Source organism: Melanostigma gelatinosum (genome assembly GCF_949748355.1).
Source record: "Melanostigma gelatinosum genome assembly, chromosome: 18".
NCBI classification, from domain to species: domain Eukaryota; kingdom Metazoa; phylum Chordata; class Actinopteri; order Perciformes; family Zoarcidae; genus Melanostigma; species Melanostigma gelatinosum.
The window spans coordinates 17,396,429-17,540,607 of NC_136651.1; positions in this window are offsets into that span (position 1 = coordinate 17,396,429).

The following is a 144,179-nucleotide window of genomic DNA, read 5'->3' on the forward strand; positions in this document are numbered from 1 at the left end:
AGTTTTTATGTAAACGTTTTGCATAAATATTCCAGAATATCACACTGAGGAGTGGTCACTTTGGTCACTCTTCCTTTCAAAGCTGAGGTGCATCTGCGATCATTAAAAAGTGTGTTGACATGTACAAAGTTACCTCCACATTTCCTTTCATCGTCATAAAAATGAAACAATTACATGTAATGGACGGAATCCGACATGATAAACAGGACCGAGGTGCGTTTGGTTCAAACCAGGTTATTGTGTGAAGACTGAAATGATTCTTAAATCGAATGCATTTGTCCTCATCCGTATCCATTATTTTATACTTGGAAACCATTAAGAGTGCTTCCGTGCAGCTGTTGTTGACTCATTGACGAACAGGGCCCGAGATGACGATCAGAGATAGCCACAGAATAATGGAGGAGCATCAGTCCTCTCTCCGGCTCACACACCAAAGCACATGGAAAAACAAAAACAAAAATGATCCAGATGGCTCACAGAACCTTTTTAATTTGTTAATTGCGGTCTGTTGCCAGGTCTGAGGTTTTGTTTTTGCACAATAATGACAAAATGGCAGAGGGTAATCTTCTAATGACCACTCTACTGCATTTTGGAACACAAAATAACGTACAGTTCCCTCAGGACCGAAGCTTTAACAGGCAGGTGGGCGGTGGAACGAACCAGATTGAAAATAATAATGTTAAAGATGGTAATCATTGGAAAAAAGCATGGCTATTAATACTTAGGTGAATGGTGTACTTGTATATTGTTACTTTACTTTATTGGCTAGTTTAAGTATTGCACTTCCCTGCCTTGTTTTCTTAGCCACTTGTAACACAGCGTCCACTCTTTCTCCCTCTTCAGACCTTCCTCGTGGCAACATATGTCTACTGTGTTCTAGGTGAGCTCAGTTCAATGAGCAGACAGGAAACAGGAAGGGGGGTGGTGAGGTGCGGTAAAGAAAAAAAAAAGAAAAAAGGTGCCCCAATACAGTGCATATCCAACATTCATGGTTGGAGTGGCCAGACTGTTTCGCAGTCATTAGTGCACTTACTGCCTCGCTGCCATCTCACTCCGAGGCTCGTCACCGAGCCAGTCACTCAAGACGTGTTCCCCTGCAATAAACATGAGCCCGTCCTTTCCAACAGTCCTGACAACCCCACGCAACCCGACAAGGAAGCCTTCTGTTTTTTTTGTTCACAGCTAGTTCCTTAAAAAGGGAGAAAGGTGCAGTAAAAGCATTGTCAAGATGTGACGATTTGGACTGAGGTAATTATCAGAGCAACAGCGGTTTCAAGCCTGAGCGTTGTATAATATGATTAGCAGGATCGGAAAAAATAATCTGTCAACAAATGTGTATATTTGTTTGGTCTTTTCTCAAATCTTTGCCCATTTTTCTTGTGGCATACTATGTTTCACATCTTCAAGGTCCGGTAGTTCTTTCACCCAGGAGACGACTGTTCTTGTCCCATGTGAAATCAGAAGTCAACTTTTTGACGTTTGTGACACGTAACCTCCGTACCTAAGTAACATCACTTCCTGTAGTTATTTTAACCCAAACCACAATCTTTTCCGAAATTTAACACAGTATTGTTTTTGCCGAAACTTATTAACCAAGTAATACAAAGTTATTTCTACCCAAACCATGTTCTTTTCCTAAACCCCACCAAGTCCTTTTTTTTGCCTAAACAGGCATAGACTTGCGCAGGTGCAGTGATTGCTCATGCTGCTTGACATTTGTAGGAAAATGCAGAAAAAAGAACTTTGCCTAAGATATCATAGAAACCGCTGGATGGGCATACGTTGTGAGGGGTCAGGAGAGGCTTTTGGCTATAAAGGGTCACAGGCCCAAAGGTTTGGGTCCTAGTGCACACATATTCACAGGAAATACATGAAGGATTAAAAGAATGTATACACTTTTATTAAATTCACAATTCTTATTCAAGGCAGCCACACAAACATCCTGTTGTGAGAACACTTACAAACTAAAAGGGCGACATGAAAAAATTTAAATAAATCTCATCATCTTATTGATTGAACCTATAAATTGTGCCTTGGCCATGAGGTGAGGAAGCCAATAAGACTGAAGAAAATAAGAGTTTTGAAGCCACCGTGGCATTAACGGTATGTAACGGTAAACAGTGTTTTTTAACTGCATCCCCAGTATGTACGTTCGTTGCATTATTAACTTGAATATATATTTCATGAATAACAGTCAGGTCTATTGTTCAGGTTACTGGATGTTGCTTTGGTTAAATTTCCCTTTATGCAGCCAAATAAATATCAAAATACTCATGTCTTTAAGTGGACAACTGAAAAACTGAAATACCTTTACATGCATCTGAACTGGAAGTTTTAGAGCATAATATTTATCGTCGTAACATTGCTTCTAGGCCTGGTTACTTTCAGGAAAGGGATTTTAATTCCCATTGATACCTGGTTGATTAAATGGGAAGAGAGAAAAGATTTACTCTTTAAAGAAAAAGACCATTTCCGGTTTTGGTCTCGTCATCAGAAAATTGATTTCCTCAGATTAGGTCCAAATGTGTCTTTCTGTCACCATTCTATCCCAGCACAGCACTCGCACAATGATAGATATTTAATTGGCGCCAGTAACGCCGAGGCTCCCATAACTCTCTCTTTCTGTGTGTGTCTCTGAAGGCCAAGTTGAAGTCCTGATCCCTTTCAGTGACCGTCTCTCTGCTTTTCTCTTCCTCCCTTTGTTTTGTCGTCTGCGTTTTGGAGCGCTCCGCAACACCATTTGTCTCCATAACAAAGTCCCGGTGAATAGCGTTTTTTTTGGCGGGCCCACCTGCAGGAGCCCCGGTGCTGGTCACTGCGGGCCTCCCAGGACTACCCACCGAGGAGGAGGCAATTAAGGCCTGCAGAAGGGGCCATAAATCTCCATAAACTTCAGCGAGCCACTCTCCCCCCACTTTCGCTGGACACTCAGACAATGCATCTCCTTCTCAGCGGCCCCCAGACGGACTCCGGAGGAGACGAGTCGATCTCTTGATTTTCCCGCAACTGGGGAGCGTCTGCAGACAAGGCCATGGCTCATGGTGCAACAGCTTTTTTGGGCAGTGTTTCTGCAGTTTCTTGGGGTTTTGTTGTTTTAAAAACGGATCATATCTTCAACAAAAGTTGAAGAATATGGCTTTTTTTGGTCTTGGTATAATTTCAAATTTTTGCAAATAAATCTCAGTGTTTACGAATATGTAATTGTGCAAACATATTGCTCAAAACATGATAAATCCCCCCCCCCCGTTGAAGCAAGAGGGACTCATCAAAAAGCCTTGTGACTATAACCATGATTATCATGGTTCATGACATACTGCAGGCTGGAACATGAGTAATGAATTCTAGAGACGCTTCCCGTCTCAGTGCAACGTTGAGCGTTTTCCCAACATGCTGTACAGCATGAAACCTCTTCTCTATAAACGCGTGGTAACGGATTGTCTGGCGGTGCAGTTCAGCAGGGAGAGGCACTGTTCTCACCAATCAGACAGGACGTGCAACGGGAAACATCCCTCCTGAGGAGGAAATGCCTGCTTCCTCTTTATCTTATTCTTGAGGACATGCTCCTCTGCAAAGCTGCTGATGTATGGATTCAGCAGCCCCACCTATGGAGACGTAGGTGAGAGAGAGAAGGAGAGAGACTGTCCAGTGTTGGGTAATTACAGAGTTACCAGCACTGCTGTGAGTAACACTTGCTGTCATTTTCCAAACCGTGTGGCGGTGTTGTAGTACTCCAGGTCTCTTGGTCTGGAGACTTTTTGAAGGCCTCGTCCTAGTCTTGGAGTCGACTGCCTTTTTACTCGTCTCGTCTTGCTCTCAAGATTTTCTTTCAAGACTGACAACTGCGGGGAAATACTAGTAAATCGCCCGTGTTGAACAATCAGTTGAGTGCTGAATAAAGATGGGTGGGCTGGTCTTGGTCTTGACTTGGTCTCAGTTTAGGTGGTCTTGACTACACTGCTATTTTCTTCTTCTAGTGGATTGACTCCAGCCAATGGTTTCAGAATATTGAACACTTGAAAAACACCCTGCTTTGAATCGTGAGATAGACAACATATATTGTTAAAATGATGTTGTCTGTGAGTGGTACAAAAATGAAAGTGTCCATCTGGTGGTGTGTTCAAGGGCTGTTGAGCTCTTAAAATCCAAGACTTGGGAAGTTGGGCCGCTTCAATATTTACGATGAAAAAAACCTACCAAATTGCCATTATGTTTTTAATTACATGCATGCGTGTTTGCCCTGTTTGCCATCTTCTTTGATTTTACAATAAAACTGTTTATTAATTGAATGCAGCGTCGGGGGAAAACAACACATCCGCAAATGAATGTTGTGAGAAGTTATTCGCAAAGGTCTTTTTTTTACTTTATGTTGACTTCAAAAATGGCTGAACATCCTTTTAAGTGTAGAATTTAAAATACTCAGAAATTAGTATTTTTTCCCCAGAGAAGTACTAAAGATTTAAAACTGTACACAGTTTGAGTTCAGTTCCTTCCTAAGAAAGATACCCGCTACTGAGAGGATGTGTTGACAGAAGTCTCTCAGCAGATGCTGTTGATGGAGACGAGAAAGGTGTTGACTTGATCTGTGAACTGCGTCTCCTCTGCCTCCTCTGTCTGGCACATCTCAGACACAAATCTGGAGAAGGAAACCTCTGTTTGTGTGCGGGCGAGTGTGTGTCACTTAGGTGTTCTACCTTTCATTGATCTGAACACGCACTGTTTCTGTGTGCCGGTAAAAAACACATGTGGAGGTGGCAGCATGACTCATTCGATCCCTACACCTCCCTTCTGCTCTTTCCACCCACCCCGGTTCTCCTCTTTGGTGGCGCAATATCACTTTACTGGGTCACCAGATTTCCCAGAGTCACAGAGGGGACAATGTCGCTCACCTCTTGACTTCTTTACCTCTTGAACTGAGAGAAATGTCCCCCTGATATGGGGCTAAGACTGCCAGCTGTCATACTCACCTCCCGCTCATTAACGACCGAAACCGAGAGCGGGAGAAGGCTCGCGGTTTAGTGAAAGTAAACGGCACGTAACAGGCGGAAGCTGATAAGCATCGAGCTGTACTTGTAGAGCGGCTCATCTAACATTAATGGCAGAGTAATTGGTTTGTAACTGTAACACTTTCGAGGCCATCAATAATGAGCAGGGAGGCGAGTGTAGGGTTACTTGGTTGGGATAAGGGGCCATTGTGCCGGAGCTGAAGCCACAGGATCGGCTCAATGGGCCTGCAGTTATGTCGGACAAATATTTATACAGTGTCATGTTGCTCGGACACTCTAACTAGAGGAGACAAGAATAGGCAGGGTGATTGAAAAGTCAGATACACATGTACTACATTTCTACTCTATCTGAGGATCTACTATTGGATCATTCACCGATCAAAGCTCAGGAAATACAATAGTGAAAGGGGCTCCTTATACTAAACCGTGTTTATTTCTTTGGGGATGATGTGAGAGGTGTGGTTTTGGAAACATTTCACTGTCTGAAACGCAGTTCGTATTTTCAATAAAAAATGTAAATATTATTCTTCTATCATGGTATATTTCATTTCATACTGTAATATCAGCTCATGGTGATGGAACAACATTTCTGGAAATTATATTGAGAAACTTTAAAATTACCACAAAGAGTGACCTTTGGATTTATTTATTTTATGTCAAAATTTGAATACCCAATAAGATCGATTGTGCTTGTCGCTCAGGATTAAAGGATATGTTCACAATTTTTGAAGTCTTTCTCAAAACGATTGCCCATAACAACATTTAAAACAGATTTGGAAAACTGCAGTCATTCTTCCTGCTCATACTCGCCGTTTAAGGGTCCCTTGCTCATGCCCGATCATTGTTAGTGATGTGGGAGAAAATCCACCGTCCCCCTTTTGTATGAAAATATATGCAAATGTTTATCCGAAAAGTACAAGACTTCAGTAGCCAGAGTCAGACAGATCAAGAGGATATCTTTCAAAGTACAGTCTTTCTAGTATAAAACGTTGCTGTTTTTATATCTCAAAGACTTGTCAAAGAGGAGAAAGGTATTAAAGGCATCCCAGCTTCAAATGTTTGACCGTTACCAAACAGCTTTTCCATGATGTGAGACACAAAAGCGACGCGTGTAAACCAAAGGCCTTTTTGTTCATATTCTACCACAAAGACTCATGTTTTATACATGACAATTCCTGTCCGCTGCATTAATGCTTTTAAGTATTTCAGTATACTCTCTGTAGAGTTTGTTAAAACGACTTTGGCACCGTTTAAAGTTATCAACAGCAAAACCACACTGAGGACAGGTTTGTTTACCTGGATGTAAGCTTTTGATCACGTCTGCCAACACCTGATCAATGGCTTCATTTTTTTATGTAGCTGGAAAGGGCTAAATAAATGATGCTACATATTACATATTAGCTCAAATGAACAGGAATAACTACATCAACTAATATGCATTCTAACAGTAGCAGTTCCCAATGGATTACGGATAAAAAGAGAAATCAAAATCAAAGTGTTAAATAAAAGCCATTAGGAAAAATTATATAAAATGAGGCACTGATTTGCTAAACTTTGCCTTTAAAACGGTGAGACTGGGCTGTTGTAACTCTGCTGCATTCCCAGCTTTTGATTAACATTTTCTGCAGAAGTGCCGGTCCACTAACAGCACCACATCTGCAGTCTGCTACCGTCTCTGCTAAAGCGACCTTGTGTCCTGCCAGGTTGCGTCGTAGTGCCTGCACGCATTTAACATGGAATGCTGAGTATAAATTCCAACCATCGTTTTCGAACCCAGCATTAATTGATGATGCTGGTTGAAACTGTTCAGACTTGAGATTTCAAGAAGTACATCCTGTACATACAATAAGCCAAAACTGTATCGACAGAGCTGTATTCCTCCTATGATGAAATCTGAGGGGTGTATGTTTCTCAAAGAAATGTGGAAATCAAGACAAACACTAACTTGGTTTTTGAGGTCAGATTGAGTTGCCATGTGACTCTAACCACCCCCTTCCTCTCTGCGGTCCAAACAGCCCTCTGAGCCTCCCCTGAGAGCCACAGCTGTTGGGGACCTCTCTTTGAACTCACGGCAGGAGGTCCGCAGCAACCCCCGGGCCGTAAGCTGTCCCTTCTCTCCACCGCTGCCTCAGACCTCGCACACTGTAACCATAGCCTCACGTGGCCTTTTAAGAGGGGCTCAAACCTCCCGCGGCAGCTGTCCGGTCGGTAAGTGGATCCACGAAGGGCAGATCACCTGAGAGCTCCGGGGGTAGATCTCTGGAGAGCTGCTCATGTGTCCTACTGCCTGCTTCTATTCACAGAGGATCAGAAAAGGAAAAAAAAGGCTGCGAGGACCCATGAGACCGAGCAGAAAAGGGAAAGTAACAAAACTAGAAACTTTCAAGGTGACCCATTTATTAAGCAACTGATTGGACTGTTTTATTAAACAGACGTGGTCCTACGTGGTGTTTTCTCAAACAGCAGATGAAACGGGAATAAAGCCCTGCTGGATTTACGGAGGACTTTTTATCGTGGAAAAAAAAAGCTAGAGGCTATACCTCTAAGTGTTGTCAGAAATAGCTTGTGGCCAGGTCAAATTTGTGTTCCTGTTGCTTTGTCTCTGGTTAAGAACTAGCAGGAGGTTGGATGAAGCACGAAATTGGTGGTCAATGTAGATTAAATATCTGGTCTGATCTGAGCAAAACTAATACTGTTGTAAATGCATCAACCACACCCAAGCGAAGGGAATGGGAACTGTCAAACACTGACTAAAAATCCTGCCTATCGGCTTGGGAGATGCACTTACATCCCATCCAGCCATTCAACCAGGGAATTCTTGGATAAGTGTTCCCTCCTGAACCCTTTGCAAGAACAGCTTCATGAGAGGATGGTGAAGACCCATCTGTCGCAAAAAAAGAACCCTTGTGGCAGGAAGAAATGGCTGCTACGTATGCTTTAACAGTGGCATGAGATAGGCCTCTATCCACCAAACACCACAAAAAAAAAGAGAACAGACCAAACTGCACAAGACATGGGATCCAGTCTCCTTTCCTCACACCAGTGTGGAACCCTGACCCCTTTGTCTTGTAACAGGCAATGTTGTATCCCACTCTTGCACAACCTGTACAGACAGTCTAGCCCTCCTCAGCCTCTCCCTCTCAGGACCCGAGCCTGGAGAGGATGGCTCAGGGCGGGCAGTGCGCCTATCGCATCCGCCTCATGAGACAGAGCCCCTCCAGAAGTGGGGGATCGAGTAGGGCTTGGCTGCGATCATCTGGGTCATTTATGCACACCACTGTGTTGAGCGGCGACCTGGAGCTACCCAGAATGATGGACAACTGCTCCATGGCTCACTCTCTGCAGGAGGAGAGGAGGAGATCTCTTGGCCATGGCATGTGTGCAAATGTGTCCAGCCACAGCAGTGGATCATCCTGCGGTGCCAGGAAGAATCATGGCGGGCATACTTGTGATCATATGAGAGTATTAACCATTGAGTCCAACAGAGGGCAGAGACTATGTGAGTAAGAACTCGTGCATTTTTTAACAATTTCTCTGTGTGGTTAAAGTCAGGGGAAGATCATGGTTATGTAAATGTAACCATGGTTAATGTCCGGTTAGGAGACTAAAACACTTAAGTTAATATCATTTAAAGGGGACAGTTAAGAGCAGGTCCGTGACCAGACCCAAACTCAGAATTGCCACTTTACTTGCCCATCTACCGGGTTATATATACAGTAGATACTGCCCTTCTTAGCACTCAACGTCGGCATTGGACAAGAATCATGAAGTGCAAAATCGTCCTATAGGTGGATCTCCTATGAAACTGGGCTGTTTGACAGTACTCTGCCATTTCTTCTCTCCATACTGGCCGTGGACAGATCCCTTTCCTTTTGTGAGTTCAGTAATGCTCTTAGAATTTCCCTATATAGACAAGCACATATACTGTATGTCTGTTGATAGGAGAGATGCAATTAGAACTCAATTTTGCACATAATGAGGACTGTGAACGTCTCCCGTCTTTGTCTCTGAGTAATTGAGCGATCACTTCTTGGCCAGAAAGGATTGAAGGAATGATTACAGCAACCCTTCTCAACAGATATACTATATGGCATGTAGACATTCTGTAAAGGCAGAATAACTTAAATGATTGTTGTTGAAAATGAGTTGGTCTGTTAAAAACCTCAGTCAATCAATTTAGGAATGATACAAAGTTCCAATTCTTTAATTTTGCCGCTGATGCTCCACTATTCAGTTGTATGAGGGATTTTGGCTTTAATGCAACAGTCAATAAAAAAAAGAAACTTGAAATAAAATATATATATTCTCCTCCACATTTCCATCCCTCTCTTCTTCCCTTCTCACGCTGCCACACATTATTCCCATAGAAAATGTTCCACCTTGCTATGCTCGGTGAGTTTTCAACATTCCTCTAATGTCAGGATATTAAATCAAATAAAGATTGAATCAGTGATGTGGCGGCAGTCGGGACGTGCCACGTGGGACTTGTAGTCATTAATGAGCAGTGACTAATTGAGCTGTGGTTCTGTGGGAATATAGTGAATCTCTATGGGACTTGTTCAATGCTTAGGTTCCCGCTTCAAACAACCCTCATGCCTCTCCCTCGTCAAGGTTTAAATCTCTCCTCCCTTACCTCTCTTACCTCTCTGCTCCCTTACCGCATATCGCCGATGAGACAGGGAGATGAATTAAGAAAAAACCTGTTTCCCACCCTTTGGGTTTTGTCATTAAAAGAAACTTATCATCCTTGGTTCGGTGAATAATATTGCATTTCCTCAGAAAGCTACATGTTGCTGAGGGAAAAGGACCATTGGTTCTGCAGACAAATCTATTGAGACAAACAATATGTAAAATACTGGGCCAGTGACTGCCTGGACAAAGTCTGTGTTAATGGCCGTATCTCCATAGCTGCACAGGGATATAGAATTTATTCAGGCCTTTCTGTAAGCAGTGGCGAGTGGTTGCCAGCAGGCTAAAAGAGGCATTCAAGAAACCAAGGACAAGGTCTAATTTTCTAAAATGCATTATTTATCACTATTCTAATAAAACTACCAAGAGGCAAAACGACAGAGGCTATAACTCAGCTGATAAACATCCCCCTCATCAAGCTGATTGACAGGATCTACTGCCCGTCCTTCGCTCCTCTTTATGTCCATTATTGCTATCGATTGCTGTCAGTTCGGAATGATATTGTTTATTTCCTCTGCTCGGCTTGCCTCGGCTGCAATGATCACTTCCAGCATCGGCAGGAGGCTTCTAGCCTTGAGGTGGTAGTTTCAGCAGCACCAGATACAATGTGTTTTGTCTCAGCCGGAACGGCTTCACGAAGATCGATAACACCTTGTCAAAGACTAAGACCCTACTTGAGTGAGCGTCTTTATTGAAAGCGCGGAACAATCGGCGTCCTGTGAGAAGCTAGAGGCAGCTATGGGCGTGGCTTAAGTGTGTGTGAGATGACAAGGTAAGGGCCAATGTTCATTCTAAACCACAATGGCGTCTCTTGAAGACGTTAGTATAGCTGCTGCAAAAGCATCAGTTATATCAGAACTGAGTATTTCTTCAATGAAAGAAGAGCAAATCATGAAACGTAAGGCTTTTCTCCACTGAAAAGCTGTTTTCACTCTTCTCCAGACTGGCGTCAGTAAGAGTTTGATTGACAGATGGCTCATCCAATCACCTACCAAGTACTTTTTGAAAGTGCCTGCACTTTTCCAAACAGTTTCCAATGATGGCTTCTCAGATGGTTCTGTGTGACAAATCATCTTGCGGATGAGTTTAGCGTTGACTACCCACAGGTATAAAAAGATAGCACACACAGATCTTGAGGACAATGTCAACTTATCTAAATGTATTCTGGCCATGTCAAACAAATACGCTCACGTTTCGGCATGGCCCTCCTCTAACCTGACCCGGCAGATGGTTTGGTACACAGAACCATCCGAGAAGTTGTCATTAAAAACAGTTTGGACATTCAAATACATGGCATGTGATTGGATGAACTCACTTAAACCCTGAACTATTTTGGGTTTTAGACACAGTTTCACATTCTACTGTATTATGTAATACAAAGAAGAAAAGAAAAGCATGCTGGTTGGTTCCACTTCCCTCTGAATCTGTCAGTCAGAATACCCAGCAGCATTTATCTTCAAACTAATAAGTACACATTTCCTGTGAGATGAGGTTGGTGTGAGAGAAAGGAGGGAGGGAGGGCCTGAGACCGAGGCTGCAGGGCAGCAATCACACAAAACACATTTGGCGGTCATTACAGAGCCAGTCATGCTGAGTGATTCCTACAGGCTGAAACACTGCTTACAGTGTTTAAATTGGATTTGATGAAAGCTTTCATTCAGTCCAGCTCATTAGTTTGAGCCTTGGATAGTACACATTCTGAGCTTTCTCACTGTGGGCCTTGCGCTGTAGTGCCAGGAGGTTTGCTTTTCATTTATTTCGACATAAATCACTCAGTAGAAACACAAATCCAAAGCAGAGCACCCCGATATGTCCAGAAAGGAGAGCACGTCCCAAATATCAGCCTTCTGTGTGGGAAATAAGACATGGATGTTATTCTCTTTTGTTATATATTTCCCCACTTTGCTTTGCCCCCCCAAAAAATCTTAACTTTAAGTATACGTAAATGTTTTTCCAATGCGGTCCATTGTGAGGAATCATATATGTACTGGAACTAATACAGAGCTATTACACTTTATAAGAACCAAAACCAGACAATTAGGGATAAGAGCTGCACAAACAAGAATAGGGCAAAACCCACAGAACTAAGTGAAAGATCTTTAAAAGCCTCCCTGCTACAAGACACAGACAAAAGACTATTCTGTTGCCTACTACTTCAATTTGGCATCCTTTTTTTCACAGGGATGGCAATATTACCCAAAATCCTCATGGGGAAAGTTTCTCCGAACATCCCTACAGGCAGTTCAGAGTGCCTGACATTAGATTGAGTGTTTCAGGGTCTTGCTCAAAGACATCTCGTCCGGGCAGAAGGTCTGTCCTCACATTGGCTGCCTGCTGCCTACAATGGTCTTTATAGGGACACTGTGACCTAATGAATGACAAGTGTTCTGTTTTTCCCCCGTTACCATTAATGCCCACGAAAAGCCGAAATCCAAAAGCATTTACTACAGTCAGAGGCTATTAACGTCCTCTCAACAGCGGGATTCTCGTAATTTCCCAGAAACCAAGGGCTGCCGATGTTTCTGAAAACCCATCAAAACTGTGCGCGGTTATTTTGTGGTGCTACTTCCTCCCATGGACAACCGGACAAACAGAAACAACGTTAGATCATCGGGTTGAGATTTGTCTGGCGAAGCTGCAACGGACTTTCAAAGCAGAAAATGTTTTTTGCCTCAAATCTTCTATAATTGTTTCGTGAATATCTTTATGCCCTGCATTGAAACCAGCAGGTCCAGTGGGCTTTAGTGTTAAATGATGTACTAAAGGACATTACCAAAAGAAGGTCAGAGACAGTAAAAAAACGGAATATAATCGTGCATCAAAACCTGATTTCTAAGCGAGTAAGACTACTTAAGGGCGAATTATCCTCGACATTTAGCCGATGCTCTTATCTAAATGTTAAAGATCGAAGCCACATTTCTCCTCGGCCCTCATCCCCTCGCAGCCCGTGTCCGCGGGCATTCATGCGCACACGAGGGACTCAGGCCCTCGCAAGAGTGACCCTGGGCCCTTACAGAAGGCTCCCGTCTGACTCGGCTCAGGTCCACGCGGCGGCCTGTCAAAGCCCATCATCGTCATACACTCCTGTGATCAATACCTCACAGCCTCCTGACAGAGCGTGTTAGCGTAACGCGCTTCTCCTTGTCTCTTAGGTCTTAATCGGAGAAAAAAAAAAAGCCACCGAGAGTGAAAGGAAAAGTGTTTCTTAGTGACACGGTCCGTCTCTTTTGCGACAGTGTGTTGGACTTTAAATAGACTCGGTAATGGCATAGTGTACCGTTTAATGAATATCTCCCACAATTTCCCACAATTTAGAATTCAGTCATGCCTTTCAGCTGTGACGCCTCATAAATGGAACATGTATTTTCTCTCATCAGTCAAAAGTTGCAAGCTGGGATATTTTTTGTTTTTTTGCAAATGTTACAAGTTCTTGCAGCAATTCTTGCCCGGACCATGATTTATATCTTGGAAACTTGAACACTTGAGGCTATCCAAACTATGTTGAAATAAAGCTCAACTGAGAAAATGCTGGAACAGAGTCAGTGCAGTAACGTCGCACACGCTTCAATCCAGTGCTTAATCAATTATCACATTGATGCGCCAACACTAAATATTGAAAGCAATAAATATGCGGACACTTAAGCGTGCTGCGTGAGTTCATTCTGGACAGTTTCTGACGCTTATTTTGAGCAAAACATGAGTCTCACTCGATGAAAAGAACCAAGCAATGCCAAACAAAGCCATGCCGAGTTTATTCTGAATGATTTATAAGTTGATGAAACCGTCCTGCCTGGGACCAGCTCGCCGAATCACTATGAAAACCCTGTTTTATTTTAAAATGTTGGTATTTCTTTCTCTGCAAATTAATTTACCGTCAAGCTGCTCAAGGGAAGACAGATACAAAATGAAGATACAAATAAATGGCGACATAGGACCTCGAGGTTTGTTACTGTTGATCCATCTCTAACAGTACACGTGTGGTTGAAAGTTGTTGCACAATAAATCAAGCACCCTTGACCTACAGTACAAAGTGTGTCCAGGGACTTAATATGTATGCAGCAATCTAAACGACACTCATGAATGTTTGGTAGTCTCTCCTGCCTTGCAAATGGCCATAGCTGTTGCAACAGCAACTGCTTGCATTTCAGGGGTACATGTGCCAGCTCCCCCTGCAAGCTCGCGCACACACACACACAAAGTTACACAACACACTTGCAAAATCAATAATCTTCGGTCTCGCTTGGCAAACAAACACACCAGAGCTTCTCTGTGGTACGAGGGGCTTCCATCCTGCCAAGTCGCAGTCTGAATAGTGTGTACAAAATTAAATCAATTTGAAACCTTTTTTCCTCTCTTTTTTTATTTTTTATTTTTTAAAGCTGTCTGAAATCCAATAGTTTGCTGACAGGGACTTTGTATGATACCAGACGTCAGCCATCTCAAACAAATATGAATATAGTGCCGGTGTTACTGCAGTAGCTGCAAACTCTTGCGACATTGGACTGTTGCCTTATGTTAACGACTTAAACTGTGTAAGGGTGAATACTAAAACAAATGTATACGGTCGGTTGTAATAAGTATGACATCATTAAGTGATTCTGGTAATGGGGAAGAATTTTGGAAATGATAGATACATTAGAATTACCATCTGGTTTGCCCCACTTGTTAGCTTCAAATCACTTGTGCTCTGTATTGCCTTCAACATGCATTGTTACAAAGCTGACATATATCAGCTAAATTCCAAACATAAGAGCCTCTTATTTTGTTAATCTAATGACCTCGTCATAGGTCACAAGCAAATTCTTTCAGCCAACCAATTTCAAAATAAAATTTTAAACGAAACAAAGCTGTAAACAAAACAAAGGCTACCAATGGTGATATATCGTATCATATTTTTCTGATTTCACAATAAAATGGGCTTGACTCACCCATGCTAATGTCCAGGCAGAAGGGGTCCATTTTGAGCTACCACTGGCAGGCAGTCAGATCCACAGATTTATGTCTTCCCCTGTCAGCTGCAACTTGCCCTGGAGATCTGACAGTCTATCTCAGACTGCCCTCCAACCAAACTCTTTTTACTTCTCTCTGGCCAGCTTACTTCCAAAGAATGGACGGTCCCCTGTTGCAGATCAATCTGTTGAGAGCTTCCCATTCTGGGCATTAGGAAATCCTGGCTTTCTTTAGTTGTAAGGCAATCGAAAGAGAGCAGTGCATGGCTGAACTCCTAAACAGGACTTTCTCATGCAGCTGGTGCCTTCCAGGACAATGCCACTGTGCAGGGGTTTGTTGGCTGGTTGTTTTTACTATTTTGGGGGGCTTCAACACCACTTTGTTCCACCCATGTGATTTTCAGGGAATTGTTCAAGAGCAGGAATATGAATATTATCAGGGTTTCACACACAGGTGGCGTGCGCTAAATCAGCCGGACAGAGCATACATACTGTGTGGTTAATTATGTTTCATTTTTGGGGTTTTACTGACTGAGTACTATTATTTTGTCCTGTACAGCAATAGCAGGAAATACTTAAAGATAATCTTACTTTTATAACTTGGACCAAAATTGGACCCGACCTTCCATTTTTAAGACCCTGTTTCTTTTTCTACATCTTGAGTTATATTTGAGGAAAAAAACAACGACATGAAAAACAACGACATGAAAACCAACGGACGTCCACTAAAAGGCAATAAAAGTTTTGAACCCATTCATGATGCTATTTACCACATTGGCAAAATAATACTGGTAGAAAGGAGCGGTGGCGTTACAACCACATCTCAACACATGGTGAAACATTACGGCCTCTTGGCCTCTTACGCCAACTGTCCTTGTTCCTCCAGCATCGCATACAATCACTCAAATACACACACACACACACACACACACTCCACCCATGCACTCAATCTGGACAGAATGACATTCTAAATGACCCAGTATATTTAACATACTGTCTAGTCCAGATGACCAAAGACTTTAGCAGAATCTTTCACATGTTGCTTTTAAGTCTTTAAAGAAACATTATTAAATTGCTAAAAAGCAGTTTCACACCAAAACTCACAGCTAATACTGAGTAACAGCCAGTGTGTCAATCCCGTTGCAGCCAAGGAGAGATCTATTACGTCTTTCCATCACTTGGATTGTGGCATGAGGGCGTGGACACTTATAGTGACAAAGTATATGGACCTATTTGATATTTGGACATCTCAGGGTTAGCAGTTCCATCCCTGGACAGTAATAGGCCAATTCTCTGAGTGCATAATGTCTTTTTGGAGCCCACGTTCATTGTCAGCCCGTTCTCATTCCCATGACTATTTCCTGCTGACCAATTATCTTTGTAAAGGACTATGTATGCATACTCTGTTCAAAAAAAGAAAGAATAAAAAAAGAAATATGGCCTCATCGGTCACTTAACATCCTTGGCAACCAGCGAGCTTGTACAACAGAGGTATGATTTCTAGAAAAATATTTGTTCCACAAAGTACTGCGATTTAATCTTCACATGTAAAGGTTTATTTCAGTTTCCTCGCAGTGCAGTGTCAGGACCTCGCATTCTACCGTTGCAAATGTGTGGCACGCAAGAAGCCACACATAATTCCTACTTTGTCCAATGACAGTGCTTTTAAAACCTCTGGCTCATTTCATGTTGGCTATGGTGAATTGGCAGAAACAAAAAAAAGCCAATGAAAATGCACATCATTGCATAACAGCACAGTATGTTCCACATCTAGAACCTTCTACCAGAATGATCACGCTGTCTGAAGCAGTCTTTTATTTGTCATTGGACAGATCTCTAGGCCACCAAGGAAAAGAGGGAAAGAATTAGCAAACGGGACTGGAAAATCCTCACGGTGTCATGACTGTCATATTCACATGTGGAATTGTGTTTCTGACCCTGAGTGTCTGAACTGTCAGTATAATTACTTGGTCTCTAATGGCCTTGGTTATCAGGCTCAACGAGCCTCGTGCAAGAACCACTCGTACGAACAGATTCGTCCTTAAGTGGCATTTATGAGTGATTTAAGAGAATTTGTAGCTTTTACGGATTAATATTCTTTTCACCATATCATCATAGGCTTGGGAGTTTTTTTGGGGGGAGATTTTATGATGTCTCTCTATTAGAAGAGCCTCTGAATCCACTTCTCCTTCACCCCCTGAGGTGAATTACCACAAAATGACCATTAACGCCAACACAATACCGCAAGGAATGTTATTAACCCACAAACTAACCTGTTGCTTACATGATGCCATCCTATGAGTGACGTGCTTAAGCATTTCCATACCTATGCCGCACCACATCCTGGCCTCCAGTTTGACCCGGAGGTCGTAACCCCTTCACACCAGCACTGGGTAAATATTTCCTTCTTGATTTAACAGAACACGCTGAGCTGGGTGGGACAGACTTGCTATGGATTCCAGTGGCTGAATCAGAAAGAGAGAGAAGCAGTGTGAGAAACAAATTGGACAAGTAGCGAATAAAAGGGAAAATACCGGCCGGCTGGTGGGTTTGCGTGTGTCAGGGGGAGGGCAAGGCAGGCCTCTGTCATCTTACAAGGCAGGGTTAGTGTACGGGTCCATCCTGCTTTAATTAGAGCTTCTGGCCTGAAGGTGGAACTCGACCACTGCTGGCGGCTCTGGCAGGACACACACCACATGTGCAACTGAGGAATGGGGGGTAGGACAGGGACTGCTGCGGGGGATATTTGAGACTGTTTAAACAAATCAGTGAGGGATATCAGTCACTGAGGACCCTGCGGGAGTTGCTGTTGGTTTGTTCCCCCGCTGCAGAGGCATTTGTCTCCCCTCGATAGACCGCTTTGTCATCGGTTGAACGGCGGAAAGAATGAGAGATGTTTCCAAGTGCGACGGAAGAGAGTACCTTCCTGATTGCTCCAAGCATAAAACCATTCTGGCAAAAAAACAACGACAACACGGCAATCATGTGTCGTTGGCATTTCAAGTCGAATGCTGCTAACAAGCTATCGGCTGTCTGCAGGACCTCTGACCTGTGTGGGAGTGCACGGCTGTCCAGCAGACATTCACGTGTAAAACCCAGATGGTCAGATGTAATAAACATGCCCAGTGTTTTTGGCTCGCATTAAAGGGCACGGCGCTGGTGTTTTATTTCATCCGAGCCTCGGGGCATGAATGTGTTCACCCAGACTCTTGAGTGGGCTTTACGAGTAGTGGAGAGGGAAGCCTGTTTCCATCTTGTTTGAAAATACTTTTATTTTTTTGTCTTGCAATATGGCGCGGCATTGGAGGAGGTTGCTGTAATAACGGACACCACAGGGAGCGGGGAGGGGAATTCAGGTGGCCTCCTATCGGCGCCGGATGTTTTGGTAAGACAACATGGCGGCTAGGGCCTTGTAACATAGGGCTGTTCAGACACTCCATCGAGCAGCCTGCACTGAGAGGCAGGCAACCACATCTGTTTTCACTCAAAACAATCAAGGGGCCGGCACTGCAGGCAGCTTGAGCCTGTTATTAAAGGCTTTCTGGGGCCTGCTGAGGGACGGCCCAGACGGAGTGATTTATCCACCCTTTGCTGAGTGGACGAGGATCGAGTGTGATGTATACGGACATGGAATTCCAATCAGTCATCCTTGCCAGGACACCAACCCAAAAGGCCTGATGAATCTCGTCTCCTGTCTCCTTCGACAGAAACGGGATTTCACTGTGAAAGGTTGTGCAGGTTGGTCTCCGGTGCTTACCCTTGATGTCTTACGTCATTCAGATCCAATGACGGGAAAGCGCAGTGAATTCGGGAAACGTTGAGTGCTAAACTTTTCAGACAGCGCCAACTACATGAGCTCATGTGTCACGTCAACACTCTAGAGATAGTGCATAGTGGTGGTTTACTCAGCAATCTGAATCCGAACAGCTTCATTACACAGGCTTGAATCATCATTTTTCGCTGAGGGCAGACTTGCAGAGTGGCTAACTTGCAGGGCTTTAAGGAGATGGGTGAAACTCATGGCATCCGGCAAGACAAACTCAGAGCACTTCATTGCGCCTCCGAATGCTATTAAATAATTTGGGGACAGCCATCTGGAAGCTGAATAATTCACTGTAGACTGATGAAGTCTCCACCCAGCTGGGTGTTCCATGAGTAAACTCACTGCCCGACAGCTCTATCGCCTGGCAGGCCAGCGCAGGGAAGGAGAGCTGGAGAGATGAGTGTATATTTGTGGGGAGGGGGGGGGGGGTCATCTTCTCCATCAGCCACAGGTTCTCTGAAAAAATGAGTCACTGTCTGCCAGTTTTTTCATTCAGACGAGCCTCCATCCACCACACCCAACACGTGACAGCCATTCAAGTTGTTGCATCCCGACCTCAAAGGACCCCAGTGCCGGACAACTGACGGGGATGGGGAAAGAAGTAGTAGCATGTCCTCTGAGCGTTTGACGGCGCAGCTAATTCCTCCTGCCATGTGACCTAAATATGCAGTTTTACGTCGGAAACTGGCTGAATGACCCCGTTCCTGTCCAGATGGCTTCCATCATTTGGCGGTTTTTGTCCAGGAGAAGCTGGTGAAAAAAGATGGCCTGCTGTGGCATCGTCGCTGGTCTAGCCCATCTAAGCTCCCCTGGCAGACGAAACGATGAAACGAATGGACATAGCGGATCAAACGCTGCTTTGCCGTGACTAAAATCTACTTTCCTGTCAGGCATGAAAGCGAAATGGGATTTTCTGTCGAGGGATATCTCCCTGCTTACCGTGCCTCCCACATTATCAGTGATAGTTGATAGCCGGGGTATGATACGTGAAACAAGCATCGACTTGTCGGTGAGTTACTCGACTGTATATTTACATTAACACCAAACGAATTCCACATACTTCTCTCACATAGGACTTACAGAACCCCCGTATACTATGCATTCATCCATCATGTCCTTTCTGAGAATGGTCACTTCAGTTCACTATCAGTTCATATCACTCAGGTTAACCTTGCCCGCATTCCCAAGGCCTGTCTCCCTTTATGTGCAGAGACCCTGTCAGCTCTTGACGAGTGACTGAGTGGCCAGCTTTACCTTGTGCTGCCAGCCAGCCTCATTCGTAACATCATCACCTTCACTTGGCCATGTCATGCCTCTTACAGCAGATGGATGTCTCCCACCCAAGGACAGCTGGGTAATGGCCCTCATCCTTGGCTTGGAGACGGGGCACAATCACCTGTCATTCTCAATCTGAATGCTGCAAGCCGGAACCAGAAGACGATGCGAAGAGAAAGAGGAAGCGGTGGAGTTTCTTGCGCACCATATGGCTTGTTGAAAGAATCTAGAATGTGATTCTGAAAGCTTCTGTACCAGCACCCGTATTTATTTCCTGGGGCCCAGTACACAAAGCCAGTACAGTATGCTACCTGCAAAGCATGGAAGAGTAGAGGGAGCATTGATTGTGATTGATTGAGCTGATACAAAGCGATATGCAGAGCCATCACCAATGTTGATGCTGATATTGACAGTCATTGCCTTTTTCTATTAACTGTTAAGGACTTAATCACATGCATGGTCAAACACAAGACAGTTTCCAGTGACAAATAACACATTTTAACGTGTGATGTCTCTGAACTAAGGAGGTGATTACATAGAGGCAAAGAGTGCTTGGGATACGACGAGTATCCAGAGTATTCATGTACAAAGAACGTATTTGAACATGACATGGGTCCATTTCTTTTTGGCATCCAACCCAATTGACGCTAGCATCAAAACAAGACTTGATTGATCCTTTGGGATTGATACACCCGCTACTAGTCGAGAGATGAAAAAAACAAGTGGCTGGTGTTGAGGATGAAAGGAAATATATAGACATATACACACCCAGATATCATTCTTCAAAGTTAGCAGACAAAACGAGGGCTCAGGAAAAGAATCTCTCAAGGTGGTCAGGGAAAGGACTCTGTTGCTGGTAGACGTGTAAGCAGTCAACAACTTGATGGAGTGATACTGATATTGTATTTCTCTGCTTGTTGTGTGTTGGCTTTTTGAAATTTGTATTTTCAAAGCAAAATCTTAGTCTATATCCTAACACTCACAGTGATTTATGATGCACCTAACAAGTAACATTTCAGTGAGATATGGGGACTTGTTTTTAGACAATGCATCTTGAATATGAGAATATTTACTTATGAAAACAAGTGAAAAGATACCACTTTTGAGGATTACATACTTATTTTGAAAATACGTTTTCACAGCTAATTTCAAGATCTCTGTTTATCTTGAAAGGCCGAAATATTTCATTTAATTTTGAAGAAATCTTACAAAGCGAATTTAACTTTTTTTTACTCATTTGCTACTTAAACTAAAAACAAACCAAGACAATAAAAACTCTGGAAAAAAAGGCTTTTAAAAAAATCTGTGTTCTGTTTTTAATTAACTGCATTCATTTAGTTTTGAACTTCTCCTTTTTTTCACTCCAACCATTTACTTTTACTCAACTTATACTGACGTCGAATTGAGCTCAAACACTAATGCTTCAAAAGACAGCAACTTATTTTTATACCCAAACAAAACAATGACCCAAGAATGTGTAGCCCAGATAGACATGACATCATAGTATTTGATACCATCACACAAACGGCGACTGGACACAATTTCCCCGAGGTCACACCGAGCTCTTCCTCTTCAAGCTCTAGACCCTTGCATGGTGCAAGTCTAGACCTCGCTGATTAAAATGTAACATCACTCCATTAAACACCAATGAACACTGAATGAGCTACAAATAGCTCTCGGAATGGTCCTGTTCCTACACTGCTTTCTGTGTCCTTATTCATCTCCACCAGAAACAAAACACACCAATACAATTAAACATTATTACTTTATATGGTTACAGAGTGACATGTAAAAATAAAAAGGTACTTTAGTCACTGGTACAATTATAAGGAAGAATACTCAAGAAGACACATTACCACCTAAGCACCAAACACTCACACACGCTAGCTGGAAGAAACACAATGTTTCAGTCACTACTTTCAATCCGTCTTTCTTAGAACAAGGCGGCGACACACAATGGTTCACTGTGTTCAGTGTTGGGATTGAAGAACTGCTCGCTTTGTACAGTGAGACCCAGTCAAACTTTTGCTGATTTAATCCCTCATGTCTTTATTAATAACAGTGACGACAGCATATCCATGACTAGGGGCGCTTCCTCTTTGGAGGATTACTTCCTAAATCTCTTAATCCTTTACCAGTTAGCTGTTTTCCAAACACGGCCGTCGACAGTCATCTCTGCCTGTGTGGCAGCAGGCTTTTTTATAGAGGGCTTGGACTCTTTCCAGCTCTGGGCAGGAGGAGTAAATGACAGAGGGATGACAAAATACAAATGTAGGACAATGGAAGAGAGAGGTACTCACCATGTTATAATTTATCCGGTCTCTCCTCTAAAGTGCTACCTAGATCCTTTGCCTATTAATAAGAAAACACTGACTAAAGTGCTGAGTAAATGTCACGGTGAAGGGGAAGCTCCTTTTATCAGTGACCTTTTAACAGTGTCTGATGCTGGTAGTTAGGAGACGCTTGCCTTCCGGGTCAAGTATGCAAGCCTTACTTTCTGTGAGGTTGTTGTCCTCCTACATTTAATTCATCATTTCTTATCTGAATTCTTTGAATGGATGTTGTTGGATCTGGTTTTTACCCGTCCTGTCAATATTGGCACAGTTATTGCCTTCAAGCGTGTTTCCGTCTAATTGTTTTCAATCTGAGCATGAAGGTGGAAATGCCAGAAATCAAAAAGAAAAAAATCAAAGTAATGCTCAAACTTTTTTATGCTTGGCTGAAATGGGAAAGTTTGTGTTTCAATCAAACAAAAAATGTGACCAAGTGCAAACAGTGGAATCGAATTACTCAACATACAAGAGCTTCTGCTCTACTGGAGAGACAAAAAAAGCAGCAGACAAAAATATCAGATGAGACTGTTAACATTTCTCGAATCATTACAAAACAAACATAAAGATCATATCTCCGGCACGTTTTCCACATCATTGTCGTTCGTTTGAGGTTTGACTGTCGCTCTTCTAATTGGGTCATCTCGTTGCACCCTTTCCTTCAGCAGTGGTCTGATGGCGCACGAGTGGAGAATTAGCGCCAACAACTGTTTATCTTAATGCGCCAACATCTTAATGTTCATTGGAGGGAAAAGTGAATTAATTCACAAACAAACGCAGGACTTTCACCCAGGAGACCGCTGCCATGTCCCGTGTGGAACCAAAACTAAATGTCAACTTTACGTTTGTTCAGCTCATGATGTCAGGAGTGTGATAGGAGCAATGCTGAAAGCCTACAATTCTGACTAATGAATCAAGGAAAATAAATAGGCTGGATAATGAGAGCGAGGGGAGCGAGCTCATGCAAGAGCAATGACTGCAGTAAGAAGATGGGAGAGTAATTAGAGCAAAGTATCAGTTGTTATTCTGAGGACGATTTATAAAAAAGGGAGCTCGTATCTCGGCTTTAAGTGTCTCCATTCTGGAGATTCCTCTCTACAGATGCAACCATATTGCTGTCTGCGCTGTCTGATGACGACGGTTTAATGTGTGTGTACACAGAGCGATATTGAAAGGGAGTGATTCAAGCTGACAGACATACAAAGCAGGCAGACATGAAGACGGCCAACAAGCCGGAGCAGGTGATGGCAGGGTGAGACTGACGCGCTGAGAGGGATGAGAGAGGCTGCCAAGAAAAACCTCATTCCTGCCACGCTGTTGCTGTGACAGACGTTAGAGTGATTGAAAAGAAAAGGGGGGGGGGGGGTGAGAATGTGAATAAAGAACTGAATCACTTGGGTGCAAACTCTCCTCCTCTGCCTTTCATACGCCACCTCTTTCACACAGGATCTTACCTGGAAGCAGAGAAGAGTCTGCCAGCATGACAAAGGACTGATGCTTGCAGCCCAACATCCCCTGCATCTGCTTCTATCGTGCAGTTTCTGCTTATAGGCAGAATACATTATAATTATTATCATTATAATCAGATGCAGAACGATTGGAATTCTACGATGAAATAAAAAGACATCTTAATTTTGATTTTTATGCTCTTTAATCTATGTCTTAATTTCTCATTATTTAAATGAGTCCCAAATGTATATTCTGACCTTGATATACAGAGACAAACACACTTAATCGATTATAATCTACTTGAATGGAATCATTTTTTTGAGACTGACAAAAGTGAAGCCACATGAAATGTCACCATGAAGCGTTCAGTGCAGATATGTCATTGTGACATCATGCTGTTGGTTTAGCATGTGCTGACATTTGTGTCAGAGATGTGGACTGGAGCAAAGGTTTGTGCTTGCACGAATCACGCAAACATCATGATTCATGACACAACAGCTAAAAATTAGTTCTTTTTTTTTTTTTGCAGCTGCTGAAGTGAAAGAGTGACACATAGTATGTAGTATCTAGTCCTGAGGTTCTCCAACCGCAATTCAAGTCCCATTTGTAATGGAAAATGTCCGAGGACCACCGCACTAAAACAACATCATGACATAAGAAGAAGAACAACAATAAACTGGGTTTTAAATACATGTTCAGCCTCTGTCAGCTGTAATGACCAAAATAAATACGTTGCTCATCCTCACCCACCACTGCCGGCCATTATGAACTCAGATCTATTGTATTCAGGGTTATATTTCCTCACCGTACACTTCGGAACTTTTCCTGGCGCAGGGTTGTCGCCCACATCACATTTAATATCAAAAGATTTTTTGCGCCACTTCACCGGCAGGAACATTAGTTAGCTCACAGTAGCAAAACACGTCTGTCTGTAGCTGATGTTGTTTCGTGATTGGCGTGAAGATATTCAAACATTCGTCGCTCAGTATAGTCATTAGAGAGAGAATGCACGTTTTTATATAGCTATATTTTGAATAGCTACAGGCCTATATTTAGATTCATAAAGGTGCGGAGGAGAACGTGAGCGTAAAACCAACACCCACCACTCATCTAACATTTAAATTCACAACGCAGGCAGCAGCACAATGTGGAGATATATCTCATCTATGCAGAACTGTACAAACCTTGGGGCACTTTTCCCTTCCACAGTGTATTTGTTGTTTCCCCAGCAATCATTTTTGAATGAAATAGAGGTTAATTGCTATGTTGTCCGGAATGAGGCTATTTTGTCCTTAGTTCGTTTTATTTTGATATCTCACAGCGAGTCAACGCTGGGACTCTGTCTCTCAGCAGGAAGCAAACACAACTGGCGCCAAACAGAGGAGCGGAGAAGATCAAAGAAATCGACAAAAAAAAGAGAAGATAAAGCTGAAAATGAGAAGGGGGGGCAGGAGTGGAAAAAGAGAAACAAAGGCAATATGTAGCCAATTTAAGGCTTTAACAAGTGTTCACTATTGATTAATCCCTCAGTTATGTCTTTGATTTATCATTTGTTCTTGAAAATTATAAAGAAAAACGCACCACACAGTTTCCCAGGGCCAAGGAATTAAAAACAGAAAAAAATACAAATCGGACACTGGGCCATATCTTTTAAAAAGCTGGAACTAGAACACTTTTTGTGCACTTTTGTTTTATTAATCACTTAAATGCCAGTTATCAATTTTTAAAACTGTTCTGAATAAAAGTCACGTTGATCTTATCACCAAAATAAAGTCATTCGTGACACATGTAAAGGAGGTTACTGATCATGTCCCACTGCTTTCTTCCTCTCTCTGTCGCCCTCTCTCATCATCACATCTAACTTCCATCTATCCTCTCGGAGCATCCGACCTGCTCGACGCTGATGAAGTTATCATCACTCTCCTTTTACCCGTCCCACCCTCCGATGCCCCCAGACAGCTCCCTCTCTCCCCCCACAGTAAATGTTTGTTTTCCTCTCAAATGTAGGGCAGAGAGTTGGGGAGCTGACATCCGCGCCTCCCTGTGTGGCAAACGCCCCTTGAGGAGCTGCACTTACAAGCGCCGGAATCAAATACATGAGACATTATTGAGATGAGACGGTGGGGGGTGTTTATTCAAAAGAAAAGAAATGACATCCCGCTCAGGCTCTTAAGGAGGAGCAAGGATAATTAGCATTCACAGGAATTCAGAGTGTCTGGCACTGTGACACGTGTGTGTGCGTGTGTGTACTGCACTGTGCTCGGAGTGGTTTTAGCAGAATAAAATGTGTGCGTGCACCCATCAAAAGCACATACTTGTAGCACCGCTGCTGCTTCCCATCTGACGTGTGTCTTTTCACCTTTTGCATGAACAAATTCAACTCTTCCGACACATGCACCCTGTTGTGTTTGTATCAGCTGCTGCTGTCTGGTGAGGAAGAGCGGTGTGACGTGTAACAGGGGTGCCTTGTTTCTGATGGGAAAAAATCTGTTGCCATCCATTATTCATCACATCCTCTCTGTTCGAAAGGCCAACTTTTTTTACGTTACTGTAAAGTTTTTTAAGTGCAAATTCCAGATAAAAACGGAGGGATGGAAACGCTAGCCAGTGGCGCTCGCTCACATGCACCAAATCAGGTGACAACCCCTGGTTCTGAAAAGTGAAGCCAATGTGGAAGTGTCTTAACTTGCATTCATTCTAATGGCCAGCAGGGGGCGACTCCTCTGGTTGAGGAAAGAAGTCTGATGGTATAGAAGTCTATGAGAAAATGACTCTACTTCTCACTTAATTTATTACCTCAGTAAACATGAGTTTATGGTCTCAATCTCTAGTTTCAAGTCTTCTTCAATACAGCATGATGTTCATTTAGTAAGTTATGGTCCATTTAGAGTAGACCATAAAGCAGGGTCTGCTTTAGGGCGGGGCTACCTGGTGATTGACAGGATTACCTTGGGCTACCGCAACCAGAGCCTTATACAGCGTCTCTACGTCACTCCTCCGGAATCCAAATATGGTAACTTCCTGTCACAGGTTGCAAAAAGCCAAGATGGCGACGTCCGTAATCCAAGATGGTGACGGTCCAGATGCCTAACTCACCGCTTCAAAGCGACGATACAACCGAAGGGTGATGTAACGATTACTTCATCAACTTCCGATGCACAGTCTATGCACCGAATGGATGTGTGCTAGAACCAGCTATGTCAACGAAGCACAGAGAAACTCAGATTACAAGATACACAGAGGGATTCATTTCTGCTCAGGTAGCCATTACTTTATCTTGACATAGCAAATAGTTGCTTGCTGCTTTATTAATACTCAGAGTTCTGTTGACAGAGCATTTAACCAAATAGACAACGGTGACACACGGGGAGGAAGATAAGAGCAATTTAACCTCCCACATAATACCTTATTCATACACATGTATCAACCTACAGCTGTTTTAGCAGTGCCGCTTACCGCTGTGCAAGGACCAATGGTCCATTAGTCCAGTGTAAACAGCTTTAAATCCAGCTTTTAGTCGACTGAAATGGTGGTTGGTTGCCATTTTTGTGTTTACATTAATTAAATGTTTGATCATCTTGAAAGCCAAAGATAAAATGCCCCATTTTTCTGTAGTGTAAACAGGGCCTGCATGTATATAACCAAGATCCTGACCATCACAGCTCTGTACCAATAACCGCATCAAGATCAACTACATGGGGCTGCATTCAACCAAACAGAAACGATTCCACGAACAGAGATCATGAGTCATATTAAATCACTCTGGGGACTAAAAGCCAAAGTAAATCACAAGCGAATGTTGACAGCGTCTTCAATGTTTCTACTTCTATCAGGAGAATGTAAAGCGTCTTCACAATGCTCAACTTTCTCCACATGCTCCAATTTACTTTAAGGAACCCTGAATAAGTTAGAATGCTAAATAAAGGTTTGGACCTGATTAGTACATGTAATGCTTGATGCCTGTAGTTGTACTCATGAGATTATTCTGTTGATTAAACAATAATCAACAACAATTTTGCGAGTAATTTAGTAATTCAGTGTCCCGTACTTACTTAAATCAATAATTTCTCAAGAAACTTAAGTTATTTGGAATAAAAACGCAAAAATTGAGTTTTGATTTTGTGTTATGCAAATCGACATATATCTGATCTCATACTACTTCTTCACAAGAGTATTGATGAGAAAATAGGACAAAGTGGTATGTCCTTCACTTTACTGTTGACTGGAATGAAAATGACGAATGCGGCAGAATCACTGCGGCGAGAAAAGAGCGCGGCAAAGCACGTCTTGAAGAGCACCCCTCCCCACCACCACCACCACCCTCCCGGCTCAGTCATGGATAAATTAAACAATAAGAATGGAACTAACGTGCGTGGGAGTGAAAAAGTGTGCTGTAAAAAGAGATTCATGGGGATAAAGTCATGCTGCGTTCATCGTTCCTGTGATCAAAATATGCTTTTAAATCTTCCTCTGGTGGTGTCGAAGGCTGTGTTGTTTTTCGGTAAAGCCTCGCTCTTGGCGTGAGCTTCTTTCTCTTTGGTTTGTATTGACTTCAGACATTTACATGGAAGGAAAAAAAGCTTTCTGTGGTATTGGCAGAGTAGAAGAAGGGGTATATAAGGGAACTGGCTGTCCAAAAGCCAGGGGTAAAAAAACAACAACACTGAAAAGCATGTTTCCAACAAGAGGCCCACTTCATAAAAGGAATTATATAAAAAGTTGTTGCATGAAAAATGAGAGAAAAAACACACACCAGACGTTTGGTTTGTGGTTTGAAAAAGGGACAGAGATACGATTGTTTTGCAGATGAGAACTCCTTCCTGTGCGCTCATGCTCGCCTACTTTGTGTTCAGAGGCTTATTGTGTGTAAATAAGCCTCTGGCATCAAGCTCTCTGTGTGGCATGCATTTGGTCCAGGAAGGACAGAAAATAAATATATATATATATATATATATATATATATATATATATATATATATATATCCACATAGGAAGGCAGTCAGGCCAAGTTTGGCACTGCAACCCTCGCGGGGCCATCGGCTGGAACCTCTGGGAGGGCCGTTCCTTGATAAACATCGATGTTTGTAGATGTGTAGTCCTGTGCCGTTTGTTCTGCTGCACAAGTATGCCCATCACAACCCCTTCATCACACCCCCCCCCCCCCCCCCCCCCCACATGCACCACCTTGCATTTTCTCTGCTTCACCGCCTCCCTCTGTTCACTTCTTGTGCCAACAGAGGGTTTTTGATTTTGTTGCTACTTTGTGGTGCTAATGAGTCCTCGCCGCCGCGAGGGTAAACACAGGATGACGGCCACAACAGGCGCGTAAACAGAGACACATCTTTTGATTGTGGTTAGTGTCCTCTTATTGACACATAGAGGTTGAGCCGTGCTAAAAAGAGCACCAATTACAGAAGCGTAGTGAATTGAGCCTGAACGTGTCCATGTGAGTCGGTGAACTCGATCGAAAGTCAAGCGTTAATGAATGCATCTGGTGAACTGCTTGTTTTCCATGTCACTTTGCAGAGCTCCTTCAGTGCTCACACGCCTGGTTTTATCGGCATGTATTGGAACACAAGACGGGAGGAGGTAAGACGGGAGGAGGTAAGACGGAGGCTAGCGTCTCATTGGTGGAGATAATGCTTTCACAGGAGGGTACTTCAGACAAAGCCTGACACGACCGTGACTTCTGCGGCAGGAAAAGCAAAGTAACTGCAGCTGAAATAAACCGTCTTGCGGGAAAGCGCAAGATTGCCGAGGCCTAGTTACACTGAACGCTTTCAACTCAACAGAACACAAAATGATGGGAGAAAAAAAGTTGTAAAAATGTAAATCCTCCGCTATCAAGTTACACAGTGGACCCGCAACGTCACTTCAAAATCACTTCGCTTCTGTCTTTCACAAGCGGTGACTCAATTACAACAGTTTCCATCTTGTGTCGTGTAATTGAGAACTCATGTTCCAGTCAAACACCCACTCCTGACCTCCTCCTCTCCCTTCGTGTATCATTCTATATTTCCTCACCCATTCTTTGCCTCACTGCATAGTTCTGGCCAGCACACATGTGGTTAATGGGATGATGGTGTGCAGACATCTTATTACAGAGGGGGGGGACGCAAGCCCCAGTCGACTTAAATAATTGGAATTTCTAAAAACAATGGTTTCCTGACTTCTCCACGACCCCTCACCTTATCATTTCAGGGTCACGGGGGCCTAAACTTGAACCCATCTTACTCCACAGCATTTGGCTGGCTGCCACCTCGGGTTAACCCCACAGCCAGCGGCCCGCCACAAGAGTTACGGGGGGGGGGGGGGGGGGGGGCGTCAGTCCCACTCAGCGGATGTGGACCGCTGAGATAAGCCCTCCCACTGGACTGCTCTTTGCGTTCTGCTTCCTTCCACTCCCCCTCCTGCTCTTTGCTGTGGTTTTCTAAGGCCGACAGCAGACATTTGCACGGAGCTAAAAAGCTACATGCACACACACACACCACTAGATTATCAACCAGTGAGCTATGCACGCAGTTTGCACCTACTCTTGAAAAATACAAAAGGACGTAGTATAGTGCGAACACACTGTAAGGTGCAATGATGTCAGGCTGCAAGCCTGTTGATCCAGCTTGGTACCAGGGAAACAGCAGCGAGTTACCTTGGTTACAGATCTCTTTCAGCGTCTCCATCTAAGACCTGCTGCCTGAGGAGGGGGGGGGGGGGGGGCGACTGTTGTTATGGCAAAATTAAAATGGATTTCAGGTCAAGTAGTTTGAAAATGAAAGAAGGGCCTTCTGCCGTCAAATGATTGGGACATCACATGTGTATAGTTTTGTGTTTTTATCCCGCCTCAGGTTGCATGTGCAGTCAGAGGGTATCAACAGAACACAGGTGAAGATGAGCAAAACAATGTGAATTCATTTGAGCTGAGTATAGAGACAGCTCAATTCAACTTGGCTGTAACGGAGGATGGACACAATTGTTACAAGGTGTTGAGGTAACATGAACCAAACATAACATTGAGTGGGAAGCAGCGCTCATATTAGCAAGCTATAGGCTAACTTGCATCCACAGGGAAGTACAAATGGCTCGTCCCAAGTGTTGGATACAAAGGGACAAATATGCAAAATCACTGACGATATTGTGACCAGCGCTACGTGGGCTTGTTTGTTTTTAGGTGGCCTGCAGTACATTTTAATGTATCTCGAGCAGCTTTCTGATAAATGGCCCCTGCTCATTGCCACAACATTTTGTGAAATTATAACTCAATCTCGTTGAATCAGAACCCTGTCAGAGTTTCATGTCTTATTCTGGCATTTGTCAGAACTCATTGGCAAGAAGAAAGGATAAAACAACACCGAACGAAATGAAGCAGCAGACAGAATAAGAATAATTTGAAGGCATTAACAGCTCGATACGGGATGAGAATGTACTCCCACCTGCAGAGCTGCAGACGCCCTGCTGCTGACAGCTGATTTTACCACATTGAAAGTGAGGGCAGATTTGTGTTGGGCTTCACCAAGTGAAGGAACAATATTTATTTTCTCATCTTCAGATTGCTTTCCTTTTATACCTTCATCATTCTCTTTGATGTGAAACCCAAAAGGAGCACATTGTTTCATTATTAGACATCGATAGAAGCTATACCTTTTGATTTGAGCTCTTCATCACAGCACAGCATGCCAGTCAAAACAATATTAACAATAGAGTCAATAAAAACAACCAGACGGGCAGTGATAGGAAAGCTACAGCGAGAATTTTAAGAATACATTAACTTTCTTATTATTGTTATCATAAGACGGATGGACATGTTTTCTTTCTCCTAGCCGATGTTCTGCCATATTCATTCAGGCTTTATTCTCTTTTGTAAAAATGACAAAAACATTCTCAGCCGCTCTTCTTATGAAATGAGGAAACTGAACCTCCGTCCTCTTTGCAGCCTACCGACAAGCCTGCGTGGCACAAGGTCATCACCAAAAAGGGTTTAGAAAGCGCTGCCATTGAGGATTCAGTTCCCGATTATATTCCACGTTTTTCAATTACAGAATCTACCGTTGAGATATTTCTCAGTTTTACATGATCCGTGTGGACAAACTGGATTTTCCTGAACATCATTCTTTTCATTTTTTTTCTTCCATAAAAGCCTTGCATGTGCTGAAATATTTGGTAAAAAAAAACCCACAACAAATGTACGAGGAAATCCTATGACTGGCCGTGCAGATACAGGATTCAGCTATGTGACACAACACAAGACACAACTAACTGCTTCAATAGATGCTCAACGCCTTTCGCCTGCAGACGGTGCCTCCAGCATGCAACATACAAAACAGTGACTCGCAGAAATAAGACCTGGGATGTTGTAAGGACCTCTACGTGAACACAAAACTGTAGTTTGGATCATAATCAGCATCAAGCTTTGCTTTGACATTACTTCACACTGCTGGAGAAGACAGATACCATCTCATTATCGCTGCTGAGAAAACACCACTTTCCACTGGAGGGCCGCTTCTGAGGGCGAGACAAAGAGGGGTTTGTGTAGAGAGCCAAAGACAATATGACGTGGAAGCTCTACCTGTCTCCACACTTCCTGAGTCGTGCAAAAAAAAAAAAGCTGCTTTTTTATTTTCAAGATAGGACTGCTCCTGGATCAGCTTGAGGTAATGTCATTAATGCACCCGGAGGCCTCACGCAGGATGCAACCGCTTTAATTAAAAGGCTTCAGCTGAAGCCGGGGCTCTGGCTCCTGGCTATGCTGTGGAGAGAAAATTGAAGGGTTGAGAGGGGCATGCATTCACATGTACTCTTCATATATCATAAACGCAGGCCTGAGTATGAGAACATCACATGTATATACACGCACAAGCTCAAATGCATAGGGTAAAGTAACAGTTGTGCTTTCTGTGGAGGGGGGACCTTCTATCTCCTCAACTTTCCCGAGAAAGCAAGAAAAGCCTCTTTGTTTTCAGCTCGACAACTGTGCATTTGGAGTTTAACCACGCTTGACGGGTTTTACATTAAACCAGCATTTATACAGTAGCACACACACACACACACACACACACACACACACACACACACACACACACATAGAAATATAAGGGCAGCCTGTACAATCCATACTTTCTTTCACGACGAGGCTGAGCCCTGCTCGGCGATCTGTTTGACAGACAGCTGAGTTGGCCGGGGAGAATATTGCCCGTGAGTGGAAATACTCCTCTGCGTCATAACATTTACCTCAAGTCATCATTATGAAGAGGAAAGGCACAATGGTTGGCAGTGTGTTTCGCTGTGCGCGCGGGGCCCCGCACCGTGATTAAACATCATTAGACAGGCAAATGTGACGGATGATGAGGAAGACAGCGCAGCAAAGCCCACCGGAAAATGAGTCTTTTAAAATCCCATCTCGATTTTTTTTTTTTTTGCCCACTCCACTCCGAATCCAATTCCAGCAGCGGTATTAAGCTGTCAGTCGCGAGTGTGGCGCCACAGACTCGCTCCAAAATGTGGCGTAAGCGGAGGGAGCCAGACTGGGTGAGTGCCGTTCACATCATGCCTATAGCTGGGAATGGAAACATGAACATTTCACAATAAGCAACTTGCAATACTTTTTTTTTACAGCACTCCTCAATTGATACTTTTCCCACATGTGCCTGGGATTTATATTACTGTTGCAAAACTTCAAAAACTCCTCTGTTCTTTGCTCAGCGCTCCTCTTACAGACAGAACAAAGTCTCACTCTTTCAGCAACTTTCTCTCCTGCCACCAGCTCTCTGTTATGCTCTGCGGTGTTGATATTGAAAGGAAAAGCAGTGAGTAATGGATAAAGAGAAGCCTATCGTCAGGCCATCGCCGATGCAGGAGACAGAACAAATAGACCATTTGATCGCCATATATTCACACACCAGTGTCACGAGAGGTCTGTTAGGGGACATGGATTTAAAGCCAGAGTAGGGCAGTCCTGTTCTGATTTGGATTTCATTTCCCCCATTTAATTATCCGGTTTCTGTGACAGCAGTGAATGAAATTATACACACAAAATACAAGAATAAACACAAAACAGCGGTGCTCCGAATACCAAAGGACAGAGTAGCAGAAATGAAAGTCCTTCAAACTAAACAATAAAAAAGTTGTTTTCTGTCACGACCAGTAAAATCATTGCTGGTGACAGTTTTCTGTCACCTCTGTGGTCGAAGAAGCTCGGGCAGGGAAAGGTTGTGGTCATGGTTAAAAGAAACTATAACCGCGTGGTGGTACTTGGGCCTTCGTTTGTGACAGACGGGACAGGAGTCGCAACTTGCTCGTCCAAGTTGATATTAATAAGCATAACGGATGATCACAAACTCTACATTTGATCAAGGATTGCTTACCACACACTGGTAAAGAGTGTTTCACCATGCAGGGCAGTATAACCAACAGAACTTTGTTGCCAATGATTCAGGACCCGCATGTGTCCAGACTCTTCTTATTTGAGTGAGACATTTTGTTTTTAAGCTGGTAAAGGGAGACATCTAGTGGCCATGAGTGTTAAGCACATGGTCTGGATCAACATATAAAGTTAGCCCAAATAAAAATGCCAACACCTTCACACCAACAGCTGCTCTATAGAGCTGCACATCTGGAACAGTCTCCCTGGGCAGCTGTGATATGTGTGTTCTCAAGTCATTCCCAGCATGCGGTGCCTTTTGCTCCAGGGACAGGCTGCACATGACATCATTTGTTAATGAAGAGAGGGACTGAAGGTCTGACATCTGATGATACACGTGCACCCTCTTGTGGGCACAACATGCACTTCTTATATTTATTTTTTATTTGTTACAAGTAAGCACTGCAATGTTTGCATTGCCTAGGTTCAATGCAGGCGGCATCCTCTGGGTGTGAAAAGTGAGGCCAATGTGGAAGTGACTTCTATTCCTACCAATGGCCATCAATGGGCAACTCCTCTGGTTGCAAAAATAATTCTGGTTGTATAGAAGTCAAGAACAAAATGACTCTACTTCTCTCTTGATTTATTACCTCAGTAACTGTCGTAAACACAAGTTTATGGTCTCAATCTCTAGTTTCAAGTCTTCTTCAAAAAATCGAGAAAATGATGGTGCAAACAAACCAAGATGGCCTAAAACCAAGATAGCAACGACCAAAAACGTGTAAGAGCTGATGTGAAGAGTTTGACAGAGTGAGACAGTTGCAGTCGAGGTTGCTTTGAGTTTATGATAAGAAACTTAATTGGAATAATTGATTGATCTTTCCTAAGATAATGAATCGAAATTATATAAAATTGCAAATGCAATATTTGGTGGTATTCAGGCAGATGTGGAAGAGAGGAGTGAGCTTTCACTTTTAAGGGTACAACAGTAAAATGTATCTGACTTTCTTTGGAAACTAATGTGGCAATCCTGAAGACTTTAGTCCTGGTGAATGTAGATCTCTTTTTGAGTAAAAAGCAGTGGGATGTTGCTTAGAGTGTAGCGCCTGGAGTCTGTGTGTTAGGGTTAGGGATACATGAGCTTCAAGGTTTCAGAATTGTATGCATAGTTGCATTATTTTCCCGTGTTTACAATGGAGAAAAGCTGCAATGCAGCATTTGTTTTCCACAAATGTCACCACATGACACCCAGGTCGTAGTACTACAAGTACATGGATATTGCAATACTTTCATCAGTGGGCCATAACGCTAAGCCACCATCATGTTACTTCCTTCAGATGTTTATTGAAATGACAATCTACCCAGATTGTTCCTTTCAGGAGATGTGAACTCTCAGGGCTAAGCAGTAAACTGTATAGAGCATCGAGAACAGGATTATACTTTCTCACTTCTGCCAGTGCTGTGAGTAATTTAGAAGCCGTCGCAATTTAAATTACGCAATGACTGCTGCACTTCACATGCAGCCCGCCTCCTCCCGCTTACACAGCCTCACCTTCTCCTTACTGCGGGTTGTCAAGAGCGTTTTGCTCGATAGCGTTTCTCCTCCTCTCTGCCCCGTCACCTTGTTACCGGGTTCCACTTCCTCAGCTGCCTGCTCTGCCTCTTCTACCTGCAGGTTCAAACCCTGTAGGCTCTATCATACAGTCTCTGCCTGCGGCTCTACGAGCACCCTGCTGAACTTGGGAGTCTTTTCAAACCACTCCATGCCTCTTTGTTTTTGCTTCTGGGTCTTTGTGGTGGATATGTATTTCTTATTCGCTCACACATATTACTGACAACCATTGTAAAATATTGGCATAACACAAGGTGAATCAAATTTAAGACATGCTGCACAGCACGACTGCATTTTCTGTCTGAGTCCTTGAGTGTGTACAGCATGGGAATGACTGGAGTCAGTCACGTCGTTCAGGAAGACCTTAGAAAGCCTTGTTTTTGGGCTTTCATCTCCCTTCATGAGGCGACAGACTGCTGTGGGCCTGTAACAGTCGGTGTTGTTCTCTGATGTCCACAGTGTGCACGTTTAACACTTTCTACGTCATCTTTAGCTGTGACAAGCAATAAGCCACTGAAGCATAAATACTGCACATGTAACCTCAGGGGACACAGCTGTAATAACAGACGTGGTATATGGGATCACTGTCATTTCCTCATGATATGTGGTACGACAGCAGCTGATCCACTGAGCTTTACAATTATATTTCAGCATCGCCTCTATTGGTATTTTGCTTTCATTTTCATTTCAGTTTTTCAATGACTGTACTTCCTTAGTTGTTCTTATATGTTGCACACTGCTGAACAACCAATCAACAGATTTTAATTGTTGCTTATTGACAATAACAAGCTATTCCATTCTATGGATTTGTTTTGGCCCATGACTTTACAATGTATTCCAAATTATAATACGTTATTTTAATATTATTTTATGAACGAAGAAGAGTATTGTCATAGTGTCTTTGGTTCTTTCTGTTTCGTATAATTATATCCATTCCAAAGGGAGACAGATCCACAAAGACGAGCTGGATCATGTTGGAATGAAACACAATCTGGAAGATGTTGGATGTGGAAACCCTGACAGAAAGGTGTCACACTGTAAGTCAAAGGTTATTTTCAGCTGAGGACCTCTTACAAGAGAGGTAGTATACAGAGGAACCTAATGCATGAACTATGAAGCACGAGAAGAGCGAGAACAGCCTTCCAGGAAGTGTTTCAACGGCCGCCACGCCCCCTCATTGTTCATCAGTTATGTGATTGGACGCTGCAGCAGATCGGACTGATCTGATTTTTCTAAATATCTCTGAAGTTTCATACCAGTTTTATATTTGATTCGATTTCTGATCAACCATCTGATTTAGCCCACACAAACATACAACTTTCCCCCTGGGGATGAATAAAGTACATGTCTATCTGTCACTAACAGCACTTCCTGAAGACATAGTAAAAACAAAAAAGGGATTTCAGAGAGAAGCGGACAGAAGGGTCTATCATCTGCATTTGGAGGATATATTGAGGATGAGAAACTGCTGCAGCAGCAAAAACAGGTCAAGAAGATAAAGACAGAAGCTTTGTTTCTCTTTTCCAAATGTTGGTACTGATGTGGAATGTATGCACTTCTGTGCGCCCTTTAATAATCCCCTGAGAGCGTTAACTAATTGTTCAACATTGCAAAAAACAATATGTCTTTACTTTAATGCACCCGACAAACGTCGACAACCGTACGGTGTGTCAAAGACTGTTGCAACATGTTTCAGAAGGAGACACATTTAGGAAAGAGTCACAAAACAATGTCGCGCATCGCAGGAGGAGGCAGACGGAAGTTGCCATATTGTTTGCAATCACTGCTTGAATCGGACTTCTCTCCCCCGCTGTCGCTGACCGACACCACAGCGACATGGCAGTGTTAATGCCAGGTATCAATCATAACGTCTAAATCACAATAACAGATTTGAGGCGTATTTTAACATAACTTATACAGTAGGCTGTAAGAGTGACCAATCATGAGAGAAAGATATTTCATGGCTTTAGGAAAAGCAGGTAAAGCTCCATGGAAAGATTTGGAAAGTCACCTTGCCAACTCTATTAAATGATTGAATTTTGTCTTTATTTGTGTGTGTGTGTGTGTGTGTGGGGGGGTGAGCATAGGTGGGCTGAGGACAAGAACATGTTTTTAATAAAAGCGGCACAGAGGGAAGATCAGCGTCGTGGTGTTGGGTGCATTGTGCTGACTGACCTCAGAGCCTCGACTTGTAACCATAGCCGCACAAACCGCAGTTCATCATTGCGATAGAAGATGAAAACCACTTCTGTATCGCAGCAATGCATCAAAAAGCTCTGGCAGAAAAGTTTATTGGTTCGGCAAACAACAACAACTGTTGAAGAAAAGAAAGACCCGGAGGTTCAAGCCGAGATGCAGAGGAGGATGTTGAGTGTTTGACATTTCATGGCACCCACCGCTCTGGAGGATTTATCGCAGTATTGATTGGCACGCGCTGTTAGTCCGGGAGCCGTGGGGTCGAACCTTGTTTTGTCGGATAAAGTTTTTTTCTTTGCTGTTTCTTGTAGCTTAGGGATACGTATTCAAAATACAAGAGGGTGCTCGGTGATATCCCTTGAGCATTTTCAGATATTAACCCCTTCTTGCCCAAAATCATGCAAAAACTAGATTTATGATATTTCATGCAATATACTTGATTTAAATGCATATAATTTGTTGCCTACAGTGATTATTACAAGCTAAAAACACTCAGTTAATTCATATAGTGAGTGCATTGTGTCTGTGTATGCCTGTATTGTCACATTTTTGTTTTTTTCCAATTACAAGACAGCCATGTGCTTCGTTTAAGACCATTTTTTGTTTACAACTGGTCACTGCTTACAACAGCTGCCATCAAAAAACAAGGTAAAAACACTGTAAAAGCTGGCAGTGAGATTGGTTATGGATTCAGAAGTGTTCTGTTGGAGGTTCACCTGCGAAGAGAATAACAAGCTGTTCAATTGAGTAAGTCTGCTGATCGAGACAACATTTTAGTGAAAATCACACAGGGAAATGTATAAACCCTTTTTTATATATTAACAAATTTTAACATTTTATTTACAGAGTTGGTTATGGATCCAGTGCCTGAGGAGTGTTACTTCACTTGGAAGTTCAACTGCCAAGCGAAGACGGAACCATTGATATCTTCAGGACCAGTCAGAATAACAAACATTATCCAGTGTAGTAAGATATATGGGGATGAAAAACACTTTGAGCTTCAAGAAGCATTAGATAACAACAATGAAACCACATTGAAATGCCATAAAAGTTGTGTTTCAAGTTACACCTCAAAGACTTACATTGAACGGCACAAACGTCAGAGGCCCGGAGAAACTGAATCAAATGTTCCTTGCAAGGTGACCAGGCGCTCACGGTCAGGAGGGTCAGCTGAATGTTTTGATTTTCAAAAGCACTGTGTTTTCTGTGGTGAGTTTTGCAATCTTAATGTCGACAAGAAGAACCCCTCCAGATGGAGGGCTGCATACCTATTCAGAGAAGTGGAAACCAAAAAGTCTCTCTTAGAAGTTTGTGGAAAACGAAATGATGATGTTGCGACATGTCACAAGACACCTCAGTGGAATATGGAATGGCCTGTGGAGTGACCTGTTCATAGAGTCCACCTTCATGAGGTATGGCCATAGTGCAGGGGGGATCATTGGGATAACCCTGAAGCCAGAGGCACTAAAGATCTGGGCACTGAGCCGCCACATCTGCTGCAAGATCGAGTCAGACATGAGGGAGATGGAAGAGGAGACAAATACTTACAAAGTTCAGCTCTATCACAAAGAGGAGAGTAAAGCCAGGGTTATGGCAGACGCCAAGGACAGGGCTAGACTTTGTCAGAAACTGGATGCCTGCCTCCATCCATTGGAACCCTACGAACATCCAGCAGACAGCATTGTGAACATCACCAGCGGGAAGATAGCCCCACCACCTGTCAATGTAGACAATGCCGTGCAGATTGGAGAGGCCATGTTAGAACATTTTGAAAAGACCTTGCCTGAGGGATTCTACTCCACCATCTCAAAGAAAGTGAAAACAATGACACTAACAAAGAAATCCATCCAGGTTGGAGACTCCAACTTGTGTGATATAAATGTAATCTACTCAAGGGTCATCGCACTGTTCTCCAGTGACCGCAGTGTTGACGTGAAGGATGTTCTTGCCTACGAGCTGGCACCAGTCCCAACTGCCATGTTTACAGAGGAAGGAATGCGACTTTGCAAAGGCAAGTCCACATTGAAGAAGTCACTCCAGGTGGAAGTCTCAAAGAGGAAAGCCGGTGATGCAGACATCACTGTCATTGATGGGTCAGCGCTTCTTTGGACCATTCACTGGCCAGCTGATGGCACTGTAGCTGATTTCATCAAGAATGTCAAGGCACGGCTAACTTCATACCTGCTAGAGAGTGATGTCTACCTTATCTTTGACAGATACTACGACTACAGCATCAAGTCCGTCACTAGAGATGTCAGGGAGACATTGGTCATCAAGAAACATCATCTTCTCCTAACAACCAAGCTACCGGCTCAGAAGGTTGTCCTGTCCTCCATTGAAAACAAGAAACAGCTGAACAGATTACTATGTGATGAACTGAGCAAAGACAGGCTATTCCATCTACAGAGCACAAAAAAACACAAGTTGGTGGTGACAGGTGAGGACCCATGTCCCATCGAGATCAGCATGGAAGAAAAGTTGACCCGATATGATCTAGAAAATCAACAAGAAGAAGCTGACACCATCATTGTCCAACAGGTCCTGAGGTGTGCTGGAGAAGCCCATCAAATCACTGTGGTTTCAGATGATACAGATGTGTTTGTCCTACTCCTTCACCATTACCATGAGGCAAGGCTGGATGTACCCCTCATCATGGAATCCCCACGAAAGGAAAGAGTAATAGTGGACATCAAGTCAACACTGGCCAAGCAGACACAAATTGTTGAACATCTTTTACCAGCCCATGCCATTTCGGGATGTGACACTGTAGCGTCTTACTACGGGGTGGGGAAAGGCTCTGTCATCAAAGCCCTGAAAGCTGGTTACGACCTATCGGCCATTGGCAATTTGGATGCACCATTCCAGCAAGTCCTTAATCAAGCCACTGCCTTTATCTCAGCCTGTTATGGCGTAACAGAGAGCACAGACATGTCGCACACAAGGCTACTTGTCTGGGGAAAAAAGAATGGGAAAGGCCACATGTCTGCACCTAATCTAGCTGCTCTACCTCCAACAAAGGAAGCATTCGTTGAAAATGTTAAGAGGGCCCACTTCCAAGCATACCTGTGGCGAAACCTCAATATGAATCAGTCAATAGTACAGAACCCGGAGGAATTTGGATGGAAGAAAGACAAATGCAACAGGTCACTAATTCCAACCCACCTACCAGAGGACACCAAACTTGTGCCAGACTATATTCTAAAGATGATCCGATGTGGCTGCAAGAGTAACACCCCTTGCAACTCCAAGAAATGCAGCTGTAAAGAGCATGGTTTGCCATGCACAATGTTCTGTGCATGTTTCATGGTAGGATGCTCAAGATCCTAATACCAGACTGCAAGATGTGTCCTAACCAGGAAGTTACTGCTGTTGTTTTTGAGTGTTATTCTGTTTGGTATTGGTATTGTATTTTGTCCTTATTGTCTTGTTATGTCTTAAATTTCTAAAATCAAAATAAACATTGTAAAAAAAAAAGGAAGTCACTAAAGTTTCATTCAAGTTGTGTAATGTTGAAAATAACTCCTGCTACCAAAACGGTTTTGCTGGCATGGCCTGAAAGGGTTAATATTCATAGATTTGTAGTGCAAGACATTTTTACATCACCCTTTGTATGAATAAACACTAGAAAAAGCTAATTTGATTTGTTACTTCAATATATTGCATGAAATGTCATGAATCTTGGTTTTTGTGTGATTTTAGTGATTTGGCCATGAAAGGGTTAATATCTCAAAATGCTCAAGGGATATCACCGAGCACCCTCCTGGATTTTGAAGAGGTACCCCTAAGCTACAAGAAACAGAAAAAAAAAAAACTTTATCCGACAAAACAAGGTTCATCAAAAAATCAGGCTTTGGCTCCCGGACTATGTGAAATTATATTGCAAATGGCAAGACCGGCTAGTTGATTATGCACCAAAACCCTCATTTGTCTGCAATAAACAATACAACAATTTACTGATGCCACTTGGGTTGATGTAAATGTTATCACCGTCATCCCACAGAGCCAGAAGCAAATCTATTCGTCAATTAGAGAAGGAAAAATGACACAAAGGTTACAAAAAGCATGCACTAAAAAAAGTTGTGATATTGAACCAGATAATTGTACCCGCAGCTACAGCAGATGGTGCCGTCTTTGGTGCGGGAGGGCATGACAGTGAGGAAGAGGTACAAACCCAAGCAGGCAGTAGATGGCAGTCTGGCTTCACTACAGCATGGCAGATTTATTTTTGAAGACACTCTGGGTGGGAGCGAGGGGGGTGGGGGGGGGGGGGGGTGGGGGGCTCCATCACCAAAAACACAGGAAGGCGGCGGCAGCAGGAAAATGATGTCACGGCAAGAGATGACATACTTGTTGGCTCGGACTGAAGAGGGAATGAGAGCGGTGGAAAGAGTTGGGGGGGGGGGGGGGGGCGGGGGTGAATCGGCAATGAGGGGCTGGAGGTCGGACAGAAGGGCAGAGTGTGTGAACGACAGAGGTTAAAAGGGCTGGAACACATGAGACAGAGGCGATGGCTGCAGAGGGCCGCTTTCATACGCATCAGGATGCAGTGGGGGGGGGGGGGGGGGGGGGGCAGCAGTCTTGGACCACTTTGTCCACGGGCTTGCATGGGAATTCAATTTAATTGCAATATTAATGCCAGTCACTGGGAGGAAATGTGTGATACATTCCCCTCTCTCTCTCTCTCTCTCTCTCTCTCTCTCTCTCTCTCTCTCTCTCTCTCTCTCTCTCTCTCTCTCTCTCTCTCTCTCTCTCTCTCTCTCTCTCTCTCTCTCTCTCTCTCTCTCTCTCTCTCTCTCCCCTATGGCACCCCCTCACTCACTGTGTGATCCACAGTCGATAGCGTGCATACTCATGCATATCTAATGTACATTAACAGTCATCTGCATACAGACAGAGGAGACAGTAAAACAAAAAAGAGGCTCAAAGCAATCATAACTTGCTCAGCTTGTTTTTCACGATGTGACTCGCGTGGATTACCGCGCCCCCGGCACCCATTTCATTTCCAAGAACGCCACACACTGGCGGTATTGTGCAATTAACCAAATGACCCCTTAATCATGTCATCTTGACGTTTATATATCACAGACAGAAACAAGCAAGTCTGAGCGCTCATTTCAGCCGATCCCCCAAAGAAAAAAATATATAATGGAAACCTAATGGAGTGTGTTAAATGTCCTTATATTCCCCTGCACAGTGAACAGGGGCCGCTCCCACAGATATGTTCATCACTGTGGACAAAACTCCAAAACACCTCACTGAGAGCATTCCAGAGCTGGAATTGAATCCTCACGATGCATTTTTTGGTTTTGCATGCGTGCTAGTTAAACAACGGCAACGGATGCACATGGATGAAGGGAGTGGCGCCTCCGTGTTTGTGTGCCCGGTCGTTCTAAAAGTCTGTCATTTATTTTCATTAAGTGCCGTCAGTAAGGACCATTAACCAGGCTGGAGAATAATCACCTCTTTAGAGAGATGACCTGTTTATGGCACAGGTAAGGGTTAATATATACATCCCACCTTAATGACACAACACTCATAGCACACACACACACACACACACTGTAATACTTGACCACGTGAATGTGGTAGCAGCTTTGGGGGGAGGATTTTGCTCATCAGACAGATTAAATCAACAAAATTCCCACCAATCAAATGTTCCTCAGCAAAAGCAAGATGATCACAGCTCAATTCCCAGAAGTGATTAAATATTGCATGGCTCTCATTACTTCATAATGCATGAAGGAGGTCAGACCACCCAGGACTCACCGCTTCGTGTTCGGCTGACTAAAGAATGTTCAGAGAAAATGAAGCTTTGTAGTTCTTTCAAAGAAACAAAAACACAGAGAACAGTCCTTCAACTTTGCAGCTCCTTTACAACAGTTCAGGTTTTACAGAACAATTTTAACATTGTTTCATCTGACTGAGATAAAAAGTACCGCTGTGTAGAAAAACACCGTTATGAGTGAAAGTCCTGCTTTAGAAACTTTTCTTCAGTGAAAGAATGAAAGCATGAAAGTACCAAAAGTAAAAGTAGTCATTATGCAGGATGGCAAATATTTGTCATTGGATGATAATTATTGATGAATTAATGTTCTCATTACTTCAATGTTGCAGCTAAAGGTGGAGCTCATTTTAATTACTTTTTGTACGCCTGAGTAACTTGTGTATTTCCCCCAGGGGGATCAATGAAGTATTATCTTATCATATAACAACACATCATAATGAATTTGTTGATTACGTTTTTGTATTATTCATCTGAATCTGCAGAGTGACTCATAACTAAAGCTGTCGGGGATATTAAGTGGAGTGCCTCAAAGATGTAAAGGAGGACAAGTATAGAGTGGCAGGAGGTACTCAAGTAAAGCACACATGTCTCACAAAAACATCACAACTTACGATTTCCAGCTTTAAGAAAGTGGACGATAACAATGCCTGTTCACAAACTCTTACTTAAACTGTGCAAAACCGCACAGAATGGGAATTCTTAAAAGCGGTCCCCCGGTCTTCTTCTCACTCGCATCTTTGCCGTGTGTGCCCGATGACAGCACGCACGGCACAATCAACGCACGGAGAACGTCTGATGCAATTGAAGGAGCGACATTATCAGCACGCAGGTGTCACGCGAGGACTAAGCGCTCATGACAAAGCGGCTATCGTCGCAGCCGATCTGCTGGTGCTGCTTCGGAGGTGTTACCAATGATAGGGCACCCCCCCCCCCCCGTTTCACAGTCGGGGTCGTCGCAGCAAAAAATTCGGAGCAGACTGGATTTGAAGGATTATGTCAGCTACTTTCTTTCAACACTAATCTGTGCATGGATTATGCAGTGTATGTGACACGCTCTCCGAGTCTTGGTGAGGGTTGAAAAAATAAGGCTCGAGGATTATAATGGTCTCAATCTGATCCCTATCTGCCATATGGAGGCTGTGTCTATCCATTATCCATCAACGTGTCAACCACTGTGCAATGGAGCAGCTGTCCATAGAAGGCCAGCCAATTGGTTTGATACAGGTGAAAAGTGATGTATGATTGCCTTTGCAAACCCATCGCTCTCGGGCTGCCAGATGGCTTTGGCCTAGGGACCCCGCTACCGTATTAAGACCTTGATTTCTTCACTCTCTAAGGTTTTCACCAAGGTGTTACTATCTTGGGTCTGGCCTGCTTTCCCCCAACCCCATGTTGATGGGTGACCCTTCCCTGGCCTCACTTGTTATTTGAGCAAACTAATAAAAGATACTTACAAGGCACCAAGTGCAATCCTGTGCTGTGCTGTGGTTGATGGCGAGTCTTCGCCGACAGTGGCAAACGGCAACAGGAGTGAAGTGGAGAAAGTGATCTTTGACGAAATCTCGTTAGGTTGCGTTTCGGACCACATGGGGCTGCGGAGGAAGGGGTGGTGCTGTGCTGCTTGTTGGTACAGGTACTCGAGAGAAAGTGAAAGTGAATCCAGGAAGGGAAGTTTGAATAAAACATCCACACGTTTAAAGATTTATCAGGCAACAACACACTGTAAAGTGGGTTATGATACTATATAGTCAAGGTTTCCCCCGACTAAAGTTCTACATATAGGCGAAGCTGATTGGTCAAGTCTTGCCGATCGTCAAACGATTGTCGAATGTTTTGCCTTGGCTCATTGATCCGTCTGTTTCAGCTTTATTTAGCTAAAGAAAATGGGCCGAGATACATGAGACAATCACCGAGCTGTTGTTTCAGAGCTGTTTGCTGTGTGAACTGCTTGCTTTTTGTGGCTGTAAATAGAACATCCATCCATCCACCCTGGACAGGTAGCCAGGCTATCAGAGGACTGACACATAGAGACAGACAACCATTCACATGCACAGGCACACATATGGGCAATTTAGAATCCTCAATTAACCTAAGCTGCATGTGTTTGGACTGCCGTAGAACCCGGAGAGAACCTGCGCTGACAAGGGGAGAACTTGCAAACTACACACGGAAGGGCCACTCCCCCCCCCCCCCCATTGGAGCGATCCACAGACAGAAGGGAAATCACAGGGAAGCGAAAGGGACAGTTGACGAGAGATAGACCCAAAAACAGCTGTTTCTACGCGCCTTCACCCACTTGATCATACAAAATATTTCATACTTTCTTCTAGGAGTTCTCTGATTAATACGCGTGTTCTTTGATTTTGAAACAATCGCCTTGTGTTGTTGTTATTTAGCCTTTCTGAGGCCATTGCGAAGATGTTGCTCTTTTAGTACCATTATTATTAATAATCTGATATTTAAACTAAAATAGGCATTCATATATCATGATTTATTGGGAGAAACCAAGCCATTCTATGTATAATTAGTGATTCAGGACCCATATTTAGCCTGAATCGATTGATCCTTTGTTTCAAAATCACATCTTTCTGCCACTCCGATGATTCAGAGTTCAATCAGGCTCCTTAAATCAGATTAAATAGTTTGTTGACTTGTACTTATATTCCACCACTTAAAGCCTTTTACGCTAAATGTCAGCAGTCACACCCATACATATACTGATGGCAGGGGCTATTCTGCAAGATACCACCTGTATGGAAAAAAAATTAAAAAAACTTTTCATTCACTTCTTTTTATTTTGAATACTTCGCTGTATTTTTCAATGTTCAAGACCACAACTTGACCTTTCAGGTTCCATTTTTTTTCTTCAAATAATCAAAACTATTGGCCTGGATTTAGCTCCATACACCTGCCCATCAGGACTAACGAAGCATTCACACCTAAACATACACCGACGGCACCTCTTGCCCAAGGACACATGGACATGGACAGGAGACTGGAGCCTGGGATCATACACCTGTTAAACCATTCATCTAGAACATTACAATTCCACTTCAGATCATAAATACAAGTACTGGAATGTGCATTTGCACGTCTGTGATTGGCCTACACAGGGAGTTTTGTGGATTGTGTTGCATTGAAGTGCAGCAAAACCCGAGTCAGGATCAGCTTTTGCTGGACGACCCTGCATTTAATACACTGGAGCCCTTTCTGAGGCACCCCTGACATGAATGAGGCCGTGTTCTTTGATGCGGTAACATTGTCGAAGTGAACACAACCACACAGGCTGTCTTTCACTGGACCCTCATCAGCTGTGTTTTTGAGTCATCTGTGTCAGGCGTGTCCGGCAGAACAGAAATATGTAGCTGGATCTGCAATCAGAGATCCCATTTGTCCATTTTTTATTGTTATGGAATAAGCAACGGTGTCGTATTACACTTTCATTATTAATAGGCCGTGAATGATTGCTGATCAGAGGAGCACATTACCTTAATTGTAATTTGTATTTATACATCTTGACTGTTTGGAGAGGAACCCTCAAAGCTTTTTAACTTGCTGAGGGACTAATTGCACGCTGTTGAAAATTGATTAGAAACGGACTTTTCCAAATGGAACATTGTGTGTTTTATTCCCATCAAGTTAACATCTCAAGATGATAATGAAAAACAGAAAGAAGCAATTAAACAGATTTTTACTCCTGTGTTTTGCACATTTCTTTGTATACGACTCCATGTATTATGACAGGAAATGCTGGAGAGACTGTAAAATAATTAATTGTGAATTTCACGTTATATTAACCAGGTATGGGATACGAAGGATACTTGAATAGGGATGGTTTAGAATACTTCTTCGGGCCTATGAAAGTCAGTGCAGTGTCATTGGCGTTGGCCAATCTGATACCGATCAATGCTTGTATTGTTTTCGTAAACGTTTTTAGACAAAGTTCCAGTATTGCACTGAACGTGTCACGACCTGTCCTTATGTTATAGGGACATTTCCAAAGTTGAAACCTGGATGCCACTCTAAAACTACAACAAAGCAGCAAGAAAGATCTAATGATATTCCAAACTCCATGTTTTTCAGATAAAAGCCAACGTCACAGTTGCCATGATCGTTTTTTTATGGATGTGCAGAGTGCCAGTGTTTTAATCGATCACTTATGTTTCAATTGGTGTTTATGATCTGTAAATCTGATACCCAGCAATTGCAATCTGGAGCATCCCTCGTCAATACACAAACAGGATGACCTGAAAGGGACTATTTCTGTCATGGGGTGTGAGACATTACTGCAAAGATGTGTTTGTAGACAACACAACAACTATATTGACACCAGAAAAAGGTCCAAAAAAAAAATGAAAGCTGGCATTTATCAAGTCTCACAAGGGTGATAGTGTGAGAAGGTCTACATCTTCCTGCCGTCAGGACACGAGGATAAGTAAGTGAACTTCTTTCAAAGAATAAAAGCAGTTTCAAAGAAAGTACAAAGTAAACTAACGGTGCACTCAGAGGGCAGACCTCTGTCTGTAAAGACCACTGCTGTAAAGCATCACACAGACTTCATACAAACACAAAAACAAGAGGCGATGTAATGTTATACAAGCCATGGGTGTGAGGTCGTCCCATAGGACACTTCATGCAATCACGCAATGACACAAAGGTAAATGTCAAAGCTCTCTGTCCGCTTAGCAGCGTCTGAGTGGTGGCGAGGTTCAGCAGTCTGTGCACCGTTAGTTCCATTAGCTGTTAGCCCAACACAAAATTCATCCAGAGTTGTATAGTGATCAAGGGTGGGGGCCTGTGTACTGGAACATCCTGTTTCAGGCCATGGTAGTTAAAGTATAAGAGGTGCTTTATCTGTGTAACAGACACACAGATATCTACGTGAATATAATATAATAGCTACTTGTTATCCAACACAAAGAAGAAGAGGATATATCGTCAGGCAGTCAGCTGCTGCATGGATCACAAGTCTCATGATGCAAGCATATGATACTGTTTCACAAGTTAAAACCAGTGGCGGCTGGTCAATAGAGGGCCATGGGGCATGGCCCCACCATGAGCCACACAAAAAAAAAAAAAAAAAAAATGAATTATAATAATCATAAATTATACAAATTGTCAATATTTGTGTTTTTGAACGATGGAATGTACCCAGTAATGTGTGTAAAATATGATATCTGCGCAAAATATATGCTTTTCCTGCTCATCCTCTCCTGTGCTCCTCTGCTCGTGCTCTATGCCTGTGTGCACGACACTCTGAGAACGCGCAGCTTGGGGGGCCTGATCGTTTTGGCCCAAAAGAAGCAGTTTAGCCAATTGCTGATTCAAGATATAAATGAGTGACATACAATGTAGCCAATCAGCGCCCTCAAATAGATTCAGCTTGGGGCCAGAACGATCAGGCCCCCCTCGCTGCGCGTTCTCGTCAGGAGAAGTCTCTACAGGCGCCCGCGCCAGCGCGAGCACTCCTCCTCCAAGACCCGTTTGAGAGGAGAACTTTGAGGAGATTCTGCAGCCAAAGAGCTGATATCAGATCAGCCTGACCTCACAATCAAACAGCAGACTCGCGGGAAAGGGAAGCAGTACATGCGAAGCTTCTGTACTAGCTGTACACCAGACAGGTTTGGCTAGCTGGATGATGTCATGCTAATTATTTATTTAGCTTTTTAAAACAACGGGGACGGATCCAGCACGGACAGTTACGGGAGTGAGGGATGAGGAGGTAAGGAAACATGAGAACACCAGGGTAGGGAGTGAGGGATGAGGAGGTAAGGAAACATGAGAACACCAGGGTAGGGAGTGAGGGATGAGGAGGTAAGGAAACATGAGAACACCAGGACACACATGGAGAACTCTGTCAAGCTACATATTAGACAAAGTGAACATCTTTTCTTCTACATAGTTGTCCTCAGTCTCATCTGCTTAACTTGGTCATGGAGGCATCAACATGTAATAGAGATGTTAAATTAACAGTGAAAACTCATCATAGCTTAATTTAACATCAGTATTCATAATTACACTTCATGTTTACTTCTCCTGATCTTTACCTCCTATAACAAGGTCCATAGGGGCATCTCAATAAATAAACATGTTATATTATATTATATAAGTGTTATTTACTGATTGTTTTCGTGTTGGAATACATGTTAAATATTTAACTGCCAAGTAATAATGAGTGTTTGATACTTACAATTTTTTTGCATTAAATCATACTGGGATGTTTGCGGAAATTGATAAGATGGCCCTACCTAGAACATGTTCCACCAGCCGCCACTGTTTAAAACACTTCTACTCTAGAATATAAAATACTTATAAGAATATCAAGTTTCCATCACACAAACGGCAAGGTACATTTGAGCACGTACGCTAACAAAGGGTGAAGATCTACTGAGTTCAGAGCTAAAGTACAAGCACTTAGGCATTTACACAATATACTAAGTAGAAATGTATACGAAGTAGAAATGTACCATTACAGTACGCAGCAGTGAGTGTACTGGTTGTTCCGTTCCACACCTTCCAAAACAATAAGAGTGTGTTTCCCCCATTGTGTCTCCGGCAGCAGAGTGACAGGGTTCGACGATGCACTCAGTGGCCCGACTGGACGGGGTCAGGTTCAGAGTAGTGAGTGAGGAGTAAGAAGGCAGTGAATGACAGTTTAACACAGGCAATAGAAGGTGTTTGGAGAGAGTGTGAGTAACCGCAACCATGAGAGGTCCTTGGGCATACAGCCATGACTGGCCACACAAAAAAGTTTGCTGCAGCAGAATGCCAGATGAGCCACGGACAGACACAGAGGTGCACACTTACTCATAGATGCACGGTCTCACACTCGCACAATCACATACACGGCCGAACACATAACCTTTCAAAGGGAGATGAAGAGTACAATATGAGTAAATGTTTAAGATCAAATGACTCCGACACGTAGCAGTTATGTGAACGACTCATCAGCACAGAAGAGTATAAAACAACAGTGTGGCTGTTACAGATGATTTGAGAATGAGGAGTTATTGAAACATTTGACCACAGTAACACCAATGCAGCTTCAATAAAAATCATTGCCAGATCGTCTTATGTAACTCTCGTTCTTGCGTCAACACCCATCATTTCCCTCGCCAGCGTCGAGCCGCCTCACACTGAACAGGGTTTCCTATAAAACACATTGTCGTCTTCTAGATCTGTTATGGTCTGTGAGCGTGATTGAATCACACACCCGTGGCCACAAACACACGCTTATCTTCCATTTTACCCCCTGTGTGGTTCATCAGAGACGCCATTCCTCACCTTAAGGTTTGAATTCCTAATCTGTTTTAGGGGAACATTAAAGCAGGCAGACCATAGAATTGCCTCTTTGTTGTGTACATTGGATTTGTGTTTGAGCAAGATGTAATGGCAATGTCTGCTACTTGCCATGGTGCTAGAAAGATACCTTTTTTGTGTCTCATAGCTTCTGCAGTCCTTGCTAATTATTTTCTCCCTTTCCACTTCCCTGTCTTTATCCTTGCTGGTAACTGTCATGAGGTAACTTTGGTGTTGTTAGACCTGAATCATTACTTGCTATGTTAAGGTGTCTGACGAAAGCTTTTTCTTTACCTTTCGCTCTCTGTTTGTAATTGTGTCATGTGACTTGCTGGAAGACAGCGGTGGAAACATGAGTGAGGGTTGGAGGGAGAGGAGCGCTGGTGCTGTCAGAGTTTGTTGTTGTCGGAGTTCAGAAAATGCAGGTTCGGGTTTTCTAAAAGAATTTAAATGTCAGGCTGAATAGTTATTCCCATCGAGAGAGAGAGAGAATATGTTAGAGATGATAACAAACAGAGAGGGTCAACGAAAGGTAAAGGTTTCTTTGTAGCCCAGAGTCCAGTGCATACATTTAATTTGATGAATATAACAGTGGTGTGTAAACTTGAAATTTAAGTCTGATTACAATATTCTAGATGCTTCCTTTTCACGGAAGACATGTTGACAAAAAGCAAAAGTAAATCAGAGTTACGATACCATTACAAGTGTCGGAAAGGGCTTCGAGCCAAAGATACTGGATGGGACGTGGGTGAGTACAAGAGTCTATGCACCAATCCAATATAACGTCAATTTATTACGCCACATAGGAACAACACCCATCACACGTTGCCCGATCGGTACTGCACATGTGCAACTCTCAACAGAGATGAGATGGCTGCTTCCATCATTGATTTTGACGCAGTGATCGTTCGGAAGCAGTTGATGGAAGTAGCTAACAAGTGAGCGCAGTACCGATCGGGCAGGTGGGAATTTGGGAATATTTTACCCTGGAAAAACCAGTAAGCCACATTGTCATGGCCTGTCTTAAACAGTCAGAGTGACTTTGCCAATGATGAATATTGACAGATTTTACGTATTGAAGGTTAGCTGCTGAACAGAGGCACATTATAAAGACCGCATGAGCCTCATTAGTAAAACACCCTTGCAAACACATGTTTTGCTGCAGTGAGCATCCCCACCGCTTGAAGCTGTAGCTCAGTTAGTCTAAAATAAATAATTCACCCAAAATGCATTGCAAATTAGCCTCAATTAAGATAGCCTAGATTAGAAGAAGAAGAGAAATTTGCTAATTGTTAGATCAGAGCCATAATCAAAGTCTACCTCTTTGCTCTTAGATGCTTCTCACAAAACAATTACATACTCTTCTTCGTCTTCTTCTTCTCTCAGCTATGTAAACAAGTAACTCTGCCCCCGAGCAAGCTCAGTGGCGTCTTCCATGGAGCTCATTTATAGAGGCCGACACTGCCATCGCAGTCGTTTCAGAGTAAACTGTACTGGCCGCGTTCTTCGCAGTAAAAGCCTATGTCACCCAACGCAACGGTATGGCTCTGTAATGTCTTTTTAACGGCTTTTGGAGAACAGTGGAGTTCTCTGCCACAGTAGCTGCACCAAGCTGCCGTTACACAAGCGGTACTTGTTAGCAGGACAAATTCATTGTTGGATTTGCTCTCTTCGGGGGATTTGTTAATCATGAGAAAGACAAAATAACGCCGGTTTTATCCGTTGAGCGGAATCACGCCGCTCTGAACAAACGAGACCAAAATGCTAACCATTGCATTTGAAAATGACTACCCGCTGACAGAGAAATAATGACATCTTATACAAGCACATGGGAGCTGTCAGGCCTAAGGGTGTGTGACAAAGGCAAGATGGCGGCCCGGACAATCAATACTTCAGTCTGTAGTAAGCAATAGGCATTAAATACTCCTCTTTCTGCTCCCCTAGGGAAAGAGCAAACATATCAATCAAAACCCAATCATCCATGAAGCTACATGCCAGCTGCCCCATGAGTCTGGACCTTCATTTTTAGTATTCTTAAGTGCATTATTGCAAATAATTAGCATCCATACATGCATATTCTGTTTGTGGATGCTTGAATGACCTTGGCAAAAGCTGGGAGCGAACAGAGGGAATGCAGTATGGATTCAGCAGGGAGGATTTTTGGCCTCCCCTCTGAGGACGAGTTTATGAGAAGAGATCTCGCAAATGACTGTTGACAGGGCAGGGGGCATTCATCAAGGAAACAAGCCACATGAGCACCGAGACCGGAGTTAGGGCTGGAATGAATCTCATAGAAACAAATCTAATCCAAGCGCTGCCGGAGAAGCCATTTATAATGTTAAGATCACAACATGAATCCAGAGAGGGGAGCGCAAGGGGGAGGGGAGGATAGAGGGAGAGAGGGAGAGAGGGAGAGAGGGAGAGAGGGAGAGAGGGAGACGGAGGCAGAAGGGTAGCAATTGAATAAATGAATGGATCAACTTTGCAGTAAGAACATAGTATTTTGGGGCATTACTCTGCTGCCCCATTGTTAAGCAATGAGGTAAAAAAAGATTTTGAAAGGGAGCCATTTCAGGTGTTAAAGGTTCGCTGTTAGTGAAACTCCAAATTCCTATTGATTTCAGCCCATTTGCAAAACACAGCCGCACATCATCCGCTGACAACAGCTCCTTTGGGTGGGGGGGGGGGGGGGGGGGAGAGGGGGGGGGGGTTCCCACTGAATGATGGCAGCACGCTCCGTCTTCCACAGCAGGCTTTCGCTCCGGCAGTCTCATCTGTTGACGGATTTTCAACACAAAAGGGAAACTTTTAAAATGAAATAGAAGACAAACAGGAGATGGGACTGTGTTGAATTCATCTCTCAACTCATACATTAGCTAAATACATTTGACAGAAATATGGACAAGCAAAAAGTACGTTCTTTTTATTAATTGACATGAGGAAATGATTTAATGGTCTTGTCTGCAGTTGTGAAAAATGTTGACACTGAACATTTCTGCAAAATATAAAGCTGACAATGTGCAGTATTCTATGTGCTTTCTCCACAGCATAGACACTTTTTAGTTTATTCTATTTCAATATTTACCACAATCCCTAACCAAGTAGTTTTAGCAGTCTCACCCTAACCACAAGTGGAGTCAGGACACAAGTCATAAGCCTACACTTTGTATGCATCATCAACCCCGCCCAACTCCCTACGAGTTCTGTGTAGTTTGAGAACATAGCACTGGCGCAAAAAAAGAAAAGAAAAACATTGCCAGTGACGATAAACCAACACATGATGTTTCCTTGAAGCCACACTATCATTTATAACATCCAAGGACAGAGGTCAGCTTTGGACAGGTCTTAGTACAACCTCTCATCAATCATACCCGGCATTAAATAAAACACTGAAGTTCAAAAGCAGCTTTGAGCAAACGGCAACATTTAAGACTGTGTACTTACGTGGAAGTATTTTTTCCCTTCCTTTACCCAAAGTGGCTTTGTCGCCGTCACTGATGCAAGCTTGCGCGCTGATTGAAAGCCCTGTGCAAATTTGTGCAAACATGCCACGATTGGGAATGGAGTCTGCTTTACATGACCAACACCAATCAATCACCTGGATTGGGCCAAAATCCTGATCCTTGGGATTAGCTCTGGACATTCCTAACATTTAATATTTGGAATCTCGTGGAGACACTCAATTTACTGGGGTTTGTTACGTGTTATTGAAATAAACCTCAGGCTTCCACATAACACAGTACCACAAAGGGCAGAACCAGATGGATAATGTTTCATCCAGTTGTTTTCAGGTCAAATTGATTGTCTCTTCTTGGATTGGATGCTGCCACAAGCTCTACAGGCCCTTCTGTTCTTCTATTCTCCTTCTCTTCTGATGAAAATCATGGCAATCATGTAGTAATCCACTTATGAGTGTGGAAGCTCGCTTCACAGCAGACTCTGCAGCGCTTCTCACTTCAGAGGCCACGACCACCTCGGGCCGCTCCATCATGAGCTCTCCCAGGCCAAACGTGGAGCTCTCATTTTAGAGCTTCCTGTGTAATCCCAGATCAAAAAGGTTCCAGGGAAGCTGGAATGGATTCTCCGCTCGAACAAGCACACTTTCTCAGATGGATGAAATTAAACCCATTTTTCTTCATCTTCCTCGTGCAGGTTTCAGTGCACTGAAAAGCTGGACCGTGCCATGATAGTACAGGCCTCGCTCATGGCAGAACACAGAGGAAGATAGTGCCCGACGCCTCTCTGGCTGTTTCATGTCTTAGATATTCATGTCTTAGATACTTAGATAGATTGCTTTCATGCTCACCAGAGTAACAACTGATGATAAGCAAAAGAGGAGGCAACGGTTTCAAAAAGAACATGTTGTCCCACTCGCCAGGACTTTTCAATAAAGCAGACAACCTTATTGAAATGCATTTAATACCGACTAACAACACACACCAAAAGAAAAGAGATCCTTTGTTGTCAGTGTCCTGGTACACAATCCCAACCATCCCCTCTGCCATGTTTCACCAGTAACCCTGTTTGTGCCAAGAAATAAAATAAATCATTGAGATATTTAGCATTTCATAACTGATGTACACTAAAAATAAAGTTGGAGTTCGGCCATGTTTAGCCCAGTTTAGCATACAGACTAACAGGGAAGACAGGGAACCAGGCCCTGCAGAAAGTTAAAACATATGCCTGCCTCACCAATTAATATGCATCTTTTTTTTCACCTATAAAAATAGAACTTATTTTAACGACTTGATAAAAATAACCCTCCATCTTAAGCAAAAACGTGTAAAAAGAAATGAGCTGTGAAAATCTTTTTCATCTTTGCCCCGAGGGTGTCATTTTTAAATGGGGCTGTCACAATATCAGATTTTCACTACACGAGCACAGTGGCCAAAGGAATCCACGACAACAATATTGTCGCGATATCTAAAGTAAGAAAAGCAGTATAGCTCATCTTTAACTTTGTTTATTGTGTGTTTTGACAAATAAATTACACTCATAATACGAGTGTAGGAAAGTGGAGAGTCTAACCATAACATAATTGCATATTACATCACTTATCTAAATCTGAACACATGGCTGTGTCACAATATGACAATGACAGAGCCGTCAGTGCTGGGAAATAAATAAATAAATAAATCAAAAATTGTGATCTTAAAATTGAAAGATCGTGGATTTGGAGAATCGTGGCACGCCCAAACGTTATTGTAAAAGCAGTACAAACCTCTTGAAGATGTTTTCAGGAAATAAGGAAATAAGGAAGACAAAAGCGGAAGGGCTTACTAAAAAAAGAGGGAAGTGAGAAGGGAAGATCAGAGAATGAAAATCTGGCCCATGTTCAGGTGATGCAGAAGACCATGCCACTGCGCTTTGTTTGCAAAGTGAAACTTTATTTTATTTATTTTTTTGAGAATAGCTAGTTATCTTCTGTCTGTTTGCATAAATGTGTCTCCTGTGTGTCACTGTTCCAGCCTAGTTGTTTACAGAGTGGAGAACTCATTACAGAGGGGAGCTATTTTGTGCTTCGTGTGGGCAGGATTGCAAGGGCAAATTTGCACACCTCCTGGAAATTTCACACAATAAAACATCTTCTCCGCAGCAGGTGGTAGCACTTCCACCAGGCAGCTAACAACTTAGAGAGACGCACTGTGAACCCCGACATTACCAACTAATTTGCGAGGATATTCTAGCACATCAGAGTGTCAATTTACCTAATGAATGTGATGGTTATTTAAGTGATGTACATGAACCAACGCTTTTGCTTTCATTTTACATCGTCTTTACTCAGTAATGTGAGGTCACTTCAGAGTTATTTTTTCATTTGTGTTGAAATTAAATGTAAAAAAAACAGGTTAAGTTAAAGTAGTCTTGCATATTGTAAACTGTGATGAAATGTTCCTGGTTTGATTCTGGAATAGTTCTGTACGCTGCATGTCATTCCCTCTCTTTGTCTTACCACATTCCCTGTAACTTCGCTGCCAGTCACTTTTTTTCGCCGACCCATCCCATCTTCCCTGTGCAGACAGTCTCTATAATATCACCCCACTTCTTCCTTTATGTAAACAATAACTCCAATATACTTCCAAAAGTAGTCATGGCATTTTGCACAGACATTCGGTGTCCCCAGAGGATGAATCCTACTGACTTTTGCTGATCCCTGACATTTTCTTCGAGTGCAGACATGAGGATGGGAGTTTTGTTCTCTATTGGGATGTCCTGACAACTAATGGATGGATTGCCATTCAATTCGGTACCGATGCTACCCACGGTACCCAGAGGATGAATCTTAATGACGAGTGAGATAGCAAAATAATACACATTGACTTTGTGAAAACTCATGTTGGAAAGTGCAAGTGACCAAACAGGGTGAGATTCAACAATAAGCAGGATTATCCCTTAAAACCAGGCCCTTGAGGCTTTTTTGGCCTCATGACCTCGCCAATAGCCTCAGAAAACCTACCTGTCTGTCTTATTATAATTGAAAAATATTTAGAAAGGAATTTATAACTTTGCCTTATAATGTCTTAATGTAAATGTAAATCCAAATATCATATAATTACAGTAAAGTAATCACTTCAAACAATACTTGCCATTTGATTGCATTGTATGAGGTCCTTACCAATTCATGCTCCCACGTTGCTGCAAAATTACCCTGTGTAAGTCCAATGAATGAAGTAAGGGTTTGTTATGAGAACGCTGATATATAGAGTAATATCTAGTGTGACAGAACATCGTTTCGATCACAGTGTCCTCTCTTATTATAGCACAGCTGGGATTTTTGAGAAGTGGGTACTCAGTAAATCAATACCACCTTTTGAATGAAGCAGCATGAAGTAGAATTCCACTACAGTCACTGAAGCTATGCACAAGGATGTTTATCTGCCGCAGTGTGTAGGAGGGAAACCAATAATGTGACAAAACTACACCCACGCGAGACAAAAGCATTGTTCCCACACAACATCAGACCTTTACCGCAAGGATGGGTTCAAACATTTACAGGAGGGAGAGTATTGTTTCACTGAGAAGTGCCACTTGAGCAGAAAGAAATGTTTTTCTTCCTGCCTATGGTGAGTAATCGGGGGAACACAGAAGGTGCGTTTTCTCACCTTTTGTTGACTGCTTGGGCCCCAATAGCGGCAGCTTTTCAGAGGGCGGAGCCTGTACGAAATAAGAACATAAATCATACAATACACTTGTTTCTGAAGACCTGATGCAACAATTGTAATTCATCAAAAGAAGAAAGTAAATCCTGATTCAATATATTTCTTTCAAGATGTGATTGACAGCAGACAAAAACCTGCCTGCCTGCAAAGCATCACATTTTTGTGTAAGTGTATTTTCATTCCACCCCTTATTTTCGCATAAGTTTACGTAATGACTCCACAATGCTCTCTATTAGTAAACACAAACAATATATTTTTACGAGTAACAGACGACAAAACACATTTTCTCAGGTGGCTTTGGATTGTAGCCCGGAGAAATACTTTCTAATTCATTTATGAATATATACACACTTTACTTTGTTTCTTAACTTCGGAATAAACAAGTCACCCTCCGGGATTGGCATAGTTTCAGGCATTATTCGCACACGCCAACCAGAGTTGTGAGAAGAGCATTGATGTCACAGAGCAGATAGAGATGGTAATGGAGTTTGACTTGGCTGCACAAGACTCGTCTTGGGGATACTCCCCGCTGTGGCAATAAAGCAGGAAATACAAAGCTACATGCAGAGCGTATTGGAAAAAAGAAAATCCCCCCCATGGGTGTAAAGTAGAAACAAACATTCGGTGCACATACAGTGTAACCACAGCGGGCGAGGGCTGGGGTCGAGCAGACTTTTGACAGCAGCAACAGAGGTAAGCAAACATCAACGTCCACTGGGGATTCAGCCCAATATCAGAAATCTATCCAATCATTTTCTCAATTATAATACTATTTATGTTTAGCAGGCAACACTCTTATAATAAAAGTGATAACTAGATTCAGCTTATTCTCATTAGAGAACCCATTTTTGGTTCCTGGCACAACGTTTTCTAGAGCCCTTTCAGAGCGTTACACCTTGAACGCAACACAAAGGGTTGAATTTAGAGCCATCATTATAAGGCTTCCCCCAGCCACCTTATGCAGGTTCTATAGATAACCCTTCTATGTTACAGTGCAGACCCGGACCTAACCGATAGAAAATTGAGAATTATCAAATTTTGGCAGAGCGCTTCTTCTTCTTCTTCTGGCGCAGCTTTTCCAGCCTTCATGGCACTCGTTCAGCGGTCCGGGAAACACATCGACCAAATACATGCGTTGTAAACCATCTCACGTGATGCTACTCAGTCAATCAAATATGTGTATTCCGATAAGTATCGCGGCTTGAGGGGGAGACGGGGCGCGAGATCGAATAGTCCGAGAATTACGCGAGTCAGAGAAGTTATTTCACATGGCGTGCTCCAAAAGAGAAATGTGGACAGCGAAACCAGAGCCTTTACTCAAGAATGGACAGACTCTTTATATGTTTATTATTCCCACTGGCAGTTCAAAACCAGCATGTCTCATATGTTCAGAGACCGTGGGGATTATTATTAAAAATGCCAATGATGAGATAAAGCTCAAATCTTTTGAGGAAACGTTCCCACTCACATCCGAAATGAAGGCAAATAACAAGAAAACTATCTAAGATCCCAATGTGATTGATCCACCAGAGTCCTAACACAATCATTCACTGCCCAGTATTGATGCTCACAGAGAGGTGAAGACAGCTGAAGCAAGTGGTTTCAATCACCATATAGTCCCTGCACACAAATGTCTCAAAAGCTCTCTGTTATGTATTTTCTTTTTAAATGCAGACCTTTTTAATATTTGAAATGAGAGAAGAACATTTACTTGTTATTAGAGTATGTATTATTTACGATTCATCCAGTACAATAAACACTGTTGAGATATTATTCAATAGAACTCTCTTTATTTGATAGTCAGTTGGCTGCATACAGAAGTTAATACAACTGCTAAGCTACGTCTATATATATATATATATATGACTTAATCAGAGTGTAAGTTAGACATTATTGTGATGTTCTGGACCTTTGCATGAGGAAATTCTCTGTAAATGGACGTCGTTTATTATTACAGTGGTTCCCCCTAGAACCCTCTGTTGATTTTCTATCCAGAAACTTTTCACCTTCTAAAGATACTAACCAGAAACCACCCAGGGGGTTCTGTCGAGAAGCCATTTGTATTCCATAGGTTTCATCATGATCCATCTTAGGGTTCCTTAAGAGGATACTAAAGTGTCGGGGCTGATGTTGTGGAGCGCAACCATGGTTCACCATCAGTTTTGGGCGCGTGGGCGGGGAGGATCTATTAACATCCATGCTTTCAACAATCCTGGAAGACCCATAGTCTTATAAAGAACCCTTGAAAGACCCTTTCCTCAAAAAAAGGTTCTTCAGAAGCACACAGTTGTGGTTGGAACATCAGCCCTTCAGGAAAAACCCTTCATTCTAATATGAAGACAATGGAGTGGAAGCCCTGGTCTTTGAGGTAATCACATACATGTGGTCTTTGGATTATTTTACGGTATACTGTCGGTATTTTATCTTGTTTTAAGCGGGTCTCCTTCCAAACATAATCAGAGGCACACTGTAGGGTTTGTGCAAACACACCCTGATGAAAACCAGGCGCCATGCGTTGGTCATTGTTGGAATGCTGTTAAGCATTCCAACTATTGTTATCCTGTTTCTTTATTGTTGGAATGATGTTAAGCATTCCAACTGTTGTTATCCTGTTTCTTTATTGTTGGAATGCTGTGAAGCATTCCAACAAATTCTTCTCCTTCATTTTTTAAGCTACAGAAACCATTCAACTATCAAAATGTTCAGCTCTTTCACCAGAGGGGTGCTATGACTTTTCATATTTCTAACCTTTAAACTATTTGAATTATTAAGCTTTTTATTTTCAATGGGATCTCAATGGAGAATATTTTCAAATCCTCTTAAACTTCTTCAACTTTCAAATCCTTCAACTTCCTCATAATTTCAGCTACAGACACCATTTCAACTTTCAAATGTTGAGAAAACCCTCAACTATTGCCAACATGATTCAGCTTTTTGATATCTTTTAAACTTTTTGAACTGCAGCAATTGAACTTTTATGATTTTTCAGCCCTTTTCTGACTTTATAATGGGTGTGTATTGGGCAGCTTAGAGTGCGTGATGTCACCGCTAGAGTGAAGAGCAGCTTGAGATTCTTGTGAAAAAAACATTTGTATTTTGCCACTGTGTCCACAATCTTCACTCTTCATGCATAATTTCTGGATGTAGAAGTAGCTAATCTTCTCCTTTCGTAGAAAAATCACTGTGGAATCCCACAGATTTATACATTTAACACAGAAGCCATTAATTGAGAGGAAAACCAACTTCTGCTCCATAGAGACCAATGTTAAATTTTGCTTCAAAAACATCTTCCACAGAACACGGTAACCCATTTCTAGATCGCCAATTAAGCAACATTTTTTACACTACAGACACAATTTTTACAGGATCTGTTTCTCAAGTTATCCTTCCTCTCAATTATTAATATCGGAGCAATAGGATATACGGTTATGGGAGTTTTGATGATTTGTTTGAGAGGTGTTTCCCTGTTTTATCTCCATGAAATGGCTTCAGGCACACAGGTGTTGGCGATTGAGCCAATTAGTGATGTTGATAAACACACAGACTCACAGACACACACGCACATACACTCCTCTCCCTCTCTCTCTGTGTCTCTCATACAGTCATTCAGGTCTTAGGGATCTTTAGAGGTCTTTCCCCCCTCCTCCACCCCCACACACACGCCATTTTAAAATAAAAGCCCCACAGAATGAATCCTAACTGAAATGCTTGTGATGAGCCTGTCATTTAATAACCGGTTTGTGTTTATCTAACATTATGATTCTGTCTCCTCTCCCCTTCTCCCCCACACCCCACACCCCATTTCAAAATAAAAGCCCCAGAGAGTGAATTCTAACTGAACTGCTTGTGATGAAGCCTGTCATTTAATAACCTCTGTTTATGTGTGTCAAACTTTATGATTATGTCTCCTCTCCCCCTCCCTCCCCCACCCAGCCCCAGACTTTCAAAATAAAAGCCCCATGGATTAACTGTATGTAAACATTAAGCTCAAAATTAGGCTTTTTTGTTGAAATAATGAATGCTCTTACAAATACTGCGACAACTACTACTACTGCTAATATTTCTAGTATTACAACCACTACTACAGCTATTACTACTACTACTGATACTAGGCTACTACTTCTTCTAAATACTAATACTTCTTATAAATACTAATACTTCTACTACTAATGATACTTTTACTACAACTACGACTTCTACTACTACTATTACAAATATCACTACTGCTACTACTACTACTTATTATAATGCTACTAATACTTCCACTACTAATAATACTTCTACTTCAACTACAACTTCTACTCCTATTACTACAAATATCACTACTTCTGAAATTTGTTTCAGCTACAGAAATTGTTCAAATATCAAAATGTTCAGCTCTTTCAGGAGAGGGGTGCTTTGACTTTTCATATTTGTAATCTTTAAACTTTTTGAATTAAGCTTTTTGCAATTTTCCTTTGAATGGGATCTCTATGGAGAAAATCTTTAAATCCTGTTATACTTCAACTTTCAAAGCCTTCTTCTTCCTCATACATTCAGCTACAGACACCATAGTTATACATTTCAACGAGAAGGTTTTTCAGCAGTGCAGTTTAAATGCTTTCGGGCTTCAACATTTTTCAGACAGATAGTCTCCCATTTCTTCATTTTCAGCAATTTTTTCACAATTAATTTCAGCTTTCAGCGTTCCAACGCATTTTCAGCAGGATATGCGTTTTCTAGTTTTAAATACATTTTGCCATGTAGTATAAAGCCTTGGATTATTTTTGCACACCTGCCACATTTAATGTAGATTAGTGTTTTGTGTTTTGCAATTTTCCACAACACATTCATTCTGTTCTGAATAAATGGTTTCAGGAATTGTCCTCCATACAAAAACATTTTTTGGCAACTGCATAAGCTACGGCCAACCACTTATTATAATGCTGATTGGTCAATCTGTAGGTTCCTTAGACGAACATGAGAATCAAGTGGCAGCTGGTCTGAGACCGACCGGCTGCAATTTAGTGGGAATCGAGCGACACCGATACACTATGCTGAGCCGTGTCAAGTCAAAGTGAACTTTGAATTTTCCTGCTGTGGAACAATTCAATTATCGCCGTTCCAGGATTTATCCACATAATATTGTAATTTAATGTTTTATCAGACGCCCCCTTATGAGACATTATTCACTCTGCCAACTCCAATTTAGTTCTGATAGCTGGCATGACAATTGTTTATTAGTATGCACAAACTGGCAGAATGAGCAGAATAGAGAAAATTGGGAAAGCCACATGCCGGTGCTACACGGTGCCGATTAGGGCTGCAACTAAGAACTCTCGTCTTGCACCACGTTTGCCTGCGTGCTTTCATGCACACTTGATTTTTCTGGCTGGCAATGACAGAACAGAACAGAGAGCATGCTGAAGCTATCTGCTGGCTTACATGATAAATGGCGCAGTGCACGAAGCGCTGACAGCCGGGGACAAATATGTGTAAAGGAATTAGCCGAATGACCTTCAATGTCAAGCTACAGTTGAAGCTGCGACACGTGTCCTGAGATGGCCTCAGAAGAAAAGGCGATTGGGTTTCCTTGACCAAGCTCTACAGCAGATATGAAATAATGCTGAGCTGCGGGGATTAACCTCTCATCCGGCTTCCCTCCTGATGTTTATCTCACACACCCTCCTCCTGCCCACCTGTCGTCCTTTGACTTGATTCATCCATTCAGCCCTGTAGGCAAGATGAGAGTGCTGTGTTGGCAGAATGAAGTACTCGCTGAGGGCTATGGACATGACTGTGGCTGAGCAGGAGAAAGTACAGCTCCTTATACAGTTTTCAGGCAGCAGGAGCCTAAAGTCCGAATGAGTAAAGTTCTGCTCGGGAGGTCAGCACCTAAAATCCCTGAAAAAAACACCTGAGGAGAGTGAGCGGTTAACACTTTTTCGCGCGATCAACAATCACTGAGAAAGGGATTTAAAAAAGGGGCACCTGACTGAAGTTTAACCTCCTACCATATATCAGCCAAACAAGACCCATGTTTAGAACACCGTCAGTGTTCTGAGTAGTCTTGTGTACAGTTTCGCACCACCAACAGTAGCCCGGACGTTCACACCAGAAGCACCGGTCAACAAGCGGTTCTGCTCCTCTGCTCATTTCTTCAGACCCAAACTCTGTCTGTGTCACGGGAGTTCACAGATAGGACCCAAACGCAAGACCACAGGAGACAGAAGTGAATGTTAAACAGGCTTTATTTATAGACAGGTGGGTGCAGGTGTGGAGCCCGTGGTCCGACACCCGAGTGGCAGATCGACAGTGTGATGTCCCGTGGCTCGACACTGGAGGGCTGGTGAGTTGACGGCGTGAAGTCCCGTGGCTCGATACTGGAGTCGACAGAGGGTAATCCGTAGACCACAACGAGAGCAGAGCGGCAGAGCGCATCCACAAAACACAAGGAGGGCAGAGCGGCGAAGTGTAATCCACAGACACAAGGAGGGCAGAGGAGCGGAGTGTAATCCACAGACACAAGGCGGGCAGAGGAACCACGGGGTTTCAGCGGGAGAAGACGGTACGACCTGACACCCCCAGACTGCAGGACCAGAGTTTATATAGTGGCAGGCTACTCATTAAGGGGCCCTGAGTCTGGTGTGTCAGGCTGCAGGAGGTGATCAGCTTGAGTGTCCTCAGCCGTGCACGATTAAGGGTGCGGCCCTGGGAGGTGTCTGAAGGCAGAGGACAAACAGAGCACATGGCACACCACAACAGACAGGGGAATCCTGGATCCTGACAGTCTGTCTGACTGTTTGTGTGTCTTTGTGCGAGTGTCTGCTGGTCGTGCTCGCTCTCCTTTTCTGACAAATATGTGGAGTAAGTCATTTAAAAAAAAAAACCCGCACTCTTGACACTATGGCTATTTCTGCTAAATATAGCGGCTGGATTTTGAATTTTGATCGTGTAGGGGGGGGATCGGGGAATTGAAACGCAGGGAGGAAGGGGAGAGGAAAGACGTGGATTGCATATTTGATCATATCTCAGAATCAGACCATTCATAATCATACATTATTTATATCATTTATAGTAGATTATCAGTTTGTTTTCTCTCCAGATTCGCTCATGGTACACAAGTAAACAACATAAGAAACCGACACCAAAATTATAACTGAAAATTGTCATCCGTCTGCCCAATTAGTTTACATGGGAACAAGGAAGTTATGAAGGAAATTATTTTATGGTGAATGGGAGATTTGCTAGCAAACTAAATAATAAGATATCCAACATGTCTCGCTGTGTTTGGAATTAACAGGAAGAAAAGGATGCAGGGAATGTTTGCGTTTCATAATTGACTTCATCTCGTCTCCCAAGTGCATGCAATGACTAATGTCTGATCAGACATCAGCTTTGTAATGGTACACCGACTTCAACAGGAATGTGTAAGCTTTGAAGCGGCAGCTACGCTAACCAGCATACGGACACTCGGTTTCAATGATCACTGAGAAGGCTTAGCCAGCAGTCAGGAAGACTATTTCTATCAAATAATCACAACTAATGACATATTAAAACCACAAATATATCCAGGTCCATCAGTATTCTGACTCCTGTAGTGACTGGGCTGCATGACATGATGGGATCGGTGAATTCTTCAAATTGTATGAAATCAACGGCAGGACTAAAAGAAGGTAAAACTGCCCCTTCAATCCACTAAAAACACCGGTCATACCTTTTGGCATTGAAGTTCCTATTGTTTTCGGGGCTTTGTGGGATGTAAAGAGGAAGTTTAAGTATAATGTTGCCTCGGAGTCAGTTTCTTAGTTCTGGGTTTGAGCCCCCATTTTTGTGGTTTACATTTGGACCTTTTAAAGTATGACCAATCAGCTCTTTGCTAATTCTGTTTGCAATGTACCCATGGAGGTACAGAAAACCATGATCACTGGATTATTTTGATACTGCAGTAAATTGGAAAACTTGATGATAAAGTTCTTGAGCCATAATATATCAGTCCAATAATAAGAAGTGGATTTATGGGTGTTTAGTGGCAATGGACATTGGAGATGATGGTATCCTCATGAGTTTTCAGCACTATTGTTAACAATGGAAGGTTAAAAAAAAAAATATATATATATATATATATATATATATATATATATATACACACAACCATGCAAGCAAAAAGACAAAAAATTTAAATTAGACATGTTTGCTCTAGAAACTTCAGAGTTAAAAAGAAATGTCTTATGCTATTTGAGGTAATGTAATCGATTTGTTCCTCGTATGTAACTAAATATAATCCAATAAAATCAAATTGTTAGACAAAGCAAGATTACTTGAGTCGTGTCAAACGGCCTTGCAGTCAGCACCAGATAATCCAATCCACACTCAAAACAAGTCAGGGTCGATTATAAAACCTCAATGTAAGGTTATCTCACAGAAACATAGTTCTTTGCTGTGCACTGGTTTTGCTCTGCATTCACTTCAGTAAAATTTAATGAGCTGTGACAAAACAAAACTCAAATTAAACCATGAAATCGCAGAAGGAGCACAACCGGAAAACAATTACAGATTGTCACTTAATCATTCCCCGAGCGTGGGAGCAAGTTCGACAATACCTTAAATTACAATGTCACAAAACTGGGAAGGAGTCGCTTTAGTCGGCCAACCCACGTGGAACTTATTTATTTCAGTGAATATGAATGAGTGAGTATGCACAGAGTTGATATCTGGTGTGTCGGCTCTGACCTTATCACTCGCTGCAAGCAAACAAACAAGCTCAGCGCACAGCAGAGAGTGAAGATAAAACACCAAAATATACAATATATTCAGAGCCCAATGCCAGTTGTTATGTGGAATCTATGTGTGGCTACTCCCATACATAGCACATCCACACAGGGAATATGTCATCCAGTACAGTGAGATTAATAAATTCAAACCCAACTTCCACCTGATATTCAGCAGCAGAAAAACAAACACCCAGCAAATGAATACAACCCCAACAGACCTCAACTCATCAAACAGCCAGCAGCAATATGTAGCCTCATTGGTAGATTAGCAATATTCATCCCATCACAGAAAACAAATAGCCTACCTCGGTGAAGTAAAGCAGACGTTGCCATGGATTCCAACCTGTGAACATGAAACATGAGTTTGTAACATCTGTAGATAAAAAAACAGCCTTTTTGCTAACTCTGGCTCATAGACGGCAACTTCTTGTGCCATGCTAAATGTGTCACCATCCCCGGAGCTTGAATTCAAAACTCAGCGCCAATCAACGCTTCACGAACGCAACTGGGAAAAGGTCCTTTAACACGACAGCATCACTCCCATGTTCAATGTCCAAAGCATGGACTTGTTTTAAATGCAGACCTTTTGATATCTAATAGCAGCCATCATTAAATCACATAAATAATGTCTAATCTCTATTTCCATGTGTCCGGGTGCGTTCCAATACTTTTACCACCATACTAAAGTATTTAGTATGTCAGAAGTAGATATGGACTGCATGGATATGGATTGCATACAAAAGTTCAAAGCACAATATCATAACGAAGCAGTATGCCCCAATTGTATGCATAATGCGCGCAACAGCACGAAGGCTACTTTGTAAAGGCAGCCGCAGGACGTACTAAAAGAAAAAGTAAAAGCATGCAATTTGGAACGCAGTCATGTTTGTTCACTGGCCTGGCATACTCAGACACTTAATTGGAACAGAGCCATCTCCAGCCAATTTAGCTCCACCTGTGCTTTCCCCCCCACTATGACAAGTCAATGTCTGCAGTGAGCAAAGGCCCATTGGCAATGCTCACTACAGCCAGCTAGCACAGCACGGAGGCAATGTGGAACGCATAATAATACTTTCTGATTGGGCCCTGATGGTCCGGTGTGACTCTGCTGAAGTGACACGATCACACTGTTGGCAGGCAGCTTCCTTATTCAATGGCACTGCAGCAGCAGAATTAGAAGTGCTTACAGCCGAGTGTGGAAATGAGCAGGAAAGCAGTGGCATTGACGGAAAAGAAGGAGTGGGCAGGGCATTGACCGCTTGGATAAATCACCTTATTAACCTTTGTGCAGTCTTTAAAATTCTGCGCTTTTGCTGAACCCCTAAAATAAAGAAACCTACGGTAATTGAATTTCAATCCCTGAATTTATTTAGCTTGAAGAAGATCTGTGTTTTTCTTTCTTCGCGGTTCAGAAAAAAAACTTGAAAAGGAAACAAAAACTTTTCTTTGGCACCAAAGTCATACACCGTACAACAAGGAATTCAACTACAAAAAAAGTCTTTTCCATTTTTGAACCATTGCCCCCACCGACAAGGCGTATACATGATAAATGAGTAAAATAACAAAATCAATCAACTCTAATAAGCACTTGCTTTTTTAACTTTAGGTACATACTGCAGCTGCCATACATTGAGACCACTTCTTCGTAACATTGCATCTTGAACTTTGACCTTTTTGCTCATACATCCACTGTGCAGAGGATTGTGGGTCAAAGTTCAGCCATAAAAGTATGCTGGCTTGCACACTCCAAAATTTGACGGATGTAGAAGGACATCCTGGTATTTTTCTGGCATACTATATCTTGGGATATACAAAATATTTTTCTGGCATACAGGTCCAGTATGGTAGTATGGGTATTGGAACGAAGACATAGTGGCATGTCATTTATGACCCTTAAAGACACAACAATTTACTGTATATAACCCTTGTGTTGTGTCAACTGTCTTAAGATGTGAGGTATAAATACAGTGAGAAGAACACCTTTCACCAGAAGAAATACACATGGTGGTTTGGCTGGTGTGAGCAGTGTGATGATTGATCATATCTAAAGACGTGCTAATTAATGGCACTTCTTTAAGCAGCCTAGTCGGTACAGGGTCTAAGAGACAGGTAGAAGGTTTAGACGTAGAGATTGCTGAAGTCTATTTGTCAAGGTTGATGGGAGTAAAGCCAAAGATATATAGATATATATCTATATATCTATATATCAGGGTTTACAGCCGTTTCTAAGGTTACTCTATTTGAGGATAGATCGGTACTAGTCGACGTCAGAAGATCATGACATTTGCTCTCCAATAGTTATAATCTTATCATTGAAGAAGTTCAGTCATTGCTACTGAGATCTATACAGGAATACACGGCTCAACGGAGCTGTGACCTGGGCTTGTTCTTATTCTTCTCTAGTAATGATGAGTAATAAGATGCTCTGGCATTACGGCGGGCCTTCTTATGCGTCTTAAGACTGTCTCGCCAGACTAACCGAGATTCTTCCAAATTAGTGGAACGCGATGTTTGCTTTAATTTGCGGGTTTGAGGGTTATACCATGGAGCGAACCTCCTGTGTTTTGATATCTTCTTTTTTAGAGGAACAATAGAGTCTTGTGTCATTCTCAGTGAGCCTGTAGCACTATCGACAAGATGATCAACCTGGGACGGACTAAAGTTAGCACAGGAGTCCTCTGTTGTATTGAGTTAAATACAGACGGAATCGCTTCTTTAAATTGAGCTACGGCACCATCAGATAGACATCTAGTGTAGTAACTCTTGCTTAACGGTGTACACTCCGTTAGTAAGAATTCAAAGGTTATTAGATCATGGACCGATAGAAGAGGGTTCTGTGGATCGACTATTAAATCTTCTATGTTAATGCCATAAGTCAGAACCAGGTCGAGAGTGTGGTTAAAGCAGTGAGTGGGTTTCTGTACATTCTGACAGAAACCAATCGAATCCAATAATGAGATAAATGCAGTACTGAGGCTATTGTTCTCGACATCCACATGAATATTAAAGTCACCTACAATAATTACTTTATCTGTTTTAAGGACTGGATTTGATAAGAACTCCGAATATTCCAATAGTTATTCAGAATACGGACCTGGGGCCCGGTACACTACAACAAATATAACTGGCTGTATTGTTTTCCAGGTTGAGTGTGAAAGACTAAGAACCAAGCTTTCAAATGAGTTATAGTCTAGTTTAGGTTTAGGGGTTAATAATAGGCTAGAGTCAAAGATGGCTGCTACTCCACCTCCTCGGCCGGCGCCTCGAGGAATGTGAGTATTGATATGACTTGGAGGAGTTGATTAATTTAGGCTGACATATTCATCATTACTCAGCCAGGTTTCAGTAAGACAAAATAAACAGTACATGTACATGCCCGGCAGTACATGTACTGCCGGGCTGATGACGGGGAGTGGAAACAGGTGAGCAGGTGAATGAGAGTCAGGTGACTTCATGGGGGCGATGGGAAGGTCTGAAGGCCTCTGGTGGACAGGTAGAGAATGGCTGTACCAATGGTGTTTCTTTTTTTCCACAGGACTTTGGTGTTAACAGTGTATGTTCAATGTTGTACTGTATTTGACCAACCCCACAACCTTAAGCTACACCGACAGCTCGATAACACCAAGGTAGCATAATTATTGCTGACACTATGACATTATTTTTAAAAAAAAGCTACATTTCTTGTTATGACAAGAGGTCTTCTTTTGTCTTCAATCGGAATAAGTTGGTATCTAGAAAACATTATCAAAATAAAGATACAAATAAAAAGCTAAATAAAGTGAAAATGATTTTGGTGTCAGCAATATGCTGCTGTATTTTTTCATTGCTTCCCTAGCTGGAATTTAAAGTGTTATTTTAACGTCTTTAATGTTGCACTATATTGATCCAATGAGACTTTGCTGGGAGCAATTTACTGAAGTTACTAAATTCCATTTCGTTTTTTTTTTACTTCGCTTTCAAGTAAAAACAAACAAACATATACTATGCATAATTATTTTCTCTTCCTTACAGAGATGCATATGCTAATGTGGAATCAGGGGCAAGTTCTATACTCCTGAGTTGCACTTTGAATTGCCCTTAAAGCTGCGCACTCACATCACATAACTTCCAATTTTTTCCGCACAATTGGTACAATGTTGTCTTTCTATCCTCGCCATTTGGCAATCTCATAATGCCTTGACTTTTAAAAACCCATAATTCAGTTTAAAGATTGAGTGACTCACGGCCAAGCCGAGCAGTTCTTCTCCGATGGCCTTTTGAAATTCAGCCAAGCAAAAATCTCAGTTAATTAGAAGTGAACAAAGAGGAGGGAGTGAAGGGAGAACACTAAGGTTGACAGCGGTGTTCATGCCCTGGAAGGAACAATCATGTGTTGTGGTGGTTCTTTGGCAGTGAAGAAAAAAAACAAGAAGGGAAAAGATAGATGACACAAAGTGATGGAGAGGTAGATAATGTGAAGACTCCTTTTATCTTCCGTCAGTAGTGATTTCATAGAATCTTTATGAAAATGGAGCCAGATGTTTCTGCGAGCTTCAGCAGTGGGACCTGTGCAAGTATCTATTTGGCACTGCAAAGAAGTACAGACATCAATATTGCTTATTGAATTAGACTTAGATTCAAAGAAGGGCATTCATTTTATTATGAAGGTTATTTGCTCTCCATATATGGCCATACTCAAATTCTTCAATATTATTATTGAGTTTGATAAATGACTGATACGTGTACCATTGTAGAAAGGTTTTCCAGTCATCAAATGACAAAACAGTTAAAGTCCTAATTACTGCTTATTGGCTTTGTCTGAGGTCCCTTTCATGAAAACTCATGTTTGTTTCCCTTTTTCTTATTTTTTCCGCGAGGATTTCTTCGATATCCGTCCTATTTTTCTTCTTCCTCTGGGTCGAGAATTATTGAGGCTGCCATAGAAGTAATAAATGCAAGCTTTGATGGCATTTTTAGTGCAAATTTGGGCTCATCGAGCCCCTCAGCATGGAGGCCTTCCAGCCAAGGGGCAAGCTCAAATCCATTAAAAGAGTAAAATCTTGGAAGAGAAAGACACGGACGACATGGATGAGTGGGTATATTTCCTAAATCGCCCGTCCTGTGTGAATGTGGATGTTCTGATAAATCTATTCTGAAAGTCCTGGAACCTGGACAGTACTAAATAGGCCAGTCTGAAATCTTTGCTTTGGGATGAATTGCAGAAGCCCAGATTCAGTATCCTGAAAGCACATATCCGGAGCCTTTCCAGGATGTGCGAAGAGAGGAAATAAACCTGACAGATCCCCACATTTTCCCTGCTTTTGTTCTTTGCTTAGAAACACATTCGGATCTGTCAAAATTAAAGAGCGTCGTGCTTTGAACGTAGTTCCCTTTCACGGCCTTGATGCGAAAAGACAAGCTGTTCAATCGGAATTGCAGCTCAAATGTCAAAGCTGATAGTCTTTCGTCGACACAAATGGAAACATTAGTTTTGGGCCTTCAGGGAATGAGTTGTCAAAGCGACTACTTGAGTGTATTGCTCCGGATCTCATCAAATGTTTGGCAATGTCCTGCTTCTCCAGAAGAATGGCTGCAAAGCAAACCTTTTTGGTGGCTCATTACTGTGTGTTTCTCCCACAGGAGGAGCATCGGCTCATTGTCTGTGGAATAAAAAGGCACAGCGGCCTACCTGCCTGAACTCGAGCGCAACTTTCACCTTCAGTGTGGCTTTGAAGGGACCGGCATTTATCACCATCAGCATCCACACGACTCCACTGCTCATTCACACATTACCTTAATTCGGATTTTATGAGAGGTCATTTCTCTTACTCTGCCACTTAAAGAAGTGCACTGTAGACATGAAAGGGGCTAAACAAATCACATTTATTATCTCCGTTAGCTCACCTAAATTCACAGTGCTCCATGTGGCGCCATAAGAGATGTTTAGTGCGCCACTGTAAAATTGGACTGTAAATGTACTCTCACCAGCAATTAAAGGCTAATGTATGGTGCGGCTGAACCAGCGATATCACGCTGCCACCTCCCCCGTTCTCCATCATCAGCTCCGATGAAGAGCTTGAAAGCCGCATATAGAGTTCATCAAGACTCGTTGGCTTAATAATAACAACTCATGCACGTCCACGGTCCACAGGGACGGTGCTGCCAAAGTTGAAGCCCACTTGTGGGCGAGATTGTCTTTCTCTTCATGCACATTTGGCCTGCCGTGAAGTCAAGATGGCAGCCAGGGTCAGGGGGCGCTTTGTGTTAATGATGGAAAAAGAACAGTCGCCATAATAACAAATGCAAAGGGTATGCAACCTCAGGCATGTGTGCCACCATTGGCACGTGGTAGCGTCAGCTATGGCACACTAGCAATAAGTTGGAAAAGTTAAAGTGCCTTCTCATCCGCATGCTGACTCACTTCTTTCACAGCCATTGGCAGTTGCGAGGCCTGTTATTCACAGTAGTTTGATTGTTTATTTTTTTCTCCATCCACATTGCTCAAAGCATTCCTACTCTGCCTCCGATTGTCTAGTATTTGTTGCAGTCTTTGAAGAATTTGTTAATTTGATTGCTGGTGAACAGGATTGGTGGAAGGTTGGTAGGGTTAATGATTCCAATTCAGATGTGGATGTTTTCATAAGGAGCCAACATATTCTTTTGTCAGACAGAATGTCAAACAGCACCAGGTTTGACAGCCATGCTAGCGGCTGTCTTTGGCTGTGCAAAGGCTCAGTAGTTCTTTGAGCAAAATGCTAACATCAGCAAGCGAACATGATTACACTTACAATGCTATCATATTGATTAGCAGCTAATATTTACCATGTTTACCATCTTAGGATGCTAACATTTGATCGCTGCCACTAAACACAAAGTACTAGTGAGGCCAAGTTTTGGACACATTTTTGACCTGATGGGGAACATGAACGTTTGTATCGAAGTCATCGCATGGTTGTCTCTTATAATCAGAAATGTCAACCTCATAGTCGCATTGAAGGAAACATCTGAGGATCATCAAATCCAATAGGATACATGCATGTCCTAAAGAAAGAGGCAATACATTGTTTAGCTATTTCATTAGAATAGTTGTGAAAACTAACTGCTGGTAGCGCGAGAGAAAAAGTTAGAGGATCACTGAAGTCTTGAGAGTTCATCGTCTGGGGACATTGAATATCTGTGGCACATTTCACTACAGTCCATCCCATATCTGTAATAATTTCACTCTGAACCACACATATCAACCTCATAGGCTCACTCGAGGAAGGTTAGGCAATCACAGAAGTGATTCCTGTTCTGGGGACCATGAACCATGACCATCATATTCAAATTTCAAGGCAATCTATAGTTTTTCAGCCTCACTCTGAATCAAAATGTCAACCAAATATTAGCACGAGAGGGAAATTAGGAGATCATTAAAGCCATTAGGATCCATAGCCGGGAACCATGAATGTCTGTAAAAAAATATGAGCCAAATGAATAAATTGTCCAGCTACCTCACTGAATAATTATGAAATAATTTTACTCCAATAACATAGGCGATGCAGTTGTGATGAAGACAAACTCTCCAGTAGAACAGAAAGATGTGTTCAGCTCCAAGTTGCTGTGGTTCCCCAGAAACTCGGACAAATCAAATCCCTACATCATTTGATAAAATGGCACCATGCAAATTGAGTCAGTTTAATCCAGAAATATGTCACATTATGAAGGCTCCATATAAGTGACGAACCTACACAAAACCCTGATCCACAAAAACTTAGCGGACTTGCCAATAAATCAAGCCTGGGGAGACAGTGATTTGACCATTTCCATTCTCAGAGAACCATTAGGGCCGGAGGAATGGAAAAGTGCCTGAAGTGGCATATCTCTGATGGATCCTGTTAGTCAAAAAGCGTTTCAACACGAGTCATTAGACTGTGTGACAGGCGCAGTCAATACCGAGCCAGCATCACTCACCTGTAACTGGAAGCCCTGTTCTGTGGCACTAATCTGACAATCAGGCTGGATCAAATGCAGAGGTGTCTTGCTTCATCACCCTCCTGTGTAACTCAAGTCAAGGGCCTCTGGTTATGTGAGCAGCACCTTTGGGGATGGAGACGAGTGAAAGGTGTGGGAAGAGAAGAGAGGAGAGGAGAAGAGAAGTTGGAAAAAGATGAGGAAAATCAAGAGGAGAGCACTCAGACGCCCTAATTTCCACTAGTTGGAGCCAGAAGCCAGGACTCAGATACAGCAGCCCGAATGCACCAACAGCTAATCAACTCCTCATTCATATCAAATGTCAAATCAAGGCAACAAATCCTGGGCTCCTCATCTATTTAATATTATGCCCAATTTTTGTCTTTTGCTCAAACAAGTGAATGCTCATCATGTCAGACCTCTATCATTCAGAGCCAATATCCCCTGAATAATAATGAAAAAGAAATGAATAAATCAAATCTTCAGTTATTATCTCCTCCGACCAAGACAGGGAGGAGGAGGGGGGGGGGGAGGGGGCTATATAAATTCAAGAATAGTGCACTACTTTTCAGCACTTGGCCAAACAAAGTAGAGCAAACAGTTCTTCTATAGGCGTAGCTGCTGTGTGCACATCATTAATCAGGAGGCACAGAAAAGGAAGTTTGCTGCGTTTTTTTTTTTTTTTCTCGACAGTATTTCAAAGAAACACTCGAGCCAGAGGAACACAGTATGCTTATCAGCAAACTTACTGTGTGAGTGTACGGCACTGTGCCTTTGTTCAACACGAGTATATATACCTGCAGACAAATTCCCAAATAGAGATGGTCTTGTGCATTCACAAAGCACTGTTTTGAGTGAGAATAGATTGGCGGAAGACACGATGACGTTGGTGTTCCGTGAGACAGAAGCCGTGTCTTTTGTTCCACAAGCAAGAATAAAATATCAAAGTACAGCACCGGCCACATGGCGACGTTTTTGTATCAGTGCTGTGCTTACTCAGCTGAACACTCCCTCTGAGAGGTGGATGAGAAAGCCTTGTTGAGGAATCGAGCGGGTGCATCCACAGCTGCCATTATGATTTTAAATCCAGTACCGCCAAGTTCGTGGCTCCGCCCCCCCCTGTGTGGATGGGAAATGACCTGTCTGTATCCGCCTGGCACTCTCTCCGTCTCCACCCGACCCTACAGACCCCTCCAATAACACATGCTGCCGTGACTCTTCGGCTTTGCTCACACAAAGTTTCAAGTCACAGGAAAAAAACAAAACGCTCCGCAAGACAGCTGCATTGTCCTGTGACCTGTTGTGTCTGATCCATGAGGCCTTCAAGATACACAGCAGGAGTGTATCCGTGGAAGTCTCCGGTTCCATCTGCTCGGGGGCCACGCCAAACTAGCTCGGGCTCGTGCAGGGCGGATAGGAGGAAGTTATCACGTAAAGTTCTTCCGGGCATCGCGCCTGTCAGTGATTCACTATTTGTGGCATTGCCTTTTAGCGCTCGTGTGCTGGGGGGGCGAAACCGCCTTCCGGAAAGTGTGACCAAATGTGTGAAAGTAATCCGAGGTTTCTTACTCAGATGACCGGCAATTACAATTGTGGCGGTTACGTGCCAGGAGTAAACACACATGCCACTTTCTACATTTAAGGGAAACTGGGGCTTTCCAAAATACTCCGATAGCAGTTAGTGTGGGCCACATCCATATTTATGAGCGACAGCGAGGCAACGCTCTTTGCCGGCAGCAGCCTGTGCAGAGCAGTAAATTGAATTCTGCCACGCAGCTCTCCCTGACAGAATGCTGAATAAGTGAGAGGATCTGTATTTTAGGAAAAAAGCATGACTGGTGGCCCGCATACACATTAGAATAAAAATGATATGTTGGGTGGAAAACTCCCATGGCACTTGACAAGACAACTGCAACTGCACAATATCAGCTATTTTAAAACTGGACATGACGGATAAACTTTCGTGAAAGGCAAAGATTAATAGAATAGGGATTTGTTTGGTCTCGGGAATGCTGACTTTAAAATATTCTATAAAACGCTGGAAGGCATCTGGCATAGATTAGTGCAATGTAAATACGTATTTAATTTACTACATTTTCTAATTTGGTCAAAACTTTTGACGGATTGAATTTCTTGCAGCCTGGGAGACCGACAATAATTCCTTTGGGCTTTTTTGTGTGCGTTCGGCAGCCTTTTCTTCTCTGAATTAAATTATCTGATACTATTGTAATGTGGATTATCAAGCATAATTAATAACAGCCACAGTAGTATCGCTTATTAAGTCTAACGGAAATAATTTGGAGCTGTATGAATGGGAATTATAGGAAGCGAGGGTTCTTTTGTGCATGAAAAAAAAGGAAAAAAAACAACATTGCTAGCATCTGTGCATGCATTATCTTGCCAGTTATCCAGGTCAGGTGTGCAGGGGCAACGAGGCAATCATGGCAGCTCCCATATGTTTTCCCCCAGCTGTTCTGGGGGATCCCCAGGCAGTCTTAGGTAGGCTGTGTGGTGCCCCAGTTATTATAGTTTGGACTGCAAAGACCACCAACACATACTGGACATCTAAATAATACATAGATAGATAGCTAGGTCGGTAGATAAACAGATAGATCATTAGCATAGAGATATATTTGAGTAAATACACAACATCATAAGTTAATAATGCAGCATGCATCGGTTTAATAAACAAAAAAGGATGATTCAAAGCCAGACACCGGGACCCTCCCCATCAGGGGTGGACTGGCCATCGGGAAGTTCTGGAAGAACCCCGAACAGCCGATCCATTCCAGGCCGGTGGTCATAGAGTTTTTATTTTTGAATTCAGGATGTCAGTTCTTACTCTACGGACCTCCGCCTGGGCCTCGCAACCACAGGCAGCACAGAGCGGAACTCTGCCTGTCACAATGGGCAAATACGAGCTGCCCCTCCCAATTTGGTCCGATCTTCGTTTTACTAAAATCCGTTTTTATTGTGATGAACGCGCCAGCCGTTCACTCGCGTAAAGGGCCTCTCCATCGTAGAGTGCCGGGTTGAATTATAATCCCAGCACATCACTGCCGGGAAGGGGGGGGGGGGGGGGTCCAGGTGTGGTGGGAGTTGCCAGTGCAGTGATGGTGGTGGAAACATGTGGAGGAGATGAAGGAGGGGGAAGTGGTGGGAGAGTGAACGGCTGGTGCAGGGCAGATCTTGTCAGACTTAATGTCGAACTGGTTGAGCTCATTGGCCTCGTCCCCATCACCCACTGGTACCTGGCTATTCTTTCTTCCTTTGTAACCATGACAACCATGACTTTGTAACCAGGATGGTCCTTAGTCCCCTCCACACCTCATGGTATTGTTGTGCTGCAGCTTCCTCTATACTTTCCATCTGTAGTCCTCCTTTGTCTGCTTTAATCTCCTAATCAGCTCTTGTAATGCATGAACAAAAGATGTAATTTCTATGATAAACTTGGATATTAATGTTTCAAACTGTTTCCTCTTGATGCTATTTTGGCCTGCTAGAGCCAAAATAAATACAGCTCTGACATAAGTTTCAATATTAGCATCAACAATATGTTGCATAGCCCCAAATGGGATTTAAAATAGTAACAGACTTGAAAGTGTCATCCTCATTCGTTGTAAGAAAAGTTCTCGCGGCAATTTAAAGATCAGACGTCTCCAATCCAATGAATGCGCACATAAGACAACAAAGAAACAGCATTCTGCAGTTATAGATAGGTGCTTTAATTAGATGTTTTGTTCTATGCCCTAGTTAAAATTCTCTAGCTCCCACTTTGTTCTTTAACATGTCTGTTCTCCGTGTTTAGTGTTTAGCCGCCGTGGCTCGAGTCACATGTCAAAATGCGATGCTGCATGCACCTTCGCCGTTCTATTCCTGCACGCTTTTTTGGGGATATGGTATTGTAGAATTGCTTTACACTGCTTTTTGTTCTTTCTTCTTTGTGAATACGACCGTGCAGAGGCAACAGTGATTGGCAGAAATAGCATCGCTGAGTACACGCCAAAGAAAAGCAATTCATGCAAGAGCAGCCACGGAACTTCCAGAACTCTGCTGATTTGTCAGCGTGCTCAGTGTGCTGGCGGATGTGGATGATAGAACTTAGTTAGAAGAAAATGCTGTCTTTTGTCGGTGTAGGAAAAAAGCACTGAAAGACAAGAATGGCACTCTTGACATTAATCCACATTCGGTTGTTATCGCGAGGCAAAGGCTTCGTCTGTGTGGCTGTGGGGGTTCTGCCCATCACACTTCAGCAGCTTCGAAAGTGGAGTCAGCACTTGTTTCTCTTAGTATGAACATTTTCAGCTATTGCAGATAGATAGCAAGATAAGGTTAAGACTATTAATATAATAGTATGTCATATATAATACTAATGTAACATAACGGTGTGTTCACTGCAAACTGAAAGACAGTCATACACACACATATATATATATATATACATATAGATACATACAAAGACGGGAGATTGTTTCCTTTATGGATAGATGATATGGCTAGAGTCAGCCTGATGCTTGAAAACAGAACAGCTGAACAGATCAAAAGAATCGCCATGGCATCGAAAGCTCACGGCACACTCCCCATCTCTTGGTTCTTGTGCTTCAGGGTTGAGCTCTGATCAGATTAGTATGACGCTATTTTTAGTCCTCATCTGAAGCTCTTCAAAGTTCCTTTTCATTACTTTGTTTGAGTCTACGTCATACGCTATTGTGCTCCAGTTTATACTGCATATATGGAATGACAAAAACAGGTATCACAGGTATTGTTGCCTTTCATATTCAAGGTGCACTGGGAGAGATGAGGGCATATATTTTATCCCACAGATTGATGTGCCGATCGTATGGATTGTTTATCGTTCACCAGGGTGGAAAATTGTCTTTTGCTCGCCAAGACCTACCACAATCCGAAATATATGATATATTCAGGAGAATAAAGCGATACGAAATACAAAAAATATTCAATAAAGTATTCTATAGAGCAGTTATTGCTTCTCGGGTTTTAGATAAATGCTGGTTCCACTTTAAATCTGTCTTTTAAAGTCACCAGAATCCGTCCACTGTATGAGTTTCTTTTCAGCCCCTCTGCTTTACGGATGATCGATAACTTTGCCCCCCCCCCCCCCCCCACCTAAAGCTGTGATGAAACCTTTGCCCTTGGTTGTGAGGCATTGCTAATGTGTCTGGGTGTGCGCCTCATCTACCGAGACGCCTGCAAGCCGTCAACAGATCGATACGATTTGATTCAGCCCTGATGTCTCCCCGCAGTATGATGTGGCGTAATATGATACAATTCAGTCCGTCAATTCAGTCAGTTTTTGTTTGTTGTCGATCTAAAAGAGATGTGACAGCTTGCGGGGGGGGGGGGGGGGGGGGGTGACTCTAGGTGCTATACATGTACTCACTCTAGTAACGGGGGAGGGGGCGAGAGAGAAGGGTACTGTTTATGGATCTCATTCATAAAACATGACAATTAGTCAGCTGCAAATAAACAAGCAACTGTTTGCTGATGATGCATTTCTGTAATGAGATATTCTATGTTAACAATGCGAAGCAAATGTTATTTTCATGCTTTTTACTCCTTTTTTTCGACACTGTTCATTTTCAACGGCCATGTAATGTATTTACATTCAATGATTACCTCTTTATCATTTGATTATTAGTGGCAGACACACACGCAATCACATCGCTAGATTCAAGTTGCCTTCATTCCCACTAGGAATTTACAGGCACAAGATCCTGTGTTTATCTCACTGATATCAGCCTTACTTCTTACTGTTCGCTCTACACTCTACAGTACATAGCTGTATATCTGCTAATGTAAATGGAACATCCTGCTGCTGTTTCTCCACATTAAAAGCGTTCAACTGGCGAGACATGCGGTGGCTTTTACTGTGAACGAGCCACAGGAAACCCAACGCATTTGAGCATCAAAAAATGCACCGGCCAATCAAGACAGCAGTCGTTCTTGGTACTTTCTGCCAGCGGATCAGTTTGAAACACAGCAGTGAGCTCCTCATGCTGGAGATACGGGCGCTGCTTTGCTGTGTGGTATAAGCTCCTTATGCTATGGTGAGCGTGACATCAGCTTCATGATGATTACTGACTGACATTTATGAAGACAACGTGAGTTTGAAAACAGAGTATAGCTGCTCAAGGAAGTGTTTCCCACCCCCAGAGATCTGAGACCTGTAGTGTTGAACTGCACTCGCTGTTACTATGGTAACCACATGTGTCGCCAAGTGCAACCAGGACTGAAATCTTAAGGATGTAACTATCACTAAAGAGATGGCCTTCTAAAACACTGTTTTAACACTAAATCAGGAGAGATGGATGATAAAAACACAATTCATCTGTTCAATTTGATTCTAAGCTCAGCTGTTTTAAATTGATAAACATCAGCTTCATCATCAACTGTAAACAGGAAGCATTGGCTGTAATATGTGAATAGTCACATCTGTTCCAGTCTGGTCTACATACTAAGAAAGGAGAGGTTAAACATACGGAGGTGCTGTTTCCTGAATAACAACAGCATTATGCATCAACAGCTTTACCTTTGTATTATGGGAGAGACACACAAGCGAAAGGTTTCAGTTTACACTTGAGTCATGAATGGCCTTAAGAACGATGTGGAATGAGGGGACTGATGTGTAAATGCACCTTGGTGTGAATTGGCCTGTGATACATTTTGTGCTCTGTTTCTGTAGAGCTTAAAGGCCTTTCACTTGATAAACACGATTAATGCTTCTTTAAAATGTGAATATACTGTACAAACACACACACACACACACACACACGCCTGCTCTGGTAAAACTCAGACTCTAATTAGGTTTTCTACAGGACAGAATCTCAGTACTTGCCCGTACAAGTTGCTGTTGCATTTGGCAGATGGTATTCTGCAGAATTCCCCACAACAGCATTTAAGCAATGTGTCGCAAGGATACCTGCCAGCAGCGGATTCTTATTGGACCGAAACAAGGAGAAGAGGGCTTTCTGGATCGCTTTGCAACTTCATCTTGCTGCATTAGTGTCCTTATGCTGCAAATTGCTGAGGGGACCTTGGATAAAAGTGGAATACACTCCAGCGTGTTTCTGTTCCTTTTCGACACAACCAGCAGCGGTTAGCCTGAATCCATGTTCTAGCTTGACCAGCGTCTTGCCCTGTTATGAGGGAGGTGTGCTGCTGCCGTGTGAAGAGGGGGAGGAGCAGAGGGAGGACGGCCAGGTGAGTAACGGCCAGCGATCGGCTCTGAGTAATGAGAATGGTTCATCTGGGCACATGGAGAGCTACCTCCCCTAGATGGACCTCAAGAAAGTATGAAGCCCCAACGCGGACCACAAGACATAATGTGCATCCCTAAAGATAGACTCCTACTCTATGGCACTTTATAAACCAGGACACAACACCATTAGTGCTGATGAAGACGATGAACAGTATATATTTTTCATTTAATGTGGCAAAGTAAAACGATCCAGGCTGAGAAACAGCAGCAACGAGGACACGGTGCTTTGGTTCAACGCCACAAGGACAGAAAACATTTCTGTTTCAATGCATTTCAGAGCTTTATGTTTCATTCGAGTCCATCACTCAATTCAGTATTCTCAGTTCCAATAAAACACACATTCACTTCTTCAGTTAGCTTCTCTTTCTGTGATAAACACATTTCTAGTAACTTGTAGATTCCATAAACATCTTTAGTAACTTAAGTACATTTTTCACAGTATGCAACTGTTTTAAATAGTACTTTCCAGATTTAGTGCAATTTAAAAGTGTTGTACGATGTCCCTTTAAACATGCCAAACTTGACATTAAGCTTCTGCAACAATGACTTAATAATAATAATGATTCTTATGTTACAGGTTACAGAAAACGTAAGACTTTGGTCTCACTACCTTCAGTCGGTAATTTCTAACCAAGTGGATGCTACTTTTAAACACATCAGTAACCAATAACGATGTCAACTATTCACAGCGTACAGTAGTCTTCAGATACACCATATTACGTGTCACGTTAACAAAGTGACCTTATAGGCAGTGATGGTAGCAGGTAAAAACAGCTACCGTCAAGCCGGAATATTTGTAATTGTATCTCATTTATGGAAGCTTCCCTGTGAATATAGTTGTCATACGGTCTCTATCAGAGCTGTTTTTTTCCCCCACTGCTCTTATTTAAATTCAAAGCGGGCAGCTGCAGACCATGAAGCAGCTTTGATTGTGAAAGAGCAATGTATTATGATAATGATAATGATGATTTCACACTGGACTCTGGGACATAAGACACACCCACCAGTAAACCACAGGTGTCACCAAATCAACCAACTTTTTACAAAGACATGCTGTGAATTTACAGTACCATCTTGCAATAAGTATGCAATCTTAAGTCTGGAATATGGAATATTTTATTGGATGAAAATGATCATTTGACAAGATTTTATTCAGTTCACACTTAAAAATCTTCTCTGAGAACATCACGGGCCGGTTTCATGTGGATTTAAGATGAACATGTTTGCAACATGACCTCATGAAATGTTTGGTTATCGTTCATTTTGAAGATATATCACGTATTTCATTTAAAACAAATCCCTGTCGGAAAACAAAAAAATTAAAGAGCTGTGATTGAGTCCACATATTATTCTTCTTCTGTTACAAATCTGATGAAAATCTTGATATCTATTTTATTTTTACAATAGCACACAAATTTCCCTTGACAGAAAAGTGGCATTAGTATGCGGCTAAGATTCCTCGGGTAGATCTAAATTAGTTTTTCTTGCAACACGGAAAAAAGCTTCACATCAATCTTGCACAAGTTGCATTGGGAAAGATTTAGTTTTATGTAACATGTGGTGGCATTTCATTTCTGATGAGCAGAAAACGGCTGAAAATGATTGCCTCACATTAAACAATGAGAGTTTGAGGCAACCTGACAAGCATGGCGCTCATAAAGGATGAGAATGGGAGCAAATCGGCTGATTATACAGAATCCGCCCTCTCAGCAGGAGCTGCTCATTCTGACGCCCGCATGCCAAAATCATCAATCAATGAATGCTTCCAATTATGCAGAAGACAGCCCATCCATTCATACCTGGCTTTCACTTTCTGGCCCATTTCAACTGCAGAGACAGAAGCGGAGACGGAGGAGAGGGCGAAGAGGAGGGAAAACATAAACTGAACTGTTGTACATCACAATGTGCTACAGTATTATCCTTTTCTTTTTTTATATATCCTCGATTTCTGGTGGACAGGATTAATGATTTACCCACCAGCTTACCATTACATCAGTCTATTTCAGCTTTACTACGTTTTTTTTCATTTATTTATTCATTTTTGAAACACGTAAAAATAAACAACATGAAAATCTTTTGAAGAATCTTGAATTTAACATTTATTGACAGCATTTTCTTTTTATCCCATGAACCACTGATTTATGGTTATATGGTATAAAGTATGTTGAACAGTTTATTTTTGCTGGGTAGAGAAATAAATCGAGTTGAGCTGATTAGCTCAAGCTGATTAGCTGATTGAGCTGATTAGCTCAACTCTTAAAAATCTGGAGTTCATCAGTAAAAAATGACAATGAACGAAAATCAAATGATTGTAGCATTTTGGGGGATTTTGTCTGTTTTTCTGTAAGCGGTTGGTACATTGATCTCACAGGCCGTATCGGATCTTCCAGAGCTGCGATGTTGGGAGGCAGGAGTGGAGACGGAGAGGCGCGGAGCAGATGGTGCAGAATTCACAGGGTTTATTTCCAGAGAGTTCAGTGTTTACGGCTCATAAACTGACTTAATTATGAGACGGAGGGGATAGTGAAGCCCCGGAAGAAGCATTTAAAGAGGCAGAGAAATCTTCATTAAGACCATCAAGAAGATCTGGGATCCCTGATAAAATCTGAACCGAAGAACCTGATTTCACCTGATTCACCTGATTTCACTCCGACAATGCATTAATCCCCACAGGCAGGGATTGTAGCTACAGTATAATTTGAGGAAGGTGTGGGTTATGATTATGTTATGACTTCCCAGCAGCGCTGCTCCTCCCACATATCTCCTAATTTCCTAGCAAACAGCAAAATATCTCCAGCTACACCTGTAATTTAAGCATTGTTTGTTGGTGCATTTAAACAATCTTTAACCATGCTCTAAGAATAATTGTATGAGAAGAACCTTTCCTATTAATCCAGATACAAATTAACAAGAAACATTCATGGTTGGTTTGTAATTACATGCTGGGAACAAACTCCTGCCAGGCGTGTTCCATATCTTGTAATTTGCATTCATCCATTTCTATTAGTGTATTAGATTAGAGAGACGCGTGGTATCACCTGGTATTTGTTATGTTATATCGTACACTACAAACTGCATGCTGAAAACACAATTTGTTGTCATATTGGCATAAAAGCTGAGGTTATCTCTCAACAACAGCCTCCAATCATTATTTCAGAGCACTCAGATGAGCAGAAGCTGGATCTGACCACAATCAAAACAATGCATTGTCCCCTCAGCTCACTTGCAGCAGCTCAATTCTTTCCCAGCGCCGCACTCAATAGTGCGGCGACACTTTGCAGCAGCGACAATGAGCTCTTCTTCGCTCTGGGGATTCAAACAGCTGCTCCAATTTACACTTTGAATTGTGTAAAACGGTGTAAACATCGCGTTCGCAAATGATCTGTAAAAGCCTTGACTTTGGAGGGAAGAGACTAGGGCAGAGCTATATCTGGATGTTACTCACATTTTAGCTTCAAATGGGGGAAGGATCCGTTGTCGACTAAATGCTGCAAAAAGGCACAACGCTCTCAGAGGGTTTCGGCGGGTCTTGGTGATAGAATCTCGTATTCAGTGCGAGGCCTTTAGAAAAAGTCATCAAAGAAATCCTCTAAATGGAGCTTATTAGAGTAGCTTTCATTAAAAAGAGGTCTGGGCATCTTTACAGTTTTGCCTTTCTACATGTGGTCTACACTGCTAGAATCACAACGGTAGCAAAAAAAACCCCACACATCAAACCTCCAGTTGTCAGCTGTTTCAGTTCTGAAGCAGAAAACAGTGGCCCACTTAATACAATGTTTAGAAGCTCTGAGTGGCCCTCCTTGTTAAAGACGTTTGAAGGTTTTCACACCGCCGTTTGGCATACCAGATCAATGTGCCAACATGAGTCAGTGACAATTCTGACACAGCCATCCCTGAGTAACAGGCAGCCGTCTTTCTGCTCAATGGACCGGAATGGCCTTTGCGTCCGCGTCAGGCTCGTAAGTGACAGTCCTCTCACTGCTGCCCGTCTCACCGCTTGCACCAGAGGGCTGTGAGTGGTCTTAGGGCGCTCTCACAAGCCAACATTTATTTCATTTCACCGAAACTCTGGTGCATGTCAGCCCCAAGTGTGGTACGCTTCGGCAGCTGTGGACGCAATATTCAGACTCACGGTGCAACCCGAAAGAATCGATTCGACACCTCTTGCGAGACGTGGTCTCTCCAAGTGCAATCGAGTGCGGTTCGATTGCAGTGAGAACATAATCCAACCCAATAACAGAAAGTGAACCAAATCGCAGACTGCCTGCATGGGCATCTGTTGACATGGACCGGTTCTGAAGAAGTCGGAAGTGCCTTAAACTTGCATTCTGACTCCTCCAAAAAGAAGTGTGGTTGTATAGAAGTCTATGAGAAAGTGACTCTACTTCTTACTTGGTTTATTACCTCAGCAAAACATTGTACACATGAGTTTATGGTCTCAAGTCTTCTTCAATACAGCATAATGTTCATTTAGTAAGTAGTTCACTTTTGTTTCCAAAAAAACCCCCAAAATGGCGAGGGCCAAAAACAAAGAAGACAACTGCCAAAATCTAGAGCCCTGGCCTTCAAAACAAACCATAGTGAACAAACCAAAGGATGATTTCACGGTAACTACGTCCACTTCTTATATACAGTCTGTGACACTGACACAGGTAACTGGCATGAGTAGAGGGGACTAACTTGGACATCTGCAGAAGTCGGATGTTTGCTTGACATCTGGGCCAAAGAGATCACACAGAATATGTTGAAAAGAAGTCCACAAAAATCATGATAAGTCACTATTAGAGATAAACTAATGGGAAAGGGATTAGTGCGTACAGTAGATCAGTGCCAAGTCAACTATAGCTTGTGAAAGCGCTGCTTACAGTCAATAACTGTTTTAGCAGCTCTATAGCTCATTCTGTCAGTGGAGTGTGGCCGTGGTCTATGACCAACAAAAACTCCAAATTGCTTACGTACCACGGCCTAACTCATGGACAGTATGTCGTAGACTCTTGTGGGAGGCATCATTGACTTTCTTTTTTTCATTTATCTTACAGAGGTCTAGTGTTTGCTGTCGTTCCAGTGAGTGTGAATGCATGCACTCGTTGATGGTCGCAGCTCAGTGTTTTAAAGTGGGGAATTGTCATTAAGTGAGCAGTTGAAAGCGGCAACAAGTTTTAATAATGAATAGGAAAAGTAGGTCATATTGTGAGCAGATAGATATATTGATATACCCTAATTCCTCATTCCCTAAATTATTTAATCAAGTAATAATAATATTGTAACATTTTAATATTATATAGGTGGAGGTTATGTTTGTTTATTTTTTTTTTATTGTTTGAATTGTGCAAAATAAATAAACTGAACTTAGTCATGGCTGCAGTCTTACATGCATGTGCTGGTCAGAAGCCCATGCGAATACACTCCAAAATACAATGTGTCACTCATCTTTTTTCTTCTAGTTTTCTGCTGTTTAGCACTAGGACTAACATTTCGGTGTGAAAAACATCAATCACCCTGTCACTGAGCAGGTCACCTGGTGAGCTGAATATTGATCATTATAAAGAGCAGAAACGGAAGCATTTACAACTGGGAAAAATACAAAATCAATAAAAAGAAAACAAAAAACTGTGAGGTATCATAAATCCTCATGTTTTCGGGTCGTCAATATAAAAATCTTTCTGCATGCCCCACATAAAATGTGCAAAGATTTGAATCTGATGAACTGTTTTCTTTTCCTCAAATGATGAAACCTGGAATGGATTACAGTTCTAAATCAGTTTGAAAGGTGCTCAGACACCCCAATGAGTAACAACTTGAGGTTAATGGGGAAAGATGGCCGCGCCAAAGATAGTTTCCATCCAATGATGATATTTGCCCTTGACCTACATTTATCGAACATTACAGATGTTGCCATAATCACCGCAATTATTTTCAATTTGCCGCCATCCCCTTTCTCCTTGGTGAATTAGAGAGGACTCCAAATGAACAAGACTGCAGAGAATGTCGCCATGAATTTTAAGTGTCATTCCCCCTATTTAGATGAGCTGCAGGTCACCTTTTTCACTGTTCAGACTTTTTAAGGGGGGGGGGGGGCAATCAGCCGCCTCCGTGGAATATGTAAGATTAGTTCTACAATGTCAATTACATCAGTCATCAGTTATGCCACAATGCACATTAGATCAGCTCTGAGTGATGGTAGGGGTATTCTTCCATGACCTTCCACGTTGTTTTAAATTTTTTTGCTTCTCGGCCAGAGAGCCGCCGAGGAGTGCAGGAGGTTTCTGTGTCAGGGAGGCACAGTGTCAGGTCCTCTCCGAGATCAAGGGACAGAAACCGAAGCGGACAGCTGCCGATGTCTGACTGCCCCGGCACACAGGAAATGGCTAAGAGACGCACACATAGCTGTCCACCGGCATTAGTATGAGTGACGCTCTCGCCACCTTCAGAGTCGCGCGGACATGCATCTCCGTGTCTTGGGAGGAAATGATACCGAACTACAGGTGGGTGCAGACACGCGAAGAAACCGTGGCCTCGGGAAGGTGATGGGTCTGCAGCGGTAGATGGGTACCACTAGCCATGGACGTATTATGCTATGATGAGATCCAAGCCCACAGGCACAGGGCTGGGCTGTGCACTGGTTGATACACAACACTCACTTCCTGAGCGACTTGATGACCATGCTAACATGCTGATGCTGAGCTGCTTTAATGATTACCATGTTTGCCGTCTTAGTTTAGCGTATTAGTGTGCTAACATTTGCTAATTAGCACTAAACACGAAGTACCGCTGAGGATGATTTGAATGTCTTTAGTTTTGCAGCTATTAGTCATAAACCAAAAGTATTGGACAAATATGAATTTGAACCATTGTTGGCGCAAGATGAAAAGTCAAAAGATGAGCAGAGTTGTCACAATTTATCCCATGGGGACCATGAATGTGTGTATTAAATTGTATGGCAATGCTGCACCGTGTTTTGCACCAAACCACCCCGTAGATGTTGACATATATTTTCCAGAAAATGAAAGTGAAAATACTGACAAACCTGTGTCACTACATGGAAAGTCAGGGAATCAGCAAAGTCATATGGAGTCATCCTCTGGAAACCATGACTATCTGTTTAATAATGCCACTATCCAATAGTTGAAGTTTACAGTTTGGAGTTTGGCTTTCTGTGCACCAGCAAGGCTGCCTCTAACCACTGTGGCTGAATCTGTGGTGGAGAAGCTGGTGCTTTCTGACCCATCTTGTACAGTTTCTCCTTATGTTGTTTGGCCTTTGACCATTCTTTTGTTCTTCTCCAAGCAAAAGACTACTGCTGACAACGCCAGTGCAAAGCAAATCAAAACTCTATTTTATTTGCATTCCAATCAGTGTTGGATAACATTTATTTGAAAGCAACTTGTTGCATTACAATGCTGCTGCCATTAAAAAGTAACTTGTAATAACACAGCGTTACCTACTGCAAAAGGTAACTCCTTGGAGTACATTTTTGGTTACCAAAAATGAAAACCCCTTTGCTGGGTTGCAAAAAAACTTCTTTAATGTCTATTTGAGTGACAGCAGAACGTTGTTGCTGTTTTGAAATTGTAAGAGTTTTCCTTCGCTTACCCCCCGCTTAAGGGATGAGTGAGGACTCATCCCTTGATCTCTCCGCCGCTCTCCTATGCAGTACACCCCCCCCCCCCCCCCGTCTCCACAGCCAGGTCATTAATCTTCCCGTTATTGGAGAAACTCACTGACATCCCTCCATAAAATGGCACTTAATTTATGCATTATTTATGCCTCATTTATGTGCTCAGGTCCTCCAACTATTTATCAAATGTCCCGTCTTATGTCAAAACATCGCAATTGATCGCCGTAACTCATGATGCTCACAGCGAACACGTCAGTGGACAGGAAGTCACCGGGGACCTCCGCTCACTGTCACAGGACAACTGTCACCCAGACAACTGCGTGGCAGGAAGAGCCGCTCTTTAGCTACCTGGCAATTTCTCCTCTGCAATTAAAGATTTTGCGCTTCATCTTGGACGCAAACACATTTATTGTTTCACTTAGAGTACTGGTTGTATGCACCCGTTTTCAGCCGAGGCCAAATAATGAATAAGTCATGCAGTGGAAACACTTTTAACTCCTTCAATGGTCCATAAATGAAGAGACCGTCCTGCTGACTATGCGCAACAGTGTAGCGGTGTGTGACAAGCCCGAAGGCGAAGCTGCTCCATCCTCACCACTCCATCCCCCCCACACCCTTCCCTATCTTCCCCGCATCGCCCCGGAGGCGAGGTGCATCACACTCCACAGAGCACCCAGACGCACTCACCTGCGCTGCCACTACAGCCACGCATCACCAGCCAGCATCCAGGAAAAAAAACCTCCGGATAACCTCTGCAACCTCAGCTGTCGTTTCTTCATCGTCAGTCAGAGCTCCACTCCGACTGAAAGCCAGCTACCGACACGTTTCACTCGGGCTCCGTCATACCCAGTGGCGGCTGGTCAATAGAGGGCCATGGGGCATGGCCCCACCATGAGCCACAAAAAAAAACCCTCAAATAGATTCAGCTTGGGGCCAGAACGATCAGGCCCCCCTCGCTGCGCGTTCTCGTCAGGAGAAGTCTCTACAGGCGCCCGCGCCAGCGCGAGCACTCCTCCTCCAAGACCCGTTTGAGAGGAGAACTTTGGCGGAGATTCTGCAGCCAAAGAGCTGATATCAGATCAGCCTGACCTCACAATCAGACAGCAGACTACTTGCGAAGCTCACCAGCTGTACACCACACAGGTTTGGCTAGCTGGATGACGTCATGCTAATCATTTATTTAGCTTTTTAAAACAACGGGGACGGATCCAGCACGGACAGTTACGGGAGTGAGGGATGAGGAGGTAAGGAAACATGAGAACACCAGGGCACACATGGAGAACGCTGTCAAGCTACATATCAGACAAAGTGAACATATTTTCTTCTATATAGTCTCAGTCTCATCTGCTTAACTTGGTCATGGAGGCATCAACATGTAATAGAGATGTTAAAATAACAGTGAAAACTCATCATAGCTTAATTTAACATCAGTATTCATAATTGTTGGAATGCTGTTCAGCATATTCCGTCCCCCTTTTTTTGAAACTCTTCTTCTCCTTCATATTTTAAGCTACAGAAACCGTTCAACTATCAAAATGTTCAGCTCTTTCAGTAGAGGGGTGCTATATCTCTTCATATTTCTAACCTTTCAACCTTTTGAATTATTAAGCTTTTAGCAACTTTTTTTTGAATGGTTTCTATGGAGAAGATTTTCAAATCCTCTTAAACTTCTTCAACTTTCAAATCCTTCAACTTCCTCATACTTTCAGCTACAGACACCATTTCAACTTTCAAATGTTGAGAAAACCCTGAACTATTGCTGCATAATTCATTATTTCTGATATCTTTAAAACTTTTTGAACTGCAGCAATTTGACTTTTATGATTTTTCAGCCCTTTTCTGACTTTATAATGGGTGTGTATTGCGCAGCTTAGAGTGCACCAATTAGTGATGTTGATAAACACACAGACACACATGCACTCCTCTCACGCTCTCTCTCTCTCTCTCGCACACACGCTCTCTCTCTCTCACGCACGCACGCTCTCTCTCTCTCGCACGCACGCTCTCTCTCTCTCTCTCGCACGCTCTCTCTCTCTCGCACGCACGCTCTCTCTCTCTCTCGCACGCTCTCTCTCTCACGTACGCACGCTCTCTCTCTCTCTCTCGCACGCTCTCTCTCTCTCGCACGCACGCACGCTCTCTCGCTCACGCGCACGCACGCTCTCTCTCTCTCTCTCTCGCACGCTCTCTCTCTCACGCACGCACGCTCTCTCTCTCTCTCTCGCACGCTCTCTCTCTCTCGCACGCATGCACGCTCTCTCTCGCTCACGCGCACGCATGCTCTCTCTCTCTCTCGCACGCACGCACGCTCTCTCTCTCTCGCACGCTCTCTCTCGCACGCACGCACGCTCTCTCTCTCTCTCGCACGCTCTCTCTCTCACGCACGCACGCTCTCTCTCTCTCTCTCGCACGCTCTCTCTCTCTCGCACGCATGCACGCTCTCTCTCGCTCACGCGCACGCATGCTCTCTCTCTCTCTCGCACGCACGCACGCTCTCTCTCTCTCGCACGCTCTCTCTCGCACGCACGCACGCTCTCTCTCTCTCTCGCACGCACGCTCTCTCTCTCTCTCGCACGCACGCTCTCTCTCTCTCGCACGCACGCTCTCTCTCTCTCTCTCACACGCACGCTCTCTCTCTCTCACACGCACGCACGCTCTCTCTCTCGCACGCACGCTCTCTCTCTCTCTCACATGCACGCTCTCTCTCTCGCTCACACGCACGCACGCTCTCTCTCTCTCTCTCTCTCTCACACGCACGCTCTCTCTCTCTCTCACACGCACGCATGCTCTCTCTCTCGCACGCACGCTCTCTCTCTCTCTCACACGCACGCTCTCTCTCTCGCTCACACGCACGCATGCTCTCTCTCTCGCTCACACGCACGCACGCTCTCTCTCTCGCTCACACGCACGCTCTCTCTCGCTCACACGCTCTCTCTCTCTCACACGCACGCACGCTCTCTCTCTCTCTCTCACACGCACGCACGCTCTCTCTCTCTCTCTCTCTCTCTCACACGCACGCTCTCTCTCTCTCTCACACGCACGCTCTCTCTCTCTCTCACACGCACGCTCTCTCTCTCGCTCACACGCACGCATGCTCTCTCTCTCGCTCACACGCACGCACGCTCTCTCTCTCGCTCACACGCACGCTCTCTCTCGCTCACACGCTCTCTCTCTCTCTCACACGCACGCACGCTCTCTCTCTCTCTCTCACACGCACGCACGATCTCTCTCTCTCACACGCACACACGCTCTCTCTCTCTCTCTCGCAGGCACGCACGCTCTCTCTCTCTTATTATATAAGTGTTAGTTACTGATTGTTTTCGTGTTGGAATACATGTTAAATATTTAACTGCCAAGTAATAATGCGTGTTTGATACTTACATTTTTTTTGCATGAAATCATACTGGTGTAGGTGCGTGGAAACAAACAAGGAGGCGAGTATTCCCTTTGGCTGCACCATGTGGCCTTTTATTTCCATCCATACAAAACATACACACATTCACTTCCTGCCACCCTTTAACCCCCCCTGTCACCAGGGTTACGCCCCTTTCCTTAAAGGGGCCCCGTGAATTCGGTCGTTCCCTACATGCGCCCCCCCAGAATTCACTAACTCCCGAGATTAGTCCCAACCATTAATGTCTCGGGGCCCGGATCAACCGACCAGCCCGACTCCATGTCTCTGGGCCTGGAGGCAGGACCACCGTTGAAGGCCCCCTCCGGGTCTTGTCGTGCTGAGGTGGGAGGGCCCGAGGCCGCCCCCGCCGTGGGGGTTCAGCCACCCGTACCGGTCCAGATGTGCTGGTTTAAGACGGTCAACCGACACGTATTCCAGCTTGCCGCCCATGTCGACCTTGCAGGTTTTGTCTCCGGTCTCCAGCACCCGAAACGGCCCGACGTAGGGGGGTTGAAAGGGTCCACGGTGGCCGTCCTGGCGAACGAACACATACTCCGCTGACCTGAGGCTGGACGGGACGTATGACTGTGGAAGGCCGTGCTGCGACGTAGGCACTGGTTTGAACAGCCTGGCTTTTTCCAGGAGCGCTTCCCGCTGCTGGGTTGCTGACCAAGGGTCTGTGACTTTGGGGATAAACTCCCCCGGGACCCGCAGTGGCTGTCCATAAACCAGCTCAGCCGATGAAGCCCAACTGCTGTCTTTGAGGCTGGCACGGAGAGCAGGTTTCATCGACCGGTGGAACCTCTCGCATAATCCATTAGCCTGCGGGTGGTAGGCGGTAGTGCAATGGAGCTTCACCCCTAGGCTTCCTGCCACTGCATTCCACAGCTCTGATGTAAACTGTGGGCCTCGGTCCGAGGAAACGTCAGCTGGGGCTCCGAACCTGGTGACCCAAGCCTGAATAAATGCCCGAGCCACCTCATCCGCCATTGTTGATGACAACGGGATAGCTTCTGGCCAACGAGTGGTTCGGTCTACCATCATGAGGAGATGTGTGAAACCACGGGATGGGGCAAAGGTCCTACCAAGTCCACATTTACGTGATCGAACCTCCTTTCTGGAACCGAAAACTGTGCTAAAGGGGTCTTCATGTGACGGTGCACCTTGGAGCGCTGGCACACCACACAAGTCCTGGCCCACTTCCGTATATCCTTCTTCAGCCCATGCCAGACGAACTTTTCTGAGACCAACTTCTGCGACGCCCTTTTGCCGGGGTGTGACAGTCCATGAATAGCATCAAAAACCTGCTGTCTCCATTCATCGGGAACAACCGGCCGTGGCTGGCCTGTGGAGACGTCACACAGGAGCGTAACACCAGTTTCGCCAAACGGGACCTCCTCCAACTGCAGTCCCGTAACTGCCGTCCTCAACTCCTGGATGCCCGGGTCTGTAATTTGATCCTCTGCCATCTTGTTATAGTCCAAGCCTAATTGGACAGCCCTGTGACAGCCCTGGAGAGCCAGGTTTTTCTTGCCTGCTACATGCTGTAGATCCGTGGTAAACTCTGATATGAAGGAGAGCTGCCGCTGCTGGCGCGCAGACCATGGTTCGGTGCTCTTACTCATGGCAAACGTCAGTGGCTTGTGATCCACAAACAAAAGAGGCCGAGGAGCTCCCGATCGAACGTGCTATATTTCCGCTCATTAGGCCGCAACTGTCGACTGAAGTAAGCCAGCGGTTGCCACGCCCCTTTCACCCACTGCTCGTGCACCGCGCCCACCGTATAGTCCGAAGCGTCCGTGGTGATGGCAATCGGAGCCTTAGGTGACGGGTGTGCCAGCATTGTTCACCACCTGGCATTTCCCGTCCTGCCGAAACTGCATGGTGAACGGCACCTTGTAGCCTCCCGACAATCGGTAATCCTGGTGTTGGCTAAAGCGGCCCGCATCTGCAGCGGGAGCTGCTGCAGAAAAAGTTGCGTAAACAGGAACTCCGGCTCGTGTTTACCTAGCAGCGCTAACATTTTGTCCATTAGCTCCGACGGCTTGCTGTCGCCGAGGCCATTCAGAGCAAGCAACCGGCGAGCCCGCTCAGAGTCCGAAAGACAGGGTATTGACAGGGTATTGTACTTATCCCTCTCTGGAGGATTTTCCAGAATGCTCACCACTCTGCCTGCTGTCGAACTGCCGAGAGCCGCCACAACATAATAATATTTCGTCGCGTCCGCTGAAATTTCTCTGAGGGCGAACTGTGCCTCAGTTTGGGAGAACCAACTCCGGTAATTTCAGCGAAACTGCGTATATAGACATCTTCGAACGTCAGGGTCACCAATGTAGGTGCGTGGAAACAAACAAGGAGGCGAGTATTCCCTTTGGCTGCACCATGTGGCCGTTTATTTCCATCCATACAAAACATACACACATTCACTTCCTGCCACCCTTTAACCCCCGCTGTCACCAGGGTTACGCCCCTTTCCTTAAAGGGGCCCCGTGAATTCGGTCGTTCCCTACACTGGGATGTTTGCTGAAATTGATAAGATGGCCCTACCTAGAACATTTTCCACCAGCCGCCACTGGTCATAAGGCCTTGGCATAAAGCTCAGGAATGTGTCCTCTGGAGATGGCGGGGAAATAACTTGAAATGGAGGCAAAAGAAAGAGCACAGAAATTATTTTGAGGGCAGATGATCTTCGGTAATGATCCTTCCGCAGGTTCACCTACGGAAACCTTGTTACGACTTGTTTTGAACAAACGTTTTTTTATTGCATATTTCATACTGCAGCGCAGTGAGAGGCAGGGAACAGCAGCACTCATGCCTCTTTTTTCCATTAGCTGGAATTTAATAACTTCTGATCGACTTCTGAACTCACCATGACCTTCTTCATTAACATCCAGTGTGCTGAAGCATTTTCTTGTTTTGCACGTCATTTCGTTGTTGTATCGTTTGTATAATCTCTTCTTTTTTTTTAGCTTGCCCTGTTTTGCGGTGTGGTTTATTCCCAATTGGCTACGCTGCTATATCCTCCGGTACACCATTTAGATTCTGACTGCTAATTTTAGCTCCCTTTTCCAAATGCTTCTCAGGGCTTGGAGGTTTAAAACGTGCTGTTTTCATTCCAGGTGAGGTGGTAAACGGTACTTATTAATCTGGATTTGTTGTACTCGTCTTTGTTGCGATGTGACAGCACTGCTAGCAACACCTGACGTGATCTGGATCCTGGAAACATAATTCTTATTCGCAAAATGAGGATACGTTATCAAGTCCTGCACAGCAGTTTTGATTGGTGAAATATGTTGAAAACATATAAAACAAAAACAAGAAATGACCCCATGTTAGAAAATTGCAGATTGTAGGCTTCAGATTTGGAGAAACTGCATTATGTTCCTACAGCGAATAGCTGGGCCAGACAATTCCTAACATCAATATTTGTTTGTGTTTCTATTTGTTTGATTTGGAAAAAATGAAAAGCTGAAAGAAATCCCTTGAGTAAAATACTATACACTGTGAGCACTGAAGTGCATTTGTTCATGTTTCTTTACCCCGACCCAAGGACGCTGCATGACTGAGCCCCATTCGTGAGCAAGACTTGATACTCCACAAACTTGACTGTGTGCTCCGGCTTTGACCCACCTCTCCTCCCCACATAGACGGATCCATAAGGTCCTTTTACAGAAGCAAGGGTTCCAATTTGTCTGCTTCCCCCAGGAGCATGAATCAATGATGAGAAGACTTAACTCTGCCATGGGGGTCTCTTCCTGAGCAGATGATGCATCTGCATCTTATATAAACTGCAGCAGATGTGGGAGCACTTACAGCACTTGTCCGGCATAAAAATGACATAAAGCAGAGGGTAGCAAGGGCACAGATGGCCCCTCTTTGAAGGATGAAAGCATCTGTTTATCTGTTTGCTTCTTATACTCCGACGCCTCATTTTAATGATGAATGTTTCCACGTTATCCTGCACGTTAAGATAGGTGTGAAATGTACATACAAGGAAGTCGCTTGCTTTTCACTCTTATCATCGGTTAGCAATCCAAACTAGAGGATTATGTTCATGCCATCATGCGATCCCAAATTGTATTTTGTATCCCTATTTATATCTGATTTGAGAAAGAAAATGTGTGTCCATTGAAATTCCAATGTTTAGCTGTTACTTACATTTAAATGTACCGGTAGTCATTTTGTATTGCTAATATCAAGAGTAGCCATTGGACATCCACAGCTGGACACTAAGAACAGAATTATAAGAGTTGTGAGCACGTATTTTTTTGAGATTTTATTTGCAAGGCTTTACTGTGCTATATGATGCTGTTTCCTTACATTTCAGCTTTTTGTGTTGCAACATGCAGTTTTGTTTAATCAGCTCTTCACCAACAGTGTTGTGATGATGACTACAATTTGACCAGTTTAAAGGGTTATACCATAGCCTGTATGATAGAAGTGGACACCGTCACTGTGACGTCTCCCATTAGTTTGTGGACTACAGTTTTGAAAACTTGAGTTCGCCATTTTGGGCGCTGCCATCTTGGTTTTTGGCCATTGCCATCTTTGTTTATTCCAAGTAGGAGCGAAGAAGAGGCTGGAGCTAAGTACAACCGAACAATGAATAAGATATATTTAGGCAACCAAAATGATCTTTCATGAGCTGAAACACACTGTGAAAGGGTTAAAGTTCTAGGACGAAAACACCCAGACCGGACAACACCATGGTGGCGACCTATCATTGACGAGGTGGGACAATCATTTCTGAAATGAACAACATGCCAATATAACATGCAACAGAATAAATCAAGTGAGAAGGTCATTTTCTCATAGACTTCTGTGCAATCAGAGGAGTCACCCCTGCTGGCAATTAGAGAGAATGCAAGTTTAAGGCTCTTCTTCCGCATTAGCTTCACTTTTCAGACCTGGAGGTTGTGGCCTGGGTTTTACACAGAATGCATCCAGTTGGAAATATTGAGTAGTGTAAGGATGATGATGATCATGATAACAGCAATTGAGATCAGACAGAAAAAATGAATTACAAATATAAAGGCAGGACTCTGGAAATTTGAGGGAAATCTGTTCGTAAGGGACAGCAATTTGGCAATGGCATAACTAAAAGAAACTACTGTATAAGTAAAATGAATAATCAAATGATTAGTCAATCTGAAATATGTTTACAGTGGCCACTATATTAATTCACAAAAGCAGCGTTGGCAAGATAAAAAGGCCCCTCAGTGTTGGTTTGGCCATACATTTATTGTTGGGTGTCTCCTTGATGAAAACATGAAGAAATACGACTGGACTGAATGTGCTTTTGCCCTCTGGCGTTGTGCCTATTTATTAATATGCATTACTTTTTAATGTCTCACAGTAAATAATGTATTGGAATTGTGACAATATGCAACTTGGCCATTACCTGACGGCCATCAGATTGATGGCAGAGAGGATCGTAGACCTTGGCCCCTTGATGACAACATTACACTGTAAATTAAAGCTTGGATGCTAACTGTGAGAATTTATAATGCAAGCAACACTGGTGACCATAAGAGCACCATGTGCAGCTTCTTTGGCATGGGGCAGAACCTGAATTTACCGTACATCTCCATTTACGCCTAATGTAAGTATTCTTTACATATTTGAAAGAATTCATGGGAAATACAATGCAGTTTGTCAGACATCACTCGAAAGCATGACCATTTTCCCAAAACCACTTACTGACCAAATGTATTTTCATCGACAGTTCAGTTGTTGTTTCACAAAATGCTTTTGATAGCGACAGGAAATGCAGGCACTGTTGGATGCCAATCAAACTGTGACTTTGAAGTCTCACATTTCACAAATAGAAAGCAATAACTCTGTTCTTAAAGTTCAATTGAATTTTAATGAATGTAAGTTAAGTTGTTTTAAGTGTTTACTTCGCTGTCTAAGCTTCATTTACAACTGACAGTAATTTAAAGCTCCTGCACTTCCTTTGTGCATCGCATAATTACTCTATCGATTACTTTGGTCTGAACAATGCTATCATGACCGATAGAAATGATGGCTTGAAAAACAAGACCCAAGTTGCAATAAACCGGAATGATCCACCAATAATTATTTTTAAATTACTTAATTTAAGAACTGTTGCATGAACAGTTCGACCAGAGGTTCTCGTATTACTTTAAATTGCCCTTCCACATTCAACGTGACTCGGCCGCTCACCTATTCTGTAGACTCTGGTACATTTCTACTGAGTTCAATTCATTTTCATATTCAACCTGACCTTATTGTGTTGTTGACTGCTGGTGCCCTGCTCCACTTTAAAACCTTGCCAGCTTTCAAATCTCATGTTTGAATCCTCGAGCAGAACACAATGTGGGTGCGACTCTTGGGGGGGAAAAAAAAGAAAAAGGTGGCATGACCAAGTGTGGACTGGCATCGGATATTGTGTGGAATAATTATGTGTGAGAGACACAGCGTGAGAGGAAAGACCGACTTCTGATCTTTATTGAAATATATAAATATACAAAACCCAAGAAACTGTGATTTCAATAACAATGTGAGAGGAATAATTAACATGTGGCAGCCAAGGGTGAGCAGCCTTGGCATTGTGCACTGAGCTTAAAATCACGAAAGAGGCAAGAGATCTGTATGTATTCGGTGCGCATCAAAGGCAGGCTGGCAGGGGTTGGTAAGAGCATCTGTTGTGAGTGTAATGAGTGTGCCCCCCTCTCCTCTTACACACTCTCATCATTACCCGTGTTTAATTATAGGCGTCCCACCCTGGCAGTCCTGAGACTGCTCAAGTCAGATAGGTAGCGGGGTGGGGTTGATAAAGAACATGGGGGGGAAGGACCGAGCAGAACGTGGGTGGACGAGACCTCTTTGTGCGCAGATGATCTCACAAGCCACATGATGGCAGAGAACCCGTTCTGGGAAAACAGCGAGGTGAAGATGCACTCCCACACGACGAGTCGCTGCTGGATTGCAAAAAGAAAATATGTGAGGCTGCAAACTCTTTTAGCTTAAAATGCATTATTTATGAGAATAAAAGCAAGAGCCTGACATGGCTGTCTGGTCTCTGTGATGAAGACAGCCTTGTAGCGAAATACTGCATCAGAGCCAAAACGAGTGTGACACTCCACCCGTGTAACATGTTCTAGTTCTTCGTCTGTCACACATCTACACATGCAACGTTTAAATTTTGCCGTATTTATTTTGTTCTTGAAGTACAATTCTGTGCAGACAATGGCTGAGAATGTAGTCCTTTATTAAAACATTATTAAAGTCTGTGAAATAGGTTATATCAATAATGTCACTTTGTGATTTTCTATTTAATGCATTTTCTGTGCACATTTAATTGTTCTTTATATTGTATTGTAACCTCTTTGCACAGTAACATAACTTTAGTTTTATAACTCTTCAAATAATTTTGTTTTCTTCCGTGCGTAAAGTTTGTGTTCTTTCTTTAAAGGGGAACCACACCCTTTTTTAAAAATTCATACATTGTTCCTATAATAAACATGAAATCCCTCCCAAATCCATGAGCTAGAGTTCTAAATGTGATGTCATCAAGTATAAAGTGTGGAACAGCTCCAAAGACAAGGAATTCAGAGAGATGTAATGGATGGCACTGAAAGCACCCAGGGGAGCATATACATGAGTACATTCTTCTGTTTCAGAACTGACAACTACAATCCCATTAATCGTCTGTGGAATCGTCTCTCACCTTTGTTTTTCATGTCATCACAAGTCTTGAGTCTTACGTGTCTTACGTGTCTGGTTTCTGGCTTTGCGATAGAGAGAGTCACTCATGTGCACAGGTAGTGATTAGACTTTCTTAGGCCGTGGAAATAACAAATAATACATTTTTAACTTTAACGTCTTCAATTTTAACAATTACTGCCAGACATTTTCTCCATACAATTTTTCCTTTTTCCTAGTTATATTTACTGACTAAAGCTTTGAGATTATACTTGTGAGTCATTTGTATTTGTCATGTTTTCTTTATTCTTCTTGAGACATTACAGTGCATTATCTTCATAATCTGAATCAAAAAATCATGCAAACGCTGTAAAAATCAATTATATTGGTAAGACTGTACACTCTTAAGCAAACAGATGCTAATATGGTGATCAATGTAGTTTCATTTTATTTCATATACACAGCTGTACTGCTTTTACAGCGAATCCACTAACAATGGCATGTGGCGATTTTATTATTTTAAATCTTTCACGAGCTTCATTACTCAGCCTGACTATTATTTACTCATGGTAATTTTCCACATCATTGCCTGCCTTTTATTACAAGCAGACAACCGCCGTCACAGGCAGAACATCTATATTGGCGTCATGGGATTTAAAAGTGGTCTTCATTGGCTTTGAGACAGCATGTGCTTAATATGGACGATTTGAGATCCTCGTGGGTTAAACCTCCGGGATGCCCCGGGCAAAGTGACACAGGATAATTGCACAGGCATGAAGGAGGGCATCTACATATTTATCATGGGGAATGACTTTTGGGTCAGAGAAGACATATTATTTTAGAGCCGCTTGGTTCATCAGTCTAGGTAATGGACTCTTCACATGTCTAAAAACTTGAATTTTATCCAAGGTATTCAGGAGGTTGCGCTCCTGTCGCTAACTAAGAAACCAAAACCCGCTTCCCTGCGATGATGATGACATTGCAGCAATTTAGCAGTAAGTTTCAATGACCAAACTACAAGTCAAAATGGATTAATGGACGTTTGGCTGACCCTTCAACCGGATGTGGGTAAAATAGTCCGTGGGACAGATCGTAAAGCTCCGTGTATTTTTAAATAATTAACTTTCACTCCATTCATTTACTGTAGACTGATATTTACAGAAGAAAGAAAAGATATCTGCCAACTCTGATTGGTTGTTCCTCAACTCATTTTATCTCAGGGCCCTGCTATTGCACTTTGAAAAATAGCCGCTTGGGAACGCTTGCACGACCCGGCGGATTCACTGTTGCTTGTGAGCCGGCCTGCTGCTCATCTACATTGACAACAATAGATTTGACGCCACAAAATACGAGGTATGGGAACTAAAAACAAACATGTTCTGGTTCTTATCTTGACGGCACGGCTCACCTCTCTTCGTACAGCGTTCCATCTGACAAGCAGCAGAATGGGAAGTTTTATCATCCTCGTTAAAGATTCACCCCTTGACCCCTTCGACGTCCCGTGTGCCTGGCCGGGCCTTGTTCCTTGAGGACAGTTAAAGAGACGCTGAGTCAGGTGGGCGTTGGAGGTGACAAATGTTTCTCCATTGATGTTGTGCGGATGATTTACAAGCCCAGTTAACCGGGGAGGCCTGCCAGACAGGGACTGGATGTGAGCAAGTGAGTGTGTGTGTGAGCGAGCAGTGGAAATATGCAGTTGGGAGTAAACAAAGTCTGTCCACTTTTTGTTTGAAATTGAGCCCTCACTATTTTTTTAAGTGACACCGTGAGTGATATTAGGATATATAAGCACTTTCTGCCGATGCAAAATTGTTAATAATTTAACAAACACAAACACCAGCCCAAACCCACTCCTTTGTTATTCATATAAACCCGAAGATGCTTCAGAAGATGGTGATCCTTCTGGTCAGGTGGAAAGAAAAAGTGTCAAAATACTGCACCTAAAGCACACTGGATTTGCTAAAACCCCCCAAAATGCATCCTATACAATTGGGCAAATGTACTCTGTAGAATCCTATCTGTTTTAGTCCAGCCTACTAGAGATGCTCATATTTTGCCCACTCAGAGGATTCACCCACTTGTTTCACTGTCTTGGCTTCAGTAATAACACAATATTATAAACCACTTGTCTGCATATAGTGCATATAGTGTGGGGCTTGTTTTTCCTCATCCAGTAAGTGTGGTTTTATTAATTTCCAGGTGCAAAAACAAGTCTAGTTATAAGTCAAGGTTTATATTGCAGTTTTTCGAACTGCTGTATGTCAGTATATGTTTCCTGTTCCATTTAAATGCCGACATTTCAATGTAGCCAACACACTCTCTTTCCCATCTCGCTCAACGGCGACACTCACACAGTGGCCCGATGCTTCAAACTATGACTCTCGGGTGTCAGTTTTACACACGTGCGCTTCTTACATGCATACAGTGTCTTTTCAAAATTAAGTTTTTACTTAGTTTTCGGGTTTACTCGGTGAGGATTATGAAAAGATCGTCTGTCCATCCATTATCATCAGCTTATCCGGGTCTCACGGGGCTGTGTTGATCTATGTGTTGGAATATGAGCCATGATGGACAAGGAATGATAACCATCATCCCAGGAGTACTTTTCTTAGCTTCCAAAATCATGGCTGAGTTTAGCATACAGTCACCGCAGCTGGGATGGCCCGGCCCTGCGGTCAAGTTAGCAATGCTGTGGGGATTGAGTGGACTCACCAGAGTTTCAGTCAGGGCATGGATCCCTTTTTGGGCTAGCAATGAAGGCATTTAGCATATGGTGTGGCCAGTCAGACGTTGATATAGCCATAAGGCTTAACAGCAAATCATTACCAGTACTATCTATGCCTTGAGAACAAGCAAAACTCCTGCAAAACTTTGGGTCCTGTTGACTGATGTACTCACGGGAGAAGTTACTATGCTTAATGAAGGGACCTTACATCATGGATGGAGGATGGGTTGATGGATCAAAAATCTTAGCCCCCCCTTAACAGGAAAGTTTAAGGCTCAGTCCATGAGACTCGCTTGCAACAGCATCATAGCATTACATAAGAATCTGCTCTTTAGTGAAGCAGCGATGACGCCAAGCACTAGCCAGAGTATGAATTCAAAAGGAAATGATCGCCGAAGGTTTCATTGCTACAATCTTTGAATGTTTCTACCACTTCAACACAACCTTTTGATGCCACTTTCTCCCTTTAGCAGCTAAAGGAGCAAGTCTTTAGCCACTAAGAAGTCTAGCTCAAGAGGGGGTTTAACACTTTTTAAAAGTTTCTTCCTTTTTTTTCCAACAGAGAAGAATGAACATTTCACAGAGCAAGCTGGGGTTGATAGCTTTCAAAATGTCACTGAAGCCAGTGGGAATATCTCTGGGGCTGGAGGGTGGTGTTTAATGAGAGAAGAAATATTAATACAAAGACTGATAACTCCCTGATGATCAATGAGCTAATCCCAGATGTCTGTGGAGGAGGTCATTGGGTGCATCACAACAGACAAATGTCTTTCCGTGCATGAATAATAGAGATGATGAATTAAAGGCGGTCCACTCCAAACACCTCAGCCTTTTTAAAATATCTGAACCATCCCACCAAACTGCCGTCCAACACACTACTTTAAGGTTTGTGTGTATTTACAGAATTTAAAAATAAAACGTGGGCTACATGTGATGTTTACATCCATTTGAGGATTTTTGCACAAGTTTTATGAACTGTTCCATAAATTAGCATCATACAATGACATGCAAATCCATCAACTGTTGCAAATAGACCATATGAATTATGCAGATACTTCAGAAGATGTGACCAGTTTAAATAATGAATCAAGTACCAGTGACTTTGATATGTTTTGGCATTTACTTGATTGAACTCTTTATTGCCTGAATTTGTCTCTTCAGGGTTGGTTGCACCATGTATTCGTACATTCAAATTCACAGTTTTTGTGCAAACTATCAATTTACTCAATAAGTTTGCACCATGAAAAGAAATGTCTTTGTCGATAAAGATTTTGCTGACGTGTACAAGACCAGAATGTATCGACTCAAAACCAAGACCAAGGGCAGAGGGAGACCAAGTCAAGACCAGACCAGAGCGAGTCCCACTGCACGACACCCTTGTGATTAAATGTTAAGCATGCGAACCATAGGCAATCCTCAAATGTATCTGAAAAATCCACATTCCCATGAAAACACACGGAAAAAAACTCTTATTGCCAAATATATACTGTGTATGTATACGTGTACCATGAGAAATGTCTTGATAAGATCATCAAAAATAATTGTAGAGGCGAAATTTTGTTTTCTATGAGCGATCACTTCAAAGATGTCAACACATAAATGAAACAATGCCGAGGGAGTTTATTGACATCACAGCAGTTTTGGTTTTGAAATAAAATCCAGAGGCGTCTTTGTCAGAGACCGAGACATGACCAAGTACAATGAGGTCAATTCCGAGAAGAGACCTCAAAAGTCTGATCTCGAGTACTACAACCCTGCCAGTGACATTGCCATAATGCATTCCACAACGATGGGATACCCGACTTATCAGGTTATACCAAGTAAGTTACTCAATTTCAAGCAAAGTACAAAAGTATGTAGTTGGACGAATTTGGAGCGAAAAAAGAAAAAAAAAGCTTTTTGCAGCACTTTTGCTTTTTTATTTTAAATTTGTAATCACCATTTCTATGCAAATTGAAAATGTGAATAAAGGAGAAGGGGAATGTACCCACTGTCAGGCTTTGTCCTTTTCATTGGAAGTCATTGATTGATGATAGCTTTAGTGGACAGGGTCTCGGTAGAAATAAATTGTTTGTCGTCCTGGAAGCGCAGGCAGCATTGTAGTTTTGTGGCCCTGAGACCTCAAAAAGCCCCAGTGGACCAAAGCTTTATCCAGGCCCGTTGGCAGATCTCCCAAAGCCTCCGCATAGTTGATATAAGGCCCGACATGTCCTGATTAACATCTACCGTGTTAGTCCTTTTCTCGCTCCCCTGCACTATGTCTGTCTTTACGTTCCCCTCTGCTCTCTATACCACCTTGTGTAACCCTACGCGGAGGGATGTTTCACTTATTGGAGAAGACATAAATCCACAAAGCTGCTCCAGGCAAGGTCTTCATCACAAACTCATTTCTCATCCCTTTATATAAAGTCAGCAGTCTTGACTTCATAATTACAGAGGACGTCAGTGCATGCGGCTAAAGAAAATGCTGTGTGCAGGTGTGAGTGCTTCAAAGGCTCATTATAGTGTTCACAGTACATTTACTCATCCGGTAAACAGAGGCCTAATCCAACACTCATTATGATTATCTTAGCAGCAATATTATTGTTGAAGTACAAAATGTGACATTTCAACTCGGTGAACCTTTGTCTTTTCCTGTTCAGATTCGAGCGTTACACCTGGCTGAGATCCGGTACCGTCTGCCTGGTTCTGATGGCATTCTGTGTTCCCAATGTGTTCTGCATGCGTTCACAACTCGTATCAACATGAAGTATTACAGATACAGGTTGCATTTCAGTGCCAGGTGTAAATGGGGCATTTGTCTTGTTTGCAGCACACACTCCTACGTCTTTCCAAGGATATATAGTGTTCATACAGTCCATGTAAACATTGCTTTAGAGTTATCTGCAAATCCCATTGAATGTGGTTCATGTATGAGGTGGGTAATCGAAAACACTTTGCAGTAGCTTTGATCTGAAACACCTCCCGTGGTAAAACAAAGAATAAGCTGTTCAATGGTAACCTCACACAAGCCTGAAGGTTTTCCTGTTTCCTAACCTTTCATTTTATTGGATATAACTTAAATCACACTCTATGTGTGTGTGTGTGTGTGTGTGTGTGTGTGTGTGTGTCATGGACGAGATAGCAGCAGAGATGTCCATGTAGTGGATGCTTTTAGTAAAGTAAGACTTTGTCTCACCTCAGGCAAATGTCCTCAGGTCATTTTCAAATTTCGTTCAATTTGTTTCAACTCCAGGTTTAATAGCTGGCCTACGCTGGATTGCTTTTATTTGTTGTGGTTTCGCAAAATAAATCAGTTTTGTCGGACATCAATAACACAATTGGGGAGTGAGAGCTCTGCGCTAACGCGACAGAAATAATGTGGGACGAGAAACAGAGAAAGAGACAAAAGGGGAGAGGACAGAGAAAGAGACGAGTGAAAAATATGTTGACATTTCTTTTCTTTTTGTGATGATTCTGCACTACTGTGTGCTTAATTACTCCATTCATTATCCTGCCAGGAAAAATTGGGGGATATTTAACAAGTAGTCATTAGTTAATCTTCAGTTACAACGCACAGGCACGAAGGTCAACACCATAAGTCATTCTAAATGAAATACATGTTCAGATACAACGGCTTTTGAGGGTATGTGTAAATGGATGAGTGCAACATTTGTCATTTTCGTGCTGGAACAACAAAGGTCTACTGAGCAATTTCCCATTTTCCCCGACTGCAAAAACCCTTTCGGGTTTTCTCACCACTCTGTCCTGTGTACGTGCTAAAAACACTACAACACTTTTTATTTCTTTAAAATGTTTGACTGGGAGTGCACGTCGTTTGTGTGCTATTCTATGGATGCATGCGCACACCTTTCGCTTTCACATCTGCATGCACGTGTGCGTCCATATGTGTGTTGTATCGCAGTTTGTGCTGATTAATGTCTCGTGTCCCCATTCGGTGATCGGAGATGATATCCTGTAATGGCCTCTGTGTTGTAATTTAGCGCTTGTACCCAGAGGGTGTAAACAACCAGCAACCAGGCTCTGAGTGCGACGAGAAGACGCACTGTGCAATGGGAATGTCACGTTATCGCAGAACAAGGTTTTCATTTTGTCAGCGGAAGCCTTTAACAGGACATGACCTCAGAAGGTATCGGATGTCATTTGTGACGGAGCTACAGGGTGGAAGCTTAGTGGGCAAACTAGTGCGGTGCCCGTTCGGGGTGTGGACGTGCGGAGCAGGTACCCGTTTGGAACAGGCCCGTTGCTTGGCTACGAGTATCAGCGGGAGATTGCTTGAACCCAAGAAACATCAAAAAAATGAAGGGTTGTTTCGTCATCCTAACGCTTGTCCACAGTGTATTAGTAGTGAACGTGTCGCGTGTCAAAATGCATAAACTTCGACACTGGTCGCTAGCAATCCACCCATAAAGTGTGAAGTAGTATCGTTGCATTGCCTCAGAAAGGCTAAATAGCTGCTGCTTCAAAATCAAAGAAAACATTTATTGATCAGACAAGTCATATACAAACCAAGCGCTGTGGGAGCACTAGTTGTTTTTTTAAATACATAAATGATTCTCTACAATCAGCAGGGAGGGAGGCACGAAGAAACAGCAGTTTGCGTCTCTCCCCTGTTGACTGTCTCTTCACTTCCCTTTCGATATTAATGGGGTGGAAACGGCATAAGGGCCAAATGTGTTCACTAGATTACTTTTTACAATCATTGTATTCCTTTTGCAATTACTGTACACCTGTTTACCATCATTTATATTATTCTATCTTATACTTTATAGATTCATATTTTATCCCATTTGAACTTTAGCACTGTTTTATATCTTAGAAAACTTTACATTTTCTTTTTATACATATTTAAAGAGCATTGCTGGATCTCATAATAACAAAATGTTGCATCCAACTTTAACATTCTGCTGACTAATAGATTCTGCACCACCAGTGTCCGAGAAGGTGCAGGTCAGCTGACTTAAGGGTGTCTTCTTGTTGTATCAAAAATCCCATACACATGCAAAATTACCTCTTTTGTGTTTCTTGAAAGCCGCCATGAGTTATTTCCCTCTTCCGTTCACCGTAATCCAATCATCACTTTAGTTAAAGGGTAATTCAGACAGCTGTTGGATCAGCTGTTCTACAAGTGTCTGCAGTACCTTGTGTTTTTGTATACTCTGTGTATGCTGTGTGTGTAATTGTACTGTCAGCTGAATATTGCTCAGTCCCTGCAGCAAATCCTATTGTTTGTTGCCGTTGTCCGACGTATGTAGCATCCCGCAGCTGCTTGTTGTTGCTGATCTGCCACTGCAGGATATCTGTAGGCTTAGTGCTCACTGGCATCTGCTCAACTCATGTAACCAGCGATTCAGTTCCCCTTCCTGAGAACCAAGCCATCGGAAGTTTGTAGCTCGTGGTAAGGAGGTAGCCAGATGGCATCCCGGTTGGCTTGTGTACTAATGGAGTCCGTAAATTAAACTTTGTCTTCTCTTTGTATTGGAGGGCTTCAACGAGGTAGTCCGGATGGACACCCAATGCAAATGTGGGGAAAAGTCCTTTTTTTTTAACTCCAATGCAGGCGGAGTTGGCCTGAATCCACTTTCAAGGGAAGTTGCATTTCCTGCCTCTGATAAAAAATAAAAGATTATGGATTAAAACATGCCAAAACCAGAGTTTGATTTGGACTGGGTACCCTTTCAAATGCACCATTACCAAAGCAATATTTGAGGAATTATTTTGAGGAATAGAAGCACGTTTTTTCACCAAAACCTTTTTTTTTCATTTACCAAAAAACAAGACAAAATGTGCACATATTAAATGAGTTAGAAATTGCCTTATCAAAGAACTCAATGTCGGTTTTATGTACTTAACATTTTTTACTTTAATACTCACATTTTGCGTGAATACAACAACAAAAAGCTTTTAGTCCGATCCATGTTCATGATTACGTTTGAACTGGTTTCAGCATTATTTCGTTTTTTAGTCTAATGATCTTGAAGCTTTGCTCTTGAGTCCTCCACTAAACCTGAAGTACAGAAAAACTGTTTGCAATTTTCTTTACTTTTATTTTTTATTTGTACGCCTACATCCCAGCTTTCAACCCAAACAACGGGACACTTTCCAAAAGCCTCCTTTCTTTCACAAGATTCAATGCTCTAATTAATCCATTCTGTTTGTGAAGCGGCGGAGTCAGTAATAAGGTCCCCGAGGTTAGAGCACAATGTCGGGACGGTGTTCGGGAGAGTTCAGAACGAGGTGGCAGCTGAAGCAAATATGAAAATCTAACCCATTTGTCTCAAAGTGCTGCACAGAGATAAGTGGGCAAAACAAAGCAGAAATAAATAATGAAAAGTAAAGAGGGAAAAACAAGGACATATCCAGAACATGTGCGTCTGTATGAGCGTGCACGCAGGCGTACACCTGTGAGTGGATATAAGTGCCCGAGGCAACACAAGAACAGTCTGTAGGAAAAACTAGTAAATTATGGAGGTACGAATGGAGTCTGTGGTGCAGCGAGAGTTAATGTAGCCTGTGGTCTGAATTCCTGTCCGTGGAATTCTTAATTATGGACACAAAAACAGGGACAAGTCCATTAATGCCAGATCCTTCTATACTCGTGGATATCTACTTTTTGACAGTATTCTAACTGTGATGTTCGTCATAAACTGGTGCATTGGGTGCACTTTACGAGCTGGCCACTATTACAGTGTGTCCCATTATATACAGGTGCTCCTGGCCGTTCGGAGTCCACCGGAGTTGCAAGTTTGACATTTTCTATCAACGGAAAACAAATTTTAGGCCCCTAACTTTCCATTGTGAAGAAGCTAATTACTTTTAGAATCAAGCTCCAGAAAACAGCGCTTCAATGTGCTTATCATGCGTATTTCTGATAAGTGGGAGGTGCAAAACACATGTAATGAAGGGGCGAGGATAATATCCGACTCCGGAGGTGTGTTCGTGTCCCAACTTTCTGATGTGGTTTGGCTGTTTGCCTTATGATAATCTTTGTGTGGTATCTCTGTGGAAACGTCAATATTTCGACTTATGCAAATGGCTCTTTTGATTAAGTTAACCTGCATATTGTTCCCCTTTATACTCAGAATCAACTTCCTCCTCCTCTCCTCTTCTGCACGAACATCCGAGGTGCCTAGAAAGCCTTTCTGTCAGAAGGCGGGCTTGTGTGCTCAGCGCTGCATTTGGCAGACCTTCAAGTTTTCGATGCTCTTATGTGCGAGGGAAAAAAAACTGTTGGTGTAGCTTCAGTGTTAGCTTCACGTTTCCAAAGCGAGTTTACTTTGAAAAGAGACACCTTTTCCTTCATTGCGGTTTTTGTACACATCATTTTTGGTCATCCTCAATCTTGGAAATAACAGTTTTGAAAAGAAAAAAATCGAATTAACTCAAGATTATCATATTCAGTGTTTTCAAGAGACTTGAATGAACGAGCCAAATAAAGATCTGGAAAAAGCCAATAAGGGGAAATGTAATGATAATGCGGTCCATTATTTAACGCCTATCGTGTGTTTGCATTGTGTGTCGTACTCATGGACAGATTTACAACGCTGAGACACCAACGACAAAAAAGCAAAAGTAGCTTCTCTGATATGACCACCAGTCATGTTTGTTATTGATGTCTTGTTATGACAAGCAGCTGACATGGTTGCGTTGTGTGATGCATGTTGCATTAATGTTGTATTTGTGTCCTTTCAATAACTGAATATATCTGGTATTCTTGACTCATCTCTCATCATCCATCCGGTGTTTGTTTCTTTTCAGTCATAACCAGACGTTGCGGTTCCAAACATCATCTGTTCATTCTGTCGTACATAAGCAAAGCTGCAGAGTTACCACACAAAGACATGCTCGTGTTGCCCTATATAAACACTGGCTGAATTACTTTGCTACAGCGCATAACGGCTGTACAAACATCGTGGGGATTACATCAGATCTCCCTCTGCTCATTCTGCAGAGAAAAACAACAAATGGGGGAAATAAAGAAATGAATCACCAGCTGATGTTTCCCTCAGCATCACATTTTTTGCTCATGAGCTTCCTTATGTCGTGTGGACTTCTATATTAAGTGGCATTTTTTGGAGTGTAAAGTGCACAGGTAATTGCAAATGATGAGCCTATTGTTACGGTGCGCGGTGTTCTCCCTTCCCGGAATCCAGGAGGTCGGAGGGGAATTGTCGCGCAGCAATTACCTCATCGGGTACATGCCATTCCGTGGGAGATGGCGGATGGCAGGAGATGGCGGATGGCATCGTTAACAGGCCGGCCTCGTCCTCCACGGTTTGAAGCTGCATGTACAGCAAATAAAAAGGAAATAACACTGACATCGTCTTGTTGCAGCCATTTCGAGGGGCTAATGAGACTGAATAAACCTCTCCATAACGTTTGATACTGGTGCCTGATGCTTAATAAAGTCTTTCTTCCACTTGCAGGATGACTGGATGAGACACCGGCCGGCAGCACCACTCCGAACTGGTGCACACAAGTTTTATATTCATTTTTATGATTTGATATTGTTTGTATATCTTAGTTCCAGCAGGGACACTGAACAAGTACTATTTTAAACCGGCCAATATATCCAATTTTAAATCACATAATGTGTATGACAACAAATAATGCTTTCATAATTAGAATTTGACAAAAAGTATGTTCAATTGTACTTCAATGGAATGCATAGTCGTTGATTTGACACAAACAGGACAATAAAGTCACTCTGCAGAATAAATAAAAACCCGTGTGTGTGAGTTTTTTTGTGTGTGTGTGTGTGTGTGTGTGGGGGGGGGGGGCTCCACAGGGTTTGGGGCCGCTGATGTAAAATTACAGCTTCCAGAATCCAGAAGACAGCAATACATATCTGCAGGGGTTCGACGGAGGCTTTTGATCAATAAGAGGGACTGAACCAACACTTGACTGTGTGCTGAGAGAAATAGAATCACAGAAACAATTTCCTGCCTGAATTTTTGTTTTGAAGCCGGTGTCTGAACACCAGCGGGAGGATGTGTACTCCAAAAGGGAGGAGGACTTGAAAGACAATCCACACTTCTACACTTCAAGAATTGTGAATTATTTTTCTTATTTATTCGATAGTTTAAACATTAATATTGCCAATCAGTCTGTCAAAAACACCCCATCTCACAATATACCACCATTAGCAGAACCATCCATGACCTGCAACCCTTTTACCATCTCCATCTCTATTATGCTATGCCATGTGATGTGCTTGCATAAGTGTTTGGATACATATCTGTGATTCATCCTTGTCAAACGGCATCATGACTCTGGCACAGAACAGCATTTCATGAAACAGCGAGCGTGTGTGAGGTGGCATCTTGGCCTCATTAAGCACATCCAGGTGATGTACAGTGCAGCGCATTTTAATTTCATTTTTACGTGATTAAGACGCAGAGTGGAACTCGTGGGGCAACCGACGTCACTTTCATAAATCACTTTTTTCCAGGTCTGGTTTTAAGACTTGAGCAGGTTCTAAAATCCATTCTGATTTCCATCGGGCCATGAGGTAATAAATCATTAAGCCCACTTCCTCATGCATCCCCTTTAAGGGCAGCGAACACCGGCTTGTAAATACCCTGTGACTTTGCCAACCCCACTGTCTTTCGGTCGAGGGGTAAAAAACAAACCTCCTCATCCTCGTTGCATCATGATTCACCCTGGCATTTTGATGTCTCAGGGAGCAGCTGTGTTGTACTGTAATCGAAAGACATGGAACAGCTTTTACGGACAGCACGCTTTGATTCTCCCCTTCTGACTCAAGTCTTACAATAAGCCTTTGAAGGTTTCTGGGGGGGAAAAACCTGCTGCACCTCATTTAAATGAATACAACGCTGATCTAAGTGAGAAGAGGGAAAATGGAATTCATTGCTGCTTTAACCGATGTGAGCAAGAATGCTGTTGGTATAGAGGTAATGCACTGTGGCGGACCTGTGTTTAGAGATGCAAAACAATCTTTAACACAAAAATTGCAAAATAACTTAATTGGACTGGAATCAGACTTAAGTTGCAAAAATGAGGACCTTGAGAAATGTAATCTATTTGAGAATTGTTTATATTTACCCACTATGCTCATCCGAACTTGGTTACATTTGCGAAAAAAGACAGCTTTGAAAAGAGAATAATTAAATGTTGCATGTTGGTCACCATTCAAAGACCTGAGAGACTTGTTTTGACTGGCTTGAGATCTCATTACACAACTCTGTTACCATTTCAGGGCTCGTCATTCATACATTTCATTACTGAAATAGCTTCAAATTCCTCAAATGTTAACCCTTTCACAGTGTGTTGTCAGTTCATGAAAGTTAGCCGTAACATTTCGGTCGCCTAAAAAATGTCTTATTCAGCGTTGGGTTGTACTTAGCTCCACCCTCTCGTGTCACTTCTGGTATGCAAAAAAACAAAATGGCAACAAGCACAATGTTAACTCAAGGCTTCATCATGTTGGTGACGTCACGGCCACTTCCTATTTACAGTCCATGATGTATTTGCTCGAAGAAGAACAATCACATGCACTTTAAAGTTTTAAAGAGAAGAAAGACGTGTTTGCAGTACTTCTGACAGGATTTGGCAAAAGTTATGAATACCAACTCATAAAATAATAGCTCTGTCCAGTCCATCTTTTTCCATCACGTGGGTGTTTCCCACTTGATTTGCGCAAAGTCTCGCCCCAATGGGCTGTCATTGGATGGTACTACTGAGCTGTAATTGGCCATCTACACGAGGCGAACCTGATCAGTGGTCGCTCAGTGCTACGTCCCACATTAATAAACCGCTAAAAAACAGAAAAGGAACTCAGGGGTTCCAGACTAATTCACATTTGCACTTTGGTCTGGCAATGCCAGGCTAATGCAGCATATACGTTGAAACCTGGTATATCATAACTGATGCTTTTCTTGAGAGAACACCAAGTCTCGTTTCATCATCAATATTACAAAATTTTGGAAATATTCCAGTACTTTTGAAAACTTTAGAATCCTCAAAAATCCTGAATACGTTGATATTTTTCTCAAATGATTCTTAAACGAGGTTTTTGAAGGTGCATGTGTTCTAGCAAGGACAAGGTCAACTTTAAAATGTACTGATTTAAGGTTTCACTGTGTTTGCTTTGCTTCGTCTGTTCATCCTGTCACTCAGAGCAGCATCAACCACCCTGCCTCCGATGGGGATGGGGTATGACACCTAAGACCTCTACCAAATCTGCTAAGTGAAGGTCCAGTAGCATTGCAGTAGAGTCAGCATGGTGGCTAAAGTAGTTGGTTTTTTTCGAGACACCTCTCAACATGTCTACTCTCGGCAAGAGAAATTTCCAGCGACGTGCAAAGAGGCTCGTCTTCGGAGACATGTCTAGTGATCCTGCACTGGGAACAAGAGAGCAGAGTGCCCGCAAACCTTAATTATTCACAGCAGGGAGGCTGTTGTCTGGCACGAAGGACGGAGAAACGAGAGCTAATCAGTAGGTGCCAGTCTCTCCGCGGCCTTTGGGATTCAGTATCCTGGAATTTGATTTCTCCTTCAGGCCCCTCTCCGTGGAAAATGTAACCTTCTGGGAAGGGCTTAATGGGGTTTTTGCTTTTGGGGGAAATCCATCATGGAAAACATGACATTTACGGCACCTTTTACAGTTGTTAATACAAAGGTATTCACAAACGAGCAGTTTGCCTCTCTCCGTGTGCTCACAGCAGAGCTGATGATCGAACAACATGGCGTGCCACAAGGAAATAACACGATGTGCGTCTCAAACAGCAAGCCGAGCCCAGCGCTGAACTGCATTGTGTAGCTATTTAGCCTTTGATACGGTGTCAGCATTTTTTTTCCCCTCAGCAATACAGAGACTCATAAAACAGCATTGTACAGATGTGAGAAATCTGCCTCGACTGCGTCTTCTTGCTTTGTGCATTTAAATGCTGCTTTGCCGAACTCTGCGTGGGTCTGTCTGTGAGTATTGTTGTTGAGCGACCTTTTCTTTTGCCTTATGTTTTGATGCTTTTAATGGTTTTATGTGAAGCACTTTGAATTACCTTGTTGTTGAAATGTGCTATACAAATAAACTTGCCCTGCCTTGCTTTGATGCGGGAGGTGACGAGTCATGAATGATGTATGCTGTATACCTTTTGACGTAAACATATAACAAGCTGTAGAAAATATGATTGAAAGTAAGATGTTGTGTTTTGTTTCAATTCGATGGTTCCACCGATTGAAATGGATGAACATCCTGCAGCTGTCACATGTGATTATCACCACTTATTAAAGGAATTAAGCTTGGATTCAGATAGAAATGCAATACAGACGACAACAAGGCTTTTTTTAAAAACTGAACGCACACGCTATCAAGATTCCTTAAAAGTTTTGTTCCTTATTTCAAATTTTGTCACAGGTGCGAGATTTCAAAATCCTTAGTTCTTCGACGGAAACTTCTCTTGTCACATTTGCTTTTGTTTGTGAGTTGAACATTCGGTGTGACAAGTTATGCCTCGGAATGCAAATCCCTCCATTAAAGCAGTCGCGATGTTGGCAGACACGCTGGCACAAAATGACAAAATGTTACGGCCCGATGAGCTGCGTCAGCTGCAGTCAATCTGAGCGAAACAGACGTATCTGGTATCTATGACTTCATCTGCCAAAGAAATCAAAGTAGAAATACGGAAACAAGAAGGGACAGACTTTATGTAAATGAGTTTTAAACACTAAAATAGGGTACTGGCTTGTCTCGGTTATATCTAACGTCATTATGAATGGATTTAATGACAATCGTATCAATCCGAGTCTATTAACCAGCTTTTACATGAACCCTGTCACAGAAGTCGGCCCTGACAGGACAACATGACTCATTGGATTAAGAACTATACACACTGTGTATACTTCTCTAGGGTGAGACATGTTAAATAGTGTTAATTCCAAACTGATATTATGTTAATGTTGTTTGGTTAACCCATGGTCGTAATGCTGAATTATGGCCATTAGGTCAAGGACGACCTTAATTGAGTCACCGTTCATTACTCTTTCTAAGCCGAAGATTGTTTGTTTGCTGAGATGTGTATTGTTACATCATTCAAAGAAGTTAGCATGTTATATTGCTTCTTTTTGCTGTTAAAAAAACTAAATAAATGGTGGTCAAAGAGTCTTTCGGTGGTCAAAGAACCCAGCTTCAGCTAATTTGATAGCAGTCAAGTTGACTCCAATATTAGCAAATATTCAACACATTCTCTTTCCCAGCTCATCAAACACCTCTTAAGCACATCATCAATCTATATCTTACACCTTTGTCTTTGGCAGTCTGATAAACGGTGTTAGTTAGTTAGCTTGGGTTAGCTTAGCAGCCAAAGTGAGACAAGGATGTCAACATAATTCATTTAGATTATAAATTAAACTTAAAATGAGATAGTGCCAGTCGTCAAACTGGCAGTTTGTTTACTTCCATGAGTATTAATGACTAGTTTCGAGATTAGGTCAGTTTACACAGCCTAGCATTGTTGATATTGTTGATGAATTGAATGTTCTAATTTCTAAACAGCATGTATGTATAAAACATGTCTAATATTCATACCCATATCATTTTAATATAACGTATGATAGTATAAAAAGAGTAGAAAGATCACAGACTGGAAAATCTATAAAAGAAAAGCCAGAATTTATTCATAAACCCTTATTTTTGTTGCAGGCCTTTCTATATGAATAACCTCAAATACCCCGCAAATACAAAATGACTCAGAAAATGGGCTCACCTTGCCTTGAACTGTATCTCTCTTCATCCCGAGCACTGGGCCCGCTTGGGATGCAGGATGGGTGTCAGTGTAAAAAGGTTGCGCTGTAACCTGTGACCCACGAGGACGATTCACAGCATGGTGAGGTCTGGACCCACATGTGTAATATGGGTTAGAGGTCTTGAACGCTGTTTTACAAGACTGCACCTGCTGGCTCCTGCTGCTGCAACACCTTCTGGCCTTGAAAGCAGCAGAGCTTCTACAGAAACCTTTGCCAGTTGGGAGCGAAATAATGGTTTTGCATGTCCGTGAGTTTCTAGGCTTACATAACTTTAACTAAAACTAAACAAATACATTTTAGTTTACATTTTTTGAAGGAAGGTTCATTCATTCCTCACAGGACATCAAGGACGACTTCATAATTCATGGCATTATAAAAGTGCAAATACTGGAAAGTGTTCTCTTTTTGTATAATATGACAGCTGTGGGAGGGAATTGCTTTGCTCGCTCACCTGTGAATTTGTCTTTTGGAAGAAGTCACTGTCACTTCTCTAACTTACAAAGTAAAGATTCGCCACAAGTTACAGCTCCAGAGAATGTCCTGAGTGCACGTTACAATTCCAGTTTCAAAGTCATAACATGTTTACTTCATCACAGAAGCACGATTTTACTACAATATCTACCTCCATTTGGCTTTGCATTTATTTATGACAATGTCTCATCCTCCTTTCCCTTTCTCAGTTCAATTTTCACTGCCTGTCCTTCCACACTTTCCTCTTGGATTCCTAAATCAATTGAACAAGCCTTCAGGCAATGAAAAGAACAAATCAGTCTTGTCAGAGCATTCCTCTCACTTTCAATTTCCTCTCTGATGTTACAGGCGGTGTATCATCTATTTCAAGCCAGCTATGTTATGTTTCTTTTACAGAAAATTCAGACAACCTTCCCTTTTCAAAAAAGCAATATCTGAACTATCTGCATCTGCTTATACTGCGTAATTCAAAAGCCATAGTTGGAATTATGAAGTCAATCATTAAAGGAGACTTCATCTTTCTTCCACAGATGACTGCTGACATATATTCTCTATAGTCTATGTTTCCCTTTCACGCTTGATCTATATTGAAAAATAACCTAAACGAGGCAAGCAAACTTCATTCAAATTGTATAAAAGACTGCAATGCTCATTGTAAAGAAAAATACATAGATAAACCAAAGCATTCACAAATATATCTGCACTAGGCGGCGAGCTCCTGATCTGGAGAGTGAAGCCAGTGCGGAAGTGCTTAAAACCTGGGGTGACAGGGGGTGACTCCTCTGATGTCATAAATAAGTCTGATTGTATTGAAGTCTGTGAGAAAATGACCCTCAACATGAGTTTATGGTCTCAATCGCTAGTTTCAAATCTTCTTCAAAACAGCATGATGTCCAGTTAGAAATGATAGCCCTGCTTACAGTAAAACAGACCATAAAGCAGGGTATGCTTTAGGGCGTGGCCTGCTTGTGATTGACAGTTCAGTGTTATCCGGTCTGGGAGTTGATTGCGTTCACTTCTTAGATACACTCAGTGGTCTACAGTCGCTAAGACATATGGATCTGAACCAGAATCTGCTATTTGGTCCAGAGAAATACATAATTTATTCAAATATGTATTGGGATTCATACTCTGGAGAACATTTACTAAAATGTGGGCCGATCCATCTTTGAGATGTAGAAATGGTAAATGGACTTGTACAGTGCCTTTCTAGTCTTCCGATTACACAAAACTCTACATGTCATTCAGAAGGAAGATGGATGACCCGTTCTACCTTGTGAGGCTGTGTGATTTGCAAAGTGAACTTCAACAAGCTAAGGCACAGGACAAGACGTGTCTGTGTTTGTCAGTTGGACTTTAGCAGGAAAGCTAATGTGGGTTGTTGATGGAGCTACAAGAAAAGTCAGGGTGCCAGTGACATTATTAGGATTCACCCTCTGGGCACCATGAATGTGTCTGCAAAAGTCTAGTGTGGATAAAAGGTGTAAATAAAATGAACTGTGTATTTACTACCTATTCCCATGTTCTACTTATTCTATGTTGAGTGCAATATTGGAAGTGCGATCTGTTTTATCTTCCTCTGAGTGTGCAGGTCAGCTTGCATGTTAGTTTGGCCTTCAGAGGCCTTAGATCAGATCATCCTCTCATTTCCTCTCCCACACAGATGATTAGAACACTCTGACTTGAGAGGAAGAGAGACACCCAGATTACTCTGACTTTGGAGGAGGGGAGGAGGATACGACACCCAGGTGAACTTCTTAATGAGAGCTTGCATTGTTCAAACAGAAAGGATCCCCGTCTCCGGGAGACGGATCGATCTATGAAAGTTGACTGTAATTTAATTAATTACTTCATGTCTTTGGTCTGCTTAAGAACAGCTGTATTACATTTATTTATCTTTATAACAGGAAATCACAACACACCAATTTGACTTCACACTACTGAGGTTACTTCTTGATCCTCATTGTCTACCTTCAGTATTATCAACCACCAGATGCTCTGTACCGGTGTGAATGACCTGTGGATGCCTGCAGGTCTAGATCCTTGAGCTTAGACTTCTACGTGACTGATGGCTGTTAGCAGGTATCCTGGAGGTGTCGTTCTCTTCACATACTGTCTAGAGATTGACCGATTGTTGCCTCGTCAAAAATGATTGGCTGCTGATCATATTCCCACATGAATTAGAAACAGCGATATCCTGAATTGCTCCCCGTCTATGGCACCTGTTACAGCACATATAGCTTTTCCAGCAGTTGCTGGAAGACCGACCGTCTACTTCATTATGCTTTCGTCTCATGCAGCCAAGTTGGAGCCAAACTCAATTCCCCAGTTGGAAGTCTCCGCGCAGTCCCATCCCCGAGCTTCGACAAAGCCGCAAGACAAGATCACATCATGACACACAACGATGATTGCAATAATGAAACACTATTCCCAGGAGAGGTTCTCCTGCTCTCAAATTGTCGCTGTTACGGTTGCCAATTCCCTGCTGATTCCCTGAACACATCCTGCCATTCTCCCCTACAAAGCGTGTTCACAGCTTCCGTCCTCACGACTGAAAGAAAACATTGTTTGTGTCCATCGTTGCCAGCGGGCAGTCTTCTTCCATGGTGTTTGCTGGCAAATTGCTGTTTGTTGACACATTGCCTCTACCAGTCGTTTTGAGAGTGTTCGTTCACTTTTAACTTTGGTAATGGAAGTTTGTCTTTCGTTCAGTTCTTGCATTGCCGTTCCAGCTGAGTAGAGAGAGAGAAATAAAAGCTGTCTATCAAGTTCAGTTGCTGTACGACTTGGTCTTGAAGCTCCGGATCCTTTGCAGGCAGAAGAAGAAGTAACAGAGGTAAAGTGCAAAACAAACAATACAGCCGCCAGCGGCGCTCAGCAGGGTGCAGATGACTAATGAGAACGAAGATGAAATATGTGAATCCACACATGCTGCATCCCAAACGTCGACTAAGATTAGATCAATGGGCTGGGGAGAGTGTTTTTTTAAAACCATACGTTAATGTTGGGAACAAGTTTTTAATATACACTGTGACCCACAAAATCATGCAAATTGGCACTTTCATGTGTTAAGAAGCAAGAGTCCAAATGTATAGGTCTCTATTGGATCCACTATGAGAAGGCTGTGTTTGGCAACAGAATTAAAGTTTCTTTGGATTGAAAATATGTCATTGCCCATATATATATATATATATATATCACCATATCACAGCATTTCTATTTGACTCATTTAAAATAATAACTTATTTTTCATTGACTTTTTTTGACAGACCAACATGCTGTTCTTGATCAGGGTCTACATGCAGCATGTCCAATGAGAGGAACATCATAAAAATAGTAAATGCAAGTATTTGACACACTGCATTTCACCATATCCAACAGAAACATTATTGGTTTCGATGCACCCTCTGGAGTTTGTTTGTATCGTGAAGCCAATTACAACTCTTATTGCTGGTTTGATAAAATCGGACTTTCCACCACTAGGCACATTTACCCTAACATATTGAACATAGCCATGGGAACATTTCACCTGAGAACTGTTTGAGAGCATACGTTTGTTTTCACGACCAGCGGATTGGCACATGTGTAAATCACCAAGTGGTTATGCGATGCTGCGTCTGTGTAGATACTTGTAAGCAATTACAATCGTGTTCGTGTGTGTCCTTAATTATAACCACTTAATACCAGCATGCAGCTGTATGTTTGTTGGGAAGAGAGGTTGAGCACTTTGGTATTTTAATTGTAGCATTCAATTAACTTTGAGAAGAGCTGGTCAGTCCCCTGTGACAGTCGGAGCTCTGTTTCTATTAGAGCAAGAGGGTTTAGGCAAAGCTCCAGTGGGGATTAGACACAAGATGAAGAGGAGTAAAGGAGACTTTGCCTACAATAAGCCGGGGATGTTGGCTCCTGCTTATCTAAAATCCCCAGCGTATTGGGTCCTTATGTATAGCTATAAGGATGTATATATATATATATATATATATATATATATATATATATATATATATATATATATATATATATATATATATATATATATATATATATATGGGAATATGTTACCTCACTTGTAACAATGCATCTTAATATTCTTATATTACAATGTGCGCTGCTAATTATAGTGCCAGAACGTAGTAAGCCTGTAACATATTTTTTCATTGTTTCGGCACACTGTGTTAACATAAATTCGCTGGCTCATGGTGTAGACGTCCATATCGGGTAAACAATGTGGGACTCACAGCAATTTTAATTCTTCGTTCCGCAACTTTAGGACAATGCACATTGATCCCAAACGTACAGAGCAAAGAGGAAAGCACAATGGAGTGTTGACTTGCCAAGTCAGTCATGTGACCTCAATGTATGAACCCAAAGGCCAAACATTTTCTGCTTTTTGCAGACACTTCCCCAAACCTTTTGTGAAATAGTTTCACTTTATATGACATTTCATAGCCGAGGCAACTAATCTGTCAATTAAAAGAATTTTGACGAACACATCAACAATGAAAGTAATGATTGCAGCCATTCCTGAATCAATCTGAGCATGCGTTTTATGAGCTAGCCCCCTAAACAAGCGCCGATGGCTGCAGTAACAGGCCTGGCACAGCACTAACGGGACTGTCTGCTGACACTGGCTATAAATTCATTACAGCAGGACTCAAAGGAGGTCTGCACACTGTTCGGCTCCAAATAGTTAGTTACTAATAGTAATAAATAGACAGCATTACGGATATCTGAACTAAAGTACGGTATCTGCCGAAATCAAGTCACCGGAAAAAATGGCGGCCATGTACGTTTCTTGCAAAACCACGGGATATGTTGAATGTCGTAATTTCTGAACCAGCATCATATCAGGCTTGCAGAAACGCACAATTTCACGTGGTTAAGGTTGGTTAGGTTTAGGTCACAAAACTACTCGGTGAAAAGTTGAAAAAAAAGAATGGTTTGTGTTTTAAATAAAAGTTATCATAACAACATAACTATTGTAAGAATATAACAACCGCCCATAGTGGACTCTCTTACAAAATGTTATGTAACAAGTGTAACAACATTACGTGAGAGGCGTAAAGTCAACTTGTAATTTTGGTTTCACACGATCAATGGTCTCCTGAGTGATAGTCCTGTTTGTTTGACCCACACGCCAACCGTCCCGCCCGCCCTCAGTGGCCTTTCATGGTTGTAATTATACCACAGAACTTTCAATAATAGACACTGTATAGAGATATATACTATATATATATACTATGTCACTTACTCTGCAAGTCGCTCGTGTGGTACCTCACGTGCTCTGGCAGCAGAAAGGCTGTGGAACTTTTTGAATCTTTCTATGGGATTTGTTGGCAGTCACGACATAATGTCACCACACTTATCCTTTTCACAATTGTTTCACAATTGTTTTCCTATGACCTATAATTAGAAGGGTACTGTTCATCTGATGCAGATGTAAATTTGATCCAATTGAAAGCTAAAAAACAGAACTTTACTGTTAAAAACTTGAATACACTAGAAACACACATTACTTCAATATTCCAATTCATCTTTATTATATACAGGATATGTATTAAGAGACCGTGGACTCTCTGGAGAAGTGATATGAGCTGCATGAGATTCATAACAGATGGCATGCCATTACTATTTTGAATACATCAGAAATAAGATGATCTCAACAGGCTTATACGTTCAGAAAGCACCTTCTGGTGACAGTGAGAGCTTCATAAGGGCTTGGAAGAGTATACTCAACAGACTGGCCCTTATAGATATTACAATACAAAATGTAATTAAATATGAGTGCATGCCACAAGGGAACTAGAAGGAAAGAGACCTTTGATTGACAATCCGCAAGAGAACAGCCACAGAAACATGAACTGATATCATTTTCAGCCATGGAAATGATATCAAAGACATTAGACAGAAAACAAACTCTTTGCTGTTAATGAAAGAGATTTCCACAGTGGTAGCATCTAACTCCAGACCTTAGAACTGCTGTAAGAAGTCTGCAGATACACACAAGTATATATATTATATATTGGCTTAAATCTGACACTCATATGGATTTCAATTATGCTTGAGGTCGTGCTTTATTTTCTAAACTTGACTCGAGTATGCTCCTTCCTGAGGAGTTGTTTACGAATCTGCATCGCAGTAATCGGCTTTTCCTGGCTCCCTGCTTCTATAGTCATAACAGCTGAATTTCAGTCTGTATAGTAGCTAGCATTTTATTAAAAAAGGACACAGTGCACTTAATCAACATTCAAACAAATGTAAATGTACCCGGATTAGATCGGCAGTCTTTTGCCCTGATGTTGTGAGGCATCCTGGGATAATAAAAACTCCACAAGCTGCAGAAGCACGACTTTCCTCACACGTGCGTATTACATGGAATATATGACGAATGTTTGAGCGCTTCCACTTTGTTCTTTGGCGGCTGCTGCATGCTGCAGAGATTGTGAGATTGTAAAAAAAAAAATCAATTCTCTCATAGGAGGGTTCCATATTTACTGTGATGTTTACAAATGAAGGGATGGAAAAACAGGCTCTGAATACAGAATGAAGATGAATAGATCTGTCTGGCGTTAAGAGCTGCAGCAGACAGTTTCTAAAGTGTATGTAACCCCAACGACTATGCCTTATGGAGTGTTCCCCTGAAATGAGCTGTTTGAGTAGACACACACACACACACACACACACACACACACACACACTTTGACCAGCGCTGAAGTCCACCTACCTGCTGCAGGGAACCACAACAGAGCAAATTCCTGCAAACAAGAACATTGATTCATTCCACGTGTCCAGAGGGTCAACGACTCTTTACGGAGGGTTTTTTTCATGGAGGAGGAAGTCTTCTGCTTGCGGCGCCAAAGATGGACTTACTGGAACATCAAATCTCAACTGTGAGGAAACTGGCCGTTTGATCTTTGGACTAAATAGCCTAATCACCGCACAGCACTCACATATGTATCACGTTGAGCCTTTCGGCTCCAGGCTTTGCTTTAATGCGAACACCTTGCTGGGAAGACTATTGCATGTGTCGTCCAATCCTCCGTCTTCAACACAGCTTTCCTTTTGCTTTTGGCGTCGTACCTTCCAAGCTCATCAGATCTTGATTTTTTTTTTTTTTTATTCTGTGAAATATTTTAATAACCAATAAACCTTGTTACACAATATTCCTTGTTTGAAAAATGATAACACTTGAAGCATGGCAAGGAAGTTTAGATCCACCGGCTTTACTTGTTTCCCCACAAAAGACCGATATTAGCAGCACAGACGAATATGATTCTTTATGATGAATAGATAATAGGTAACACAGGAATCAACCTTGTTATTTTGTTCCTGAGGCTATTACAGCAAGAGTGTATTGTTGGAACATAGAATTGACTGAAAGGAATGCAGCACTGTCAAGTTTGTCAAAAAAAAAGAAGAAGAAGAAAAAAAAGTAGAGAGTGCTGGAGTTGACAGCTCAATCAAATTGTGGGTAATAGTTCATTTTATCTGTGTTCGCGTTCCTGGGGCCGTATCATGACCAGACACCTGCAACCCAGAGAAAATGTGAGCACAGTGAGAGGGGCATGCAACTTCAAACAGGGCTGCGAATCCAGTCAAAAGATTTCAATCGGCGCTGGCATTATCCCGGCCGGCAGGCATGGATCGGTGGAACTCTTCTGTCTATCTGCGGTCAGACTCGGGTCTCTGCAACACAAGCTAGATAGGTCTTTGAGTCTGTAAGATTTACTGTCAGGAATATATTTAACACTCCCATCAAAATTGTTCTGTCACAGCAAAATGCATTTACATTTTTGGCTGATGTGAGGCTCTGGGACAAATCTGAGCATGCTGGACACAAACTGTGCCTGAGCACATTTAATGAACATGCACTTGTGCTAAACATTGAAAATTCATATTTGGTTAATTGCTAATACAGGCTGGGGAGGAGGAGGAGGAAGTTAAATGCAGACTGAATGAGCTCCAAATGTTTATATGAGGAACAGTGAATCATCCTTTCAATTATGACCTGGTTTATTTTAAGCTGCATTTGATGTGTTTTGACTCGGGGGGGAGAGGAGAGGGGGGGGGGGGGGGGGGGTGACTACTACACAACAATCTACCATATTTTAACCAGGAAGTGGTTACAGAGCTGTTGTTTAAACAATTGCTGATTACGTATCCAGCGGATTAGGGGTACATCCCAAGTCTCTTAATTGCATCCACGTTTCCCTCACGTTGCGTCTTAGTCCCTCCCACCAGGGATGCATGGAGAGAAAGAAAACCATGCAAAGAGAGAGGATACAACCAAATATGTTGTCGGAGAAATGAGACGTCCTTTCCTCTGTAGCGTCACGTGAAGCGACATCTGTTTCTGACGATGATGCATTTGTCTTATTTATTAATTATTTGTGTCTGTATGTATGCTGGTCACATGTCGATGTGTCCTTGAGCAAGACACTTAACCCCAAAATTGCTCCTGTAGCTGCGCCTACGTTGTATGAATGTGTCTGATAGGCAGGTGGCACTTAGCCCCCCCCCCCCCCCCCCCCCTTGCAATCAGTGTGTGAATGGACGAATGATGACAAGTAGTGTGAAAGCACTTTGAGTGGTCGGAAAGACTAGAAAAGCCCCCCTAGAAACCATGTCTGTGGTAATTCTACAAAAATTGTTGTTTTTTGTGCAAGAATTCACAGACGCAGGATCTCATTTTGTCGAGTTATTAATATCTGCTGTCAGTAACACATCGGTAAGCAGCAATATTATTTTTTCAATTTATCACTGGAGAAATTACCTATTTGTTTGCTGGTTTCATAGTTTCATTCATAGCTTGGTTTAAATTGTTTTATGTCATTTCCATTATGAAGTGAATTCACATTTTCTACGTTATTTCTATGTAATGTGTGTTTTGTTTTACAGTAGTGGCCTTTCATCATTTCTTATCAGTTGCAGTAACACTGTAGCTGCTTGAGGGAACTTTCTGTATGACTTTTAAACGCTCTTGTGTGGATTGGGGACCAAATCAGAGTTTGGTCAGGGTTTAACTCCAGGGGATCGTGTGCAATTATGTGCTAAAACTCTCTAGCATCACCTGGCATTACCTGAGTCCCTGCTGGGTCAGGCTTCGCTCCGGTGTGAGAGGGGAAAGTCTAAAAAGAGCTGATGGGGCATGAGGACTCGGTAGCTGGGATAAAATCAGAGAACTGGGGCATACGCAACATTCTGAAATCTAAATGCAAATTGGAAAACCTCCACCACACAAAATGTACATTAGTGGTGTTGGTAAGTTTGCACACATGCGTGTACCCCCATGTGTACTAATTCACTCAGGAGTATTCCGCAATATTTTTAGCAAGCCTCTGAGGGGCTGGCTGGAGCATCCTGATAAGGTGTTCGGTGTAGTGCAGATGTGTAGTGTGCTGGGCTCCAGTGCGTGTATTGTGTAGTTGGTGGTTTGGTATTGCAGTGTTATCTGAAGGGACCCAGGGAGCTCCTTTGGGGCGGGTCTCAGTAATGACAATTACGCTTATCACAGCAGCGGGATAGACAGCCCACCGTCTCAAAGGCTGTTTCATTGACAGGGTTGACTCAAAATGTAGTGGTTCTTCCACAACAATGGAAAGTGATGTTTTGTATGTATAAATTAAGTCTGTAGTTCAGTCAACAATAGGGTAAAGGCATTTATGACCGCCAAATTTCACACAGAATCCATTCCTACTAAATTAAATTGGGGTTTAAGGCTGTGGCTAAGTGGGTAGCAGGGCCGTCCATCAATCAGAGGATCGGCGGTTCGATCCCCGGCTCTGGCTTCACTAGTAAGGGAATCTTCCACTTGCTTCAGTTTCACCTTGATAAATATGCACATTTGTGCTGCTAACCAAGTGCAACAGTGATGACCATAAGGCATGGTGACACAATAAAGTCAAATAACCAAATAGAATAACCTCATCAGGTCATTGGTTATACAAATAGCACTATCTCCAAGCTTTTTAGATAAATACTTATTGCATTACGGTAATTTAGAACACCTCTGTCACATGTGTCCTGTTATAACAATCAGAAAGCAGCATTCTTCATAGCATGAATTCACAAGATAGAGGGAGAGAAGCATCGGGCCCTCGAAAAATCTCTGAGCATAACAAAGTGCAAAGTGCCAAAGAGACATCTTGTGTGAGAGATAATTCAACAACTAGCGAATGAATAAGGGATTCCATTAACAAGATGAATTGAACACAATGAGTGGGCTGAATAAAACTTTCAAAGACAAATTGGGGGTCTATCCGTCTTCCCGTCTTTTAACTCCAGCACTGGCTGCGCTCTAGGTAATGTTTCCAGGTTGAAAATGGCTCAAATTCTCGAGCTTGTGAAACTTGTATGTGCGTGATCATCTGAACAAAATTAAAAAGTCTTTTAAAAAAGTCAACTGAGCTGCTTCGTGGATATAAGTTTAGGTTGAAGAGCGTGGTTGACGTAAACTTGATTGACCAATGACTCAAGTGGCTACGGAGTGACAATCGAGTCACATGACTCACGGCTCATGTGACTAAAGACTGACTGGACAAACGTCAACTTTACTTGTAGTTTCGCACAGGCCACGAACTGCTGTGTCCTAGAAGAAAGTCCTGTGTGTAACGCTCAAAGCTTAGCGGAAGTTCACTCAGGACCACTCTCATTCATTCACTCATCTAAATGTTCATCAAACAGATGAACAGATCTGCCTAAGCCAATCACATCGCTGAAATCCTGCTCCTCATCCCATCATTGGATCTGTAGCAACTCCCTTCACCAGCATCAGCACCACCACCACCAGTGTCTCGACTCCAGTGACAATATTCTTGATCTAACCAAAGCATCGCTGCCCCCTTTTTGTATGTTTACTACATCACGATGGAGGCAAATTGCCAAAGGCTCTTTACTATTCATCTCATTTTGCATGTGTGATCAATTATTGTTCCACTCTAAATTAAGCCTCCTCATTAAATATCGATAAATATTGTCCAAACCTGGTCAGGAATTCAACATCTGCGCTGTAGCGGACATTCACCGAGAGATTATAAAACCGAAATGTCTTTCAGGAACTGCTCTCACGACCCAAAGGGCACTAAGTGGATTCATTTACCATATGCTTGGATAAGCTCAAGATAGGACTTCATTTATTATACATATAGGTACACACACATGCCTGTCTGTGTCATGATGTCAGTGTCTATGTTGTGTAATTGTTTGATTCATTTCATCTTTAATGTGTTGACAAATTGAATTATTCAGTCAATGATGTGAGTCACTGATTCTACTTGGTCACATGTACTCCTTCTCATTTAGTTGTGGTTCATTGTACTCTACATCCTATTCTTTATTCATTCCTTTCATTTTGTTTATTTGATCCTTTATTCATTTATTTTCTGTTCAGTAGTTTAGTTATGTAGTAAGTCAAATACATTTCATTCATAAAGAACTTGATCATTGGATTTGTGTTTGTATGAAATAGTATGTCCCTGTACACCTTGAGAATAATTCAGTAGCAACCCTGAGATTAAGATTTAATTGATTAATATCACATTTTGTCGTTTTCCTAATTTTTCCAAAATGGCGTAAGCTAAGTACCATCATTCTTTGATACTAATTTGTAGTGTAGTTACATAAATTGACATTATTAATTATTAAATCTGCTACCAGCAACACTACACCGCCAAGCATTGTCCATTTACCCGATTAACTTTTTTTGAGCCATTTTGCGATTTCTCGATGCAACGGCAACATGATGAAAACCCATTTTGCACGTTTGTAGAATACAGTATGTGATATCACATCTCCATGCCCAAGTGTTCCTGGCAGGAGCCTTGGTTTGAAGCAATATTACCATGGTAACAGCTCTCAAAGCAGCCGTTATGTAGTTACACGTGTCCATGAAGAACACTCAATTTGCCTGCATCCACTTGTTGAGCGCCGGGGCCTGGCAGTGGGCTGCTGGCCTGCACCCACGGTGAACATGCTGCTAAGAGTATAAGATACCCTGTGGGGCAGCGTTACAATAGAGGGGCATCAACATTTCATCTAACACATCTAACGGGGGGGGGGGGGGGGGATTTCAATTGTCCAACTGAAATGATAAGCAAGAAAGAGTGCCTAAATGCCGCTTTAATTTTACAACAACATCTTGGCTCCTTTCCTGGAATGTGAACGTGGTCCTAGGATAATGGAGGCATCGTTATCATACAAGAGGGCCCCTCTCATGCGAATACACTGTCAGACAAACGGCATTAAGCAGTTGAAAGGAAACATTCAATTGTAAACAATAAAAGGACAGAGAAAGCGGGGAGAGGAAAAAAGAAAGAGACATTGAGAAAATCTCTGCAGAACTTGTATTTTCACTTGTCACATTGTTTCTTCACACCCTCGTCTTCCTGGAGGGTGAAGTATGAAACACGTTTGTGGGAGGATCGCTGTCAGTGCATCAATGTGCAAGTCCAGCAATAAAAGCCAAAACTATGAATGGAAACATTTGTACATTTTTAAAGGAGTGTGATGGATATTTATTTTCCCAACGAGGCATATGCCACTTGGAGTTCGACCACACAGACGCCAGATGAGAAACGTGCTGAATGACAAGGACCCGTCCCCATCAATCACAATTGCGAAACGTAGTTGTGGAACAAAGAAATGACGAGGAGGTTCAAACTACACTCAGCGCCAACAAAGATTGTGACTAAAGTGCAAAGAACAAAGAGATCAGACACCAAATCAAATGTAATGCATTTCAACATGTCATCCAACCTAAACAACAACATGTTTGTTTGTCATTGGCATGTTTTTTGTATCATGTATGAGTTCCAGATTGTGGGTGTCGTGATTTTCTCTGGTGGTTGTGCGTAATTCTGCTTACCAACAGTTGGCGGCTGTAACACTCAAAGAGGAATAGCAGTGCATGCAGCGAAGTAGAGGACTACTAGCTTGTTACTTAAATGTAAGGAATACACAATTTAAAATGTAAAAAAAATATCCAACATGTGTGTCATGCCTCAGGGATACACATCATGCGTTTTGGTGATCAACACTGAATGAAAACATCACATTGGTTGTTGGGTAATGGCAATGGCTTGACCGAGGAAGGGGCCAAAAGACATGAGGTTACAAAAGTGTATTTAGATTTTATGTGATATGGTATTATATGTCTGCACCATCACAGCCATGATCAATGCCACAATAAAAACATGATATAATCCATCTCAATTTGCCTTGGACAGAGGCTCATCCAGGGAAAGCACGGCAAGTAAATCAGTCAGCAGGCCTCGACCCACAATGCTGTTCTACGTAGTGAATGCACGTAGAATAAAATATGTCCTCGTTTTGTCAGGATATTTGGCTGGCGAGCCTCTCAGTTTCAATCCAGGAGTTTGCTGGGTTTTTATACTTCTTTGTTGCTCGTGATGAGTGCAGGTTTTTGATTTAAAAAGACCATCTTCTTGCCTGGAAACCTAGCTTTCTATTTACTTGGGGCTGTACCAACATCTTTTTTTACATTCAAAGCTTCTATTTAGGGTTTTGGATGAAGCTTTGAATGTCTGTTGCCATATGTTATGCATGAAGTGGGAGAGCAAACTGTTTTCTGACCTCAGTGACAATGTTGTTTTGACACACTGAACGCCAACAAAAGTGGGATTGAAGCGGATATTCCATTTGATTAAAAAAACATTGTGAATTTTGGAAATGATTACATTTGTCTTTTTTTCAATTTTTTCAATTAACTCACTCTGGAGTTATTGGAAATGTTTTCATCACAAGAGTCAAACAATGTTACGCAGCCACCTGCACTGGTTGGTGGCCACAAATAGTATAACAAGTGTTTTCTCCAACTGTGCAACCTGGTTGAGACAGAATGAATCGACATGCAAACAAAAAGATAAAGAAGCTGTGCAGTATTCTACGGTTGACTTAGAATTTGGATGTCAACATTCCGTTTACGCTTTGTTGCTGTCTATCAACGCAATGTTGATGTGGCATATTATAAAGAGAGGTAAGGGCCTCCAAAACATCTGTAGCCCCAGGGTGTCAAGTAAACTAGAGGCATAGAGACAGGAGTCTGTGTACACAATCCACAACTTCAGTCGATGCCTGATGATTGAAAAGGCTTTGTGAGAGGCTCTTTAACCTCCCCCCCCCCCTCATTCCCCTATGACCATGCGGGTTGGTGCAAACTCTGAGAGCAGAAAATAGCCTGGAGAAAAAGACTTGGTCGTCCTGACTGAATACAAGATCTTTACAAGGGCACCCAAGTCTTTTGCTGTCCAGATTACTTATGTGAAAAAGAAAATATGAGAATTAAAAAGGATATCAAATCCACTGGGATCTAAGGAAGCCCTTTTGTGGCCTGCCAAGCTCTGATTTGCCTGTAATGACGCAATTACTTCCCTCACCTCAGCAGCAGCAGCAGAAAGATGAATCAAAGAACTTCTGAATACCAGCTTCACTGGCCTCTCAAACCTCTCAGAGTAATGACCCAGCATATCACTTTGTGACAAAGAAATCTGTATAATAAGATCACCAGAGAAGCTATTGAATATATATATATATATATTCATATATATTCCCCCCCCCCAATCTTTAGCGTAGTTCATTTCAACACTTCAAATTGCCTATAAAATGAGTATCGTCTTACAAAAGGCATACAGGCTGAGACTGTGCTTGGCATTTAGAGAGTAATTCAACAATTTGTAACAAGGCAAAGATGATTCTACCATTTATATGTTGGGCTTACATAACATGCTGCAAACTAATTGCATTGAGCGCAGCCATGGAAGCAAACTGAGTTTGTGAAGTACAAAAATATTGCTTCAAGCAGCAACATAAAACAAAATAGAACAAAATCTTCATGAATTGGTGTTAAATGAGATTTGCACTCCTCAGCCCCGCAGAGAGATATTCAAACAGTTTATCCAATCCACAAAAAACATCTTCTGTAATATAGTGTCCTTCCTTTACGCATACAAATCTCTATTGCCATACCTTTGATGAAGAACCATTCCTCTTCTTAATTTCACAGGGCCAGAATACACTTCACACATTTGATGAAATATTATGAGCTCTTGAGCAGCAGCAGAGGATATTACCGTAAACAAACACGCAGCAGTTGGTGTTCTGCCACTTCGGCAACAAAAAGCACAATGGAAGATTCTGGAAAAGAAAAGAAAAAAAGCGTTTTCACTGATCAACTGATTAGGTAACGACACCAGCAGAAATATACCTCCTCTCCATAAAAGACCTGCTCCTCTTTCATCCGTTGCAGCTCACACCCACTCCTGTGCGCCGTGTGGCAGAGGGCCTGCCTCCCTCTTCCCTTTGACACTCTTCCATTTTTTTGTTCACACCGGGAGGACCCCTGCGTTTCAGAGAATGTGATGGAGATGGCTGGCGGGGTCGATTGAGGACACAGCGGGGCCGTGTGTGTGAAAGTGCCGTGATCAATCATGGGATTATGGATCACAGAGCCCCGCCGAATATCGACTGTGAAATGGGGATCACTCCTGCATGAGCAAACGCAACGGCGACACCCGTATCACACAAAAATGTTGTATTTCAGTCACTCCCAATGGATTCGTTGCATGCACAGCACATAATACAGTGTAGAGTAGTGGCAGTAAGATGACAGTATTAGCATTCCTGACATTCTGCACAGTCGGTTCTAAATCATTTCAGGCGTTACGTGAATGAATACACTGCATTTGTCTCACATGTCTCTCTAAAACATCTCTTGTACTATTGTTTGGCACGTTGCTCTACTAGAGGCATCGCATGATATTCTTCCAAAAGATTCATTCCCTTTTGGTGGTTTGATAAAGCTGGGGGAGAGCGTATCCAATTGGGTGGAGATATGGTGGCTGAGAGAGTCACAGCATATTTTTCTTATCATTTTCCTTCACACAAAACCATTCATTTTAACGTGTCGCAAACCGAGAGTCCTTGCTGCTTGGTACTTTGAAACCCGAACCATTTTTTTTAAGTGTATTTTCTTTTCACTTGGGCATCGATGGTATATTGGGCAGTTACCAGTGGTGGAAGTCAAATCAAATAATTCACTTAAGTAGCAATACCACAGCAGAGAATGAAGTCAATCTCCCTCTGAGGGTGTTTTAAATCAGAGCTTCTTCTTGCTCAGTTTGCCGCTCTGCGCTGCTCTCACATGACAGTTTAGAGCTGATACCGCCATCCTGACAGACGGTGTCGCCTGGGAAGCAAAGCACTCACCCTCCAGGTAAATGTTGATCACAATGCTGATAGCGTTGTCAGCTGCGAGCCACCGGATATGCCGTAATCAAAAGGCAATCAAAAGGCAATCAAAAGGCAATCAAAACGCTCACTATCTTGTGTTTACCACCTTTTAAGTGTCAAAAGTAGACTTTGTACTTTTACATTATTGGACAGTTATTATTGATGTTTTAATATCGAAGCACTACTTAGATGTTGTATTTGGGGTGGGGCTAATTTGGACTACTTTTCCATACTTTCGTTAGTTTTACCTTTAACAATAGATACTATTTTGTAAACGAACCACATTGTAAAATCTTGATTCGATAACTGTAAGTCTTAAATAAATGTAGTGAAGTGAAATATAAATCAGCATGAAATGGAAATACTCAAGTAAAGCACAAGTACCTCACAATTGTACCCAAGTACAATACTCAAGCACATTTACTTAGTTCGTCCACTGAAGCTGCTGAAACCCATTTCACAGCAGCCCCATGTCTAAATGCACCTGGTGTGGACGCTGATGGAGAACTGCAGCTGCTGCTAATGGGCTGCTGCTCACATGCTGCTTTGGTTACATGGCTGATGACAAGGTGCGAGATTCATACCGTGTAGCTGTGGCATCATTACAGCCAGCGACCTTCCTTTTCTTCCCATGTTGTCTCCCTCGAATATTTATTCTTTATTTTTCCTCTCCTTTTCTCTCAGACTCCTTCGACTCGCGTTGCTGCTCGTCCCACTGTTCCGCCAGGACACATCCTAACGTGCAGCTGCCGGAGAACACCTGGTCTTTAGAGGATCAATTACCTGCTGCAGGTATCGGCTGCACGCACAGATCAGCGTTCCGTCTGTTGTTGGATATGCATAGCATGCACAGTGAGGTTTTGTGTGACTGAATGGAGGGGAGGCGTGTATGACGTGTGTGTTTTGCACACTAATGCAGGTGTCAATATAGTATTATATTTGGGCAGCAGTAAAGTGAACAAATAGGGGAAATGGACACACACAAGATACCTTTTCTACATTATTGATTTTCCATTTTCTTGAAGAAAATTGATTTTATGCACCGGTCCACTGCTCCTCTAAGTACCTCCACTTGGTCATGGAAGCTCTTTCCTTCCCTGACATTCTGTACTTCTCCGCATTCTTTGGCAGCGAGTAATTCGAGACGATTGCTGACCAGACAACATTTGCACTCCTGTCAACTCATCACATGCCCCATTAAAACCAGCAGCTCTGAATTAAAATCATTAATGAAGCCAATCATGGGGGTACAATAAACTACTGGCTTTCTGACACGAGGAATGCAAAAGCAGTAGATTGAAGATCACTTACAAGAGAACTCCAGTCACTGTTGCCTGTTCACAATAAGGCTTGTACGTGACCATGTTGGGGGCAAGTACATGCAAATTGAAAGGTTTTAATGGGCGAGTTTATGATGTGCTAAGGTACCCATGCCCTAAGAGGTTTGATTAGGTGCCACCACTCATTTGGAATTTGAAAAACAATCCTATACCCCCCAGACTTTTTTCCATACTCCGATAACTTTTCACAACTTTCTCTTCATTCATCTGTCCACTAGAAGGGGCACCCTAGAGGGCCCTGCATTGCATTTTGTCCACAGGCAGGACACACTAGAAGGCATTGCATTTGGTCCACCTGGAGGGCACACTGGAGTGCCTCGTATTTAGTTTTGTCGTATGTAGAAATATCTACCATTGTGGCATCCAAGAGGGCACGTATTGTATACAGTGGTTAATTAACCCTCCTGTTATGTTGCGGGTCAAATTGACCCGTTTCAAAGTTTGAAAATCTAGAAAAAATATTTGAAAGTACTTTTTTTGTATGAAACTTCTTCAGCTTGCCTTAATTAGTGTCATCAACGTGAAACAAATGATCATGTATTTGCAACCCCCCCCCCCCCCCCCTGCAGGTTTATATTACAGAGATGATGTTCGGGTCAATTTGACCCGGCAGTGAAAGTGGAGGCTATAAGGGGTCAGAAGGGTCAAGTTTAGACCATTTCTTTCTTTGAAAATGTGAGACAACATATTTCTACCTCACCCCATTTAACTCTCTCACACACACACACACACACACACACACACACACACACACACACACACACACACACACACACACACACACACACACACACACACACACACACACACACACACTATTTCATCCCAATCTCACTACCGCACCTGTGCGAGAAAAACAGATACTATTTTAGCAGGAACCTTTTATCTTGTTATTTTTTGTAAATGTCTGTTTCTTAACACTATAAATAAACATAAATCGAGTTTAATTTCAATACAAATCCTTATGACTCATTTGGCTTGATTTTGAGTGAGCGGGTCAATATGACCCTGAACAGCAGAGGTGTCTCATCTCTATTGATCTACATCACCCCATGAAAAAAAGAAAGTTTCAAAATGTCAAAAAAATGTAGAAAGAAATACATGTTATGGTCGTCTAATGCAATTTATATCTAGGTTTTTCCAATGTACGGTACCTAAAAAATAGTTTGAACATGTATTTTTCATGAAAATGAGTGAGTTATCCGAATTGAACTCTGATCTATGGAGGGGTGAATAACTCCATTCCAATAAATACTGATTGAATTGTTAGTAATGGTGTTGGTGATGAGGTACAAACTATATTTATTAGGAATTTTTGGTTTCTGACAACTTTTGGATGATGGAACATAATGGCTGTACCTAAGAAACGAACATAACAGGAGGGTTAAAGATGATAAAAAGATGTTTTTTTTACCATAAAGTGACAGCTTGCGTAGTTATATATTTCTCTTCAAAACCCAACCCAAACCAAAATGTTGACAAAATCAGCCCAAATTGAATCTACCAGCCCACAGCTACTTTTCCCCACTCTACAAATGTCAAGCTCTCAGTTGTACCACAATCAGGGGTTCACCAAAGTTTTAAGGAATCATCTTCCCTCAAGGCCCTTAACTACAGACAACCATTCCGCCTTTGGATCTTAGAAGAGTCTTTAAAACAAATAAGTAAACACCTATCTTTTTAATTTGGGTTCACTTAACTTATTTTCATTGTTTTGTATTTGTTTTGGTTTGTTTGTTTTTCTCTCACATACAACTTTTATTTTAATTGGCACATACATGCACACTTTATTTTATTATTGTTCGATTTTCATCTGATCTAGTTTTGTAATATTTATCAGTTGTACTTAGTAATAAATAAAGTGTATTTCAGCAGGTCAGCAGAGTTTTTTCCCCTTTCTTTATTGTTTTAACCTTCTGATGCACATCATGTGTCAAAAGTAACCAGAGCGAATTTTTTTATTTTAAAAACATGATTTTCTCAAAACAAAGTGTATTAACATCACTTTGAGGGCCCTGCATGACATTTTGTCCACTGGAAGGGCACCCTAGAGCAGTGGTTCTCAAATGGGGGTACGTGAAGGCACTCCAGGGAGATTTAAAAAAATATTTATTAAAAATGAGCATCCTTTTGAAAAATCCTTTAAAAATTGTTATTTAATAAATATTCAATGAAATATATGTGGAAGTTCATAAACTGAATTGTATATTCAGTGGGCTATTCAATTTCATTATCCTTAAAACCAAGAGTCTCCCCCATACCAGGATGGTTTGAACCAATCTGGTACACGCCACCTGTGAGGATGTCAAGCTCCAGTCAAGTCCGTCATAGTGGGACATTTGACCAATTTGATTCAAGATTTTCAGTCCTACTTTCCTGACATGGAGGAGAAATCTGCACAGCTGGATTGGGTGACAAACCCATTTCTCCCATGTCCGAAGTAAACGGAAGCAAGCTACCTGTCACTTATCAGGAAAAACTCCTGGAAGTGTCATCTGACCGTGGCCTCCAGATGAAGTTTGCCACATCCACACTGAAGCAGGAGCACCCTGACCTGGGACAGAAAGCGTTGGAGCAGCTACTACCCTTTGCCTCCACATATTTATGTGAGGCCTCCTCTGCAATGACTGTGATCAAAACAAAGCAAAGAAAAAGACTGTCCCTGGAGAAGAGCTTGATCACAGCAGTTGCCACAAAGACTGACAGAGGTCCTCAGTGAAGCACAAGCACAAGTTTCTCACTAAAATGTAAATGCAACAATGCAATCTTCAGTGTTGACAGATTAATAAATCAGACACTGATGGCACAGCGCTGTGTATTACATATTTTTTTCAACCAAAAATCCTTTGCACTGGTTAGGGGGTAAATCACTGAAAACATGTTGAGAACCACTGCCCTAGAGGGCACTGCATTACATTGTGTCCACTGAAAAGGCACCCTAAAAGGACCAGCATCGCGTTTTGTTGACTGGAAGGAGAACTTAGAGGGATGGGCCCTGCATTGCATTTTGTCCACTGAAACGTCACATTAGAGGACCCTGCATATATATATATATATAATTTGGGTATATCTATATTCAAGAAGTCTAGTAGTAGTACCGTCTCTGTGTAGTAAACAACTGTCAAATCAAATAAAGAAAGTACACATCAATTATATTTTAACAATTATGATTCTCATTTTTCAAATTTAACTGGATGGATTATAAATAATACATATAAATACCTGAAGAAATGTTCTTCTCATTTCAAGTAAAATAACGGCTGGATTAAAAAATAAATTACGTAACAAAATTCATTTTAGAAAATTTATTTTCCCTGAATTGCCTTGCAGCTTCAAATTCAGTTCATTCAGGGTGAAGTGAAAAAGCCACGATATTATATTTTTCTCATCTTCTAAAAAGAGAAATTAGTGTTGGAAGAATTCACTTATATGAGTCTGTCTAGTCAGAGTCTAGAGACTCTGGTCATTTTCTCTTTTGGAAATCGTCCTATGATTTGACTTTCACAACTCAACAGTCCTGCTCTGCTCTCTGTATCCTCGTCTCTCCGCTGTGTGTCACGGTGTGTGTACATCTCACTCAAGTCAGGAAACTTGTCAGAATACTCATATTTGATTGGCTGAGCTGCATCACGTGATGTGATTCACAACGCATTGGTCAGTGTTTTTCCTGCACCTCTGAACAAGTGCAGTAAATGCAGAATCATTCCGCTGCATAGAAAATGCCCTTCAAAATAAAATAAAATAAAAATATATTTTTTTTGCCAGGTAAAGGCCTGCGACCCACTGAAAACCCACCAGTTGAGAATCACTGCCCTAGAGGACCTTGTATTTTGTTTTGTCCACAAGAAGTTTACCAAAGAGGGTGCTCATTAGCTTGTCTTGCATATTGGACTACCATAGAGAGCATCTTATCTTGTTTTATCCATCATTGTGGCATCCAAAAGGGTGCTAACTGTATACAGCCATTAATAAACATGAGGGCACCTGACTACAATGATGTACTCATTTATTAATTAATAAATGACAACATTTCAAGTATAAATTATTTATGTACCGTCAGAATTGTTGCAAAAACGATGACAGAAGCATGATTATGTTTTGTCTGTTTTTAGAAAACAAACATGCTGTTTTTTACCCAGGCCTGCAAGTTTCAGTCTGTGATTTGTGATATTGGATCATACTATTAAACTGAATTGAATTAATAACATTCTGATCCCACTGTCTACATGTTGTTACGTAACATACGGGTTTGAGTTGTTGACCTGGCATTAATTAAATCAACAATTAGCTGGCCAGTGAAGAGATAATTATATGCAAAGACTCAGGTGTATGGTGAAAGAGACATATGTTGCCTTCGGACAGAGCAAAGACAAGCGGCATTATTAGAGTGGTTATTGGTCATATTCAATTTCATGATATTTGTAGTGAAAGAACTGCTTGAGATTTGACAGAAAGGGCTGAAATATTTCCAGCCATTATTAACTGCAAGTCTCAGTAAATAAAACAGATCTTAAAGGCGGAGAGATTTAGTTTCATCCTCACAGCATTCCATTACTGTTTTGAATGGCTCAGTTTACAGTTTATAATCCCCTTCCTGTCCCCTGGGCAGTGGTATGACCGTCTCACAAGCACTTGAACTCACAGTACGGCACAATGAGCTCCTTCCACTGGGGTGAGCAGCTGATAGTCTCATAATGAAAGGTTCAGGAGTCATTAGTAAGGTTTTCATATGTCTATGCCACTTTTTAATTACTTCACAGCTAAAAGTCATCTCCACTGTGGAGGAGGTGGGACAGGGACGGATGAGATGTCCTCCAAGGTAAGACACTACAAGGAAGAATCTTTTTCAATTAGGTCAATTTAGAGACGTTGGGCTGTTTAGCTTCCATAACATGTCTTCTTTCAGACTACTGGAAATAAAACATTCAAAATACACATTTTGTTGCTTATTCTACTACTTTGGGATCCGTGGATTTCTCTTAAATTCACCAGATGTTAGCATTAGATAATGACTGATTTACACATTTGAACATACAATTTTAGAAAACTTGCAATACAAAAGACAATCATCTTAATGCAAGTTCTCAACTGGATGCGTTTCATGGTGATATCTGCAGTTAAATATATTACCCTTTTCACCTGTTGTGTCTTCAAAATGTTTATTTCTCATTCTCTGACCCAGAAATCTCCACAACAGTAGCACCAACATTCACCAAACATTCCAGTTTCATTCCCGTGTGTATTCTGAAGGTTTTTACAGATGGAGTTTGTTCATAGCCTGATTTATACAACATTTTATTCCTGAAACACTGATGTTTTTTCTCATATATTTATACATAAAAGTATCCAAAATAATGTAAGTAATCATCTGGGGCCGTTTATTGAAGATATCTATTATTACCCCATCTTAACTGGGGTGTCTCTCTTTGGAGGAGCCCTACCTTCGTACCATGCTTTTGGTGTTGAGAGCAGTACATGGAGCAAGATGAGGTCCGCATTTGTGTCATGGGTTGTTCACCAATCGGATATTGCTTAACAAAATACCATATTGCCTGGGCTGCTGAGGGGCTGCTGCTGTTATTGTCATGATTGTATGTTTTGTTTTCAACCAAATGAGCTGAAGTGCTATCATGCAGACTGTAATATAAATGAGGAAACACGAAAAAGGCCCCCGTGCAACGTGTATATTATGATGAGCTTATCTGTGCGCCTTAATGAACTGCGTACACATCAACATTCCGGAGGCCATTTGCAGCCAATTGCCAGTGAAATCAGCTCAGAGCAGAATAGAAAACAACCTGCTGCATCTGGAGGAAAAGCGCTGCGCCGTCCCAAACCTGGAACAGATAACCCACCCCATTATTTACCTCTTTGTTAACGTGTGAACGTTGGCAGGGTGGCAGTTTCTTTTTCATGAAAGAAATTCCTCACACCATGTTGCTCGCTTGCTGCTGTCGTCAAAGCTGAATTACATTAAATAGTATAAGTTTAGTTCTGCAGCACAGTCATAATAACAGGGATGGCCCAAATCTCTCAAGATGTCCCAGAAGAAACCAGCACTAAGTCGGATGAAACACATTCATGCTGTAAATTCACTGATAGCTGATTCTGGGTCTTGTTTGAGTATTTATACTACACGCCGTGCACCCATGAGGGAAATGTTATCCCAAGTAAGCACCATCAAGGATGTGGTGTTCAATTTAGCAAATGCTATCAGTGCACATTTGCACATTTCTGAACTAATTAAGAGGGACCAGGGGGATATTCCTTTTCATTTACTGAAATAACTGTAGCCTCTATCAACTAAATGATAGCACATTTCCGAATTCTTTTGTTTTTGAAATATTCCTAAATGCTTGCCAGATGCAAAATTGCTGTGACACAGTGTGGATGGCACTGATTTTCCTCATTTCAAACACTGTTTGTGTTAAGATGTGCCAGGTGAGAACGATTGTGTAGAAATCCACTTCCTCCATGGGATTTATTAAAACATAAATGCATTACGCATGCACTAGACTAGTTAATGCCGAGAGGAAAGACGTCTTAATTCTCAACCTGTTCCAAATTTGTGTATTTTTGCGTACCACTGCACAGTATTGCATCGGGTGTGGAGGAATGTGTTCAGCAAAGAAAATGTGGATCAACCGAAAGATCAAAATCGAAGGCAATGGTGCCAAGTGACTGTTTTGTACCAATTATTTCCCAGTATACAGAATATATTTATCGATGTGAAGACAACATATCCATAACCTTTCAGTAAGTCACTGTTGTTGCTGTTGTTGCCTCACAGTAGCTGCCAAGGAATCATTCATTTATAAAAGGTGACATTGAAAGTGCAAAGTTTGCTTGCATAAATAACCATCACTGAATAAAATAGACTGTACCGTCAGTGTTGGGCAGTAGCAGTATTTTTCGGTAACCTGACTGTAGCGTAGCAGTGTTCTGAATCAGTAGCTTAGCTCTTTTATTGATCAAGTGGTGAGGTAGCAACCACACTATACCACATATATTCAGACCCTCCATTCCAGACTTTATAGAAGCTCATAATAATTAATTATCTAAATTAATGAACTTTTCTTTGAAATCCTCTTGGGCTCTTCGATTGGATGGAAATGTCCATCAAAAGAAAGTCAGGTCACAAAGTTGTCAATTGACTTATTGCTGCCACTATAAGTTAAATGGATGACATGAAGTATGCTGTAAGTGCTACTCCATTTTTGCCAGATGTAGTGCTTGGCTTTCAGGTCATTGAATACAATAAATTTTGTCTCAGAAGAATACCGAACCTTTATTCCTCTCCCCGGTTGTGGTCCTTAAGGTGGCGTTCGGCAAAGTCCAGGCACGCCGTCATATGCCATTTGTTCAGCAGCGGCTCCGGTCTAGCCACTGTCCATACGGGCATGATGGATGGGGTGCTGCAGAGAGGGCTGTCCTTCTGGAAGGTTTTGTCATCTCTGCGGAGAAGCTCTGACACTGATCCATTAGGCTTTCAGTTATGTGTCTCACCAAGGCCCTTCATGCACAGTTGATGACAGGTTGTCTGAATACATTTTTTTAGGGAGAAGGGTTCAGGGGTTTGGCACAGCACCAAGACAGAATGTGCAGTATATAATCAAATGAATATTGCAAAAAAAATCTACTCTGATTCATTGCAGAGATTGATCAATCTTAGCAAAAGATAAAATAAGGTATAAGTTATTTGAGTCCTAACATTTCATTTCATAAAAGAAATGAAAACATCTGCCAGTGCAGCAATATTATTTCAATCTTTCTGCAGAACAACTCGTTTAATGTGATTGAATTGGGTGATTGTGTCATTAAAGAAAACAGAAGACGATTGGTGTACTAGAAAAATGAAATTTACACTTTCAAACTGGAAAGCTCACTGTATGATTGTTCAAACTTATCAGTACAATATGACTTGTGGAATTCAATACCTCGTCTATGATGACCCTAGCAGCTACTTGGGTACAGTTGTAATTTGAGCTCAATGCTAATAATGTGTTTGTATTGCGTACAGGCTTTGCCCTCTGAGAGTTCTCGCTATGAGGATTATTATGCACAGACCTGTTTTTTTTTCTTCTCCGTGCCCTTTTTAATCAAATGCCTTTAGAGTAGCTGCAGTGTGGTTACTAGAGGCATGTGATGATTAGGGATACGGAGCAGCATTGACTCCCGCTGCTAAGGCACCCTATTTGTCAGGAAACATAACTATTTTAAGACGTGCATTGCTGACCTTAAAGAAGTATCAACCACCTTCCACTCATCAGGGCGAGTCCGTGGTGATATTCTAGGAAGACCAGTGTCAGACCTAGCTTTTAGATGCACAGTGTTGAACGCTGATGCTGTCATGCATTTTCAGCACCACGGCCCACACCGGCCCTTCCCAGGCAGCTGTCCGATCTGTAGTGAGCGAGGACTTAGTCCACTCAGCGGCGGAGAAGGCCACAAGCTGGTTGCAAATAATCCACTGACGTATGCCCACTAGTTTACGGACCACAGCTTAGAGTGGCAAAGCCTGCTATCCTTGGATACATACAGCCCTCCCCCCCCCCACCGTTTCCAAGCCTGGTGGCATGCTGACAATCAGACATTGAAATGTTGAAATGAGTGCACCCTCGTGATTGGTTCACTTTGACCCAGCTGAGAGATGCATATTTCCATATTCCTGTCATTTCAAAGCACAGAAGGTTTCTATGTTTCTCCTTCCGATTCAATTCCAGTACAACTTGAAACAGCCCTGTAGCCATTATGCAGGAAAGGGATCAAGGTTCTGTCCAATTTAGAGGACCTAGTCAGACCTGGCATACTGTAAAACATCCCAGTGTTCTGTTGCAGGGGGTTCCCCTTGGGAGCGTGACGTCACAGTTATCATTGTTTAAAGGCAGGTCCCTCTCTGGATGGGGTGAAATGTACAAGTCCCAGTGGTGGGTAGGAAATGGAAGAATCTGATTTCTCCATATAAAGTCCATAAGCTGTCAGACATGTCATGGTGAGAACAGACAACATGTCAGCGGCAGCATACATCAGGGCAGTGTGCAGCTACTGGTAAAAGCACTGAGCCTT